The 144,179-nt window shown below is 45.9% G+C and overlaps 1 protein-coding gene, 1 long non-coding RNA gene and 1 other non-coding gene across 9 annotated transcripts; all 3 read right to left on the reverse strand.

Annotated features, from left to right (window-relative positions):
• Positions 1-9,441: 9,441 nt before the first annotated feature.
• Positions 9,442-111,434, reverse strand: LOC102553444 (uncharacterized). Of its 7 annotated transcripts, XR_010060115.1 has the most exons (5): positions 106,410-106,452; positions 105,807-105,888; positions 105,265-105,337; positions 99,229-99,432; positions 90,628-95,513 (listed from the first exon to the last, which is right to left on the reverse strand). XR_010060115.1 is itself a non-coding variant. In XM_063278591.1 (4 exons), the coding sequence occupies exon 1, from the start codon at positions 111,070-111,072 to the stop codon at positions 110,152-110,154; it is 921 nt and encodes a 306-aa protein (XP_063134661.1). In that variant the 5' UTR covers positions 111,073-111,434; the 3' UTR covers positions 9,442-10,495; positions 20,431-20,597; positions 56,779-56,914; positions 109,524-110,151. The 7 variants fall into 7 exon arrangements, 4 of the variants coding, with proteins under 4 accessions (XP_063134661.1, XP_063134660.1, XP_063134662.1 ...); XM_063278591.1 differs by lacking the exons at positions 90,628-95,513; positions 99,229-99,432; positions 105,265-105,337; positions 105,807-105,888; positions 106,410-106,452 and adding exons at positions 9,442-10,495; positions 20,431-20,597; positions 56,779-56,914; positions 109,524-111,434; XM_063278590.1 differs by lacking the exons at positions 90,628-95,513; positions 99,229-99,432; positions 105,265-105,337; positions 105,807-105,888; positions 106,410-106,452 and adding exons at positions 55,864-56,077; positions 56,779-56,914; positions 109,524-111,434.
• A 16,538-nt stretch (positions 111,435-127,972) lies between these two features.
• LOC134483297 (uncharacterized) lies at positions 127,973-133,648 on the reverse strand. Its single transcript, XR_010060116.1, has 2 exons — positions 132,833-133,648; positions 127,973-131,632 (listed from the first exon to the last, which is right to left on the reverse strand). It is a non-coding gene; the product is annotated as an uncharacterized LOC134483297 (long non-coding RNA).
• Positions 133,649-138,371: 4,723 nt separating this feature from the next.
• Trnap-agg28 (transfer RNA proline (anticodon AGG) 28) lies at positions 138,372-138,446 on the reverse strand. Its single transcript has one exon. It is a non-coding gene; the product is annotated as a tRNA-Pro (tRNA).
• Between the last annotated feature and the right edge of the window lie 5,733 nt (positions 138,447-144,179).

A 144,179-nucleotide genomic window follows, 5' to 3' on the forward strand; every position in this document is an offset into this window, starting at 1 on the left:
CTCCAGACCACAATGGCAGTGATGCCAGCCCCAGAACAAAGCTGTCCCGCATAGCTCTTAAATCCCTTTCGTCTCCGTGCATCTCCTGACCAAATGTCGGCAGCAAATGGGCTCCCAGGATTTGAGTTGTAAAAGGGCTCAGAGACTAACCTGGCTCGGTAACTGTTGAATCAGGGAGGAGAGGATGGTCCGCCCCACCCCATGCCAAGGGTCTGTCAGATGTGAGGAAGTGGGTGTGTAAACGGATCTTCATTGTAATTGCGCACTGGAGAACACTTCTTTGCTTCCTCAGAATAAGTCACAAAAAGAAACACCACAAAAGTCTCTGCCAGTGAGGCAAGCAGAAGGCCTTGCGGAGAGCACCCCACAGTCTGAGGAGGCGAAAGACAAGCTGTGGAAGGTGTTAATACCATCAAAGAGAATATTGCAGAGACATTAATAAAGTCCCACAGGGAGAAACCTTTGCTTTATTCTTATATAACAATCATCTCTCCCTCCCTCTCCCTCTCACTCTTGCTCTTGCTTGAGCTCTCCCCTCTCCTTCTCCTTCTCCCTTTCCCTTTCTCTCCCTCTCCCTTTCTTCTCCCTCCCACCCCCTCCCTCTTTCTCCCCTCCCTCTCTCCCTCTCCCCTCCTTTCCTCCCTCACCTTCTCCCTCCCTTTCTTTCCCCTCCTCCCTCCCTCTCCCTCTGCCTATCTCCCCCCACCTCTCTCTCTCTCACACACACACACACACATTCTATTCAGCAAACTTCTGCTAAAGACAGAGTGAGGCTTTGGAAGCCTAGTTGAATGAGGCACAAGGCCAGCTCTCTGCAGGTCAGTGCAGGAAGCTCATAAACCAGCAGAAGGTCTCCTTCCACAGACTTTCAAGTTGGCCCCAAAGACACAGGACTCTAACCATGGGAGCCACTAGAAAACACTTCCCTGCAAAGGTAACACCTCCCAGGCTCTGAGTAGCTTTATGGATATGCCAACGTCAAACAATAACCACTAAGGGTAGAGCTATTACGACCTTCCCAATCAGAACCCTTGAGCTAAGCCATGTCAAGATCTCACCCACCACCTTTCACATGGTGACACTACAAATGTTTGTGGTCTGAAGTCACCACGCCTCAAAGTAACTTTACTTCAGGTCCCGATAGAAGGAGCACCTCACAAACAGAAGAAAAACAGTTGACCATGAGTGTCGTCATTGTCTCCTGGGAGTGGACAGCCATTAACATTCAATTTGATGATTTGGATCCTAATACAATTTGGCACATGCCTATCCTTAGAAAGAAAGGGTGATTGTCAGAGGTGAGAGACTGGATAGGAAGGCACAGGGAAGTGCTGGTCAAGGCTCCAGACTTTCAGACAGAGGACCAGTAGCTTCTGGAGTGAGCAATCCACCCCTCCAAACTACCACCCTGGAAGAACATCATCCTCACTTTTTTGAGTGTGGCCATAGCCATCAGGGGTGAGAATAAAATACGGAGCAGCTCCCTGAAGAACCGGCCGTGACTGGGCCCAGGTTGGTCTGAGCTTGAAACGTGAACAGAAAACTAGTCAGGCAAACTGAAATGGGAGTGATAAAATCTATCACCATTGGTGACGTTGTGTTGGATGATGAGCGGGCTCTCCCATGGGATGTCGTCCTGCACCCAGAACCTAGCCTGCCTCTGAGCAGACACCCAAGCTTTGTTCATTGCAGAGGTGAACGAATTAGCTCTGAATTGGTCCATTTTCCAGGAACTAGAGCCTGAAGTGGAAAAAGTAAGCACTAGAATGGAATCGAAAACATCAAAATACCGCGTTTCTCAGAGGTGGCATGAAAAACAATAGGTGACTTAGATAAATGTCCAGAGGTGTTATTAGATAAAAATTTCCAGTTGACAAATATTTACTCAATCGACGTACATTATAGTCAATGGTGATTAAGACTTCTTGACAAGCAAAACATCTCTAGGAGGGAGCTTAAACATTAATTTAAACAACAAGCATATTGTTCACAAGAATGGGAATGCTGGGTGTGGTAGCCCAGAACTTGGGAGGCAGAGACAGGAAAGTCACAAGGTCCAGATTACCTTGGTTTATGTAGCCAGGTTCAGGCCGATCTGGGCTGCATAGCAATGCCTTATCTGAGAAAGCAAGCAACGTGCGTGTTGTAGAGAAAGACATAGGCTGGCGGTGTAGCTCAGTAGTTAGGGGCGTGCCTAGCATGTACTGGCCCAGGATCCAGTGTACAAAAAGTAAAAGAAGATGAATTAGAAAGAGTGGAAATAACTCCTAATGATCTCTATTTGTGTCATTGGCTTGTTTGTGTGTGCTTTCTGGTTCTGACAACTGATAGAAATCTGGATTTGAGCTCACCGTTCTCTATTGTTTATTCTGTCTCTGCATACTGTGCTGGGCATACAGGAGTCAGTAAGGGAGGTTTTAACCCCACTTTCCCTAGTCCTGAGCATAGTGTTTAGCTAACAAGTCCACATGTATAACTAAGGAGTGTCCTCTCGGCTCCACACTCGCACCTGATTAGGGTAATGTTTTAGAATTTAAAGGACAGATTTTCAAAGGAAACAAATCTAAGGCCATAATCCTCTTGCAGTTCCCCACCTCTTTACTTGACATGCATGTGTCACGGTGTTGCTAGGATTGGCCTTGAACTCCCAGGAACAAGGTAACCTCCTGCCTCAGGCTTCTGCGCAGCAGACTGCAGGTGTAGCCCATTTGCCTTCCCTTCTCTGCTCACGCCCAGATTTGTGGGACTTCTTTCTCCCCCTCAGCTAGGAAGATTACTGAAGTCCATCTCCACGCTCAGTCTGAGGCTAGCCCACTGGCCTAATGAAGAGGGAGTTAGTAGCCTGGCCCATGAAGCCCATTAAGGAGACCACAATGCTGTTTCCCTTAGAGGCCTACTGGCTCCAGATGTAATACCCCATGCTGGTTAATAAGTATGATCTGTCAAGACTTTGGCTCTGCCGAGGCACTTCTCTGCAATGTCCCCTTCATCTTACGTGGAACCACAGATAACAGAAAAAATAAATAAAAAGCAGTATCCTGAACCTGAGAAGACCACATTTTTCTAGCAGCTCAGAGGGGAAAAAATAATTTTTTTTTTTTGGCATTCATGTTAAATTACCTAAGACTCGAGATTTAAGCTCAATTTGCTGCAAGAATTGTATCCAAATCCGGGCTAACTCCACTTCTTTTATTCGGGTTCAATTTTTCTCTCCTTCTGCTTTTTATTTTTAGCAGTGCTTCGATTATTTTAAGACGATAATAGTCATCAGATTCTCCCATTCGGAAGTTATACAGAGCAAGGCCAACAGTTCGCTTTTTCTTTTTTCTTTTTTCCAAAATCTTCAAGAACCCAAACTTTCTCAGTCCCGCATTCTGCTCCCAAGACATTAACGCTAATTAAGCTAATCAAACCCATGCACAGCCGTAAGAATTAAAAAGTGGTAGAGAGCGAGACGACTGTATGAGAAACAGATATTATACAATGAAAATAAAATGAATTCCCCAGACTCCTCTAACTACTGTGCCATTAAACGCATTTATTTTTGAATGAGCTTTGATCTTTGTTCCATAGACCAAGACGTTGTCATTAGAGGAATGAATTACTTCCTGTAGGTTGACCTTGCTTATATTCCATACCAGGATCCAATCCCATTACAGCTGCAATTGAGTGTAATCCAATTACAATTTTTATTTCAAAATATAACATGATCCGTGGTGGTGCTTGAGAACCGAATGGACTCTGAGCTGCTTCTTCCCCCCACCCCACTTAAAGCAGGGTTCTCCTTTGCATGAAATTCGGGCTGACTGCAGACTGGTTTGAAGGAGAGTGTTAGGAAAACGGAAGTGCCCACGTGCAGTAGCCTCTCCCAGTAGCCTCTGTCTCGGAGTTGCCTGTCCTTCTGTAGCAGGCAGTGTAGCCCTGGGCATCCCCATACTCCTTCACTAATATAGTAACCTGTGCTTACCATTTGAACTGAAGTCTTGAGGGGCTTTCTTGCCCTTTTTACTCGCTGTCTCTGGTTACATCTTGTTATTTCCCTCAAGCTACTTTCAGACTCTCTGCACTAAGAATGCTGTTCTCCCAGTGGAGCGTAGTCTGGGAAAATAAGGACCTTTGAGGTAGCCATGAGTTCCTACCATCTTGTGTAGTCAACTTTCCTTTACTGTTACCAAACACCTGACACAGTGAGCTTATAAAGAGAAAAGGGCGACTTTGGCTCATAGTGGAGGAAACTGAAATGTTTTGATTTGACATGGTTTATTTTGGAATTCACACAGGGCAGGAACCTGGAGAGAAAAGCTCATTAAGGATTGCTCAGTCTGCTTCCTCACACAACCCGGGACAACCAGCCCAGGAGTGGCACCACCCACCATAGGCTGGGTCCTCCCCCATAGACCCTCAATTAAGAAAATACTCTAGAGCCAGGTCTCATGGAGGTATTTTATCAATTGAGGTTCCCTCCTTTTAGATAACTCTAGTTTGTGTCAAGTCGACATAAGACTACCCAGTACAGCTTGAGAACTTGGAGCTCACAGTGCTGCCCCGTTGGAACTGGGGAGTTAAGCGCTCTCTCACTTGTCTCACAGATGTGTGTTCAGGCCATGGTTGAGGAGCAATGATCGGCATCACCCATGGAGTAAAAACCTGCAGAAGCTGGGGCCACCTAAGTTACAAGTAGCAAAATATCCCCTAGAGATGAGACGGGTGGGGGAAGGTTGTTAGAGCCCTAAAATGGACACCAAGCAGGCTAAGGAAGAACTGATATTATTACGAAGGAAGATTTGAGTTGCAAATGAGACATACCATTCAAAGACAAAGGGTGTTTGTCTCAGGAATTAGACCCTCCAGAGTTATCACTACCAGCCCAGCCTTCCTGCTCTTCTCACACTCCACTAAATATGTGTTTTATACAATGAATTCTCTTGCTATAGTTCACAGTTTCATGTTGAATTTGTTACTTTTCTGTAATCAAAATACCAACAAGAAGCATGTCAAAGAAGGAAGGATTTATTCAACTTACAGTTCACTAAAGATGCTCTAGCTCTTTACGGTTTCAGTATTTGTTATGTCTTTGTTATTCTGTGGGTTCTTCATGGGTCCCTCTTCTAACTGTCTCCTGAGAATATCTTCTCTGCCTCAGCTTGACTTCTCTCATCTCAGCTATCCCCAACCGTCTTATCTTGTCACTCCGTTCTCTGTTCCTATTCTGTCTCCTGTAGCCTCCTCGATCCTACTTCTGAATCCTACTCCTAGTTCCCAGCCTCTGCTGGCTTTATAGATCCTTTCCTGTTCCCAGAATTCCAAGAGGCAACGAACACTGATGGGCATAGGGACCTTTAAAGGATCAGGCACACAATAAATAAATCCTGCAACAGGACGCAGCCCATCACGAGGGGGAGGATGACTGCAGGAACTCCAGGCAACTGGTTCCTTTTGTGCCTGCAGTCAGGAAGCAGAGGGCGACTATGCCCAGTGCTCAGCTCACTTTCTCCTAGTTGAGTCAGATCTTCAGCTTGGACGTTGATGTCACCCATCCACATTTAGAATGGGTCTTCCCACTTCAATTGGTCCAATCTAGAAATTCTCCCATTGACATATCCAGAGGTTGTCATTTAGATCACTCTAGATCCTGACTAGTTGACAATGTTGACCATCACATAGGGTTACTATAGAGACCTTGAGATCAGTTTGATTGCGTTTGTAAACACTAACATATTTGCTTCTCAGAGCTGGCAGCTTCTGGTGATGGGGTAGATAATCTCACTACGTGTACCTCACTTGCCTTCTGTTCTGTGTGCCACTTTGGTTCTCCCAAAATGCTTACCCACTGTGTTGGAGCAGCACTGTCAGCAGAATGGGTGATCTTATGTCAATCTGAGTTCAGATAAAGACCATAACTCGGATTCAAACTGCTAAGGAGTGAATCCAAATTCATCACACACTAATTGTGTACTTGTCCACATTTCTTGGCTACTTTTGGTACCAATTCTCTTATTCTTAAAATAGATACTGTAGGTTAAACTACATCTTCCCTAAAGATACTTAAAGTCCTAAGCCAGAGTGCCTGTAAAATTGACATCATTTGGAATTGAGGTCGGTGCAGATGTAACCAAGTGAGTTAAGGGGAATCTAGTGCAGTGACTTTTGTCCTTAGAAAGGGGATTTGGCACAGACACACAAAGAAGACGGTCATGTGACCAACATAGGCAGTAATCGCAATGAGCAGGTGATAAGGCAAGGAAAACAACAGAGATGGCCAGTGACCACAAAAGGTTAGCAACAGTCGCTGAGGTCTCTGGAGGGATCAGAGGGGGGATTTGTTATCTGACTTAGGGCCTCTCAGGCTGTAACAAAATAAACACTGCTGTGCCAAGGCAACCAGTTTGTGGTTACTCACTTTGGCAGTCTCAGGGAGCCGACAGCCTTAATCATGCTTCCTGCCTTTGGCTGGCCATCTTGTTGTTCAGAATGTTTGCTTCTTCTCTGGAGAGGGTGATACACCTTTGCCCTGCAGGTGGCAAGCCTGGCCATTTTATTTGGTTTGGATGATGCAATATGGGTAGAGATGAAGTGTATACCTCCCAGGAGAGGCTGGTTCTGTTCTTACCTCGCCCCTCTCTCAGGAAACACTGACTTGTCGTGTGGAAAACTCCTTCATCCTCAAAATGAAAACAGCGGGGAACCAAGTTGGGGCCAACCTGTAATGAGCATACATAGGAGTCAGAGAACCAGACCCCTGTTCTCTCAAGGTCCTGACATTGAGGATGTTTGTTGGTGCAGCAGAACATAGCCTTATACACCCATCACTTTGTGGAAGGGTGTGTGGACTTGAGAGCATGATGCTGGGGAAATCTAGAGCTGTCATACTGCTCATGTTATTAAGTCCTGGGACTAACATCTACGTTCGAACAGGGTATCGTAATTATTGTGTTGCTACCCCAGGTTTAGATAAAATGTTAGATGCAGGGTAGAGTTGGAGGATGAAGAACCAATCCTGAGACTGCTGGTGTACTTACTCTCTCCAAAGGGTGGACCTTTGCTAGTCACACCCACTCTTGCTTCTATGTTTGCTGTGTAGTTTTGACCACTGTGATTAATTGAGGGGCTGCCCCATGCCACCCCTGCCATGAGGGTTGTTCTGAAACTGTGAACCCAAATGAATCCCCCTTCCCTTAAGTGGCTTCTATCAGGCACTGTCTTTGCGGCACCAACAAAATAAAATACGTTCAGCTAGATGCAGCTGGGACCTCGGGTGACACCAGCCGACGTCTCGCCATTTGTTCTGTTTTGAGTTAAGCTTCTGTTACTGGAGTCTCGAATCCTGTGAACAGTTTTAATGCCCTGCTGCTGGCTCTCAGCACAGTGAGACGCACAAAAACTGAGAATTTGCTGGGAACACAGGATACTCTTGCCCAAGGGTGGCCTAGTAACTGAGTGAAAACTTCAGTCCTGCTGCTGACCACCATCATACAAGAGTATCTGTCACATGTCACTAGGCTGGGCGGAGGGACTATCAAAATTCAGAATTAGAAATATGGATTCTAATGAATGTGTATTACTTTCACAAAATCGCAGTATAAAAAGTTATCAATCAGTGGCTAAGAACAGTGACCGCTCTTGCAGGGGACCAGGATTCTGCCCTTCTCAGTGTCCATATGGTAGCTCAGGACAATTTATAACTCTAGACCAAGGGAGATCAAATACCTTTTTCTGGCCTCCTCAGGCCAGAAAACACAGTACACAGACACACATATAGGCAAAGCCCTCATGCACATAAAATAAAAATAAGATGATGTTTCAAGTTCATATTCAAACCTTTGTAAGATGCGGACAGTGTTTTCGTATATCTTTTCTTCATATTAATAATTGAGATCCACACATACACTCCTATGCCTTTATTCTTTCCTATCTGTACCATATCACCAAAGCCTGGAAGGACATCTGGTTTATACTAGGTTCTCCATAAATAGAGACAGCAAATCTCCCAGTATTCCCTCCTCTTAGCTGACTTGCTTTGTAATATAGAAAACAGGAGAATTGTTTCTATAGCTTCCTGTTGAGAATGTTCAAGCAATGTTTATAGCCAACCATCTCATGAACAATGGATAGAAAAGGTAGTCAAGAACCAAATAAAGCTTCAGCTGTGACATTCTCCATTGCAAGTATAGAGAGAAGGGCTCCAAGATCACCAAGATCACAAAGGCTGACTAGACTCATTTTCACCCTTGGCCTGTGCATATCAATTCATCAAATTCTTCAGTGAGTGATTTAGGCTCAGTGTGTCCCAAACAAGATCTGAGTGCTGTAAACACCTCTCTCCCTTTCGTTCAGTACATCACTTCTTGGGGTCTTCCTCCGAGCTACATGCCTGGCCCAGGTCGTGGGCTCAATAAGTACAGGAACTCGTTACTCTTGTGGGCAACGTGCACAGATAACTCTGCTACTGTGTTCTTTGAGAACAGTGCTCTTGTGGGGCTCGCTCCTCATAAACCTGAACTTCCTCAGGGAGGCATGAGAAATTCCTGGCCCACTGTGTGGGTGGGAAATCCCTCCGGGTATTTTTTATTCCACGTTTCCCTGTGGAATAAAGGAGAAAGAAAATTCCATCAGAGAATGTGTTATGCAGAACAGAAAGGAATACAGGAAAAGAAAACATATATAGAATGTCACACTGGGTGGGAAGGGAGAGAGATGGGGTTATACATTGGAGACAACAATAGAAGCAGAGACCTGAAAGAAAGTGGGGCAGAGGGATTTCATTTGTTTTGACTTCAATGTTGGGAATAAGACCCCAGGGCTGTGTCCATGGGATGCAAGGATTCTGGCACCTAGATAGTGTCCTGGGGCAGACTGTGTGACACAGGAGCTCAACAGTAGGATATCCACAGTTGGCAAGAAGAGTGGGCAGGAGCAGAGTTCTAGAACAGAGAGCCCTTGGTCGCTTGTCACACTGGCTAGAGACAAGACTAGGAAGCAGTTGCCACATCAGCAGACAGTAGGAAGGCGTACCTTTGAGCAACTAGGGCAGATTTCTAGTGGGGGGTAATTACCATTGGCTCAGCAAATTCCCACCTCCCCGGACTTGCTCAGTTACAAATCTACATCCCCCTTCCTTCTTCTAGGTGCTCGTTGAGATTGCCTGTTTGTTCTAACGCTCCCTCAGATTGTCCACATTTAGTTCATTGCCAATGTCTTGGACCTTTCTCATTTAAACTTTCCCAGGATGTCTTCTGTCTGAGTTACTCCCTTTGACTAATGTCTAATAGTCTCTGCCTTTAGAAATAGTGACAGGTATCCTATGCCAAGGTTAAAGCTCAAATCTTACCATTGCTCCTGCTTTTGAAAAAAGGTTTAAAATTTTACCCAGACAGGTATATGTTTGGTCTATGTCGCGCCCAACCTCGACCGGCAAGGAAGACACCACCAGCGAAGGTCTTCTTCAAGCAGTTTTACTCAGGAACCTTGATACAATCTTCTGACCCCGGGAAATCCCTGCACCACACTTAAATAGCTAGCACTAGCCAATCCTAGCAAGCCACGTGGGGACAGCGGATAGGTTGTACTATGTGGAAGGGACCAGGCCAAGCAGGAACAGCCAAATAAGGACTTGTTTTTCTTAATGAGCGGAAGGCAGAAACCGGACTTGTTTTTCTTAATGAGCGGAAGGCGGAAACCGGTGCCTTCCCCGGCCCGGGACCTCGCAGCTCCCTACAGGTCTACAAGTGTACCTGTGCACCACCTGCAGACCTGGAGCCGGTGGGGCCAGACGAGGGTGCAGGAGCCTCTGGAACTGGTTACATTTGGTTGCGAGACACCATGTGGACACTGGGAACAGAACCTCGGTCCACTGCAAGGGTAGCCGGTGCTCTTAACTGCTGAGCCCTCTCCAGCCCCACTCTTGTACTTGCCCCAGTCCTTAGCGTGCCTCATCCTGCTGATTGCACTAAAGTCCCTGATTGGCATGAAACATCCTGTGGATGTTCCTTCATTTCCCAAGCATCCTGTGGATGTTCCTTCATTTCCCAAGCATCCTGTGGATGTTCCTTCAGCTGCCAAGTGTGCCGTTCACCATTACCTCATATCACTCCATCCTTTAAGACCCAATTCAAAGATTCTAAGAAGGCCTCCTTCGTTCCAAGCTCCACATTGGTGTAGTAGTCCAATATGTCTGTCTTCTGGAGCACTGGTCAGGTTGGGATCCCAGTTCTCTGGCTGGAGAGCTCTTGACAACAGAGATCAAGTCTTCCGCAAGAGCCTAGCAGACGCCCAAGAAATACCGAACTAGGGAAAGGCATGTCTTCCTGATGGAGACCTCAGCAAAGGAGACAGAGCTGTCGGCATCCTGGGGTTGCCATCTTTGAGCAGGACATCCAGCAGTCACAGTACTCAGCTGCTGGCATTCAAGCTGTTAGCTGCCTGTTTGGAATCCGGGCAAGGAGGAGATGCTGTCCTTCTGTGCTGGCATCTCCGGAACCCATCATGTTAAATCAACCTGTAACAACAGGAAAAGGACTAGATAATTTGCAACCAGTCACTAGCCACTTGTCAAGTCAAGTTAATGACAAGGTTAGCCTAACAGCCCACATCTGGGTGGACGGATGCTAATGTCACACAGACTCATGTAGCAGATTACTACCACATCAAACGAAAATGAAGCAATGGAGTATGTATGGAGATGACTCAATTGGTAAAGGGCTTGTCCTGTGAGCATCAGGGACTTGAGTTTGACCCCCAGCACCCATGTTAAAAAATTCCAGGCACAGTGCTATAAACCTTGGGCTTGGGAATTGGAACTAGATAGACCCCTGAGGCTTGCTGGCCAACCAGTCTGTCCAAATCCATAAACGCCAAGCTCAGTGAGAGATTCTGCCTTTCGAAATAAGGTAGAGAGCAGTGGAGAAATATACCTGACCTTTCATTTCAACACATATGTGCATACTTAGGACTGCCCCTGCTGCCCCAACACACACTCTGCAAGTCTGTGCTCACTCCTGTGACCCGAACCAGGAAGGACCAGCAAGTGAGAGGAGTAGAGGGAAAGACACAGAAAACTAAGCACAGTAGTCTGTATTATCAAATTTTGCTTTCCGTTTCCACAACCTCCATAAAACACCATCTAGAACTCACAGAAAATGTTTACTGACACGTGATGAGTGTTTAGTTTACAGTAGTCAATATTTCCTCAATAGGCATCTGGATAAAATGATTTTATCCCCCTGATTTCAACCCCCCTGATTTAATGTCATGGGACGAGAGAGATGACAGAGAGTCAGGGTTCTGAAGAAAAGACTGTGGAGGGAAATGAACCGTAGATCCCTGTGTAGAGACGGAGAAGTTGATGCTTAGGTCAAGGAAGGGCTCAGCTGGTCCCTTGGCTTCCTGGCAGTGACATAAAGAACACCTTTAGCAGTACAAGGTGAACTGGCTGAGGCCACAAAGCAGGCCTGGAGACAGATTGAGAAGAGTCATCCCATTTGGATCTGGGCAGATGAGAAGGAGACTGTGAGCAGGACCTGGAAGGACAGGCGGGATCTGACAGGTTGGGACAGAGGATGGTCCAAAGCAAAGGGGTGAAGTCGAAAGAGGATGGACGGCATCCCAGGAGTGGCTTCCGTGTGTGAGCAGCCAGATGAGCTAAGGCAGGAGCCCACCTCAGTTTCCCGTCTTGTCAAGACCATCACCTGACACCCGGTATTTATAATTGTCTTAATTGGCCCGCTTAGTACGTTCATTACCTTGTAGCCCACAGTATGCTCTGGAAGTGTAGATTAGATCACACATTGTTGACTGATTAAAATGTCCAGTGTGTTTAATGTAATATCTCCCCCTTCTCCCCCTCTCCCATTGTCTATAGTTCCTAAGTAAACTGGTATTTCTGACCCTGGCCTTCTTCGACCTTCTGACCATGCATCCCTGAGATGCAGCATTTGCTGCGAACAGGAATGTTAAACAGAAACAGTCAGAACAAGGCTCAGTTGTAAGATGGTGGACTCTACAGGAGACTGGGTGAACCCGGCTGGCTCTTGGAAACTCAGCACGCGGGAGGCTGAGGTGGGAACAGCAGGCCGGAAGATCACCGTGCCTGAGGGGCAGCCACAAGGAACCCTGTCACAAAAGCCAAAATAGAACGTCAGCCGAAACAACACGTTTTAGCCTAATTTTAAACATTTCAAGGCAATACTGCAGGAGAGAGAATTTAAGATGCCTTGCTCATAAGGAAAACTAAAAATTATGTTGATAAGAGCTCTAGACAGAAGCTGGACTGGTGGTAGCACATGCCTTTAATCCCAGCACTTGGGAGACAGATGCAGGTGGATCTCTGAGTTAGAGGCATTGGCTGATTGACCAGATTGCTGGTCTACGGAGCGAATTCCAGAATATCCAAGGCTACACTTTCTTCTTTTGTGAGTTAGAAAATAAAGTTAGGGCCATGCGTCATGGCAACAGGAAGGAGGAGGAAATAGAGGTCAGGAAACGCCATTGAAGAGAAGGCAGGAAAGTGTAATAGGCCTATGATGGGGAGGACTTGGGGATGTCTTCTAGGGGATGTGACCACTGCTCTCATGAACTCACTCCAGCTATGCTCACCTACACTGGGCCACCCAAGAGGGAGACAGTCACATTCAGACCCAGGAGGGCTCATAGCCATCCAACCGCTCTCTGGAGATCTAGCAGTTGATGGCTGTTGGGGAGGGGGATATTGTCTTCCATGAGAGGTCCTCTGGTAAAGTATGTCCAAGAGAATTAAATTCAGTGAGTCAAAGAAAGGACACACACACACACAAAAGGCATGATAGTGGGAGGGGTGGGGTATAAATAGGATATAAGAGGGCAGGGTGGAGGGGTTGGGGATTTAGCTCAGTGGTAGAGCACTTGCCTAGGAAGCGCAAGGCCCTGGGTTCGGTCCCCAGCTCCGAAAAAAAAGAAAAGAACCAAAAAAAAAAAAAAAGAGGGCGGGGTGGTAAAAATGTATATTGTATAGAGGAGTCAGATTATCAAAGAATAAATTAATTTTAAAAAGCAGAGAGTTTTTTTCTTTTAAGCAGAAGGAACTGAAATCATTCAGTAAGGCCAGCTGTGACTTAACCATTGTTAAAAGCTAGAATATTCGGGGGCTTCTTTTAAGTTCTTTTCACTTCTACACACTCTTGAAAATCACTTTTAGGCCGGAGAGATGGCTCAGTGGTTAAGAGCACTGACTGTTCTTCCAGAGGTCCTGAGTTCAATTCCCAGCAACCACATGGTGGCTCACAACCATCTGTAACGGGATCTGATGCCCTCTTCTGGTGTGTCTGAAGACAGCGACAGTGTACTCATATATAATAATGAACAAACCTTTAAAAAAAAAAAAGAAAATCGGGGCTGGGGATTTAGCTCAGTGGTAGAGCGCTTACCTAGGAAGCGCAAGGCCCTGGGTTCAGTCCCCAGCTCCGAAAAAAAAAGAACCAAAAAAAAAAAAAAAGAAAAGAAAATCACTTTTATTTGAAACTGATTTATTTCTTTGATCTATGCCTGCCTCTCCCCCTTTTGATACAAGGTATCATTCTGCAGCCCTCACAGGACTGGAATTCAGCTCCAAGGCAACCCCTTGCCCTCCAGGTCCATGAACCAGCAGACCTGTCTGTAGGCGTTTGGTTTGAAATTACTCATGGAAGTGGAAAGGCAAATGAATGGGAATTAAGGAGACAGGTGAAGATAGGCATTCAGGTCAGCAGCCAGCGTGGCCTGCTTCTTGGTTTGAGTTCAAACAAGCTCTTCCCACCTCATTTCTGGAAGACGGCCATCACACCACTGCACCCTGACTTCCTTATGCAGGATACTGTGTTGAAAGTGAGGGCATAAGGAGGAGGAAATGGAGCAAAGGAAAAGAAGGATTTGGCCAGCCCTCCAGCCCCAAACTACGCACAGCTGTAGATTCCTCTCACAGACAGCTAAAGGAGACTGAGGCTCAAAATGTCTGCGTACTAGATACCACACAGCACAGTACCTGACAGGGTGAGGGGCAGGAGGAGCCCTTCCCAGGGAACTCAAGCTCTGGCTTCAAGTGTGGGTCATTTGGAAAGCGGCTTACGATCACTCTGACTTACAGCAAGGGCGGCCTTGGATGTTAGATGGGACACCATTCTGGAAAGGACTCTCCTCCTTCCTTCCTTCCTTCAGCCAACCCCAACAGTGCCCGATGAGCATGTATCCTGAAGCACATCCTGGCTAGGGCTGGCATAAGAATACACTGTGTGATGTGAAGATCAAGTCCCAGACGTATGTCTGTCTCCTCAAATGTCATCATTTCCTCACATGGAAGGCATATTGAATTCTTCTTGTTCTTGGAAGTGTATGAGCATGAGTAGGATACAGAGTAGTCCTACTGTGCTCTCACACAGAGCCCATAGAGCTTCTCACTTCTATTTAACTGAAATGAAGGACCTGTGCACCACCTTATCTCTGTCTCTCCGCTTAGAATTCAAGAGTACTTGTTATTTGGACATAAAGCAGAATGTCCCTAACAGCCTGTAAGTGTGGGGGATCTCAGAGTTTCTCTTGCTGCAGGGACCCCCCTGTTGCAGGCCCTTCTGAAGACTGGGGCATCCGAGCCATCAATACGCAGCTAAGTGACACCCGCGGAAGAACAGCGGTGCGGGGACAGCTCCCTGTTCACCCTTTCCTCTTCCGGGGTTTAATTGCACTCACAAAGGCAAGCCCAAGGCCTCCGAAGCATCCCTGCGGCAGTCACAAAGGCAGGGAGACTTCAGGCTACAGCCACAAAGCAGCCTCTGCTCTCCCCCATTGTGCCCAGCAGCCACAGCGGTCTCAGAGCCGGCGGGAGTCTTACATATCTCCTACGTGCAGCAAAGTGGAGGAACAATGGGACAAATTATGAACAAGCTCGGAGCAGAGCTGTGGAATTCTTCCCTTTGTGAGCCTCCATTGCTGTCTGCTGGGACAAACGGCTAGCCTGAGGGGAACACGAGGGAGTGGGGGTGGAGGGTGGGGGATATCGCAACAGTAGAAGGCCAGCCAGGGTCCCTTACTTCGTACCCGAGTGGCAGCATTAAATACTTGTAAAAAGTCCGGGGTAGAATCGAATCGAAGAGAAAGCCTTCGAAATGTGTGCGCTGAAGTTGATCCCCGTAATATAAGCACAGGATTGTTGGGTGGCCTTTTCCCTCTTTCCTTGTCCTCTCCTGTGGCCTTACAGAGCTTGAGTCCACTATCAGAGGATCTGGCTTGCCCAGCTTTGTGGGACTAGGATTATGCTTTCCCAGGATAATAAGAAGAAAGCATCCATTGGGCAAACAGCTTGGGAACACACCATTAATCAGTTTAGCTCTCCAGGTGCAAATTCTTAGGTTAAGAGTGACCCTTTCTTTTTGGTCAATAGCTGTTTTGGCATGGTCTTAATTGTGATGACTTCTCTCTCCCTGAAGAGGCACTAAGGAAGTCACACCTTTGCTGATGTCCTAAGCAACACCAAGAGGCTTTTATTTGATAGTGGGTCATTTAGAAACAACACCAATGGAGACAGGACTCGCCACAGATCTGTGAAATCCTCACAAAGCTTCACAAAGTAATGGGGGGGGGGTACTCAAAAATTTAAGTTGTCTCTTATTGAATGTCAGACATCTGGAGAGGACTCCTTCAATGGAACAGAAGAATTCAACAAAGTGACACATCCGTGTTCAAATTAGCCACAGACACTGCGATGTGACAGCCGCTGCTTTCTTCCAAGTATCAGAAGCAATGCTGGGGGTTTGAAGCAATTAGAACAATTTCCTTCCTGGTAAGACTTTGAATATTTATTAGCCTTTTAAAAGGTGGTTAATACGGGTGCTACAGGAAACAGGTACCCCTCTAAAGACAAAACTGAGGGCTCGTGAGGTGTGTGGATGGATAGAAACAGCCGGCAATTCCTTCCTAATGAGGTGGGACATTTCTTGAGTACTACTGCTTGATTGCAGGCTGAGCTGCAACAGGCCCTCCTAGGTCAGCATTTGATAAGCAAAAGGTGCTAAGACAACCTCTAAGATGTCTCGTCTCTCAGGAGGTGCCGATGAGCAAAGTCAGAAGGCACAGAACAAGCCAGATACAGCAGAAAGCTGGGACCATAAATATGTTTGGATACGGCAGTGAAGAAGGGGTGGTCACAGCAAGGAAGCTTCATGGAGGATGGACCTCCAGGGACCTGCGAGTGATATATTCATAAGGAAAGGGACGTGTGGTCAGTCCAAGAGAGGCACAAAGCATGACGGTGCAGTGTTTACACACAACTGTGCCAGGCACCACACAGCTAGGGTCCTCAGTACAATCCAGGCTTCAGAACCCTGAGCTTGGATGCTAGTCAGACATTTTCAGTTGTTTACAATTAGGTTGTAAAACTTGGTCCTCCTAGAGGGGTGTGCCCTGCACAGACACCTGGGTCTGAGAGGGAGCGTGAGGTAGGCTGCTGTTGAAGCTGACAGAGACTGGTAGGATGGTGGCCTTAAGGCTCTCGATCTCGGGAAAACATCAGCGACTCAGGGGGATGAGATTAAGTTACTGCCTCTATTTCTGACAACTGCTTGTGTGTTTTCAGCTAAGTGAGCCAAACTGCAAGCCACTTGGCAAATCGTTTATACCAAATGCTGTGACCCGGGGGTGTTATTAGCTGAAATAAGGATTTTTTTTTTGGCCTAAAGGAGTATTATGTCTCCACAGAAATTCCTTAGCAGTATCTCCCCACCCCCACCTCCACCCCCAAAAAAATTCAGAAAGAGACATGGCCAGGCTGGCCAGTAGACCTTCTTTTGGAGAATAATTTGGCAACTTTGCAATAGCTTCCACTTTGGCACCCGCCCCACCTCTGTCCATAGAAATAGCGAGAAGACAATGTTTGAGGACAGAGCCTACAGTGTCCCGTCGTTAGCTGCTCAGAGCTTTACTCACTGTCCGTATCCCCACAGACCCTTGGCAACAGGCTGCATCTGATGCGGATGGTCACTTTGACACACACTAGAGGACTGGCTTTTATTTCCACCCCCACCCCCCAGGATGCACCTCTTCCTCCCTCACACTTAGTTAAGACAGATCACTGAGATAGATACATCCAGAGCACGGGAGCTAAACGAAGACAGAGACAAGTCTAAAATGTATCTCCCAGGACTGGAAATGTAGCTCAGTGATTCAGGCTACACTTGGGAAGGAAGGGGAGGGAAGGAGGAAGGGGAAGAGAAAAGAGGGATGGAAGAACATTTTCCAGAAGCACAGAGTCTCTTCCTCATCCTCCGGAACCTCCTAGTTCCACTAGTATGGGCTTGTCTTGATTTCTACCCATTCTTCATATTTGTTTCATAAGAAACAAATTCCCCAAGTCAAAGAATCCACACACCAAGCATATATGCATTCTGGAGACATCAAAAGTGCCAGGCAGCACCCCCTCCCGCCACCCCCTCTCCCGCATTCCAAAGGAGATTATTAACTGTCCCCAGAGAACGGGGCCAGCTGAAAAGGAAGAGACCCGGTTTATATGCTAATCCCACAAAAGCAAGTACTTCTCTTGCTAGATTTACGGGAACCAGAGGTTGAGCGACAGCAGCTAAGTCCTCACTCAGGGTAAACAGTTTCTACACCAACCTCCAGGTGAGGATTTCATTTCAGGGAGGCGAAGATGGCTTTTTTGTTGTTGTTGTTTAGCTTGAAATCACGAGGTGTGTAACCTTTCATTTCTCCTGCGCTCCCAAATGGAGGCTTTCACACCAAGTTTTGTTTCCCGACAAGGGAAAGAAAAATCATGGTTCTTGGCTCTGCCTCTCTCGTCCTCCCCCGCCCCCCAGGCTTTTGTGTTCCTAGGAGACCCTGGTGCTCCCTGGCCAACTGCACTGGACAGGATTAGCCCACTAGTCACAGCCCTCAAGGAATAAATATCTAACACCTTGTTCCCTTTCTCGGTTCAAAAGCCACTGCCACCAGGGTACACTGGTGGTTTGAAATAGACTATGATTCATATGCAAAGTAGAGGAGGATTTTCATGATTTCATAATAAAATGTTGAAACGCTTTGATCTCGCGTTGTAAGGAGCTGTGAAACAGTGCCTCCGAAACAGACAGATATTTGTGTAAGCGTCCTTTATGTATTGCCAGTGAGGAATAATAACATATCAAAGCCCCAACTTACCTCATCTGCCTGGTACAGCCAAGGCATAAATAAAGAGGAACAATGGAGTCACTATTACTCACTCTCAGAGAGCCAGCGACATCACTGTATCCTTTATAATTGTTGGCAAGAAGATTAATGTTTTGTTAAATATCAGAGCAAGGTCACAAGGGGGCTCATGGGCTTGTCTAAACACCCAGTCTTTAAGCTTCTTCCTTCTCACTTGCTTTATTTTGGAAATGAACTTGTAGCGTTTCATCTAATGATGGTGATTTTGCCTTTGAAAGACAAGGGTAGCATCACCACCTTTCTTTGAACACACTCACATAACACGAATGTGCACACACATTTTTACTCACGTGTATACCGGGAAACACACATACACCCTACACACACACCACCCATGCACATGTACCATACACTCAGATTCACCACACACACACACACACACACACACACACACACACATCATACACACATCCCTATGCACAAATACAGACACACAAACACACATACGCACACGGTTTCTCTAGATGATATTTAAAGAATAGGAAGAATTTGACTGTAGCATATGGACAATGTTGCTATGAGGTGACCTTGCCCTTTGAACCAACATGGATAATTTATTGCCTGTCCTGTGGCCAAAAGCAAGTGGTATGTGCTTAGGAGATAGACTTTATTGGGGTTTGGGGGCTCCCTCCCCTCTCCCAAAGACTGCTGTCATCATCCCTGTGCTTCTGTTATGTTTAGCCTATATGTCCTCGCATACAGATGTTTTCACCAGCAAACAGTTCATGACCCAGGACGAGCAAAATATTTTGGCTTGCCCTGGCTTTCAGCACCTGTTTAAACCAAAGGCCGTTGAAATCTCGGTGCACAGGTCAGAAGGCTCACCCAACAACTGGAGAGGGGTACAAAGCTACAGAGACAGTCTTACAGGGCGTTTTCAAACCCAAGACCCCATGCTAATGTCAAGGACCCTTACTGCCTTGCTTTCCAGATGTGGAAAAGAAGACAAACAGCAAATCCACAGAGAGGTTGTCCTTTTCCTTTTCACATGAAGACCCTTACATGAATCTCCCAGTTCCCCTTTGTAACAGGAGGAACTGGCCACTGTAGTTTATGCCCATCTCCCGTTGATGGCTCAATATTTTTCCAGGCAGTGTCATATCTGTGACAAAGCAGCAGCCTGGGTAGCACTGGGCTTTAGCCATTGTTATCTGAGCAGCTGCGGTAGGCTGGGCAAGTTCTTCATGACTCTGGGGACATGAATGCTCTTCACATTTCCCCAGGGGGACAGTGACAGGGCTCAGAGGATTTAGGGTCCCTAAGCAGGATGTGGTGAAGTCACAGCCGGAGTGATGGGGACCAGCTCTGACATCATCAGGCAGGACTGACAGGCGTCTCATCATCGGTGATGGAAAGAAAAATGCTGGATAATGCAAAGGGACACAGGGTGCCTTTCAAGGGACCTCTCTGCCTCTGCTCTCTTAATTGCTTGTCTGGGAGAAGAAGTTTTAATTGTAGCTCTAATTTTAAGGTGATCTGCTTAGTTGTCATTGTCATTGTCATTATTGTTGTTGCTGTTGTTGTAGCTTTCTTTCTATGAAGCTTGAGGGGGAATAATGAAGTAAAGAAGAGAGCTTGGTACGAGGTTGGTGTAAGAGCCAATTAGATGTGAAAGGAGGGTGCCCTGGCTTGGGAGATGAGCTACAGCTTCACCAATCTCAGTGACAACTGGGGCGTAGAGCCACAATTACCATGTCCTCTCTTGCCTCAGTCAGCACCATCTGAGAAGAGGACACTCCATGTCATTCGGAAGCCTACACTTCCTGTGCATGCAGGACCTCACGGAGATATTGGGGAAGGAACAGGATGGACCTATCAGGGGCTGGCAGAGTAGGGAGTGGACGGATGGATAGATGATTGCAGAGATTAAATACAAAGTGGACCATGAGAATAGCTATCCGTCTATAACCTGTAGTACAGAACTGGCCCACTACCTGATTTTGTAGATTTGGTTTCATTGGAAGATAGCTAGGACTGTTTCTTTATGGTTCCGTCTGCTTCCATGAACTGCCTCACCGTTAGCCAGGACATGCCGCTTATTAGCCCCGTGTTTCTTAATAGAGATAAGTGTAGGAACTCCTACATTCGAAACTTCTGGGTGCCACGGCAGTGTGGCTTGGACTGGAGACAGGTCTGGTGCCAGTGCTGGCTGCAGCCTGGACACTTTCTTTCCAAGCCGCACACTGCATTGTACCTGCCACAGCACTTGTACGGGCCCCGAGGACGACTCACTTGAAGGCTTAGCAGCAAGAGCCTTCATCCACTGGGCCAATCTGTCAGCTCGGTGATACGGGATCGTGACACAGGAGAGAATGTCGGTATAAGCCAGTAGGAAGATGAGCTGGACTCTGCAGAAGAGGTTTGAGTGGGGTGGGGAGAGAGGTGCTCAGGGTTGTAAGCTGCAAGATAAAACCATGAGTTACAAGAGGAGTCTTACTCTACTGCGGCTTCTTATAAGAATCCTATACACTGTAGATTTAGGACTGGGAAAGGAGAAAGACCATGCACGTTCAGGTCTTAGACATGGTGAATTGCCATTTTAACACTTCTATTTTCTTTTTAAGTGTCATCTCTATTTGGGAAGCCTTTCCAACAAATGATAATTATGTTGGGCTTCTTGACTCTCAGCTGGACCAGGTTTCAACCAGACTCCGGGGTGAGGGACTTATTTCTTGTCTCTGTCTTTCCAACAACCCTGCCTTTGTGTTTTCCCTCTTGTGCAAAGGTTTCCTTCTGTCTTCTTGGCTATTCTGTTGCTCTCATTTTGAGACAGGCTCTGCCTACATAACTTTTGGCTGTCCTGGAGCCTGCTATGTAGAACAGGTCGACCTCAAACTCACTGAGATCCTCCTGCCTCTGCCCCTGAGTGCCCATATTAAACGTATGTGCCACCATGTCCGGTTTTGTTTTGTTCGGTTGTTTGTTTTCAAATAAGCCTTTCTTAACTAGCATTACCTTTGTTGTTTAACATATATCCGTTGTGTGGTGGGAGTGCGTGCACACTCATGAATACATAGCATGGTACACACCTGAAGGCCAGAGGACGACTACTGGAAGTTGCTTTTCTCCTCCCACAATGGAGGTCCTGGGCATTTGGAAGTACGTACCTCTTTACTCTTTAACCCATCTTGCTAGCCCCGGTTTGTTCTTGATAAGCATTTGTTATGGCATGAGTATAATTTATTCTTCCAACGGCCATTTTAAAAACTTTATTTTTCAGACTGTACTATAATTAAATCTCCCCCTTCCCTTCCCTCCCTCCCATCTACCCCCTCCGTTCTTCAAAATTCATGGTCTCTCTTCTCATTAAGTGTTATTGCACGCATATATGTATTTTCGTATATATTCCTAAATGTAAACTGTGTTCAGTCCGTATAATGTTACTTGTATGTGTGTTTTCACATCTGACCATTTGGCATTGAACAGGCGATTGGTGTGCACTTCCTTGGGGAAGAGCACCTCTCGATCTCCTGGCTTTCCTCAGTTGCCTATAGTTCTCTGTGTAGGGTTGAAGCCTCATGGTCACCCCCCGACCCGTGCTGGCATGTTCATGGGCATCATCTTTGTTCGGCTCACACTTGGATGTTTATGTTGGTGAGACTTTGGGTGTAGATTCTGATCGTACTAGGAGATATAGAACCATAGCAAATTCCCTCATCCTCTGCCTCTCAAAGTCTTTCCACCCCTCTTATTCCCGAGCCTCAGGTGCTAAAGTGTTTTATAAACATATCTACCGGGACGGGCCTCCCCAAGTCTGCATTTTGAGTTTGGTCTTCTGAAGTTGTATCCATTAATGAGTTGAATGTGTCTCGGAGGCTTGTGTGTTGGACGTTTGGTTCTCAGTTTAGTGATGGTTGGAAGATGGTTGGTTAAGATGTAGAATCTAGGGCAAGGTGGTGGCTTGATGGAGACGGCCCTTGGGAGAACACAGCTACCGTCGAAGACGTGGGTAGTAATAAAAGCATGACCCCCATGTCATCCTCCGTGTAGTCTCTCCTATTACACACCCTTCCATCATGTTATCTACCTGGTAGGGAACTCCTCACCAGAGCCAACCCTATGATGGTCAGTCACACAACCTCAAAAGATGTAGGCCAAAGACACCTTTTCTCTACAAATTGGCCAGCGCTGGGTCATTCATAGTAGTAATAGAAACGAAATAAGCCAATTATAAAGCCACGTGTTCACGTTTTGCTTACATGGACTCTGGTGAATACTCTTGACAGGAAATAACTAAATAAATACATTTGGCCAGTAAGCAAAGTCAAGGATTTCGTCTGGTGTTCGCATACAGCACTGACAACCTCATCTGTTACAGAGCAAAGAAGAACCCAATGTACTAGTTTTGTTGTTGTTAGACAGCCAGGTACTCATTAGGAGGACTTTACCCTTGTAGTTAGTGAGGTCTTTCCATATATCACTTTCTCTTTAGGATCTAAGAAGTTATTCCCACAATACTTCAGAGTCTTATAACCTTAGCATGTAAGTATGAGGAGTGTGATTACTGTGTTCTCCCAAGCATAATGCTGAGCCGGGCTGTAGGATGCACCTCAACTTTGTTTGCTATGGTCTACGAGGAGGATCACAAAGGCTGCTGTGATAAGATAAGCTCAGTCTTGTGCTCCTTCGACCCATCAGTGAAACCAGAGACCAGAGCAGTCCACAGGTCTCCACTGCCCGTTTTAGGTCTTTTGATGTCAGCACTTATTAGAAAGATGACCAAAGAACAAGAGGCTGTCTGAGAAAACACAGCTACTAGAAGTTACAACACAAAAAAGTCCAGCTTGGAGCCAGCAGGGTCTTAGAGATGTTACATTAACTTGGCCAAAATGAACCACAGGGTGGTGGGATCGGTAAGCCAAAATAAATGTCCCAGGAAGGCCGATAGTGGTATTTTCTGTTTCGTTTGTAATGGCCACATTCTGTGGAATAGAATGGTGTGTGGAAAACCTTGCTGGCCATCAGTTAATGTTACCATAACCCCTCTTAGGCACTTGGAAAGTCAATGCACTAGGCAGCTTCCACATACCCACCAAGGATGCTTCCCCTACCAGTCATGCCTTTGTTTTGGGTGTGAGCAGGACCTAGGAGTTTGCGTCTAATGAACAAGTTTACAGAAATGGTAAGATGTGCCAACAGGAGCTAAGTTACACAAGTTTCAGATTCTGTCTTCCTTGTCTTTTTCTGGTTTCTTGCCTGCTTTATTGAAGCCAGCTGTCATGGTGTGAGCTGTCCTGTAGGGAGATCCTCATGGCTAGCAAAGCTAGGGTTTCTGTAGCCAATAGCTAAGAGGGAGCTGAGGTATCAACCTACCAGGGAACAGGAAGGTAAAGGCAGCAAGTGTGTGTGTGTGTGTGTGTGTGTGTGTGTGTGCGTGTGCGTGTGCCTGTGTATGTGCGTGTGTGTATGTGTGTGCCTGTGTGTGCGTGTGTGTGTGTCTGTATGCCTGTGCGTGTGTGTGTTCGTGTGTATGTGTGTGTGCGTGTGTGCATGTGCGTGTGTGTGTGTGTGTGTGTGTGTGTGTGTGTGTCCCCTTTCCTGACATGACACAGGCATGAGTCACCTGCCCCATCTACGAACAATCAGCATATCTGGTGTCCTTCGTTTTGTTTTCCTTTTGAGCCTCAAAAGGAACTCCAAGAGAGGGGTGAGTGACAGATTTGTTTATTCTCTTACTATCTTGATGGGGGAATTCTATTTTGGCTGCTCTGTTGCATGAGACATGACTCAACACTTAGAGACTTAAAACAGTACACTTTATATTTTTCTCCTGATTTCTTTTAGGGAATGGGTTGCCAGGGATGATACCCAGAACTTCGTGCATGTTAGGAGAAGCTCTACCCCGGCTTACACCTCCAGTTCTCTGAATTCTATAAGTCAGATGTCTGGGCAACATGTGACTTCAATCTTCCCTCGGCACCAGTGGATGTTACACAGAGGTGCCACATACATGGGCCATGCCACCTCTGCCTGTGTTGGGTGCTTTGACAAGATTACAGGTTAATACTGTGAGGCTTTCTAAGAGCTCATGCCCTCTCCAGCCCACATTCTTGGGCTAACATGGCTTTTCAAATTGCAATGACTTTCCCAATCCTATGGAGTTCCACCTCACTGCTCCCCCAACATTGTGAAAGAACTGAAAGACACACAGTAATTAAATGCCATAAATAATCAAGGGCACATGTTGACTTTTGCTGTTGCTAAACAGAGTATCATGGTGTAGCCCAGGTTGGCCCCAAACTTGTAAGCCTCTCGATTCAATTTCTAAAGTGCTGGGATTAAATGCATCTATCACCATATCTAGACTAGGTTTTAGAGTTTTGTTTGTTTGTTTGTTTGTTTGTTTGTTTGTTTGTTTGTTTTTCTAGATACACATTCTCAGGTAGCCCAGGCTGGCCTCCAACTTGTTATAGAACCTAGGATAATCTTGAACTCCTGATCCTCTTGGCTCTGCTTCCCAAGTTCTGGGATGAAAGACATGTGCCATCACATCCAGCCACAATTTAACTTTTGATCAAACAAAACTTTACAAAAATGTATTGACTCATCATGTTAATATCAGAAAACTCATGTGACATTTGGTGAAAATGAAGAAGAGGAGGCGGAGAAGGAGGAAGAAGAGGAGAAGGAAGAGGAGGAGGAAGAGGAGGAGGAGGAAGAAGAGGAAGAGGAGTAGGAGGAAGAGGGGAGGAAGAAGAAGAAGAAGGAGGAGGAGGAGGGGGAGGAGGAGGAGGAGGAGGAAGAAGAGGAAGAGGAGTAGGAGGAAGAGGGGAGGAAGAAGAAGAAGAAGGAGGAGGAGGAGGGGGAGGAGGAGGAGGAGGAGGAGGAGGAGGAGGAGGAGGACAGACCAACGAGTCTTTTCTGTATCAATTATAGCACAAAGGTCAATTCAGACTGTCCTTGTCTGTGCTGCTCAACAGTTCCCTTGGCACTGACAGCAATGTTCCAGTATATTCTATTCGGTAGCTACTGCCAGACAGGGTTACCAGGCCCTTGCAATGTGTTTAGTGTGGTGAGCTGAAGTTTAGTGAAACTTTATTTTGATTTATTGAAATTGGAAAGTCAAAAGAGCATAGTAGACTCCATATTGGATCACACAAGACTATGGAAATGTTACTAGTTCATTCCATTGTTGACTTCGAGTAGCAGTCTCACACTTGATGGAGTCGTTGTGTCCCTGGTACCTTCAGGTACTACTTCAGTTTCTCCGACTCCCAGAATGAACTCACATCCAAACGACTCTGTGAGTAACCGCTGACCCACAATGACAGGACACTCTGAAAATTCTGACAGTCTGTGATAGCCACGTGTACACAGTTGTTTCTAAGCCATGGGGTACTCAAACTTCAAGAGTCCCTGAAACTCAGCAAATTCACTAAGCTCCCTCCTTCCCCAGGGACAGAAGTGTTGGAGATTGGTTCTAATGCTTTGATTCAATCAGGAATGTGTGTATCCAAATGCTAAAAGGTCCTTGTCACCAATTGGTTTTTGATCTATCAATAAAGATGCCAACAACTAATGGCTGGGCAAAGAGAGATGGGGCGGGCCCCATAGAGTGGTTTAGTTAGGACAGGGTTGGGGGGAGTAGAGCAGGATTATGCTGAAGCCATTTTGAGATGATGACCATAAGAGCTGCAGGAGATAAAGCCAACCAGCCACATGAGAATTTGGGTGGGTGGCCACTGGCCACTGGCCACTTCCCCATTGGGCCTGGGGTAGCAAGGGAAGGCTTAGGAGTGCCCAGTTTTTGAGTTAGCCAAGGCATTTCAAAAATAAACTAATGAGAGAGAGAGAGAGAGAGAGAGAGAGAGAGAGAGAGTGTGTGTGTGCGTGTGTGTGTCTTTTATTCATGGATCCAAAGATTTCCCTGGGCAGATGGGGAGCATAAAGTGGTGTAGCTAAAACTCCACTCTACATAGAAGCTGTGAAGACTGTTGACAGACACTCTCAGGCCAGCCAGGTGAGATAAAAGACATAGGGACCAGCAAAGCTCTGTCAAAGTCTGACTTTTAAACAAACTAAGCTAGATAGAGGAACTATAGGCCAGTCAAGTTTCCTGGAAGAGACTCAGACCTGAAAGAGACATTCTCTAAGCTTTCACGTTTCCAGCTATCTTGAGCTATCTGTCATTCATATTAGGGTGAGCTTTGGGTGCTATGGTTATATGGTTTCTGCTGCTATAAGTAACTCTTCACTCATAATCCATATAACACTTACGGGTTCAGTAAGTTTGTGCTGCTCTTACTTTGTATACATTGGTTCTGTATCTTGGGTGAAATAGTGTCATACAATACCTCTTAAAGCATAGGTCTCAAATGGGTCACTAGCTGGTAACCAAGTATTCAAACACATATGCCTATCAGGGGCATTTCAGATGAAAACCACTACATATGTCATCTGTCCCCCAGGTCCTCCTATTTTCAGGCATTTCTGGCCTCTTGGTCATGTGACTGGTCATGTGATTCATCAACCTGCATAGTCCCATGACTCAATCTTTAAAATGTCTATTAGTTCTCTTTCTGTGGATGATTCCAACTTATGTGTTCAATCAGATTCTCAGTGCAGGTCCTGGTCCCTGAAAGTTTTCCATAGTTTCTATTGTCATGATGATAGTGTAGGACCAGAGGTGGAAATCTGAAGAACGAGCTCAGAGCTTATTCAGACTATGATGAGAGTAAGTGTGTGAGTGAGTGTGAGTGAGTGAGGGAGTGTGAGTGAGTCAGTGAGTGAGTGAGCGAGCGAGTGAGTGTGAGTGAGAGTGAGGGAGGGAGTTAGTGGGTGAGCAAGTGAGGGAGTGAGTGAGTGCTCTTCTGCCACACTGCAGAGTTAAAACCTGGTCTCTATCACCCTCTTTGAGTCTTCTGTGCTCCAAGTTTCTTTTGTTTTAAAAAATTGTAGTGGGGCTTTCATTTTATTGTGATTAAATACTAAGTGGGAAAGAGATGTTTACTTTATAAGCAGACTGGCATATTAGGACATTGGGCATTAGGACAATAAGCTACCTTCACAAGTTCATTGTGTGCTAACATTTGTTTCTTATTCTTAAGACACAGGATCAGTACAGACCAATATCACACCAGAAACTCTAACAGAAACCAATTGTAGCCACTTTCTTTTTAATTAAAAATGTCCTTCCACAATTTTATACATACATGATATACTTTCATCATTCTTTCCCTATAAAATAGAGAGTAATAAGAAAGCTTGGTAGAGTTGTGGTGAATGGACCCATTCATAAGACCTGCAGGGCTAAAGAAAGAGCACACATGACCCTTCATGTGCAAGGTCAATCTGTATGGGTTCCAGACATTGCTGCACCCTGGGCTTTGTACCATCCCCACCCCAGTTAATAACCACCTGCACTAGTAAGTTTTACATAACTGTAACAAACACCAGAGATTATCAACTTAAAGAAATAAAAGGGTTATTTTGTCTAACAGTTTGCAAGGTTCAGTCTATGGTCAGTTGGCTCTGGGGCTTTGAATCCTATGACATAACAAAATCATCCCTTTCACATCCAGGAAGGAGTGCCAAAGGAAGCAATTTGGGTCCCAGCTTCTGGAGCACATTCACAATGACCTAAATACCTTTCATTAGGCCCCACCTTTTACAGGTCCTACACCAGCACCTAACTGAACCAAGCTGGGGACTAGGCCCTAGGCACATGGGCCTCTGGTGGATGTTCATAGTTCCACCTTTTGCAACTGGAGACACTCAGTGTATAGGACAGCAGACCAAGGAAAGACCTGTAGACAGGATACCCCGAACTTTAAGCAGCCCAGAGGCAGTCTAGAAGTCTAGGAGGTAGATTCTAGGCAGACACAAGCCTAGATTCTCCTTAGTAGGGAGAGGCACAGTCAACAGAGAAGCAGAGCTGAGGTCATAAACTGTGTATACACACTCTGCATACAGACCCTCTTGCAGGGTTCCAAGTCGGGTCCTAGAAGTAAGGGTTAAATGGACTGCTGAGAACAGAACAGGCACCTGCTCAAGACTTGGGAAGTTCCTACCACATTCCCTTGAGGCCAACAGTGGTGTCCAACTGCGTAAGGTCCAGCTGTCCTCTGAGCCAGCAATGACCAACAGATGACAAGGCACACACTTTATTTGAATTGGAGAGAAAAGAAAGTCAGTTTAATCTCTTCAAAGAGAGTTCAGGGACTGACAGGGAGACGAGAGGCCACAAGATCCCAGAGGCCATCGTATTCTGAATTCATAAGGTCAAACTTTATAACCCTGTTACTGCCACAGCTGATAAACCCTATCAAAGATCTGCTCTCTGATTTCTGCATTAACTGTAAAAGGATTTCTCTGTTTTTCTTATAATGAAGGCCATGAGGGAACAACATGTGACCAATGAATTAAAGAGAGAAAAACGCATTTTTAAGAAGCACTTTGTACGTAGAGAGCTGTACATATGAAGCAAGTAAAGCATTCGTCACTGGGATCACCAGAGAAAGAGTTCCAGAAATGTGGCTCATGTCAGGGCATAATGGGGTTGAGTCTACAGTGAGAACAGAGAGGGCTCTCCAAATTTAAGGAACAACCACTGTGCATGGTACCAATACAAATCACCACCTCAGGCTTTGCCCCTTAGATTCAAATTCTTAACCATTTGATGGCCTCCTTTGAGGTTTCTAGTGTGCAATGGGATTGTGTTACTTTATTTTAGCCTGATTTTAAAACAACAAAATTAAACAGTATATCTGCCCACTTAGCAGAATTTTCCACTTATAATGTACCTTATCGGTTGTAGTTTACCATACACTACTGAAGACTGAGGCCCTCTCATTGGCCAGCATGTTTCTCAGACTTAATCATCTTGTAAGAATAAATGTGCCTCCCCTTGATCGTCAATTTCCCATTTTTCCTCTCTCAGAACCCCCAGTGACTATCGTTCTGTCCTGTCTATGATTTAAACTCTGAATTCCTTAATATGATATCAAAATAAGATAGAATTTCTACTTCTATGACTGGTTTATTTCACTTAGCATGATGTCCTCAGGTATCACCCATGTTCTTATACAGTATGAAGTTGCCTTTTGAAGGTGACATGGTATGCTCTATTTTTCTTTCTTTTTTTTATTTTTTTAAAAAATTTATTTATTTATTCACTTTACAACCCAATATCAGCCCTTCCTATCCTTCCAATACCCCCTCATGAAAGTCCTCCCCCATTCTACCTTCTGCTTCTCTTTTGAGAAGGGGATGCTCCCCTCTGGGTGTCACTAACACACACACTAACACAACACACACACTCCTCCTTGCACATCAAGTCACTGTGGGACTAAGCACATGCTCTCCCACTGAGGCCAGACAAGGTTGTCCATTTAGGGGCACAGAATCCACAGGCAGACAGTCAGGCAGACAGGCAACCGGCTCAGAGACAGCTCCACTTGAAGATCGAGCTGCTCATCTGCTATATATGTGGGGGGGGGGCTTAGGTCCAGCCTGTGCTTGCTCTTTGGTTAGTGATTCAGTCTCTGGGAGCCCCCAAGGATCCAGTCTCCATATTTTTTAAAGATCTGTTTCTTTATACTTTATCTGTGTATTTGTCTGAATGTATGTATGTGTACCATCTGCCTTGCCTATTGCCTTTAGAGAGCAGAAGTAAGTATCAGATACCCCTGGAGTTAGAGACTTCTGAGCTGCTGTGTTGGGTGTGTTCTAGGGCCATAGCCCAAGCCTTCTGCAAGAGCAGTAACTGCTTCTAACTGCTGAGCCTTCTCTCCACTCCCTTCAGTCCATATATTTTACACACAATTAATATATACATTTTATGAGCACTGGCACACATACCACATTTATTTTGTCTACTCATTCCTTTGAAGAAGTTTTAAATATAAGAATTAAAAAAACTGTGGAACACTAGAAGACATAGATAGATGCTTCATACTGTTGGCATGACAACAGGGGTGTTGCCATGGGCATGCCGCCATAGGTAACATAGGGTAGAAAGACGGGCAGGAAAACATACAGTGTCTTCATTAGGGTCTTATTGCCATGAAGAGACATGACCAAGGCAACTCTTATAAAGGCAAACATTTAATTGGGGCTGGCCTACAGTTTCAGAGACTCCTCAGTCCATTGTCATCATGGTGGGAAGCATGGTAATGTCTGGGCAGACATGATGCTGGAAGAACCAAGAGTTCTACATCTTGATCCAAAGTCAGTAGCAAGAGACTACTGTCTTTTGCAGGCAGCCAGGAGGAGGATCTCTTCTGCATATGAGTAGAGCTTAAGCATTAGACCTCAAAACCCACACCCACAGTTGTTGTAAAAATATAAAAAAAAAAAATAAATCAGTCTTTTACCTGCTCTAGGTCCAGCACCACAGTGCCCCAAGATATCTGATAGATATCTTAATCTCAGTCAGCAAATTCTCTCACCCGCTTTGCTCCACCCCGTGTCACACTGCCGCAGGCCTCTCGCTGAGACTGGTCCATCCAGTTCCCAAGGCCGGCTGCCACCATGGCAGAAATATACACTCTAGTTCTGCAGCATCCCACACGCTCTCCCAAACTCAATTCTCCACAAGAAAGAACACACAACCCAAAAAGCTCTGACCCAATTGATAAGATATAATTGCCCACCTAAACATACAAAGCCCTGTACACATCCATCCCTTAAGAACATTCAGAACAACCTGTACAAATGTACAGCGTGGAATCTTAACGTCAGCTTCCATGCTGTCCTACGGCTACTCTGCCGTCTCCTCCTCCCTCCTCTTCCCTCAAACTTTTCTCCCGCCCATCCTTCCTTCTCATCCAATGACAGGACAGGCCTCGTTCTATCCTGTACCGGCCTTCACCTGTATTTTACCAATTAAATGGAGAGAAGGTTCTGATGAAGTCACCTGAGTCCTGAGTATGTGACTAGGCAGCCATCCTTGGGTCAGCGGAATTAGCATCAAAATACAGATAACTTTAGGGCAAACCACAACACACAGTGATAAAACTTCCTCCAAAATGGCCACCCCTACTCCGAGGCCACACCTCCTAATAGTGGCAATTCCCATGGACCAAGCGTATTCAAACCACCACACATAGGAAGCGAAACTGCTCTTGCACAGCCAAAGGAACGACTGACAGAATAGAAGAGTGTCAGGGAGTCGGGGGAGATGTATACAAACCGTCTAGCCCGTGAGTATTGACTTCCAAAATGTATGTTACTTCACCTCAAAAACAGATAAGTACAAGCTGATAGAAAAACAACCTTGAATAGATGTTTCTCTAAAGAAGACAAGCAAATGTCCAGTCAGTGTATACAGGGGCATTCAGTATCTCTCACCTGAGAGGAATGTAGTCCAAACCTACTGTGAGATTCAGACTTACAGCTCTTAAGATAGCCATCAACAAATAAGCTCTGAGAGGAAGATGGGACCTTGCTCCTTGGTAGAATGAAAAATGGCACAGCCACTGCGAAAACAGTATGGAAGTCTCTCAGGGTTAAGAAGAGGGTCTGGAGCAAACGCTTGCTGCACAGATTTTGGATTTCAGCCTCCATATTAAAGTGATGCTGAGATTGGCCATCTGCACAGGCAACCCAGTGCAGGAAGGCAGATAATAGGCCCCCAGGGACTCACTGGCCAGCCAGTCTAAGCAATGGGTTCAATGAGAGACTTTGCCTCAATAATAGCAATAATAATAATAATAACAATAACAACAATAACATACATACATAATACATACATACATACATACATACATACATACATACATACTGCCTGAGGAAGGCATCTGATGTTACTATCTGGCTCTAAAAGTTGCACCCAGAAGCATGAACACACACTATACACATGTATGCATTATGCACACATACATAATAAAAAATGTCATAGAAAATTTAATTGCCTACAGGTAGGTATGCTTGTGGGCATACACACATGCTATACACGCAATTAAAATGAAAGCCGAAAATAATGTTGTACTAATTATTGTATAAAATACAACTCTTTAGTTCTCTTCCTCTCTCTCTCTCTCTCTCTCTCTCTCTCTCTCTCTCTCTCTGTGTGTGTGTGTGGGGGGGGGGGGCAAGTGGGTGTCTGTGTGCCAAGGACCATAGGTGGAGGTAAGCAAACTTTGAGGAGTCAGTTCTCTCCTTCAACCACAGGGGCCTCAGGGTTTGGACTCAGGTCCTCAGGCCTGGTGACAAGGCCCTTCATTCAGTGATCCATCTTGCTGACCCATAAGCAGAATCTTGAAGAGATATTCGCAACCCAGCACTCACTGGAGTACGGTTCACCATACTCAGGAAGTGGGAAGCATCAAGGCTGTTAAAATTCTCTGATAGGCTTTGAAATTTTCAGACGTTTACTCCCCGGACTACGTGTACACACTCGCATCAGCAGGCAGCTCCCTGCTGATGATTGAAGATGTGGAAAGCAGGGAAAGCTAGGACTTTTTCCCTACTGGAAGTTCCCACCCTCGGATGTGCAGAAAGCGTGCACATCTGGATGCTCATCTTGCTCTCAGCTCAACTAGAAGATTCTCTGCTACTGCAAGGCAGGGTGGCTGGCATCCAGTACGTCTAGAAAAGTGCCAGGGAGGTGCCAGGCAGGAAGCAGAGCTGGGCAAACCCCCCAAAGCACACACGATCGCTTTGCAGTGTTTGTCTTTGTTTCTCTAGGTTTTTATTTGCAGCTTTCTCTGACTGTTTTGCATGCCATTGAGAGTTAAAGGAGACATATTGCACATCCTAAAGAGAAGCCGTAAAAATAATTGAATCTATTTCTTTCATGTCTGGATGTATTAATTCTTGCTTACATAAGGAAATACAAAAAACAAACTGTAAACAAGGAATCATCTAGAATCAGATTACGCATGAATAATGGCGCACGTTTTCATCTAAGATGTGGGAGAATCTAGTTCCACTGCCAGTATCTCTTAAAAAATGTTTTTGTTTTTTTGCTTTTTATCTGAAAGAAATTACTCAGAATGTAATAAAAAAAAAGCTCTCTGCTCTAAGAGGATTAATTTACCTTTTTGCCATGAGAAAACAAATCCAAACAGTATCCCGCCCCTGCTCTATAGAAAAAGACAATTTCCGCGTTCCGGTCCTATGGAAGGGTCACATGGTCCTTATTTCCTCCTGCACAGACCCCGTTCCCTCTAGGCTTTCTCTGAGGCTGCTCTGATTCTCTGGGAAGCCCTGATGTTTGAGGAGATGCTGCGTCCCTCTCCAATTTTGGATGTTCTTTCTTTCCATGTGTTCCCTTCTTCCCTGGGGGCCCTTTATTGTGGCATCTGACACAGAGAGGCACTAAATGGGCAAAGAAGAAAAGTCATCAGCCTAGGGGGATGGATCTACCTCTTCCCCAAGACCTCCCTTGCTCTTACTTTGAACTCATTTCTCAACATTACCATCCCTGATCAATCTAACTTACACAGGAGAGATGAAAAGAAGGACCCACCTCATAAGATAATTCTAGGGATGGATGGATGGATGGATGGATGGATGGATGGATGGATGGATGGATGGATGGATGGATGGATGGATGATGGATGGATGGATGGATGAATATGTGGGTGAGTGGATGGATGGATGGGTGGATAGATGGGTGGATGGATAGATGGATGGTTGGGTGGGGTGAATGGATTAGTGGATATGTGGGGGAGTGGATAGATGAGTGGACCACACTCAACACAGTGGGCCACAGATCCCACTTTACTAATGCAGTAATTTACTCCTTGACTCTTGACTCTCATGTTTCAAGATGAGATTTCCATTTAGAAACAGCATGTCATTCTCATCTCTGTCCATCCCACAAGCAGAATGAAGCTTCACAAAGACTTTGTGAAAAGTGTTTCATTATTACTCCTTTACTCACAGGTAAAGGACCTGCATTGAAGCCCAGATGAAAGCATTGAGAGGAGCCTTTTAGCTCTATCTTTCCAATCATCCAGGATCCCAACAAATATTTACAAAGTACTAACTAAAGCAAGGTGGTATAGTAGACCTCCCAAAAAGAGATGTGACAGACACGAGGCTCCTTGTTCTGCTGCTTCATCTTGTAAGCAGGCATCACATAAGCCAACAGTCCATTGCAAATGCTATGACCACTTTGTTCCAGTGTGACCCAGCTTGTCCAATGTCATCACTAAAATACAGCATCCCATGAGACCCTTCACTCCTACCAAACCTGGGTCACTATAAACACAGGTGGAATGAAGGCTGTGTCCAACTGAAGACCCGGCCGGCTCTCGAATACCAGAGGCAGCTCAATGGAAGAAGCAGCACTCCTACAACTCACAGATGGTGGTTGGATGAAGGAGTGTTGAGACAGGATTTCAGAGACCAGTGAGGAAGACCACACATCGCTCCATTTGCAAGAATCTGTGCTTTACTAGAGAGGCCAAGGAAACCTTGGAAGAGTCAAAGCAAGAGTCCTGAACCAAACACAAACTTATAAAGACCACACTGACTGGACTCTGCAGAGAATAGATGCAAAGCAGGATGCAAAGACCAGGTAAGGAGGTGTCCTAAGGAACAGCTGACAGTGGCTGAGGCATGGGCAGATGGCAGGCAAAGGGCAGATCCAGGATGCTCTTTGAGTAGAACACACACACACACACACACACACACACACACACACACACACACACACACAATTGCCCTGTACTAACTGGCTGAGAGAAGAAAGTCTGGCTGCCCATTTGGAGGACCTAGACAGGTCATGGGACCAATGACTGAGAAGGACCAGCCAATCTTGGCCAAGGTTCTCAACAGTATCTGTTATCCACGCAGGAGATGTGTGCTGACTGAGACATGATGCCTATTCTCCAGGCACATCCTAGAGAGACATTGACTTAGCAGAATTGAAGTGAGTGTAGAGAGAGCTAGCAATGAGATACACACAAATCGCAGAGGGTGGGGACAACAGCACACCAGCTATGCCTCGAAATTAGAGGAACACTTGCAAGATTGTAGAATACTTTTTGGTCTTAAGATGCTGGTAAACTTGGCTTGTAAAATGTCAAGTGGGGATTTTTAGCTGGAAGGCACAACAGATAAAGGATACAGAGGCAGAGAATCCAACAGCATTTAGCCATTTTCTTAGCTCAGTGTGGTCTCCTGGGTAATCATTTTATTTTGCAGGTACGATGATACTGACAGTGACAGCAACTTCACCAGGTAAACCTTCAAACTGGCTCCTGCCCATCGCTGACACTCCGCCTCTATGCTTGGATCACAGGACTCGAAGCTTACCTTGTGTTTCCCATGTTCTAGTACTGTGGTCAACCATTCCTTCATAGAACCTAGGTTTGGGACTGTTCGGGCCAAGAATGGGAATACAGGAAGCTGGTCAGTCTAGAGGCTGGGAGACGGCTGGTGGCTAAGGACCCAGAAGGGATGATGGGATGAGGTGTGGTGAAGGTGACATAGTTTGGGGAAGCGGGGCCAAGAATGCATAATTAGCGGATAGTTTCTTGTTTCAAAATTGACCCTCATAGTTCATAAGCATTCAAACCCAAATCTTGGAATATTGAAATCTCACTCAGAAGGGGTCCCAGGAGCATAGTCAAACCAAACAACAGTCTTAGTTTTGATGACCCACTACTGGACCGGTGCCCCTCCAGACCTGGCACGTCTGATGATCTGTACCTTCTATTCTAAAGTAAACTCTAAATTCTCAAGCAAACCCTGCTCTTTTTGTACTCCAGTCTTCCTCAGAGCCATACACACAGAGGGATGTTGGACACATTCTCTGACTGACTCTAGAATGGCTTGGTGAGCGAAGGTAGTTGGCACTGATACCTGGATTGAGTGTTACAGAAAACTACTTGTCAGTTCATGAAAAGCCAAAATATTTATTACTGAAGAGACATATGTATTCTAAATCCTATTGTATTAAGCCCTATCAAATTGATTCTTTCGATCTTCATAACAAAACACAGGATTAGACCCCCTTTTAGATGAAGAAACAGGCCTAGGTTCATGATGCTCATAAAGGGAGGCTTTAGCTCTGTTTGGGCAGAAGACTCGGGAGTTGGCGTAAACCAGTCACTCCCTGCTTGCCCAAAGTGTTACCTCTTGGCTTCCTTGAATACTCTTGGCTTCATTAAATACAGATTAATTGATCTTCTATTAAGTATCAGTTACTGGAGGCAGAAGGATAAACACAGAGAAGTAAATCAGCTACCAGTTCTTTCCTAAAAGCATTTTCTTCAAGACATATGGTTTCTTCATTTTTTTAAAGATTTATTTATTTATATGAGTGCTCTATTTGCATGTATGCCTGCATGACAGAAGAGGGCATCAGATTCATTTTAGATGGTTGTGAACCACCATGTGGTTGCTGGGAATTGAACTCAAGACCTCTGGATGAGCAGCCATTGCTCTTAACCACTGAGCCACCTCTCCAGCCCAAGATAGATGGTTTCAACCTTGACTTGAACGCGCCATAACATTTGAAAGTTTCTCAAAGGCCCCACATCCTGGGAAAGTTTACTGAAGTAGCAGTCCGGTTAGCTGAGTTCAAGTCTCCACTGTCCCACTTTAGTGCGACTCCAGCTAGTTTCTTAGCTTTCTGTGTCTCCATTTTCAGTTTTCATAGTGATATAGGCCCTAAAGGGGTGACATGTGATACTGTACATAAGACAATTTGAATCAAGATTGGCCGTGACTCAGGCGCTCCCATAATGACAGTTTTTTAAAGGAAAAGATCTATTTATTTATTTCATGTATGTGAGTACACTGTCGCTGTCTTCAGGCACACCAGAAGAGGGCATCAGATCCCATTACAGATGGTTGTGAGCCACCATGTGGTTGCTGGGAATTGAACTCAGGACCTCTGGAAGAGCAGTCAGTGCTCTTAATTGCTGAGTCATCTCTCCAGTCCCCCCATAATGACATTTTGTTGACACACAAGTTACTTCTGTGGGAAGTCCTGCCATCCTGCTTCAGCAAGAATTGTCTATCATGCTATCATCATTGTGACTGTCCCTTTGCTCCTGTACAGTGGGGCCTCATGGTCTTCAGCAAAGCGCTGCACATCTGACGCAGGCGCAATAGATTTTATAACATCACTAGGCATTAAAATCACTTGTTAGGATGTGGTACCAGGAAGCTCCAAGATTAACAAAAAGAAAGAAGGAGCAGGTCCGGGAGGCAGGAATAGGTAATCAAAAACCACTCCTTTAGAACTGAGAAGTGTGACCCAGTCAGGCAGCAGATGGTGAGGAGCTGAGCAGTGTCTTATCGGGCCTCATTTGAGCCCAAGGTCTCTGAACATCAGGCATGTCCACAGAGAGTGAGAAGCATTCTTCAAAGCTCTTGACCAGCCAAGGGTCTCCATGAAGGAAAGCAGACTCTCAGGGGGAGGAAGGTGCAGAACCGGGTGGTTGGTGCCAAGGCAGAACCGTCCCCATTCCTTCTGCAGCTTTGATGGGCTGCCAAGTTGCTGCCTCCCCTCTGCAATCCCAGGCTTCATGTTTTAAACAAGCCTTTCCAAAAAGCCAGGCGTGTAGACAACCAGGAAAACAAACAGTTGGAAGAAGCAGTTTGGTCAACGTGCAGCCCCACAGTGGCCGGCTACTTTTACAGATAAGATATCTGTTCACCTTTCATAAATGTCAGGCTGGAAATAAAATGGATGGGATAATGAGGTCTCGTTTCTTCAGTGGCCGGCGTGCACCTACTAATTAACCTGAATACCATTAACAAACGCACTGTTTAGATGCTTCTCGCTGCAGTTGTCACATATGCCAATAGCTGGAACTCAAAACACACGATCCCCTTACCCTCTGCTATTTCTAAAATTAGTTTAAATGGCCTTGGTGACTCAGTGTGTGTTCATTCATTGAGCGTTCAGTGCCCACTGTGTGCAGAGTGTCTTGTGGGGCAGGGTGGGAAGGACGGTATTAAGTAGCGTGAACTCTGGTACCCAACAACTTGACATTTGAATTTTGGCCCCATCACCGGCCATACTGACTGGCACTGCCAGCCTCCCTGTCTCAGGTACCACAGTGATAGAGCCGCTGCCTCTTATAAGTGTTCTGCAGGTGGGAAGGGAGAGTTATATAAAGAAGGAGGGGGAGGGATGACGTGGGGAAGACAAAGGAAGGGACCACACATGAGGATGAGATAGGAAAAGATGGGACCTGTGACTTGACCTGGCCTGGTGAGAAAAACTGACATAGCAGGGAGATAACTAGAGTACTGTCATGGGTCAAGCTATCACACACACACACACACACACACACACACACACACACACATGCACACACGCATAAGCGTACACCTTACACATATACATATCATGCACACACACTTACACACACACACATGTGAACAAGCATACACCTTACACACACACACTCCAAACACACACATCTGTGTACGTGCACACATGCACATACACACACTCTCACCATAAACACACACACATATGCGTACATGCATACACCACAAACACACACATACATGTGTGTGAGCATACACTTCACACATACCATGCACATACACACACACTATATATATATATATATTCATACTCACATGTGTGCACATGTCTACATGCTTATGCACTCATCATAAACACACACATAGACATATGCACTCACACACACCACACACACATACACTCGCACACACATGCACAAGCATATACCATACCTACACAACATGCTCGCGCACGCTCACCATAAAGACATGTATACACACATGCACACACATGCACACGCACATACACACGCACATTACACACACACACACACACACACACACACTGAAGCCCTGGCTCCTAGTACCTCCGAATGTGGCTGTTTGGAGATAGGGCTTACAGAGGTAGTCAGACAAAGAAACCCTTGTCATCCTAAGAGCCATCCTCACAGAGAGTAGCACAAGACGCTTACCCGCTCACCAAGGGAAAGGTATTTGGGCCAAGCCCAAGTGACTGACTGCAAGGTAGCTCTCTCAGGCAGCAAGGCCAGTGGACCAGGGCAAAGTCTGCAACCAGAAGAACAAGGCTCGGAACTTGATTTTTAAGCATTGATGCTTTTGAGACTGGGCCTGCTTGTATAGCTTAAGCTAGCCTTGAACTCTCAAGTCTCCTGACATGACAAGGCTGGGTCACCACACCCAGCCGCACAGTGGTATTGAGGCAGACTTGGGTGAGCAAGCACGAAGTGGTTGAAACTGCGTCATTCCCAGGGTTAGCAGTGAAGCTCTTTGCCTGCCTGCACCTACGGGTGCATCTAGGGCTTCCTTCTCCCTGCATCGGCCTATCCCGTGCTAAAACTCTAAGGAGGGTTTGAAGACAGAAAACACACACAGCAGTCTCTCCCTACTAACAGCCAACTGTTGAGGACACCTGTGGCAACCAACCTACGGGTGCTCGAGTTTCTCACATACCACAGATAATATTAACATATGGCCTACACACAGGCTCCTGCATATATGCTGTGGAAATTGGATACAGTGTGCTGTTGGGGCAATAAAAAAGAAAGAAATTCAAACATGTTCACGCAGATGCAATTTTAAAAGTGATAGTGTGTGGTGGCTGGTTGAATCCCCACAGACTATGAGGCTAGTACAGAGCCAATCAGAAAATGAGGCAAGGACGGAAGGTTATAGCAGGGAAAAGGTGGAGCGTGAATACACAGGCAGTGTGTGGCACATTTGCCCTTTAATTCTGTAAGCCTGAGACGTGATTGGCTAAACGAAGCCAGGCTGCTTTATTTTAGAACAGGCTGGCATCTTACTTTTGCCAGTGTTTATTGAGGAACATAGACAGGAATGTCCCAAGCATGCCTTCGTTCCTTTGAGAACAGGTTTAAAGAACCTAGAAAGGAAGGGTACCCACCTAGTTCACTGAACTAGGAGTTGAAGCAACTCTCTGCCAGCCTGGGAGATGTAGATGACACTCAGGGCTGCTGGGTGGAGTAGGTGGCACAGCAGTGAAGGTACCATCAGGGTCAGGGGATGAAGAAGAGGCATGAACATCCAAGACCTCCTCTGGGTTGATGGGGACATTCATCTCAGTGACCTATTGCCATAACGGAATTGCGAGTGGTACTTTCTGATCCTTCCGAATGCATGAAGTGATGAGGTTTGCAGATCACAACCGGGCCGCAGCTTCAGGTCTCTCTTCTCCCTTCCTCTGCCCCTCACCCTCTTGGCAACAATTCCAGTCTGGTTTCCTATGAATTCTGGGTATCCTGGCAGTATTTCTGCTTACACAGGACCCCATTCCCATGCTGCCTGGTAAAGAGGACGTTAGTTCCTCTGAGCCCTTCCAAGCTGAACCTCACAGCCTGTGTGTCCCTGCCACACTCATAAAAGCCTGTGCCTTGGGCTTGTCACCTCAAACCCTTTCCAATGGGATGCATGCAGACAGAGTCTAAGTGACTGCTCCCTACACCCAACTCTCTTCACCTCACAAAGAACCTGGTTGGTTTGAGCCGGCAACTAATGTCCCTGGCAAGGCCAACATCCTGCTGATGTCACAGGGCTTCACAGGGTCCTACTGATTGTAATCTCTGCTTCAGCCACTTGGGGTACAGACCCCCATCCTTTCCAGTTCTCTGTGCCTCCTACCCAACTGCTTCAGTCTGGTTTCAGAATGGTTTGAATATCCCCACACTATGGAGGGAAGAGAGCATTCACAGTAACTCTTCCCCAAGTCCCTCTAACCTTCTGTAGTCGCTGATGCAAGGACAGGAAGGTAGCTGTGAGCCCGACTAAGTGAGTGGGGAGGACCAGGCCCTAATTCCACCCACAGCACATCAGCCTCTAGGCCTGTGGAAGGCCTTCTAGCTGCCCTTTCTGATACACTTGATGTGCAAGTCTCTCCCCATAGATAATTAATTAGGCTGCTCCTCCTCAGACCCCCGAGACTGCATTTCGACTCTTGGGCAGGCTGGCTTGGGAACTGTCACTCAAATCTGACAGAGCCCAAGTTCCTTCTTCTCAGAGTCTCCTGTCTCCCACCCGAAGCTTCTGAGTTCTGCCTTCCTGAATCACCCTCCTCAGAAACATTGTGTTCCTAGACTTTTTAAAGCTTTCCATAAAAACATGGAATTATTTTTTTTATTTGAAATTCATTTTCAGCCTTCTTTTACAGATCTGTCATTTATACAATGGCTGGAAAACTTTCTAAGATCAGATATAATTTATGAACCCCTTCTTTTAGGCATAATGTCATCTTGTACATTAAAATGATAATGGCTGGAGGGACCCAGTGCGTCAATGTGTCTCTCTTGGGGTGGGAGTGGGGGGAATGTGGGTGGGGGCTGTTCTGGTTCCTCTGAAGCAAGTCGCTGCTATGCGTGAGCCCAGCCTTCACTGAGGACTCTCAGGAAAGGGGGAAAACGTATTTCTTACCATTGTGAAGTAAAAATAACAGTCAGAAGTCATCTCTGCCTTGTAGAATAAGGCCTTGACAAATGGCACAGATCTCAAATTGTACTTCATTTTCAGAAAAAATATGCTTTAAGATGGCTGAGGGCCGTGCACTGCGTGATTATGTGATTCAAGGGGGGCATTTTAATAAAATTGAACCTGGCTATTATCATATTTTATCTCAGACCAAAACAAAAACAAATCCAAGTAGTAGAGACCTTAGGTAAAATTCCTAAAGCCACACAGCCAGGTACTGGCTAAGGCAAGATTGGAAACCAAGTTCTGTCCGCTACCCGTGGCCTTTCCAATGGGTCGAAATTTCTGTTTCTAAGTAGTCTGGATATAGTTGGCTTGCTTAGCTATCAAATGAGAAGTAAGTTTTAACATTCTATGGTCCTGTGTTTAAAATGATGAAATAAGTCCCCAAGAAGTAACTACCTTCTGTCATCCCTGAGCAGCTGAGGCACCTGGAGTTGATTAGCATTTCTGAGTCCGGGGAATGGGGGGGGAGGGGCCAGAGGACAGGATACTGCTCCTTCCCTATTCCACCCCATTCCACCCGGAAGTAGATTGGAGGAAGAGCAGAGGTCTTTGAAAGACCCCAAGGCAAATTCCACTGTCAAATGACAAGGTCTTATGTTTCTACTTATAGCACAAGTCTCCAAATCATGTCCTTCCCAGAAATCACTATGGAGGACTCCACTCTTCACACACGTCTTGTCAGAAGTGACCTGCAATCTCAAATCTCCATTGCTCTTTCGCAATGGAGAGAGGAGATGCTGTTTGAGGTGATGCAGATTGGCTCTCTTCCCTCTTACTATGGACGTGGGAGGCCATCTTGCTCTTCTGCCTCTCTTCATTACTGCTACAGTGCCCTCATCATTTTGTCAGCACCCGAACTATCTCTAGGTGCAGAAGATGGCCAGATACACTGCTTTCATCTGAGTCTAGAGCCACAGCTGTAAAAATGACTTTGCCCTTCAAGATTCTGAAGACGTGGGTCCGAAGCCAAATTTCACAGAGATTCCACAGTCAAAAAGCATCCTTCCAGTCACCCTTCATGAGTCATCAAGATGACAATATTACAGCAAGATAAGCAACACCCTAAATATACCAGGTGATGGCCACTCAGAGCTAACACTGAAGGAGAAATAGGGCCTCGAGTTTTGCCCCAGAAGAAGTCATGTGGCTAATAGTCAGATCAGTGGACACTAATTGCCAAACAGGCTCAGATATTTTGAAGTGAAAAGATGGGAAGTAGTTGTTTTAGTCAGGGTTTACTGCTGTGAGCAGACACCATGACCAAGGCAACTCTTATAAGGACAATATTTAATTGGGGCTGACTTAGAGGTTCAAAGGTTCAGTCCATTATCATCAAGGTGGGAGCATGGCAGCATTCAGGCAGACATGGGGCTGGAGTTGCTGAAAAATTCTACATCTTGGTCCAAAGGCAGACAGAAGATTGGCTCCCATGTGGCTAGGAAGAAGGTCTCAAAGCCAATCCCCACAGTAACACACTTCCTCCAAGAAGGCCACACCTACTCCAAGAAGGCCACACCTCCTAATAGTGTCACTCTCTGGGCCAAGCATATACAAACCACCACAGGGGCTTTTGCAGGACCTAAAGAAGACTTAAGAGGAGGAAGTAGAGGAGGGAGGCAAGCGGAGGAGGGGGAAGAGGAAGGCAAGAGGAGAAAGTGGAGGAGGGAGGTGAAAGGCTGGTGATAACAAAGAGCAGCGGAAAGGAACAGAATGATGGGGTACCAAGCCACCCATCACCTCTTTAGAAGCAAACTTTTATGAGTTAAATGCAAACAAACTTAAACATATGTAGATTAAATTTCTACCAAAAACATTCATGTGCTTAAACATTCAAGGGAAATGGGCCAAGGGCCAAATGCATTGTGGTCTGGGCCAAACCCAGGGAGAGTGGTTCTGGGCTATGTGCACCATACACCTGGGTTCCAGTGTATTGGTGCTGGGATCTGGGAGACCCTCAGGACTCCCCAATCCTGTTACTACACAGCTAGAATCCATCCATCCTCACAGATGACTGCTGCACACCAGGGGCAGATGTCACCCAGAGAGGTTCACAGCTCTTTATTGTAGCTATTCAGCAGTATAGGATCTGAGACAGTAGCAGACAAACACAGGCTCACCCCAGATTCCTCACTGAGGTGTAAGACAAGACTGAAGCTCTAAGCCCACATAGGTCACATCTTACAGATGTTGAAGAGCCTGTTGTCACACCAATGGGCACAGGAAAGACTTAGACCTTCAATGGCCATGCTCTATTGAGGACTACTATGAACTGGGCATTGTGTTAGAAACTCCACCTATCAGCTGCCTGATCAGAGTGGCCATCCAATGAGGAGTTATATGTCCAAGAGCCTGGACACCTGGCTAAGGCCTCACATCTCTTTTCTAATGGGGAAGATAAGAAGGGGTCCATAAAACTCAGACATAGTTCTAAGCCATCCAATGCCCCTTGCAAAAATATTGCTATGAGTTAAATGCAGATAAATAAAGAAACTATGTGGGTTAAATTCTCACTAAAAACAGGGGCAAGAGCAGTTAGGAAGATTGTGGCTAGTGCCACAGCAGGAGCATTCTAACCATTTTCTTCCACTGCAGTTGGAAAGTCACACAATGTTCTGAAAGAGACACTTCCACACTTATGTTTGCTGTGGCAAACGTCGCTAGCTACAGTAGCTAAGTTACGGAACCTGCCTTGGTGCCCATCGACGGTTGAAAGCACAGATATAAGGTGGCATATATGCACAGTGGAATACTGTTCATCCACAGAGAAGAATAAAGTGTTGTGGTTAAAGAAAAGCTGTCAGAACTCAGATCACAGGATTAAGCAAGATAAGGGATTCTCAGAAAAAGAATTACCCACTCATTTTCCTCCCTATGCTGAACTTTCACTAAAACGCAACACTAGAAAAACCATGAAAGCAGACAGACACTATTTGGGAAGAGGATCCACAGAAGGAGGAGGAAGAGGAGGAGGAAGAGGAGGAGGAGGAGAAGGAGGAGAAGGAGAAGGAGGAGGAGGAGGAGAAGGAGAAGGAGAAGGAGAAGGAGAAGGAGAAGGAGAAGGAGAAGGAGAAGGAGAAGGAGAAAAGGAAATGCAGGTGAGCATTGCAGGTGAACATGATCAAAGTACATTACAGACGCCTACAAAAATTAACAACAAAACCATTGTCCTAGAAAATTGATATGAATTAACATGCTAATAAAAGAGGTCTGGAGAGAGGAGATGGATCAGCACCTAAGAGCATTTCTGCTCTTCCAAAGGACCTGAGTTCAGTTCCTAGTGCTCATGCTGTTTGCCTCACAACAGCCTGTTAACTCCAGCTTCTGGCCTCAAAGGGCATCTGTACTCATCTGCAACACACACACACACACACACACACACACACACACACACAGAGAGAGAGAGAGAGAGAGAGAGAGAGAGAGAGAGAGAGAAATACACACCTACACAGAGACACAAACATAAACAAACAGAGGTACACACAGTCCCACATATATAAACACACAGATATAAACACCTACACAGGGACACACAAAGACACATAAACATACACACACACATACACACAACCCAGCATATATACACACACAGAGACATACACACAGGCACACAGACATACACAAGTACACTCACAGACACATACACACATTCACACACAGAGAGGCATGCACAGATACACAAACACACACACATATACATTCACACACATACAAACATACACATGCACACACACACACACACACAAATATATTTTTAAAAGAAAGAAGTATATATACCTGCCAGCAGTTAATAACTAGTGGTTTATTCATAGCAATGGTTCTCAATCTGCAGGTTGTGACATCTTTGGCAAAACTTCTATCTCCAAAAATATTTGTTACAATTCATAACAGTAACAAAATTACAGTAATGAAGTACCAACAAAATAATCTTATAGTTAGGAGGTCACCGCAACACAAGGAACTGAATTAAAGGGTCACAGCATTAAGAAGGCTGAGAACCACCGCTCTACAGGAAGAGAATGGTGGCAGTTGCCATCTCTTCTGGGCTCTCCTGGCCAGTCACCAGGTTCTTGTACCCAGGCCACACTGTATCATTTTCCTACATCTGAGAAAACTATAATTGGACATTGAAGGATATTGGAGGAAACTATAATAATACATGTTAAATAAATGGAATTGTTCTTCTGCCTCCTCTCCCTTAAAAGGCATAGCTATCAAAAGCTTATGCGTGTCTTGAGAGGGGGTATTCTTCTGTCACTGCTACACACTTCCTTAGGCATGCCAACTCTGTTGGCTCTTGTCGCCCTGTTAAAATTCATCTCTCAGTTACCTGACTCTCTCATTGCACTCCCAAGAGCAGAGCAGTGTATCAGGCACACCTGTACCTATTTGGTTCCAATTTGGTTCCTTTACGGCCTCTTTTGTTATGAATGATGGCTCCAACAGTGAAATTTCCCACCAGGCATTACTAATCGATCATTGCACAGGGGCCTCGTGATGCTCTTCAATTGGAACTCATGGCCAACATAACGCGGAAGACATGGAAAAGCGCACCCCACTCCCTGGGGTGGGGGTGGAGTAGTCTTGCTCTGAGACCTAATTCTGAAGGCTTCCTCAAACGAGAAAGTGTTCCTCAAACCAATATCTGTTCTCTTCAGGGAGCGGGGGGAGGAGGTCAGGTACAGAGAAAGGTTCATCACAGAGACATCAGTAAGTAGCCATATTAAGCCACCTTGCCTTTGGAGATGTCAGAGCAGAGGGAGATGTGTGTTTCCTTCTGTTGGTGGAGGCTGGCGCAGAGAAATGAGAGGCGTCCGAGACACTGAGCAAAACCTCTCTGGTGAAGTGAACCTGTCACACCCCAGGTGGCTTGGAACTTCCTGGTCTGTGCAGTTTCTGGAGCCAAAGGCTCAGATGGGATTCTAACCTCTGTGTTCAGTTCACTGCGGAAGCCAAGTGAAACCATGGCAAGCCCCAACGAATGCTCAGACGACTCAATGCCAGAGAAGACAGATAACATGGCTGCATTTGATGTTTTGGGGACGGTAGGACTTGATGGTTTAGTGTGTCCGTCTACCTTTAGTCATAGCAGGTTGGTTGGGGTCATTTTATATAGACCCACTTGGTTACATGGTTCACCAAGCCAGTAAAACGAGAACTCAGCACCCTCCTGTGCTGAGTAACAGTCCAGGTACACCACAGAGTTCAGCTGTCCCTGGGCTGAGCCAACCATTTGTCTTTGTTGCCTTTAACACATGAAGCCACCTCTAGGAAGAGTATGTTCCTGCCAGTCTCAGGGCCGTGGACAGCAATCCCCTGAGTACCCACACAGGGATGAGAGCTGGTTGCTAAGAGGCAGACATGCTGCAGGTTGGCTCTTCCCTCCCGCTGGCCCTGTTCCAGGAGGAGAGACCTGGCCGGTCTCCATGCAGGGGCTTCAGAAAACCACAGAATGCTTCCGGCTCAGCCTCCCCACATAGGCAGGCCTGGTGCTCTCTTGTCTCCCAAAGATGAAACACATTCCTCTGTTCTGAGCTCCACCATTTCCACTCTTTCTTCCTCACTAAATCCTGAGCCTTGAACCCCCTCCAGAGGAATCAGCTCACAGTGTCAACCCCCATCCCTTAGGCACGGAAGTAGCATCTTCTTCTCTTGAGTCATAAGGTGAATGAAAGCAAAGCTCAGTCCTAGATCTACTTCACAAAGTTCTCTCAGGGTTGAGGAGCAAAAAGGCTAGGTTTAATGATCAAGAAGAATCGTTTCCAGACTTCTTGTTTCTGGATTCAATTCTTGCCCTGAAAGAAACAGGAAGGGCTTGTGTTCAACCTGAAGAGTGTGTGCGCTCATGGGTATGCACACGCATGTGTGGATGCTTCTTTTAAATAAATCTCCAAAGAGCAAGTCTACCTGTGTGGACATATCCTCCCAAGAGCCACAAGTGAGTCTCTGTCTGTCTAGTAGATGCCAAGCCCTGGTCCTCAAGTGATTAGCACTTGGTACTCAGTGGATATCTAGGTGTAAAATGTTATAATTTGGTAGAGTCAAGGACCTCTGAGATGACTTCGATTTGTGGTGCACCAAAACATTCATCATTCTAGAAGAGGATGGGGGTGTAAGGGATGAGAGTTCAAGGGACCACTTTCTTTTTGGGGGGGAGGGGGAATAAAGACTTTCTTTCTTTCTTTCTTTCTTTCTTTCTTTTTTTTTTTATTAACTTGAGTATTTCTTATTTACATTTCAAATGTTATTCCCTTTCCTGGTTTCTGGGCCAACATCCCCCTAACCTCTCCCCCTCCCCTTCTTTATGGGTGTTCCCCTCCCCATCCTCCCCCCATACCACTCTGCCCCCAACAATCACGTTCACTGGGAATTCAGTCTTAGCAGGACCAAGGGACCACTTTCTATTTGTAGCATAATATTCTTTTTGTGGCTTAATATTCTTAAGAATGGCCTAGTAATATCTTCATGGAGTATAAACCCAGAGTTGTTGAATACATAGCTTAGGTCTCCAGAGATTTTCATTCATAATAATTCTTCATGATTACTCGGACAAACATTCTCTCTCTCTCTCTCTCTCTCTCTCTCTCTCTCTCTCTCTCTCTCTCTCTCTCTCTTTCTCTCTCTCCCCCCCATTTATCCTGTTCTACAACTGTCCTGACCCTCAGCTTCTATGAGGCCTATCCCTGACCTCTTAGAGTCTGTGTGTGTCCTACTTAGAGCCAAGTTTTTAACTCCACAAACAATGTTTGGCTTGACTGAGGGTTTCTTTGAAAAAGTAAGATCTTCTGTGTTTAAATAGGACTTTATTCCCAGAAAGCAGGATTGAAGTACAAGTACTGCACTCTGGGGCCACACCCGAAGGACAATAGTCCAAGGAAATGGAGACCAGAAGCAGCAACCCTTTGTGACAGAGCCGCAATACTGGGACTGGTCAGCAGCAAGAGAGTGGGTCAGGGACAGCTTCAGGGGGATCAGAAGAACTCTGAAGGTCCTAAAGCCTCTCCACAGAAAGCTCTAGAGGACAGCAACCTCCAACCCGGGACCTGTTTCCTGAGACCCGAGTTTAAGGCCTTTCCCAAGTGACTCAGTTAGCCATTTCTTGAGTCAGCCAGGAGAGACACCCTTTTCCTCACATGCCTGCCTATCTAGTTTAGTTTGTTCGGGGACTGAAGCTGGCTTGGGAAGCACGCACAGCACAGCTTCTAGCAGCTTGGTGGTAAGAGAGAAATCCTCTGGCTTGGCTAGTGATCAGAGAAAACTACAGTGAGTTAGCAGAGACACCCTGGGGCTGACCCAATGTGACTTCTCTCTGCAGCTGTAGGCAGGGTGAAAGCATGGTGGGAAGGGACAGAGGCACTGCAAAGGCCAGCTCCCTGATAGTACACAGGAGACTCTGAGATCGCTTGCCCTGACTAGTCCTTCCTAGCTACTCCTAGGCTTCTGGAGGGACCCTTTGCCATGGTCTGTCCTTATTCAGTGATATACATTCAAAGTTAAGGGTTAGATTCACACTTAACTTTCTGCTGACTCAGAGAAAAATCTAGGTGGACACTTTTAGAATAATTCAATAGTTTTGCAAATAAATCAAACCTGAGACCCTTTCCCATTTCCCAAAACTTGAGTTCCCCAGGGTATGAAACATGCAACCTAGCTTTTTTTTTCCTTTAAAAAAAAAATCTATCTCTTTCTCTTCCATTAACACAGAACTCTGGGCAGCCCCTGAGATAAGGCGTAATTAATCTCTTTTCAATAACTAATAGGAGTTCTCAGAAGCAGCTGTGACCAAAGGACCTGCTGTCAAGGCTGGCCGTAAGGTCTAGGACTTTGGTTTCTTACTGACTTTGAACATGGCCAATTCTTCCCTACTGTGCTTCCTAAGGCTGAGCAGTGTGGGAGAACATATAGATAATAAGGCTCTCTGCTATCAAATTTGGCCTTTGGACTCATAAGTCACTGTATAAACTTTCCTTAAAGGGTTTCAGTAGGGCTGAGGGCAGAACTCAGTAGCTGAGTGCTTGCCTAGTACATGCAAGACCCTGAGTCAGAACTTCAGCATAGAAGAAAGGATCTTGGTTTAAAATATTACCAGGAAAAGAAAGGGAGGGAGGGAGGGAGGGAGGGAGGGAGGGAGGGAGGGAGGGAGGGAGGGAGGGAGGAAGGGAGGGAGGAAAACTCCTGGATTCTAGAGTAAATGTTATGAAAGAACAATCAGCCAGAAGGGAGGGAAGGTACCACTGGTAAAAGAGTGCACAGACCTCCCATGTGTCTTCATCCCATCCTCATCTATTCCACAGTCAGATCATCTCTTCCTCAACTGACCGTGAGGCAAGGCCGATTTGGGGATGACTTACATCTCACCATGTTAAGCTTGATCCTCACAGAATGACTGTGCAAAGCATCAACTCTACAACAAACCAAATGCTGAATGTCATTAGTGAATATTTAATATTTCAAAAAAATTAAAACTCACCAAAAGATTTCATCACATTGCAGATTCTTTGGCCTGCCTCCTGCTGCACTTGTGTCTAAAGGCTCGAGTGGAAAATTACAATGTGTTATCTTCAGAAGAATCCCAGCTTCTTAGAACTCCAAAGGTCATATAAACCATAATCAAGGAACATGACCAACCTGGGCTGACCCTGGCATCCAAATGAAAACCAAGTGACTAAAGAAGAGATTTCTCCCAGGAAGAACTATCAGGAAAGATGTATAAGAGGAAAGAATGGGCAGAACATGGATCATGGGAAGCCTAGTCTCAGGTCAGCCTACAGACAACATCCCTCAGATGCAGTTCTCCTGAGTCCAGGAATCTTCAAGTCCACATATTACTCCTCTCCTCTGCATCTCTACAGCCATGAGTGTCTTCATGTGCATGTATGGAGCCCACGTGTGAGCAGGTAACCAGAGGGACCAAGGTAGACCAGATGCTGCAATCTAGGTAGAGCAATCAGGTAAAGCAAATTTAAAATTTTTGAATCTATCAAGTGGATCAGGCTTAGCAGGCTAGGGTTGAATTATCCCATTCAGTCCAAGATGGTCCATTGGTGAAGAAGCCACACCAATCAGTATGAGCACGAATAGAAGTGTACGGCAAGTTCAGATGAGTACTTATCGAGGAATGAACACGACAAAAGTTGTTCCTGGACAGGCTGGTGGAGTACTTGCCTAGCATTCAGCAGGTCCCGGACTTAATTCCCAGTACCTTAAGAAAATGTTTCAGGACACATACATCCATAATCTCATATAAGATTTAAAGTTCCTCAGGTGTACCCCTTCAATTATAAAAGATCCGTTCTCTATTCTGTTTACATTGCATTTCTTTCCACATCTTTGAAGGAAGCATTGCGGACTAACTTCCCATTTAACTTCCTTCTGTAGACCGTCACTGTTGATTTTTCCATTTCAACCCCTTCCACCTCAGCACCTTCCTCTGTCCTAGCGAGTACACCTACTGATCCTGAAGAGACTGAGGCATACATTCCTTGAGGTTAAAAGATCATGTCTAATTATCAGTAACTCCAGTGCCTTCAGGGGTGACAAGCGAGGCTGCAGTCCCAAGATGTACTTTGACAGTTCCATGCCAGTAAATCTTTTTCTCGATTTTCACTCTATTGTATTCTTTGGTTAATCAATTGAGAGTCTCTTAGGCAATCCTTCAACCAAATATTTATTGAGTACCTCATCTGTTCCCATCTTGACATTGGGAAGGTTTCAAAATGGTCTCAAACAGTTCAAGTTAGACTGAGGGCTGAAGGTCTTTTGCTTGTTGTGAGAAACAACATTTAGCACACCTGAATCAAGGAAAAGGATAAGATCATAACAGTACAGTGTCATCCAGTGGAGACCACATTCAAGAGCTCGCTGTGAAGTCTACACTTTAAAAACGGAGGAACTGGAGAGATTTTCTATTCATGCCAGGCCTGAGCAGTCAGTATGGTTTCATAGAGGATCATACAGGTTAGTCCTAATCTGAACTGTCCTAATCAGTGTCCACATATATTACCAACATCTCCCAGATAGATTAGTAATGTCTTCCAGGGCAAGGAACGATGACTGCCCACTGAGTGCAACAGTTCCACCTTTCCGGATATGACATACACTCTGTGGCCAAGAACAGATTACCAGAAGAGTGGGGTTTTTTTTTTTTTTGGAGTACTGCTACTAATAGAAAATCTAATGCCATGAAATAATAATTAATGATAATAGTTATTATTAATGATGATGATTTTCCAGAAATAAGTTGGATTTTCCAATGTTGCCAAATTAAGCTCAGAAATAGACTGCCGACTTGGTGGAAGCCAAGTGCTGTGTCTCCTGGCAATTTTGTCAAATCAGAGTTTATGCTGGAGGGCTGATGTTCCAAATGCAGAAACACTGGAAAGCGGAGGGGAATCCATGATCTGAATCAATGTCAGTGGAGAAACCTGGGCAAAGGAGTTCAGCCATCACCAGTGACTCCCCCAGCTACTTGAGCATAGTGGGTAAAGGATATTGCTGGACATTGGCCGTGCTGTCCTCAGGTTTGGCTGACTCCAGATTAGGCAGGTTCCAGGTCGACTGCTGCACAGGAGAAAGAGAACTGATACGACATAGTAAACTTGACATGCAGAAGAGGTAATCAGGCCTAGCACTTTCTCCAGTGCAACTTTGAGCAACAGTTAAGTCTCAGCTTTGCTTTAGAGGTCTACGGAAGGTTTGAAAGTGCCCAAATATTGTTCTGTTCAAGGCATATTAAAATAGAAGACTGTGTGTGCGTGTGTGTGTGTGTGTGTGTGTGTGTGTGTGTGAATCCAAAACACTGGAGAGGCAGTGAGACACATGTACACAGCTGCCTATGGGTGTGATAGTGAGGTAGCAAGAAACACAGGGAGTTTAGAGCGGATTCACGTACAACTACAGCAACAGCACTACCTTTTTGAGACAGGATCTCGCTACATAGCTGTGCTAGTCACTTTCTGTTGCTGTGACAAAATACCTGAGCTAATCAACTTGAAGGAAGAAAGTATATTTTGGCTCATGGTTTCAAGGTTTCAGTCCATGGGCTGCTAGCTGCGGTGGAGCACAGCATCATAGCAGCCTGCAGCACGTGACAGACAGGGGTTCTTGCCTCCCGGAGACTAGGAAGTAGAGAGGCAGAGAAGAAGATGGCAGGGGTGAGACATACTCTTCAAAGCTGTAAATGCATTTTTAAAAGTAATACTCTTTTCTAGTCTGGATAGTTCCCAGATAAATGAGACAAGCTATAAGATTTATTCAATAAAACTACAGCACAGTAGCTGAGCAGTTATCTATTCCATTCCTCTAAACTAATCTATCTACCGACTAGCCAAAATCTCCAAGATACTTGCATTTTAGTATTGGTCTAGCTCTCTCTGCTCCAATGTTTTCCCATAGCACCCTGCCCCCTGACATCCTTTTCTCATGGTGAATCCTCTCTTACTCTTTCTACCCTTTTCCTGGCTGTTATCCAAAGTCCAGCCCTATTCTCTCTTCTGCTCAGCCATTGGCCGATCTGCCTTTATTGACAAGTCAGAGAATAAGTGGGGAGCAATGTTTACACAATATTCAGACAGGAGATACTTAGAATAAACATTACAATACTGTGCTTTGATTGCAACCAGGTAAGGGGGCAGAGAAATCAGCATTTGAATAATACAAGGGTAATCTTTACAAGTATACAATAACATTATGCCATCACAAAGCCACATCCTCAATGACTTACTTCCTCCAACTAGGCTCCACTTTCCACAGTATCCCCATCCAATGGTCTACTCAATTACGGATCTATCAATGGATCAATTCACTGAGAAGGTCATGAACCAGTTGCTTCCCCCAATCCCTATCTCAGTACATTATGCCAGGGACCAAACCATCAATATATGAACCATCTAGGGGAACATTTCACATCTAATCCATAACAGTAGTCCAGGTCCATCTTGAACTTGTGTTGCCCAGGCTTCTGTGGTGGCCTTAAACTCACAATCCTCTTACCTCAGTCTCTCAAAATTAGTCTCTTACCTAATATCTAGGCCCAAAATTTGAGTGAAACTGATTCTTCACCTTGTGCCTTCCTCGTCCACATCCAGCACTCAAGCTGCTCATGAAACCTAAGCTAACTTTGATGAAGAGGGGAATAAAGCATCATCTTGGTAAATGCTCAACAATGCAATCAATGATTAATAAAAATGCATGTCAGTTCCTCTAGTCCAAATTTTCTTACCATGCTAGCTTTATATGTCTGGTGTGATCTCCTTAAACTTGAAGGAGGGAGGAATTTCATACAATAGAATTACTGGCTGGTGCATAGACAACCCTGACTGAACACATTAGCACCCCAATCCAGCATCGAAATTATGTTCTAAGTAATGAGTCACATCTCTGGTCAGATATCCCTTCCTCTTAACACCAACAATGACAGCTTCCTACCAGCTAGGAGTTATTCAGAGTATTTGGCTAAAACCAGAGTTCCATGCAGGGCTAATTTGTATGCCTTACAAAGGATTCCATGAAGCCAAAGAAAATAATGATGAAGGCCTACTGGGAATGCTTGTCAGCTCTCAACAAAAATGTTCAGAGTTTGACTGTTTAAGAATAAAGGAGAGATCCAGTCATGGTGGCACATGCCTTGAATCCCAGGACTTGGGGGAAGAGGCAGGTGGATCTCCGTGAGTTTGTGGCCGGACTGGTCCAGAAGGTGAGTTCCAGGTCATCAAGGAGAGTTACACAGATAAATCTTGTCTCCGAACAAACAAACAAATAAAAGAACAAAGAAGAAAAAAAATCAACAGGTATCATCAAAGAGCTCTGACTCATGGAGAAAATGGCAAAGAATAAAGAGAAGTCTTGGCAGAAGTGGGCTATGCTCTTTAAAGGTATCTTCTTTAAAAGATGTACTTATGTGTGTTGTATATGTGAAGTGTTTGGCTGCATGCTCATTTGTGCACCACATCCAGATCTGTTTCCTGTAGAGGCAAGAAGAGGGTGTCAGATAGCTTGGAACTGCAGTTACAGACAGTTGCAAACCACCATGTAAGTTCTAGAAACTAAAACTGGGTCCTCTGCAAGAGTAGCCAGAGCTCTAACCCTGAGACATTTCTCCAGGCCCAAAAGTAACTTTTAAAGTGAAACACACACATGTGCACACACACACACACACACACACATGCACACACACACTCACACATACACACACATACTCACACACACATATATACACACATATACATACACACATACACACATACACACACATACATACACACACATACATACACACATATACATACACACATACCCACATACACACACATACATACACACACATACACATCATACACATACATACATACTCACATGCATGCACACATGCATATACACGCACACACACTCATCCACACATACACACACATACATACACACATATACATATACACATACACACATACACACATATACATACACACATACATGCATACATGCACAATACACTTATACACGCATACACACATACATACACATACATACACATATAAACATACACACATGCACACGCATACATGTACACATGCATGCACACACACATACATACACACATACATGCACATATACATACACACATACATACACACATACATGCACACATGCACACACACACACACATACACACATATACCATACACACCTTATTATTAGGTAATAGGTGGATCCTCTCCTGCACACCAGATTGTCAACTGTCCTCAGAGCAGATAGCACAGCCACGCCAGCAAGACACATCATTCCCCACAGTATGAGGCTTGTTTGTGAGTTTCTAGGTCATGTTCCTCCACAAAGGAATTTTCTGTTAACCTCAGGGTTGGACTCATTGCTAATACTGTATATCTAAAGCCACTGAACTTGGGGATTTAATAGTAGGTCTGTATCTAGCAACTAAGGCTTCGAGGCTTCCACTATCTGGGTGGACATGGCTGACCTCGCCTAGGTCACATGTCTGAAGGCGACTGATGTTGACCCTTCTAGAAAGATCTCAGCTGAGATGAATGGAGGAGCTCACGGGTATCTGTCTATAGTCAGCAAGCTATCCTGCAAAAGACTCTAAGTAGCAGTAAACAGGAAGAAGTAACGAGTCACTTTGTTCATTACACCCTGGCTAACCAAAGCAAGTGGCTCGCTCATAGAGCCCTGCTTCAGAGTGTGACAGTCACACGGTAAATGGTGGGAATGGACAGCTTGCCACTTAATGCAATCAGTCTAACAGGAAGGTTGCAACACCTTCTAATTAATAAGGCGGGGGAGGGACTATGAGGAATGGCCATGTGACCCACCAGCCACTCTTCCCTAAAGCTTTCTTCAAGCCTTGAACACCAATAGGATGAGGGGGAGGGGCCACATTATTTTTTTCAAGTGAGCTAGCTGAACAGCACACATTTTCCCAAGGCTGTCCTGCTCTATTCAGAATAAAGACTCAGGCAATAGGCCATGCTTGGATGCCTCAGACCATCTGCCAACAAAAACAGAAAAAAAATTAATTATGAATGGTGTCTTCCCATGCCGATCACTTATTGTAAAGGATTTCTCTGGCTTGTTTATAATAGCTGTTGCCTTAGGGTGCATGCTGTATAAATTGTCTGATTACAGGATACAGAGCGCTTCTTAATAGGCCTCAGCTGATTAGGAGAAGGGAAAGAAATTAAAGAGGCCATTTCCCTTTAGGTATGCAAATACCTTCTAGAACAAAGGACAAAGATAGGATAGCCCCTGATGAAGCCCACCCTCTTTCCTTTCTACCTTGGATTATGTAGCAGGCAAATCATAAGCTTCACTGCATGCCTCAGTTGAGATGTGAATGGTCCAGTAATTGACACAGTACTCACACCAGAAATGCCTGCTACACGTGGGTCTACAGGAGCCCCCTGGGCAGCCCTGCCGCAAATCGTGTGGCGTTTGCAGCTCTCTGAATCGCTTCTAACTGTGTGTAATTTTACTCTGGCTCAGGGAGCTAACCCTATTTGTGTCTCATTGGCCTTGTCATCTCTGAATCAAGAGAATGCCTGCCAGCTACTAGCAGGAAGGCTGTGGGAAGGCAGACTGACTATGAATAAGAAACAGAGTCGCTGAGGTGCAGGATGAGACTGGAGCTTGCTTCTCCCTTCCCAGTCACATACTCATACCCTAACAGACAAATCTCATGGGCGTGCATACCTGTGTACACCTTTGTGGACATGGAACCGCCTGCGTTCCCGAGATTTTTTTTCCTCCCCTTTGAACATGGTCAAGGGTGATTTCAAGGGTTTATTTCATCTAGCCCAGTTGGTTTTCCATGCTGTGGGTTCCACACCTGATGATTCAAGAGAAACAGAGAGAAAATATTAAGGAGAAAACATCTGTTCTGAACATGTGGATCAACTGTCTACGTTCTGTAGAATAACAGACATTGGCACAACATTTACAGTGTGCAACATATTACAGTCATTTAGAGTTGATTGAAAGTACATGGGAGTGGTGAAGGTGTAGCTCAGTGGTAAAATATGATAAACCCCTCCCCCTAGACACACACACATACACACACACACACAAGAAAATGAAGACACCCCAAGTAGATGAGAGGATATGTGTAGGTTACGGTTAAATACTACACCACTTATTTACAAGACCTGGGTACCTGTTGATCCATGGGGCTCCCAGGACCATTCCTCTATAAACGCGTGCTAGTCTGCTTTCCATAACTGTGATAAAATACTTGAGGGAATCAACTATCAAGAGAAAGGTTTATTCTAGCCTATACCATTAATGTTTCAGTCCGTGGTCACGTGGCTTCGTTGTCTCAGGGCCTGTGGTAAGGAAGAATATTATGAACACACGATGGAGCAGAACTGATTCTGTCACAGTGGCCAGGAAGCAGGAGAGAAGCATCTCTACCAACCTGTGACGCCGCTTATGGAGTAAGCTTCCTGTGAGACCAGAGCCCTCAAGAGCCCACCACTTCCGGATTGTCCAACCTCTGAACACTCCTATACCATTGGTGTGGGAGGGGACATTTAAGACCATAACTGCCATGGAGACACAGCTATGACTTCACTTCTTCAAGGAGAAAAGACTTCGCAAGTCTTTATTCTTAATTAGCTATGGTAATTAAGATGGAGAAGAAGATAGGGCTAGTGAGGTAATTCACAGTCAGGGCTCTGCAGTGAGGTCACTGCAGAGAGGACTTTTCAGTGAGGAGTCCACAGTGACTCTCTGCAGTGACAGGGCTCCATGGTGATAGGGTTCCACAGTGATAGGGCTCTTCTTTGACAGAGCTCTGCAGTGAAAGGGCTGTACAGTGACAGAGCTCTGCAGTGACAGGACTGTACAGTGACAGGGCTCTGCAGTGACAGGGCTCCACAGTGACAGGGTTCCACAGTGACAGGGCTCTGCAGTGACAGGGCTCTGCAGTGACAGGACTCTGCAGTGACAGGGCTCTGCAGTGACAGGACTCTGCAGTGACAGGGCTCTGCAGTGACAGGACTCTGCAGTGACAGGGCTCTGCAGTGACAGGGCTCTGCAGTGACAGGACTCTGCAGTGACAGGGCTCTGCAGTGACAGGGCTCTGCAGTGACAGGACTCTGCAGTGACAGGGCTCTGCAGTGACAGGGCTCTGCAGTGACAGGGCTCTGCAGTGACGGGGCTCTGCAGTGACAGGGCTCCACAGTGACAGGACTCTGCAGTGACAGGGCTCTGCAGTGACAGAACTCCACAGTGACAGGGCTCTGCAGTGACAGGGCTCTGCAGTGACAGGACTCTGCAGTGACAGGACTCTGCAGTGACAGGGCTCTGCAGTGACAGGGCTCTGCAGTGACAGGGCTCTGCAGTGACAGGACTCTGCAGTGACAGGACTCTGCAGTGACAGGCTCTGCAGTGACAGGCTCTGCAGTGACAGAACTCCACAGTGACAGAACTCCACAGTGACAGAACTCCACAGTGACAGGGCTCCACGGTGACAGGGCTATGCAGTGACAGGCTCTGCAGTGACAGGGCTCTGCAGTGACAGAACTCCACAGTGACAGGGCTCTGCAGTGATAGGCTCTGCAGTGACAGGGCTCTGCAGTGACAGAACTCCACAGTGACAGGGCTATGCAGTGACAGGCTCTGCAGTGACAGGGCTCTGCAGTGACAGGGCTCCACAGTGACAGGGCTCCACAGTGACAGGCTCTGCAGTGACAGGGCTGTACAGTGACAGGGCTCTGCAGTGACAGGGCTGTACAGTGACAGGGCTCTGCAGTGACAGGGCTCTGCAGTGACAGAACTCCGCAGTGACAGGGCTGTACAGTGACAGGACTCTGCAGTGACAGGGCTCTGCAGTGACAGGGCTCCACAGTGACAGGACTCTGCAGTGACAGGGCTCTGCAGTGACAGGACTCTGCAGTGACGGGGCTCTGCAGTGACAGGACTCTGCAGTGACAGGGCTCTGCAGTGACAGGACTCCGCAGTGACAGGGCTCCACGGTGACAGGGCTCTGCAAGGAGTCCTCCATGAAGAAGTAAATGCTCTATGTCCTGGATTTTATGCACTAGTAATAAGTTACTAACAGAAAGAAGAACTTGTTTGCTTAGTTTGCTGTTTGTTTGTTGTTGTTTCTTTTGTTTTATTTGAGACAGGGCCTCTCTGTCCCAGAACTTACTATGTGGCTCATATCTGCCTGGAGTTTGAGGAAGTCCTCTTACCTCAGCCTACTGAAACTCTTAGCACTTGTCTGGATTGCCCTTCCTTGCTTTACAACTTACTCACCTCGTATGCATTCAGTCAAAGCTTCCTCAGAGCTAATTCACATTTACTAGCTACCTAAGAATTGCCCATCCCAGCCCTGTGCACTCACTCCCCAGTGACTTAAATAGTGGCCATCCAAGAATCAGGAACTTGGGCAGAATTCTGCTGGGTGCCCTGCCTCAGGCTCTCTCAGAAGGCTACAGTCAGTATTGACTGAGGCTCCAGCATCATCTCCAAGCTCAACAAGGGAAGGCTATGCTTCCAAGCTTGCTCTGTGGTTGTTGGCAGGACTTGGATCTTTGTAGAGTGTGGCAGACAACCACAGGCAGTTCCTTGCCAAGTGATCCTCTCCACTCAGGGAAGCCACACAAAGAGAGCCAGAGAGAAGCCGGCAAGATGGAGTGAGAACCTTGCATGATCTAGTCTCTGAAGTGGGAGGAACTGCAGTGGCTGCATCCTGTTGAACAGTCACTGTTCTACCCACGCTCAATGGACAAAGGCCACACAAGGATGTATGCATCTGGGGACAGAGTCATTGGGAGCCATGTTAGGTGACATTTAGAAGACCCCTTTCATCATTTACTAATTTTAAAAGTCTCAAACTCTCTTGTCGTGCCCTCTCAGAGGACCAATCCCCAAAGCTGGTTCATACTGTTACCCTTGGCAACCCTGGTTCTCTCTCTGTATTTTATAAATGATGGATTTGCTCACCACTCAAATACCAATTCCAGTGTCACTTGCTTGGGAACATAGATCTTCCAAGCACTGTTTGGAAAGTAGTTATTTTCAGTCATTAGCTTTCTATCTCCCTCGATTTGTTTTCAGGGGCGTTGCTAACAAAATTAACTACTTAGTCACTTGCTTATTTCTGCTCCTTCTACTCCAGGTTAGAAAGCACCATGAGGCAATGAAGAGACCTGGCCTGAATTATATTCCCGGAGCAGCGCTCATAGCAGAATGTTTGATAAATCAGGAAGAAATTTAGTGAATCTCATATAATATAGATAGCTGCATTAGCCAAGGGTCTCTAGGGTCATAGAACTTATGGAATGAATCTCTCTCTCTCTCTCTCTCTCTCTCTCTCTCTCTCTCTCCATATGTATATATATATATGTGTGTGTGTGTGTGTGTGTGTGTGTGTGCGCGCGTGCGCACACACACACACACACACACACACACACACACACACAAATAAAGGGAATTTATTGAAATAGCTTTCAGGCTGCAGGCCAACCAATCCATCAATGACTATCTGCGAAGAGAAACTCTAAGAACCTAGTAATTGCTCAGTCTCACAAGGCTGTGTCTTAGCTGCTGTTCTATGCATGCTCGATTCAAGAAGAGGTAGACTTAAATGCCGGTGAAGGAACTGACGTGCTAGAAAGGCAAGCGGGCAAAGATCAAAACCTTCCTTCTTTCAAGTTCTCATTTAAGCTCCCAGCAGAAGGTGTGGCCCAGATTAAAGGTGTGTGTTCCTGGCTTAAGATCCAGATCAAAAGCCTATGTCTTCCTGACTCAAAAGTCGGGACTAGAAGTGAACTCACTCACAGCAAGCCAAGAAGAAAACCTCTCAAAGCTGAGTCCAGCATTTCTGGGTTGTAGCTCATTCCAGAATAGTCAAGCTGACAACCAAGAGTAGCCATCACAACAGCCCTAGTTCCAATGTTCATACAGGTCTTTTTTACCCCCCCCCAATGCCTCAGTTTCCCAATATATAAAATAAGAATGCAGCTCTTCCAACTTCCTTAGGCCAAAGAGAAGTTAAAGGTATCTAGAAAATATAAACACAACATCATTTTTTAAAACATGTAGTTACTAGGGCCAAAAGTCCTCTTGCAAATCGAACTTAAGTCTAGCAAAGTCTAAAGGAAACCAGTCACGAGAGCCTCCATCTACAGTCCCAAAACTTGAGTGGTTGAAACAGTAGGATTGCAAGCTCTAGGCCGAGATGCTTGGTATAGTACGGCACTTTGGTAAAAGAAAAACGAAAAGGGGAGGGGGGTGGACTGGAAGATTCCAGAATCCAGACTCACTCCAGGGTGAAACGAAACCTCCGTTCTGGTGTTGATTTTTATCATGGACTAAGCTAAAACAAAGGCTACAGAATCCGAGGACTGAGTGAGGCCAACTCCATTTTGCAAAGAAAAACCAAGGCACTGCCTCGGAGTAGGAAACTTCCTAGGTAACTTCTAAATCTACAAGGAAAGAAAACGCAAGCCACTGGATGCAACCTAGAAGAACCCCTCTGCTTGCCGCCCTTTACGCCATACAGACTGTGAGGCTTTACATCCTGGATGGATGAGTAGATAGAGCAATGGGCAACAATCAGATACATTGTTGCTGGAAGAAGCTGGGGTTTGGCATAAGTGTGCTTGTTGTAAAGTTTCCCACTGTGTGGAGATGGCAGCAGAAAGGTAAAGCCTCCACATCGATAGAGTGAGTACTCGAACCCTGTTATATATGCTCGGTAAATGCTCTACTACTGAGCTAAGCCGTATGTCCAACCTCTTCTCTGTTTTTCGAGTCAGGCTCTGACTAGGTTGCCCATGATTCCTTGAGCCCATGCTGCTGTCCAGGCTGGTCTGGATCTACGTCTGAAATCCAACCTAAGCACCTGCATAGCTGGGATGTCAGGCATAGCTCAGACTCTCTGGATCCCCCACTTTCAGACGGGTGACTCCAGCTTCTGCTCTGCGAATCTCTCCCTGAGTTCCAAGCTCAGGGAAAGGCTGTGCTTGTTCTAACTCGGGTTTCTTCGCACAGTTCCAAGGGGCAGGGACTATTTTGACTCTTCTCGTGTCATTGAGGTATAAGCTCAGAGAGGTGAAGTGGAAGATTCTGGAGATGTCAGGTTATACAGACTCATGTATCATTTTGCTAAGACAGACTCACGTGGTGTTTTGCTGAGGCAAGACCTGTGGGAGGACACATGATGTTTGGAGAGAGTCTAAATAGGACTCATTGGACAGTGATGTCAGGCTTGCATAACTAGCTTTGCAGCGCTTGAATCCCCCCAGCTCCGCCCCTTCTAGCCCACTGTCCAAAGGTAGGGGAGAAAAGATGGTAAGTAGGACAAGGGGATGTGGGCCTGTTTAGAAGCAGTTCCTTGGAGTAATTCCAATCTCCATTTGTGGGGATACCAGTGGTCCAGTTCAGTAGTGTCAGGATACCAAACACAAATCAGCAGTGATGGCACGATCTAGCAGAAACAGCCAGGCCTCCGCCAAATCTGCACAAGTCAGCAGGAGCAAGAGGGCCAGCCAGGGATGCCAAGAGAAGTTCTCTGCCACGCCTTTCTCAAGGAAGTGAAAATCAGTGAAGACTAAGATTCGAGACCAATGGAGCTTTGCAAAGCTAGCTATGCAAGCTCACAGTCACTGTCTGTTGAGTCTTATTCATACTCTCTCCAAACATCACGCATCCTCCCATGGGTCTTGCCTCAGCAAAATAGCGAAGGAGCCTGTCTTAGCTAAATACCACGTGAGTGTGTATCACCTGACATATCCAGAAACTTCCACTTCAGAGAGGTTAACTAGCTTGCCCAAGGTCACACAGCTAGGATTTAATCTCGTCATGACCCCAAGTCATCTCATTTTGAAGTATCATGCTCACTGTCATTTACAGGCCTCTAAGATTTCACTAAATGCCCAGGCAAACCATGTTCCTGATGTACCTATGGGTGATGAGCTCCTTAGTGGCTGTGAACAGTGCACTCCCAAAGGAGATACAGTTCCAACGTCTTCCTTCTGGTGACCAGATAAATAAGATGGGATCCACCCACAAAATGCAATATCATTTGGCAATAAAAAGAAATAAAAAACTTGATAGCAACTACAGCATGGGGGAACTTTTAAAATAGCATACTTAGTGGAAGCACAGGAGCCAACCAAAGACCACATGCAGCTTCGCCCATGTATGTGGCTCACCCAGAGGAGGTCGAGCTACAGAGGTAGCGAACATGAGCAGTCGAGGCTGAAGTACAGGGAGATTTGTGAGCAACAGATACAGCGCAGGACACTTTCCAAGGCAAATGCTCTAAAATTGACTCAAGTGATTGTTTTTCTACCATTGAGCTCAAAGTCATGAACCCTTGGAGAAAGTAGTTCCTATGTATACAATTTCCATCTCCACAAAGCTATTAAACACAGCCCTACTGTACAGCATGGTGACCATTGCTAACGAGGGTGGAGGGTGTTTTTGAAAGCTGCCAGGAGTGTGAACTTTGAATGTTCTCATGGTAGAAATAGAGAGTGTATGAAGTCCTGACGCCTGTGTGCACGCTGCCGCCGGTGGGTGCAGCTAAGCTGCTTGGCAGTTTCCGAAGGGCGGATTGCACAGAATGGACACAATTGTTGCCTTTTGTTTACAACAAGAAATCCTGAAGAAGTGAAGTTAACCCAAGCAACAACCAAAGGCCCTAAGTGAAGAAGGTTTAGGATGCGAAAAGTATGGGCTGCAGACGAAGTGTTCGTCATTACGCTTTTAACTTTGACTTTCAAACAAAACCAAGCACTTTTATTTTGCTCCTGCAGGAAGAATCATTCTTACACTTCTTTTCTCCTTTTAGTTATTTGAAAGTTAATGATTTTTTAAACAAAAACATATGCAGCCCCCACTGACCTGGAACTCCCTATGTAGACCAGGCTGACTTCAAACTCACAGAATCTGTCTGCCTCTGCTTCCCTAGTGCTAGGATTAAAGGCCATGCCTCATGCTTCTACTATTTGAAAAGCTCAATGAAAAGCTTCCCTGACCTTGCTTGATCTTCCTGTCAGCTGGGGCTGGACTACTGGTAATGCTTGCTAACACTCAGTGCATGTGCAATTGTAGAATAAAAAGTTTCCATCCATCCCCACCAAGACTAGGACCTGACCTATCCAATCTCTGCATAGACCCAAAGACTCTTGGGGATGGATTCTGAATTTCCTATTGCTAAAATTGAACCTACTTTCTAGCTGACTTTGAAGTTATGGGATGTACAGTTGTGGGACATGATAGATCCCGGCTTCATCACTCAACTCAGAACATGAGAGAAAGGAATGTTGTGGCTGGTGCTGACAATATCCTACCTGGTCTCCTGGCTCCAACCAACTTTTAGCCCTCAACATTCAACTTACTGGGCTTACTGGATCCAGTACCCAGAGCTGCTGTGGGTTTTGTGCAGCATGACGTGGCAATGGCTCTCTGCCGGTACCTCCATAGGGACACCTCAGCTTTCTGCTGCTCCCATGAGAACACTGGGGTGAGGTCATCATTTCTCCCTCCCAAAAGCTTTCCAGTGCATAGAACCCCAGTTGCCCAGAGCAGCAACCTGTCCCCTACTGCTATTTCTCTGGTTTTGTGCCTTATCCTGCCCAAAGCGCTCAGATATTAGGTCTACCATTATAAATGCTTCCCTGATTAGAAATGGGAAGTGCATTTAGATGACATTAACTCTAAAATGCAGACAGAGTTAAGTGGACAGTCTTCCACAGCATCGGTGGGTCTTACCTGTCAGCCACAGCCTGAACAAGACACAAGGGCAACCTCTTCTGAACAAGAGGGCTTTCACGAGCAAGCTACCCTTGGCTTCACCTGCAACATTGGCCCTTGCATTTCTCCAGCCCGGCACCTCTGTTCTTCAACTCTTCCTTGAGGCCAACCAGATTTTGGACTTAGCAATGTTCCACAGTCATGCAAATTAATTCCTTAAAAATGCACACATACACAACACAAGGATATAAATGTACATGCACGCACACATACACATATAAGCACACATGTATATTATACACATACATGGGCACGGACACGGCACAGCCACACATGCAAACATAAACACATATGCATTGCATGCACACGCACACACATGTAATCCACAGGCACATATACAATGTGAGTTCTAATTTCCTCCAGTGAACCCTGACTAATACACTCCCAGGCTTTGTCCGGTAGTTCTTAGGCTAACCTGTCAAATGAAGTTCTTGCATGTGAACCCTGACCTCAGTGTCTATTTCTGGGGTAGCTAGAAGACAATCCCATAGTTCTTGCTGAGAAGGAGTGCGGTGTGTGTTGGTGTGGGCCTTCTGTGCAGATCCGAAAAGGCTCCTATATGATGCCCTTCTATACCTTGTGTTCTTTCATCCTTCGGCTGATCTTCGTTTTTGGGGTATCTCTGTGCTGCAGGCCCCATAGCCCCATGCCATACATGAGCAAGTGACCCCTCAGGGGCTAACTCAGAGCCTACTCCTTAAACCATCCCTCTGGAGTGCTCAGTGACTCTCCACCTCACAAGAGTCAGAACCTCTCTGCTGGATGCAGGTGTTATGCGGAAAGCCACACCTGCCAGCCTTCCCCACAACAGTGTGTCTGCCATTAGAACCAAAAAATGCCTAATTCAAAAACAAAAAAGTGTGCACACTCGAGAGGAGTGGGGAAGGGAAAGGGAGAAGACAAGAAAAAGTCTCAGGAGCCCCTTGGAAAGCAAGAGAGTTTCGCAAAGCAACATTTTGATGAGTTAAGTGCAAATGAATCAGGGATAATGAGAAACACGTGGACTAAATTTCCCTAAAATATACGAGTTTAAAAATTAAGAGGAAAAAGTGCTTGGGGAAAATGTGTTTTAAGTTTTACCCCAACTGAAAGCATTCACGGAGCAGAGCAAGATATGTGCTGAGCCCACAAAATGATCAGGCTGTCCACTGTGGGCAGATAGAACGATAAAGAGAGATTCCCCAGGGCGCGCGGCCTGGCCAGAAACAGGGCTTCACCACGGAGCGGCTCTAGGCTTCCAGGTTGTAAATGGGGGATTTAGAGCCATATTGCTTTTCTTTCATTAATTCTCCCTGCATCAGGAAGCACTGAACTCTGGGCATAACACAAATGAATAAATAATAAGGTTGTTGGAGAACATGAATTATATTTGGTGATTTTATTAAAGGACGCTGAGGTCTATATTAACAAGAAGCCCGAGAAGCATAGGAGAAGTGCTAGGGCAAACCCTGCAGAAGAACCACAGTGAGGGACTTAGCTCATCAGCTGTGAGTGACAATGACAGGTGTCAATAAGGGCCACACAATACAGGGCCTGCTGCCAGTTGGAGCAGCAATCTTGCTCTCTAATAACCTTCTGGAGACACCGATTCTTTCCCCCAGCCCAGGGATGACAACAGAGTTCTGTCCCCTCCCTCTGTGGGAAGCTTAGACAAGACCAGTGTTCGCTTCTCACATGCTCAGAAGCTGGGACAAAGTTCCCGTTTTCTTTGAGCAAGCATAATTTTGAGGTAAGAGAAAACAGTGTTTGGGGGAAGATTTATTTGGTTCTGAAGAAGAATCACTAGGAGGTGTCAGCATCAGGTTGGAGACATTGTGACTTCTAGAACCATCTCTGGTTCTAGAAAAAAAAAAAGAAGGCTTCACGTGCATCTCCAAAGAGTCCAGTACTTGGGAAGTTGAGGCAGGTGGATTAAAGGCTCACGGCTAGCTCAGTCTATCTCTGGTAACATCAGATCTAGACACATGATAATCAGGGAGAAGCTTGGCTACCTGGTCTTGAAACTTCAGCCTGGGGTCACAATTGCTTTTCCCAAGAAGAATGGAAAGGGGAATCAGAGGGGACAAGAAGAGGGGGAGGAAGAGAAGAGACAAAAGAGGAAACAGAGGAGGAAGAAAAGGAAGTGAGAAGATGACAGTAGATGAGAAAAGGAGGAAGTGGAAGAGGAAGTGGAGAAGGGAAAGAAGAGGAAACGGCAGAAGCCAGAGAAGAGGAGGAGAAAAAAACCAAAGGCTTCACGCGCATCTCAAAGAGTCCAGTACTTGGGAAGATGAGGCAGGTGGATTATAGGCTCACAGCTTGCTCAGTCTATAGAACAAAACCCTATGTGATATATAAATAACAAAGAGCTATGAACTACTACCTACATACTAATCCCTCTCTACCTACATTCGTCCTACAATGACCCTCAGTGTGAACAGATTCCTTCAAGGCCCTGTGCTGACTCCAGCCTGAATCCAAAGCCGAGTGGAACCCCCACAAATATACCATGCTGTAAGAATGTTCAGCCTTGAATATCCAAGATGGACCAGGGTCCTAACAGAAGGAAAACATATTTCTAAAAGCATTCCTTCCTTCTGAGTAGCATGACTGAATGTTTGATCAGGTACGGTTGTGGGGTCTCAAGGAGTTCAAAGGCTACTGAGCCCAGGTCATCCCAGTCGGATATAAGACGAGGGGAAACTTGAGTGTGATGGAGCACACCAGAGTCCAGCATCCAGAGGCTGAGGCAGGGGGATTGTGAGTCCAGGACAACATAGGCAACAAAACGAGATCCTGTCTTAGAATAAAACTAAAAGTGAAGCACAGGCAGAGAACTAAGGAAGAGCCAAAACAAACAAGAAACCCAAAGGAGCAGGAATAATTCATCTTCATATTCTTGGACTCCAAGACAGTCAAAGAATAAAAGCAAACCTAAGGATGTGGCAGGGGACATGCTTGTGTGGAACAGAGAAGGAAAAAAAATAGGCTTTTTTTTTTAATAGAAATGACCTTTGGGTTTAGAAGCAAATACCTCATTTAGAAGCAAATGTCTCATTTACCCAGAAAGCAAGGCGAGTGAGGCTTCTTATGAGACGGGCTGGCTCTTCAGTTGTGCGTCAGGAGCTCAGAAGGTGACTATCCGCACACAGCCATTAAAGGTCATTTGCTGTCGCTTTTGGCAGCTGCTAAGGAGGACACGCTGCCGGCGAGTACAGGGAAGCAGACATTTTGGCTCACCCCCCCCCCACCCCCGCCACCGGAAGTGCAGAATAAGTTGAGGGAAAGCTGCGTGTCCTTGTTACAGCATGGACCTCCCTCACAGTGACAATTCAGCGGTTAGAGGGACGTTTGTTTAAGTGCTAACCTCCAGCCATAAAAACGAGGTGAAATGAAGGTGGTGCTCTCTCATCAAGTACTACAGAGAGCTCTCCCCTCGGAGAGTCTCTCCCATTGGAAACACAGGAAGCGCTGGGCTCTGCGGGACCCACATTTTTTTTCTCATGATGCATTATGGGAGTCATACTGGAGAGAGCATGGGCGTTCTTGAGGGGGGTGGGGGTGGAGGGGTGATACATTCCTGAAGTCGTAAAGCGTGTTTAGTACTGTGTTTAGTACTTGATTAACAAAACTTGGGGATTCAAGTCCATCAGAACAGCACTTAGCTAAGTCATCACTTAACCACGCTTCTTTGGCAGCCTTGTATAGTTCTTAAAGAATCTGGGAACATCGATGATCGGTGCAGCTTGGAGTGGTCCCCACATGGACCTGACTACAGGTCTTGTCTTGGCTGAGGGGTGGGGCGGGAGATGCGTGTGTTAGCCATCTCCTGGTCTAAAGAATCCATCTTAGAATCAGAGCCACATATCAGCACATTATTTCTCCTGCCCAGGTCATAAGAGGAAATGATCAATTTAATCACTTCTTGTGATTGATACTTTTTGTGTGTACAACTCTGATGCCCAAGCTCACTGCCCACCTAAAAGACCCAGGCTTCCTCTTAGCAACAATAATATTAATGAATTTAAACTCTAGAACCCCATAGGTTTAGACCTTCAAAGTCCTCTGCCTAAGAATATGGGGCAGACAACACTGGAGCAACAACTTGGAGCTACTACCCAAGACTCAACATCCAGAAAACCCTCCTCTGCCTCGTGCCAATAAAACTATCTTTGACCCCCTTGCTGTCACAGCTCCTCAGCCAGACATAAAAGTGACCTTTGATGGTTCCATCCCAAAGGGAATTTTGAAGCCTGAAGAAAAGTCAGTCTTTTCTTGCCACTCTCCAGACCCACATAAGAGCAATCATTGACTTTCCCTATAACCCATTAATTCTATATTTAGAAAACTAAGGCGAGGGGGGGGGGTGAAGGAGAAAGAAAGAAAACCCAAGCACAACCTCACACATAACGGAAAAGATGGTGGATTCCCCATGGCTATGCTGGCCAGGCACTGAGCAGTGGCCTTCTGTGAGGCGTTACCACACTAGAACTGGATTTTTTTCTCATTGCGAGAGGAGGTGAATTCATTTTTCTTGGATGGAGACTCTGCAGACAGGCTGGAGGTCTGGTATCTTCATCACCTCTGGAGGTGGCTTAGCCTGGACATGCCAAGTCCCACGGATGCCTGCGAGCAGTTTTAAGAGGTTTTGCTTAGCCCCACTTTTATTAGAATGAAAGCTTTGCACAAGTGAGGGGTTTTATGGGAGTTATTTTTAAAGTAATGTGTTTTTATTGGTTTCTGGTAAGATCAGTGAAATCACATGGCATTTTTAAAGAATTTTAAACCGAAAAAAGATGTTCAAAAAGCTTGTTTGAAACACAAAAGCTAAGAAAGTCAAAATAAGGTACTTGAACACAGGCAGATTAATACTAAGATCAAAACCATTCTGGGTCAGCAGAAGAAAGGCCTGAAGGACTTTGTCCCAACTAGGACAAAGGCCAGCTGATTCATCGACAGAGCTGTCACTGACTTGTTGAGGTAAGGGGACTCAGTTGTCCCCTCACAGACTCAGAATTTGTTGTGTGTGAAGAGGAAGGCCATTATAAAAAAAAAAACACATACTGTCTCGTTGCTGATTCTGCAGGGCAGGAAATTAGAAGACACACAGAAACCCAAGGCAGAACATAAGCCAGACTTCGGACAAATCCCTGGAGACCCCAGCTGGAATCCCACCTTCCCTGATCGATCCTCCCCTCTTCAACCTTGACTATAATCTCAGCTTTCTATCCCCTCCCTGGTTCCTAAAGTAAAACATGCTAACTGAAAATTAAAATAATAACTAAAAAAAAACAAGACATGTCTAGTTCAATCTATAGAAAGAAGGTAAGGCCATCCTTCAGGTAGAAAACAGCTCTAGAGAGAAGGATAGCCTACCCAAGATCCCCCAGGAGTTACTTGGCCTTCGAGCCCCCATATCCATCTGTCTCGGGAACCCTCTGCCTGTTCATATAGCACTAAAGTGCCATGTACTTACTAAATACACGTATGTGCATGTTGGCTGTTAGTCTGTTTCTGTGCATTGCTGTGCTCTGGACATAGGTGTCCCTTCCAAATTCTTATGTTGCTCCCTAACACTGGATACGATGGCAATATGACACTGTAATAACAAGAGGCCCACGCTCATGATACACAGTATCAAGGTACCAGCTAGGGAGCAGAGAGCTGGCCCTTATCAGAAACAAAAATCTGTCGACACTTCAATCCTGAATGGCTCAGCTTCTGCAACTCTGAGCTATAAAGTTTCTGTTCTTCATTAGTTATCCAGACTAAGGCATTTTGTTACAGTAGCCGAAATGACTTAAGAGATATATAAATGCAAAGCCGTGCTTACAGCAGCCCAGAGAGTACAGTCCTGAGCTCCGCGAAGGAAAGGCAAAGCCTCTGGATTTCTAATGCAGTGCTGTCGACCAACTCTCTACTATGTGTGGTGCCAGAACAGTAAATGCGTGAACAGTTTAATGAGTGGATTTCTACCTATGTCCCTTGTATATAACACAAGAGCAGTCAGAGTTTCTAAAGTGCTATACGGTTTAGAAGAGAAGTCCTCAGGATTCTTCTTAACTTCAGAAAATACCTAAAGGATAAAACCACCTGTCCTCCAGAAAGGACCCTGTGAAGGCTAATGGTGGTCTTCTGAAGGCTTGGATGCAAACCCTTCCTGTGCCACTTGGAGCGTGTGCAGCCTGTGGACTCCTGGCCCACCCTCCATAGGTGACCAGGGTTATTTCTCAAACTATTACCCTTGAGTCCGTATAAGACCTAAGCGAGACACTAGTTTGGGGAACAAAATTCAGAAATATTCTAGGAATAGAAAATGCAAAAAAAGCCACCTGTTTAGTATATTTCCCTGCTTCACCTACACAGGGAAGTTTCACGTGGGGGAAATGTTTTCATAAGTATGACTTTATCCAGCCATGACAAGATACCCAAGGCTGGGTAATGTATAAAGAAGGAGAGTTCAAGAGAGTGTCCCCAGCACAGGCTTAGCTCCAGTGAGGACCTCGTGATGGGCACCATAGTAATAGAGACATGAGGAAGAAGGAGATTGCCAGAGAGAATGGCCAGGAGCCATTCTTGCTCTTATAAGCAGCTGCGGTCACTTGAAAACATTTCCTTCCGAGAGCCACACCCACAATAAACCAAATACGGGCACTTGGCCCTACCTCGGAAAGGGACTATACTTCTCATCTTGTCCACAGTGGAGAGTAACCCCAAACTTAGTGCATGAGTTCTTGTGAGGAGGGCACTGTAGGAGGTCCCTGGGCACTGCAGGAGTGAGCTGCAGCTTTTCCCAGGCTGCATGGGTGGATCCCACCTGAGATGCTAGTGGTGCCGATGGAGGAGGGGAACCCCCTCTGCAGCTCTCCTTCCCATACACTTCATCCTGTTTCCTGGCAGCCGGTGGTACTGCCTGGGGGAAAGGTGTCTGCTAGGACTCTATCCTGAGCAAGACAAGGGGGCTACAATATTTACACATGCTTGCTGCACCCTAAGCCTGCTTGGTCTTCTTGCTTTGTTTGCTTGTTTCATTCCATGGCCTTTCCTGTAAACACCTAACCTGTTGTTTAGGTGGAGGCTAGATTTCTGGAATCTTTATCCCTCAGAACCAACCCTAGATGCTATCTTAAAGCGATTCCCAGATCAGAGTGGTGGAGGGGATCCCCATGTTCCCTTCTCTCCTTGGTAGTGATGAAGTAACACTATCAGATTCAGAGTGCCAAGCATGAGAAGAACTCCCTCAGGAGGACAGGAAGTCCCAGATATTTTTGGAACTGGGAGCATGTATGGAATCTGGGAGTGGATCCAGGACATGGAGGGGAGGCTGAGCCCTGAGCAGGTAGATGCCATTTTACCTGTTTGGAGCAGAAGTGGGAAGGGGAGCACGGATGAAGGGGAGAGCAGGGAGGAAGGAGGGGAGCAGGGATGAAGGAGGGGAGCAGGGATGAAGGAGGGGAGCAGGGATGAAGGAGGGGAGCGGGGATGGAGGAGGGGAGCGGGGATAGAGGAAGGGAGTGGGGATGGAGGAGGGGAGCAGGAATGAAGGAGGGGAGCAGGGATGAAGGAGGGGAGCAGGGATGGAGGAGGGGAGCAGGGATGGAGGAGGGGAGCGGGGAGGAAGGAGGGGAGCAGGGATGAAGGAGGGGAGCAGGGAGGAAGGAGGGGAGCAGGGATGAAGGAGGGGAGCAGGGATGAAGGAGGGGAGCAGGGATGAAGGAGGGGAGCAGGGAGGAAGGAGGGGAGCAGGGAGGAAGGAGGGGAGCAGGGATGAAGGAGGGGAGCAGGGATGAAGGAGGAGAGCAGGGAGGAAGGAGGCAGAGCAAGGATCCGGCCCTGTCTGAGCACACAAAGCAGAGAAGCGTACACCAAGTTCTCTGCTGGGCCCCTGAGGCTCACCACAGAGGAGGGGACACCTGCTGGCTATTTTGCCAGCAGAGGCAAGAGAGTCAGCCAGTAGTTCATGTGTACAGCACAAGAAGGGCAGAAGCAGGAGCTCTGCTTCAAAACAACCAAACCAAACCAAACCAACCAAACAGACAAACAAACCAACTCCCAAGAAGTTGTTCCCTGACCTCCTTATACACACTATGTGGCATGTATCCTCCTTCATCAACATAAGCAGAAGGAACAGGTTACCTATGAGACAAAGCTAGGCATGCCTGTGTCATGACAATGTTTCTGTTCACCCCGTAGTATCTCTCACCCTGATCTCTTTTTCCAGAGCCACACCGCTATCCTAGGAACTTAATGAAGCTGACTCCCACCACAGGACCTCTGTCCCTCTCCTTAGTTCCGGAACCACAATCCACTTTCTGGAGAGGCCCTCTTGGCTGGCCAGGTGCAACCGTCTGGATTCAGCACAAGCTCGAAGGTGAGTGCTAGTGGGATGGTTACTGGGTATTGTCTCCCCTCAATGGTCTCTGCTATCTCAGCAGAACTGGCTAAGTGGATGTTACTTCACAGTAAGATCAGGGATGATGGGGAGGAGCAGACAGTGGCTTGAGGAATCACCCACTCCCTGGCTGGGCATGACTGACTTCCTAAACCACCTCACCAGCCTCTAGTCTCATCAGCTCCCTCCTAGCCTCAGTAAACCTCTCTGAGGAGATGAGCCCATTGGAAATAAATTGTCTTTAAAAAAACAAACAAACACATTTGGCCATTTCACATGAATCCAGTTGATGGAGGACAGGTTTCTAGTTGTGAGTTAGCACAAAATGCCAGGTTTTTAATAAAGGAGATCAAAAATCTCAGAAGCCAGGCCAAGATTGCTCCACTAAGATCTATGTGAATATATGTATATAAAGAGATACAGATATAGAATACATGTACATATAGAATATATGCACATATATACATACAGATATATAGTTACACTAAGATCTAGGTGAATATATATGTATATAGAAATATAGATATAGAATATAAGTATATATAGAATACAAATATATACATACATGTAGATATACTAAGATCTATGCAAATATATGTTTTAGGCCATAATCCTAAGAGCAGCTTCTAGTGGTTTGCTCGATGCCTTCTCTGTTGATTGCCTTTCACCCTGAGGATGTGGTTTCCTTGAATCATTAATAATAGCGACCCACTACAGCTGGATGAATAGTGAGAGCAGTTCTAAACAGCGAAATGAATGCTAAAGCTAAGCCCTGGAAGTTCTGAGGACGACGAGAGAACACTTCCTCACTTAAAATAAGCAAATCGAGAACAGGGACAGACCATAGGTAGGCAACTGTATCAATGCCTTCCCAACTGCCATAACTGACCGGAGGCAAAACTGGCTTCTGAACTTGAAAGTGACTTGAGGCAGAAGGTGCTGTGCTGGTTAGCTGAGTGGTCATGGGAGCCTTCCCCAAGGCTGTGTGAGCAGAGATTGAAGGATGTGCCCCTAGATTCCAAGATTCCAGATTCAGGAGCAACAGGGAGTGAGAAGACCCTGAGGTAAAGATCAGCACAGTTTAAGGAACAGAAAGGAGGTCATTTTGCCTACAGCACATGGGGTGCAGTCAGAATCCAGTAAGAAGCTTGGGGACACTAGCAGGCACCATATCCTGCAGCCTCAGAACTCTGCATGTCCGTGGTCACACTGTGGCTTCAAGTAGGACACTGGCCCAATGCGAAGACCAACCATGCTCCTGGTTGGACAATGGACTATAGAGAGCTGGGACGCATGGGTCAAGAATCAAAGATTTCTCAGGAAGGGTTTAGCCTCAGCCCTGTCTTGCCCATTTGTAGGCTGGGCTAGGTGTTTTGCTCTCCAGGCCTCCATGTTCTTGTTTTTAAAAAAAAAATGAGGAAATTTTCTGGGCTTTAGAATATTTTTATTTGTAATTTTAATTTGTAATTTGTAATTTTTTTGTATTTGAGGGACACAAGTGAGGCACTTTAACACGTGTAGCCAGCGTGTGAGGATCAGATTACAGCAGCTACAGAGCCATCGTCTGGGTGTTCGCCAGATCTTCTTGGTGGGAATATTTAAACCTCATGACTATTCTGAGATATTTGTTATTAGCTATGGTCATCCTCCTGCCCAGCTGCACCTCCCAGAGCCAATCATGACCTTTCAACCCTTAATCCTGAGCCTTGTCATTTGGCCTGAGAGAAATCCGTATACCGCAGCTAACATGGGGGCGAAAGGAGATGCACGCCTCAGTGCACGCAACGGAGCTTTCCAGACAGCAGCGCCTGGGGAGTCCTGGGTGGACTTCACCTCTTACTTGGCTCTATGTTCCCCTAAAAGTCTAAAGTGGCCCCTGGCATCCTGTGCGCCTTATGCCATGAGGAGGTGAGCTTCTTCCTGGCCAGCTCTCCAAACATTAACCTAGTGATCTGACCGAGGAGAGAGAGGGAGTCTGGACCTGGCTTGAATTGAATCTGGCTCTTTCCCGGCCTGCCCCCTGCTTGCTGCTTCCCTTTCATCTCCCGAAGTGGTCCTGGGTCGGGAGCCTCTCACTGGCTTGGTCAGATGGCTCACCCTCCGACTTCCCAGCTCCCCGCTCTCTCTCGGACCCTTGCTTGTGCAGCTGCTCCATGAAACGACTCACATACGTCTCTGGCCAGCCCGTTTATTTTTATAAACAATAAATAGGACGACATTCCATGGTGTCCCACCCCGTTAGGCCTTGTTTACAGAGCCGTGGAGACAGTGACGGAGGATTGCTGGGGTTTGTACAGATGGCGGCCCACATGTCGTAAATTGTGAGCAGGGAGAGAGGGTTTTGTTTCCTTCCTAAGAAACACAAACAACAACAAGTCGCTCCCCCCACACCCGATTTCTTTCCCTCCCCACGGTCGCGCAGCATTACGGAGGCCTACAAATCATGGCGGGATGATATTAAGCTGCCTCAATAATGTTCGGGATCCCTTCCGGTGTGTGATTCTTCTTCATTAGAAACGATAACCCACGTGCCCCAAATCCTCTTTCCCTCACCTCAAAATTTATAGATCACAGTCTCTAAACTAATTGTTAGTTGCACACTAGGCTGCAAGCTGTTCATCCACAGAGCAATTACCTCAGAGGCCTTGATTAAAGGCAGGGATGTAGAGGGGCAGAGCGGGCAAGGTCTCTTGGTACCCACTAACAGGAGCGAAGCGCTAAGCACGCCCTATCCATCACTAACCATTGTTCAAAGGCCAAGCAGTGACAGGCAACAGTGGGGTGCAGGCTGATGACTTCCTTTATGACATTGTGGGCCCAAGTAGCTTCCAGCTAACATGTTACTAGAAGAGTAACTCTAATCTTCTGCCTTATGCCTTCCCTCTCAGGTGGCAGGGTTTCCCACAGCCTGTCTATTCAAGAAACTTTGCGGCATTCTGGCTCCATGCTTCGACTGCTTCCAGAAGGTTCTTGAAGTCTATCACAATCCCAGTCAGTACACAGTTCTCTCCTAAAATCTAAAACCCACAGAATTACAGACCGTTCCAGATGGAGCTTGTTGAGATGGGGAAATGGAGACTTAGTGGCAGGTAGGGGTTTGCCTGACTGTGCAGTCAGCCAGTGCCATGGTGAAGTCCCTCGATGCCATACTCAGATGCAACACTGCTGAGAAACAGTAACTCCTAAGGGAAGATGGCCATTTGCCCAATGGGTTTTCAGCCAAAATGTTCCAGGAGAAACGGGCCTGCTTGCCTGACCCCTGGCCCTAAGGCTTTCTGGAACTCACTAGACATGTGCTGTCCAGTGGAAAGTTTTAGTTCAGAAGCTTTCTCCGTGTGCCTAAGAAGAAATGTTCTACTCCAGGATTCCTGCTGACACTGGTCAGTTTCTTTGTCCATTTGAAACAGGTCAGGGTCATCTGGGAAGACACAACTTCAATGGAGACTTGCCCTATAGGCAAGCCTAGGGGGCATTTTCTTGATGAATGACTATTAATATGCAAGAACCCAGCCCTCTGTGGACAATGCACCTCTGGGCTGGTGGACCTGGATTTATAAGAAAGCAGGCTGAGCAAGCCATAAGAAGCAAGTCATTAAACAGTGGTCCCTCGTGGTTTCTGCTTCAGTTCCTGCCTCCAAGTTCCTGCCTTGAATTCTTTCCGCCCTGACTTCCCTCAACAATAAGTTTTGCCGAATCAACCCTTCCCTCTCCAAGGTGAATTTGGTCATGGTTTTTCTCGAAGCAATAGAAAGCCAGACTAAGACACTGGTCTGTCTGGCTTCTTGGATCAGTCAGTCCACGACACTGAACTTCAGTCAAGCATATTGTTAGTGGTCCAGTCAAACTCATTGCTGATGCCTCCTCCCAGGACCCGAGGCTGTACATTTTCACTCAGCTGAGCCCTGGAGGTGCAGTTCTCAGCCAGAGAACTTCCTCCCTGTTCCAGTGAACACCCCTGGGCCTATGGGTCTCCTAAAGTTCCCAGTTCTCAGATATAACCTATTCCTTTGCACACAAGTCAGAGGTCCCCTTCCCTTCCCTGTCTCGCCTGTTATGGCTACTCGTGTCAACTTGCTTGCTTGAATTGGGAAGTGCCTAGGAAGTTAGTAATACACACTACTAACTGTACCCCAAAAGAAGATCAAATCACACCTCTCTCTCTCTCTCTCTCTCTCTCTCTCTCTCTTTCTCCGCTTCCTCCTTTCCTCCCCTACTATGATGTGAGCTTTTCTCTCCACCACAACTTCTCTACCTTAATAAAATAAAACTTTTGAAACCGCTAACCAAACCTTTCTTCCCCTAAGGCACTGATTCTCAACCTGTGGTTTGAGATCCCTTTTGGCGGGGGTGGGTGGGTTGGAGGGAGTCCTCATATCATATATTTATATTATGCTTCCTAACAGTGGAAAATTGCAGTTATGAAGTGACAATGAAATAATTTTATGGTTGTGGGTCACCACAACATGAGAACCATATGAAAGGGTTGTAGCATTAGGAAGGTTGAGAACCACTATCCGAAGGTGCTTTGATCAGGTATATTTTTCCCAGCTGACAAGCCCCCTTACTTCCTGGCCAGACACTCCTGAAATGACCATCTAAATAAATGGCCCATCTTCAAATCCTTGTCCGAGGCTCCGCTTCTTGTGGTCTGAAATCAATATCCACTGAAGATGCTTTACAACCATTTTGTTTCTGGCAAATGACACTGATGTCAGATTAGCCTTCCTCCACACCTAGAACTTCAACTTTAGGACACTAAAAGTAATCTTAAACTCTGGCATTTGCACACAGCATCCCTGAGCATGATCTAGGGACAGCTGACCTCAGAAGAGCCCGTTGTCTCAGCCCCTGACAGTCCCCACTAGGACCAGCTTTCTTCTTGCATGACAGCACCCTGGTCCCCACAGGCAGTTAGTTGAGTTTTTTGAACTCTAGATTTTTATACAGTCCTGGACTTTTTCTAGCAGGTCAAGTGTTTTGTTTTGTTTTGTTTCTTATGATCTGTTAATGTCTTCCTCCAATGTGGTGAGGGACTCTTAGAGATTTGGGGAAGCCCATCTTGTTTTTTTGTTTTTTTTTTTTTTTGTTTTTTTGTTTTTTTGTTTTGTTTTTGTTTTCTGTTGTTTTGTTTTGTTTACATCCTTTTAGTTTCAGGGTTTTGCAGTGGTTCTTCTCATGTTTTTTACAGCAAAGGCAACTCCTCTTGAATGCTTGTCAGGCTTCCCCAGCAGGGATTATTCAGATTAAACAGGAAACAGAGCAGACATTTCCTCTTTTCTCTTCAGTTCGCGCAGTAGGCTCTCACGTAGACAGGCCTTCAAAACTCATGTCATCTTTCCCTCACCTCACATCCTACAGCTGTGTGTCTTTGTGGCACTTCTCCAAGCCGAAATCCATTCTTAGGCTTTTATATCTCACTTTTACATCAAAAGATATAAATGCCACTGCCTAGTAATGCCTACTTATATAACCAAGTATGATGTTTTTAATTGACTATGTATACTTAATATATATATACTTTAAAATACCTGTGGGGGGTGGGGCTAGAGGGATGGCGAGGCAGTTAAAGGCACTTGCTGCTCTTGCAGAGGACCCAGGTTCAGTCTTCAGCACCTACCTGGCAGTACGCAATGGCCTGTGTGTGTGTGTGTGTAGATATGTATATAGATATAGAGATAGATAGACAGACAGACAGATGGACGGACGGACAGATGGATGGATGGGTGGACAGACGGACGGACAGATGGACAGACAGACAGATAGATGGATGGATAGGTAGGTAGATAGATACAGAACACCTGAACACGTAAAATAATAATAGTAACCGATGGCCACGGGACCTGTTGCTACACTATGTTATAATAGAGTATGTTATAATGTCAGGTTCTGCCCACTTAGAGAATTGGGTGTTTACCTGAAAAGGGGCGTGGCTTCTGTTCCATGAATCTGGATCTTCATTAATCTAATTTTGTTACGGCCAATCATGGAATAAGAAGGGGAGATCCACTCTGTTGTTCGGGCAGCCAGTCCTCCTGTCTCCACACAGGCAGCCTTTAGAAAATCATACCTTTGATCATCGTTCACCTGCTGAAACTCAGCCAAACCACTGGTGGTTTCTGAGAAATACCTGTTCTTAGAAACACCCGGCCACAGGCCTCCCTATTCCTCCTTCTCCGTGGCCTTGTGCGAAGAGATTTTTCCCTACATCTACTCTGCAGTAGGAGCTCTGAATGAGGCAGGACACACCCGGAGTTGAATCTAGGGCACCCTCAGTTCTGACAGTCTCCTCAATCACAGCACAGGGCTGAGGGCCAAGGTGAATACTTTCCAAGTAGAAGTTATAATGGAAACATCAAAGGGTCACCGTAGGATCCCAGCAGGGGATAGAAAACCTTAGGGACACAGAGGTCCCCTTCAGGCTCTACAGTGGGAGCCTCAATTTAAAAAGGCCCACACTTAGCAGCCCCACCAGAGAGGAAAGGGGGAAAATAGGCATAGCCTAAGAAACCTCAGAAATCTCAGTCCAAAAAGTGAGAATGGGGCTCAGCTGTGGAGACTTCCTCCTGGGAAGAGAAGGAAAGCTCACAAGGGAGTCTTACCTCAGGCTAGGCCTGGCCTCGCCCTTCATAAGCACTTCAAAGGCTGTCATTGCTCTTAGGAGAAAGTCTCAGCTCTTAAGTTGGGCCTGATGGACCTCTCCCTGTCCCTCACTGTGCATCCAAATGTCTGACTGGAGGGCTGGGCCTGGTTTGAGTTGTAAGATATGAGTCCCGGTCTTTCAGGAGCTCACAGAATGAAGGGGATGGAGACGATGAGTGATAATTTGGTTGAGGAGATGGCTTGGTGAGGTCTTAAGAGCACAGATGTGAGGAAACAGGAGTGACTAGACCATTGTCATGGGGGAAGGGGTGTCCTCAAAGGAGCCTCCAACACAAAGGCACAACTCTCCAGAAGAAGAGTCTCAGGGACACCCCAGGTCTGACAGGGAGAATAGCTTGACCCTTCTGACAGAGGCTCCAGATTGCCTAGGAATACAAAGGATTCAATTAGACAGGTAACCAGGAGAGACATTTAGGGAACTGAGGTTGTTCAGGCTGTGTTGGTCCTTCTTCCCTTGGGGAAAGGCGACTGCTTGTGTCTCTGGAAAATTCAGGGGGTAGCAAAGCTTCAGACCTTTCAGTTACTCCATGGGCCATCTATTCTCCTTAGCACTCTTATTCAGCCAAGATGTCCACAAAGGGTGACAGAGATAGCCACCAAGACCTTCAAAGATCCAAGTATGAGGCTAACTTTCTATCCAGTGAGTCGCTGCCCCCATTAGTTCCTATGACTTTCCAAGAGAAAGATTCTTACTGGTCCCTATACTGCAGTGTAACTTCTCCTAAGCCGATTTCTGTGCAGGAAAATGCAACGCTTTTAGTGGCCAGACCTGAGTCATAGGCTGTCTTCTATAATCAGAGGTGGGGAATCCCTTCTCCCACATGGTATAGACTTTGAGTAGTAAGGACTAGAGCCCCAGAAAAAATAAGGTGCTACAGTCACGATGGTGGCACATGTATTGCAGGTGAAAGCTGTACTCTCTCCTGCCCAGGCAAGTCCAGGCCTCCCTCTGCAGCTCTTACAGAGGGCAGCTACCCTCCAGCCAGAGGGATAATGGCCTTGACTTTGATGTTCCTCAGTTTCCACGGTCCAGATGAAGCGTTCATTAGCGCTTTGTCCAGAGCTGCGTTCTTATCTGTTTTGTCTGGACAAAGTTCTGTGGTGATCGTGCAGCGGGGAACAGTTCATCAATGAGGTCCACAGTTGTGTTAGTTTTATCAAGTAGCCGAAGTTCTACACCACTGGGAAAACTGTTTTTAATCTCCCAGTGCCTCAGAGGATCTGTTTTCTAGCATGTTCTTTTCAGTGTGTGTTGTCAGCATTGCCAAGCTCCCTTTCAGATAAATCCTGATGAAGCATCGAGACTTTATTTTTAAATCAAATGAGTATGATGAGCAGTGATGTCACAGGCATTCGTAAAACTAAATGTTCAAAACTCCTGAAATGTCACATGTTCCGCTCCTCCCAGCTGCTACTCGTCTGTGTGATGGTACCAAGGAGATGTCACACAAAGTGCCCGGCAGCAGAGACATCCTTGGGTTTCCTGCCTCCCTTCCTCCTTTCTTCATTCCTTTATCAAAGATGCATTAGGCAACCTCATGGTATGAGTATAAAGTGTGCCCCCCATAGGCTCACATATCATGTGCTTGGTTCCTGATTGGTGGTACTATTTGGGCAAGTTACAGGAATTTTGGAAGATACTTTGTCACAGAGATGAAAAATTAGTAAGCACTTGATTGCTTTCCCCCATTGACTTAAGGAAGGAAGGGTTTATTCTGGTTCACAGTTTGAGGGCACAGTCCATGATAAGCCAGGGGAGTCCTGATTTCAGGAGCTTGAGATAACTGGTCACACTGCATCCATAGTCAAGAAGCAGCAGAAGATAAATGTCCCTGCTAAGCTAGCTTTCTGTTTTTGTGCACATAGAATGGCACCACCCAGTCTTAGGACGGGTCGTCCCACTTCAATCAACCAAATCCAGATAATAATCCATGAAAGATACTGCTAGTGGCTTCTCTGTTTGGTGACTTCAGAGTCTATAAAGTTGACAGTCAATGCTAGCCACTCTTTGTCAACTCCCTAAGCCACGACCTTCCATTTGCCCTCACTAATCTCATGACCACTGTATAATATACAAATACAGTCAGTCAAACTTCGTGAGGTGCTGTGTGCTTTAGCAATTTTGGCATTTTTAGCACGAGCAACTCTTATTTGAGACCTGAGGTAGTACGCTAACTTTGAGCTTCTTTAAAATAAATCGCAAGTCACATACTTTCAATCCACAATGGCACGGAAAGGAAGAAGGAGGTACAACAAGGAATAATTATTCCAAACCAAGACCAAAATCTAAGACCAGAATAACCAAATACTGCGGTTCCATATCCAGCATCTGGGCTTCCTGACAGAATCACCTGGGTTCCAAAGGGATCAGGTAGCCCAACTCCTCCATTTCTGCTATCTGACACACACACACATAATCAATTTCTTAGGTTCGCACCACTTTGTGCCTCAGTCGACTGCCCGTATTTCTCCAAAATCCTGGGGAATCCATTGCAACTTATGGTTCACTTTCACAGCTTCACACAGTGACCTATCAGGGCCTCATTTGCAGGGATTTTAAGTCTGTGATGTGGCCTTAAATGCTCTGTGAAATCACAGAGCAAGACTACCTGACCCATAAAGATGTATGCATTTTATGCCTGTAAAACCAGTACCACGTAGATTACACTAATTAAAACAATCCTATAGGTAGTCCCGGCAGTTGTCTTCCAGGTGACCCAAGATTCCATCAAGTTGTTGAACAACACTAACCCTAGCAGATACTAAAGATAGACTAATATTTCTTTTTTCCTTGAGATGGGGTCTCAAATGACTTTCATATACCACACAGCCATTACCTGTAGGTGTGTGTCTAAGGCATTTCCAGAAAATATCAGCATTTGGGTCAGCAGGCTGAAAAGAGTCCATTCCACTGTGAATGAGTTTCATCCAATCACTTAAGGTCCCAGATAAAATGAAAAGGTAAAATAAGAGTGAATTTTCTCTCGTTGTCCAAGCTTGGAAAATCAACTTCTGCTCAGAATCACCTGTGCTGTCAGATCTTGGACATTCTGACTCAGGGGCTTAGGACATCAGCCATTTCCACACACCTGCTACCCTGCTACACCAGCTTCCTTAGTTTATAGGACAGAGGCAGAATTACCCTCATCCACTCTTCTGGTCTCTACCTGCAGAGACCAGACTATGGGAATTCTTAACTCCTGTGAGATAGTTGTAATTGATGGACCAGTAAGTAGGTATGTGATAGATGACAAATATAGTTATGAGTTGTAAATAGATGATAAAGATAGATTGATAGATGACAGATGGGTAGATAGCTGGTTGATAGAGGATAGGCAGACAGACAGATAATAGACAGATAATAAACAGACAGAAGATAAATGATGGTAGAAATACAGATATGAGATAAATAGATGATAGGTAGATCAAAAGAATACTTATATTGATTTTTCTCATTGCTACAACCAAATACCTGACTAGAAGCAACTTAAGGGAGGAAGGGCTTATTGGGGTTCATGTTTCAAGGGATTACAGTCTACCATAGCAAGAATAGTCTAAGAGCAGGAGGGTGAGACAACTGGTCATTCCACATCTGCAGTCCAGAAGATGAAGGATGGTTCTCAGCTGCCTTTGTACGTTGTTTAGTCCTGGACCCAGCCAGCGAAAGAGTGCTGGCCACATTCATGGTTGGCCTTCCGTCTTCAGGGAACCCCTTCACAGACAGACCCCAGGCAGGTTGATAATGAAGATGAAGAACCACAATGTCCTGTCGACTTTGTCACTGTAGAGAACCTTATTAGGTGTCAAACATCAGCCATATTCTATTGGACATGGTTCAGTCAGGGTTGCAGACAGCATCTGCTACAGTTTAGGTCCTAATAGCCCTGAAGTCCATGTGGTAAAAGCTTGGTCCTCAGGATGGTATTAGAGGGACATAGTGAAGCCTTTAAGAGATGGAGCCCAGTAGAAAGGCTACCTTATTGGAGGCGTTCCCTTGAAGAAGTCTCAGAATGCTGGCCCCTGCCTCTTCCTCATCCTTTCCCTCAATGCCTAGCCATGAGTTGAGCAATTTTGTTCCACCTTGAATTTCTGCCACCATGTGCTGACTTGCCAGAAGCCCCAAAACACAGGCCCTACTCACTGTAGCCTGAGAACTCCAAAAGTAGGAGCAAAGATACCTCTTCTCCCCACATGTCAATTGCCTCAGGGGTTTCCCAACAATAACAAAAACTATCAAGCACGCTTGTTTACTGACACGTAGCAGGGTCCACTTCTCTCACAAGGCATTTGCAGTCATTTTTCCAGTTTTCTGCTCCTGGCACTCAGGTTCTGTCACAGCTAAAGTGTCCAGGGGCCTTGCCACATTGTGATCAGACCCTACTTGGAGGCAGGTATCTATAGACAGGTAGTGTAACCTCTCTGGACCTGTTTCTGGGCTGTACAGAGGAGTTCCTTCAGACACCTAGCCCACTGGGTCATGTGGTCATCTGAAAAGAAGCTTCTGTAGGCCCAGACTGGCCCGGAAGAAGCTGCTTCTGTAGTTCCTTCTTTGTCAGACAACACATCCATGGGCTATGCCTTTTTGGGGGTTGGTGCTATGTTAAAAATGTTCAATTCTGAACCCCAAGATCTAGTTGACCCCGACAAGCACATTCTCACATATACCAGCCTTTATTGTGTAAATGGTGCTCCCCAATTTAAAGTTATTGGTGAAATAAAAGTGGCCACAGACAATTACTTAGGAAAATAGAGGTAGATTATGTTCCAGTCACTGGGCTGGGGATTACAGGTAGGAGAGAAAGAGAAAGGAAGAAAAACAGAGAAAGAAGATGGAGAGAACAAGAGGTCTCCATTAGAGGTGATAAAGCAGAAGACGTGGCCAAGCGAAGTGCCTTCCAGGACAGACTGATGAAGCAGAAATAACCCGGGTGAGACCCAAACAGCAAGTTCTCCCGGAATGGAGCTGGGGAGTTAACAGTCTAGTGTACAGAAAAATAGATTAGGGATAATTCGCCCAGTAATTTGCTAAAGCTGGTTTTAAAAATCCATAGGTCTCTGCCTCGATTACTGGGGGCTGGCCACATCATATTAATAGCTAACAGAGTCATTAAATAACATCTAGAGATATCGTCTACACATACGTCATTTTAAAGTACAAGCCACAGGCCAGAGCCAATTATCAGAAGCCAGAGAGCTCTCCTTGGGAACACTCTCCAGCAATCTTCCTAAAGCATTTGGTGTTTGGAAACTGCTACCATCCTGGTTGCTAAAGAGAGCATTAGGGAGTTGCTACAGTTGACACGGAAGAGCACGTAACCCTTCGTCAGCCTGCTCTGAGCATGGACGGCAATAGCCCTCATCCCAGTTGGAAGGAGGCCACAAGCTGGTCCGGAAGTACTATTAGCAATTTGTAGTCACATGTACAGTGTGTGTGTGTGTGTGTGTGTGTGTGTGTGTGTGTGTGTGTGAGACATGGGTAAGAGTGTGAATGTGTGGGTGTGAGCAGAGGCGCAGAGGCTTCTCCATGTGTGAACATGTGGGCATTCACACCCTCGTGTAACCTGGGAGACACACACACACACACACACACACACACACACACACACACACACTTTCCATAAACAAGTCTACTCCTTCCATTATTTTCTTCATTTTAGGGGAAATAGTCATCAGCTGGGAGAAGGCGTTGTGAGTATGCCTTGACCATTTTCACTGTGTGGCTGGATCCATTGGTAGCTAAAATCACACCCTCTGCCTTCTCCAGTCTGGCTGAGAACTGAGTCAGGTTACCGGGTCATGTCTTGAGCATTTAAAAGCCTTCCTCTTTCAGGGCTCACATCTGACTCCAGACCTCCTGTCTCTGCCACTTGGAATCTGAGAAACCAGCTCATATCCTGCCAGCTTCCGATGGACGATACCCACCGGGAAACAAAAAGACAAGAAGTTAGCGATGTCACACAGAGTCTAGCCTTCTAACCTATAGAGCAAGGAGGGTCTGAAGGCTCCCGCAGGTGTAAAAGTACCTGTGAGCATGGGCATGGTAAGAGTGTGGATGTGTCGGTGTGAGCAGAGGCTTCTGCATATGTGAATATGTGGGTATTCACACCCTCGTGTATCCCGGGAGAGAGCCTCCTTGAGGTGTCTCTAACTGATGGGGAGGGGAGCTGGAGAGTATCCACGGCCATGCAGAGGTCCATGCAGTAGGGGAAGCATGCCAGGACTCTTTCCAATTCGCTAATACCCTCTTTAATACTGTTCACACTGCAGGCAACAGAGCAAAGCTGCCTGGCAATCGGCATATCTGACTTTGAAACTGATCATGAGTCCCTTGGGTTATCCACTCAAGACGGCAACAGGAGTGTAGGGAGATGGGGGTGTGTTTAAATAGGCATGGAGGTAGAAAGACATCGCAGAGCTGAGGGGCTTCCCAGCATCCAGCATCCAGCTTTCCCCAGAGGAACCGTCCCCTGGTACACAGAGTGAAATAATGTATCGCTGAAGGGCTTTTCAGACCACAGTCTCCCTGATTCTGAGACCAACACTGCATAGCTATGGCTGGGCTGACCCAAACGCTGAGACTAAAGCCATGCACCCCTACTGCCTAGATTAGGCACTTTCGTTCTGTACGTTCAGATTCCATTTAGACACATATCAAATATCTTTAATGCTGACAGGTTTTCATGACTGCCTTTCAGATGTTATGAGTATGCCATCATATTAGCAGAAGAAGAATATTTATCTTCCAACATTCATAGCCACTTCATGTTCTCTCCTACTTGCTTTCACTGGGCTCTTCAAAGCAATGTCTTATTTCAGACGTCAGAGGCAGCATTTGTACTTGCAAATAAAACATCCCTTATTAGTATTTGATAGTCTATCCCATACAAATATTTTTCTTTAACTCTTTTATCAAATCCCACTCAAAACTGCACACACTAATAGAATACTTTATCTTTCACTTAAACACCTTTATTTTGAAATAGCTTTAACCTTAACAGAGAAGTTGCGAAAGTAATATGAAGAACTTCTGTATACCTCTCTTCAGATGCCCAAACACTGACTGCAGCTTCCCCCCACCCCTGTGAGTAGAAGCATGTATGAAAGACTAAAATTCCCAAAATACTCCAAACTGCCTTTACCTTCGTTCATATTTTCTAGAGAGAAGTAAATTTTCTGCAGCAATTACAATTATGAAAATTAAACAACCATTATTCTTCCACAGACACTTGCTCCTAACTAGGTCGATGGCGTTGCTGACACTGGGCTGAGGCTAAAGAACCTTATAAGAGCAGTGTCTTCAGAGGTGAGATTGGAATGTTAGTCATGTTCACCAAGCCTGAGTATAGCTGGGCCTCATGTCGGTCAGACTGGCCTCATGGGTCCTACCCAGGGGTGGTCTTTCTGCCTCCACATCCCAAGTGCTGAGACTATAAGAGTAAAACTCCATACCCCCCAATTTCAAGATAAGGTCTCATGCAGCTCAGGCTGGCCTTGAACTTGTAGCTAAGGGTGATCCTCAATTCCTGGACTAGCCTTTTGCCATCTCCCAGAGGCTAGGTTCATGGGCACATACTAGTACAGCAGACTCTCCCCCATAGTCTAGATCAGTGGTTCTCAACCTTCCCCATGCTGTGGCCCTTTAATGCTGTTCCTCCTGGTGTGGCGACCCTCAACCATACAATTATTTTCATTGCTACTTCATAACTGTCATTTTGCTGCTGTTGCGAATCGGGATGTAAATATCTGTGTTTTCCATGGTCTTAGACAATCCCTGTGAAGGGTCATTTGACACCAAAGAGATCGTGACCTGCAGGTTATAATTAGACACATATATGTAATACAAATTGTGCGTGTATGTGCATATATTTCAACTTAATGTACGTGGCTGTAGCTGCTTCCCTTTTATGCTGTAATAGAATACTCACCAACAGCAACTCAGAGGAGGTAAGGGCTTACTTGGCTTTTAGAGTACAACCCAACATTGACGGAAACCGAGTCAGGAACTTGAAGAAGGACCTTGGAGGCAGGAACTGAGGCAGAGACCACAGAGGGATGCTGTGGTCTTGGCTTGGTTCCCCTGGCTGCTCAGCTAGCTGCCAGTACGCTATAGCCTGGGCACACATGCCCAGGAAAGTCACCGCCCACAGAAGGGTAGACCACTGGCCCAATCAGATGGAGACGGTCCCTCAACTGATGTCCTTTTCTCTCACGTGACTGTAGCTTGTGTCACGTCGACAAAAACTAATCAGCACACACATAGCGTTTCAGCTGAATGCTTTAACTAAGTGGGAAGAGAGGTGGTTTGATGGTTGAAGCACGAAGGCCTAAGTTCAGCTCCTACAATGAACGTGAAAAGCTCAGTATGGTGGCAGGTGCTTTTAACCCCAGCACGAGCAAGGGCGCCAGGCAGCTCCCTGCAGCCAGCTCAGTCAGCGCTTCAGGGAGAGAGCCTGGTCCAAAAGCACAAACGAGGCACCAGTGAAACAGGCAGGTAAAGGTGTCATCTCCAAGACTGGTATCCACACAGTAGGAGAGAACTGACTCCTTTAAGCTGTCCTCTGACCTCCACCTACATACTGTGACATACAAGTCCTCCCCATCTCTACACACAAAGTAAGTTAAATGTTACCACCATCATCACCACCACCACCACCACCACCATCATCATCATCACCACCACCACCATCACCACCACCACCACCATCACCACCACCATCATCATCACCACCACCACCACCACCACCACCATCATCATCATCACCACCACCATCATCACCATCATCACCACCACCAACATCATTATCATCACCACTGGCGGCAGCAGCAGCAGCATCAAACCCAAGGTGGATGACTACTGAGGAACAACACCTGTGGCTGACCTCTGAACTACACACACACACACACACACACACACACACACACACACACACACACACACGTTTAATTAAAATAGAAGTAATGCACCTGTAATGGTCAGTCTCGATTGTCAACTTGACTGAACTGAGAACCGCCCAGGGGCTTATAAAGCTGCCAATGTCTGTGGCGATGTTTCCAGAGACTATTAGCTCATGTGGGTTTGACCTCATTAACCCTTGACGGACTCCTAAAACCACGTTGAAGTGTTCAGAGGAAGTAGACCCCTAGGGGGATGTCCCTGGGCTCTGCCGTCTTCCTGTATCCTTCCCCTCTACAGGAAGTGGCAAACTCTGCTCCTAGCACTGTTCCGCTCGGCTCAGGCACAGGGGAGTCGATTGGCCACAGAACGAGCCCTTTGGAGGCACAAGCTAAAGAAAATCCCTCTGACTGGTTTCTGTCTCTGCTGGAGAAAGCATCTGGTAAGCTAGCCCCAGATTCCAAACCCACAGTACATTCCTTCAACGTGCTTTCCATCGCTTCAGTGAGGGGATGTGAGGGACAACCAGCCACTAGAGCCTAGACAGACAGCTCAACAACAGAACATGACTTTGAGACGTTGTCACTTCCTGTTCTACCAAGCTGTTCTTCAAGCCAATTCACTGTGCTTTCAGCCCAAGGAAAGACAACCCTCCTTACCTATATGATGTCATGGTCCTCGGTTACAGCCACTTACATCAGGGTATTTATTTGAGCCTAAAGGAGCCGAGCTATCGGTGGCCAATACCCACTCACGTTTTATTGCCTGACAATTTTGAAAACTTGAGCGAGTTTGGAACAGAGCCGAGGAGGCATAGAATCTTGGAAACCAGTTCCAAGTTTTCAGCAATGAAGTCTCCCAACTGCCCATTTTCACACACACACACCCCCAACCCCCACCACACACACCACCACCTTCTCGAGTCCCGTTTATTTAAGTCTGTTGATTCAAACCAGAACGCAACGCCAGACTTTGGCTGGCCCAGCCAGGTGTGGCTTGTTAGGGACGCCAGTCCAGGTTGAGGACTTGGTGAGTTACTGTGCTGGTGCCAAAACTGACAGGTAAAATATCACAAGCAACAGGACCGGGTTCTGGCCAGAGACTGGGAAACTCACAGTCATGTGTCCACCTGCGGCCAGAACCGGAAAGAGAAAAATCTACAGAACGTTCCTGCCTCTGACCCTGGCTGACCCAGTCTTAAAACTTACGTGTATATAAATCTATACATATAAAACCCGTGTGTGAATTTCACACATGTCACCATATGCATATATATATATATATATATATATATATATGTATACATCATCGATCTACGTGTTTCCATATGTCCAATGCCATCCGGTGCCTACGCATATATATTTACATAAGTAAAAAGTTGCCTATCATCATGCATTTCCTGTCTTTGTATATTCCTATTCCACAGCATATTATTCCTATATAATTTCATATCCTATTATGAGTTTTCTTCTAAAATCTGGTCGAGATCTGTTGAATGAACCTCACCACCCCTTTTCTGGCTACACAGACGACCACCCTGTTTGGCAGCACTGACTCAGCTAACAAGTAAAGCCTTACAAACTGAAGCAGAGGCTCTGGATGGGCACAGTGAAGCCTAGCCACACCCACTGCATCTCTGATGGGCTTCAGGGAACACAGGAGGGCAGTGGCCTTTCTCCAGGAGAAGCACAACAGACCAGAGAGGCTGTGGCCCATGCATATACGCAGCTGATGCATCTTCTGTCTATGAGCGCCCCCCAGCAACACAAGCACTCAAGAAGCCTCTGTGCTTCCGTGCGATCACGTGGCCCAACGAATACCAGAAATCAGCCACTCCGGTACTTGAATGTTACGTGCATGAAATTCTATTGGACGAACTTTGAGTCTGACTTCTGCTAAGTCAACATGGCAGATTTGAAGCTCTGCCTTGAATAGGACATAGCTGAAGTCTTTCCATCTTCCTTGCTGTATAATAGTCCACTGTGTAGCGTCATCTCATTAAACTCTCAGCTGTATGCGATCGCATACACGGCTTTGGCGCTCCAAGTTCTGCTCCAAAAGTGTGTTCATTTCTATTCAGTATCTACTCAGAAGCAGGTAGCTAGGATATGGCATATGCAGCTTTGGGGAGTATTAACCAAGCAGTTTGCAGGCCAATTCCTAAAAGATAAACACAGCAAGAGATTCTCTTAGAGAATCCTCTGGGCATTAAAAATAAACAAGATTCAGAAGCGTTATGAGAAAATCAGTCCTCTTTCCAGACAGAATCCAGTCATTGAGGGAAGCTGGGAGAAAGCTGTATTCCTAGTTTGTCACTTTAAAATGGAAACATGCCATCTGGGGACACCCAGTAGGCTACAAATGTCTCAGATCTCTGACCCTAGCCTATTTCCAGAGCCCCTCCCCTTTCTGTTCTCAGGCTGTGGATGCTGATTCTTTTTCCAGTCAACACCTGTAGGCACAGGCTGGAAATGCCGTCTAGAGATGAAATGGCTTCTTGAGTCCAACGCCTCGGGCTTTGAAGCTGATGTCCTAAGACAGACACTGTGCAGAACTTCACTTCTTAATCTTGGAATCATCACCTGCAAAGTGGGCACAAGAATGGCACTGCATCCTGGGAAATGTCCAGGAAGGTTGGCTGAGATGCCAGGACCTATGTTACCTGCATCAACTCCAATCATTGCAGCATCCATATGATTAGTGATTACTCACATTTGTTTTCTGTCAGATGAGGGGGGACCCCAGCTGGGTGGCCTCCTTTTCCTCCCAAGCACCCATAAGCCTTCACGTTCCCACACCCCAGCTCTCAGACATAGCAGGAGCCTCGGACTGCTAGCTCTGGAGTCACATTGCACTGAGCCTGCCCATCTTCCCCCTTCAGATGTTGTTAGCTAGAGACAGGAACTACAACAGGGGGATGGCCTAGTTGGTACACAGAACAGCAAAGCTAAGCTGTCTGAAGCCTACAGCCAGGAGCAAACAGGAAACAAATTAGCTTAATCAGTGGGATTTAAACTAGCATGAGCAGGGAGGGATCGAAGAGCCATGCCAAGAAAGCTAGTTGCCACCTCTCGGGTTAGCACAGGAGTCAGCTCCATAGGCAGGAGCTGTGGGATGAATGTGCACAGCCTGTCAGGCCCCAGGATGCGAGGGTGCTGTGGCCAGCTTCCAGGCATGGGAACGTGTACTCAGATGTGTCTCTAAAGGCTTCTTGGACGTCCTACAGCAGAAGAGCTGGAGATGCTCAGGGTGCTGGTTTATAATCCAGCAAGTCTGTGCCTGGGTACCTCTGTGGTGGTGGTAGGGGGCAGTGGCTAAGTAGGAGACCACCCCCCAACTCCCATGTCAGTCATTTGACCATTTGGTGAAGTTCCTATTGTCCCAGGGATCGTAGACAAGATTTTCTTTTCAAGTGACCAGTTACAAGAAAAGGACCACAGTAGGTCCTTTTTTTCCCCTTCGGTCCACTTCCTCCTTCCTCACATACTGGCAACTCAAGCATCAAATGAACAGAATAAGATAATTTCTTTGTGGGCTTTCCTTATTCGTTGGCCTCCTCACTGACAAACATGGGTTGCTACGGGTACAGCAGAGTGCTGGGCTCAGCAATTGGGCAGAACCTGATTTAAGTGTCCTTAAAGAACTTTCATATGGCCACTTTTGGTCTAATAAATGGTAAATGGCCCTAGTATTCTTTAAAACTAAGACCAACAGTCAACAAGAAAGAGTGCAAGCCATCCTTGCAGGACTCACGAACTATCCACAGAGGTTGTACCAACCTCAAGGTTGGTAATGCCTGAGCCAGCGGGACACTGACCTGTGACACAGAGCCTTCTGGGCACTTGGGTAATAAACTGTAGTGGCAGTAACTTGAATGGCTCAAGGTTCACCTTTCCTTCAGAAATCCAGCTCCAGTGTCCACCTCAGGAACATGGTCAGCATCATCAAGGCCTTCTGGCCCTTTCCCCATGTCACAGGCTGGCCCCTGTCGAGCTGATATTACAGCTGTCAGCTGGTGAAGCCGTATAAAAAGAGCAGAGGTTTCATTTGGCATAAACCTTGTCTGTGTTCTTATAGGAAGAACAGAGAAAGAGAGAGGGACACAGAAGGAGACAGAGGAAAGACAGGAACACAGAGAGACAGAGAGACAGAAAGAGAGGTGTGCAAATTCCCAGCAGAATCTAGCCTCATTGGTTGCATCACCATAGAAGAGACGGAAAGTAACAAATAAAATCAGTGTTAGGGACAGCTGCGGGTCACCCAGGTCACCGGGAACCTGTTCCAAATCTTTCCTAGTTGCAAGGTATCCACTGGTATCTGTATTCCAGGAAGCCTCTGAGCCCAGTCAGCAGATGCTCAGACATCTTGGATATAACAGCGTGGCTTCATGCTGTACGAATCTCCCCAAATCCTCAGACTCTAGACAACGTCTAACATTACGTATGGCATAAATGCCTCACAAGTCATTCCTATGCTGTATTGCTTAGGGAAAGACAACAACAAAAACAACAGCAGCCCTCAGGTGTTTGGCTCAGAGGCAGAATTTTCTAGAGAGTTTCAGCTGAATCTACAGGGTCCAATCCTGGGGAACAAGCTGTGCTAAAAAATGAATGAAAGACAGAGATACATGGCCTCACCGCCAGGGCTGGAAATCCTAGGGGGATGCCAGACAGCCACAGCAGCCTTCTGGGTGCTCAAAAGGGAAGATGCACTGGTCTCCTGTGAGCCTCTGATACTTGCTGGGCTGGCTGGTTTTGGTGTTCCTTGGTATGTAGACGCTTCAACTTGACCCTTCCTTTATGTGGAAGTGAGTCAAATCTCTCCCTTCCCTAAGGATCCAGTCAGACACATCACTTGTTGCTGGACTTTTCAATCCTAATAAGCCCGTATAAAGACAGGCAATACAGATAGTTTACTTATAAGCCATAAGCCTAGATTCGGCAGATCTAAGGCTATACTGACTTACGCCCCAGCTATAAGGCCCCTTGTTACTTGCTGTTTCTCCTGACCACGTGGCTCTGGTCGATAGCAGGTTCCTCCTTCATCTTCCTCCTCTCTCCCTCTCTCCCGGCATGATCTGCCCTCAATTTAGTCACGCAGTTACCTTCTATGAAGCCCATTGGTCCTGCTGCCCAAGACACTTTTGGGCTGCCCTTCTGTGGGCTGCTTTACTTTACCGCCCTCATATCGGAAGATCTCCCCATACAGCTCTGAGTTTGTTCCGTCTCTCTGCCCCTATTATCTCGATCTCCTCCCTCTCCTCTCTCCTCGCCAGTGGCAACCTGGAAGTACCGCCTCTTTCTTTCCTCCTAGCCATTGGCCACTATCATCTTTATTGATAGATCGAAAAACCAATTGGAGGCAAGGACCTTCAGCAGCAGTAAACACAGATTCCAGATTAAATCAAACCATCGGAACCTCTCCTCTATGGTGAGACTGATTCGTGCCGCTGCTTGGGAATAGGTCAGTTCTCGTGGGATTCTCTAGATCCCTCGTCATAGGACATGAAGCCCTCCCTTCCCTGCCCTTTCTTCCTATTCACCTTATGCTCTTTCTGAAAGAACCTGCTTTCCTATGGCCAAGGGCGTGCTGTGAATGCTCCGTCCTCCAGAATCATGAGCCAAGTAAATGTCTTTATAAGTTGTTCAGACTCGGGCATTTTGTTATAGCAACAGGAAAATGAATAAGACAAAAATAAGGACATTTGCATCAGAGAGTCAACATGCAGGTACCGTGGGTAATAGTTCAAAGTACCTATGAGTATATATCCCTATGGCAGAAGCCCAGATCCATCCTAAAAAGGAAGGAGAGGACCAGCCACAGAGAGACCCCCTCGGGACACAGTTCCTCAGATCTACTAGTGTCCTTGAGTTGATGGCTTCAGGATCCATTTGAGCCAAAGCCACAGCCTAACTGATACTGAGGACAGTCAGTCTAGAGGGAGTAGGACTTTCATATACAGTTCTGAATGTCCCCGCATCTGTGACAGCCACAGATGCAAGGAAAACGGGAGGGTCCTCTGTCCTTTCTAGGCTGTTCTGAATCAATGGTGGTCACCCATCCACCTGAGGACACTTGTCCCCACCCTGGCTCCCCGGCGGCTGTTCTACCTCCTGACTGGAGTGTCTGCAGTAAATTACCAGGCCCTTGGTGGCAGGGTGGGAGTGGGAGGTAGGGGGCTTATTTTTCTGCCAGGACGTCTCCCTTTGTCAAAAAAACAAAACAAAAAAAAAAACTTTCTGTAAGTGGTGCTTTTTTAAGTTTACCACGCAGACGGACTAATTGTATCTTTTAATCTGGGTCAAACTGCTCTTGCTTATTACAAATTGGCTCTGACTCCCACGGAGAAGGGAATGTGAGAAGCGTTTGCCAAGGACGTAGAGGCAGTCACCTGCAGACGTGTCGGGGTTGTGCTCCTCAGGGACGCTCCAGGATAAAGGACAACACTAGATGCTTGAAGAGACCTTACAGCAGCAGGCCTCCCTTCCACAGCAGGACACGAGGCAGAGAAAGTGACTAAATGATCCTTCCCACAGGAGCCAGCACCACCCCCAGGGCCTGCTGGTTAATATGGGACTGCCTTGCTGGGGAATTGGATCTTGGGAGTTTGACTCTTGACTTTGTCTTAGATTGGGTGACCCTTACATGAAGTCTGAGGTATTCTTATGACAGAGTCCACAGAGATGGAGTGATGGGGCCACAGACGAAGACAGACATGATGGCAACCACCTCAACCTGGAAGAGAATAGAAGAGAGCCCCTGCTGATGCCTCAACGTGGGTCCAGTGGAAGCAATGTGACCTCTGACCCCGATAATTTAAAGAGAAAATATTCAGTTGTCATTACCAGCCAGTACACAAAGTTTCCTGAGGCACTCCGTGTTGGTGGCACTCTGGTTGGTGGCTCCGTGGTGCCCAAAGAAGACTTCCCACCACTTGAGAGGTCCCAAGTACAGGAAGTGTTGTAGAAAGGAGGGCTGTTGAAATGATATTGCGTATCTTCACCCCAGCTCCAGGTATCAGCACTTCATAGCTGTGTGACCTTGGACAAATGGCCTAACCCCTCTGAACCTAGGTTTCATCATCAAGGCAGTAGCCATGTCCACACCTCCCCACTGACTTGTTTGAAGGAGACCCCCCCCCCCAGGAAACCACACATATAAACCAGAACCTGGACATCCAGCCTGCCTACGAGCACACAGAATCTCAGTTGTTGTTGTTGTTGAATGTTTTTTCTACATTCATGCTTCTGTTGACTTTCTGATGGTGTTTTTTGTTTGATTGATTGATTGATTGATTGATTGATTGATTGATTGATTGTGTGTGTGTGTGTGTGTGTGTGTGTGTGTGTGTGTGTGTGTGTGTGTGTGTGTTTGGTCTGTGATCTCTTTTGCCTTGAGTGTTTGACTAAGTTCCTCATCTGATAGAGTCTCTTTCTTTCTCTCTTTCTTTCTTTCTTTCTTTCTTTCTTTCTTTCTTTCTTTCTTTCTTTCATACCTGGGTTTCTGGGGCAAGGGAAGCAATCTTCTGACACTCCCGAACCATCTGCATCCGATTCTATACACTGAGAGTAGTTTATTCTACTAGCTAATGTATATATAAGAAAATGAATGAAGAAGCATCAGAATGCTGGCGCCGAGGGCCAGTGGACTTCTGTTTATTTGGAAAGGAGTAGAAAAGCAAAGTCAGGTTAGGAAGCAGTCAGTACTAAGCTGGACTGAGAATAAGATTAGCCTCCACGCACGAGGAAAGGACAAGCTTAAACGACACAGCAAGCCCTGTTCAAGGCCAGCCCAGAGCTTCACATTTATCAAAACCCAAGCTATTTGTGTTTGCACTAATCTCGTAGCTGCCTTCAATCTACGAAGTTGCCTGAAGGTTCAAAACAGTGGCTGAGGCTCCAGCTGTCACAGCTTCATTTCAGACTAGAGAAAGGAAGGAAAAGCATAACGGCGCATCCTCAGATAAATGGGTCATTCCCAGGGTGCCACCATCCCAGGAGCTGCTCTAACAACATGTAATCAAGATGCTTTAGCTAGACCCTCTGCCAACCAAGCAATGCTATGGGTGGGGTGAACGGACCTTGGAGAGGGGCCCGGGCCAGCCAGATGGAGAGGCATCCAAGGAAGGAGTCGTCCAAGTTCATTTACTCCAGTCACTCAGAGAGAAGAGACAATAGACAGGGGACCATCAGAGTGAGTCAGGACACAGTGCGGTCCTCACGGTCCAGATGTTCACCTCCAAGTACAAGGCAAAGCCCGATGAGAAGCTGAGGACGTACCAGCATGGCTAGCAAGCTTGTGCTGCAGAGATGGCAGGGGACCCAGTGTAGAGGGACCTCAGAAGGATGCACTGGGCTTGGCCATGTACAAAGATTGCTACAGTTCTCACCGGGAAGAACTTGGGACTCCAAGTCTGCCTGCCTGGGTGAGCCACTAGCTCTGACAAGGCAGACCTAACAGAACTAACTTCCAGTGGGAAAGAACTAGACAAATTGTTGTGCCTGTGCCTGCATCCATGTGTACAGAGTACATCTGTTCTATTGCTAAGAATTCATGGCAGTCAGTGACCACAGACTTAAAAATTAGCTTAGCTAATTGTGCTGTCAATTTCAGCTCTGGAGCATTGAAGGTCAGAGAAGCTCACCTGGGGAAGATGGGAAGGGTTGGTTTCCTGGGGATGGGGTCGGGCACATTTCTGAGATTCGGACCTCTCTCAGCACCAGCTATTTGCTGATAACAAGTCAAACTCCCCAGGATCCTGTGGCCAAAGGAAGGAGACTATTTGCAAGGAAAAGAGAGTGTGAACCACACCCCAGCATTCTCTGCTCTTTAGTAGGGGCTCTCTCAGGATGCTGGCTCTAATGGAGGTCATCCTGCTGTTTCTGTCCACTGGTAGTGGGGACAGAGAGCTTTGCTTTAGGTTAGGAAGAGAAAAAGGTAGAAAGAGAAAGAGGAGAAAGGAAGGAATTTGCACCACCATCCATGTGTCTGCCAACCACAGCTCATCTCCTGATTCTCTGGCCACCTCTGAGTCAGCCCTGGGAATCTCCACCTCACAGGGGAGCGATAAAGCCACTTCAAGGAGACAAAAGGATAGGTGCAAGGTGACAAATCCATATTCGATCTGGCTGAAGAATAGAGCCTTCCCAATCAATCACACCCAGGTCTGCCACCATCACCACAGCAACATGCCTGTATGTAGTGTGTGTGTGTGTGTGTGTGTGTGTGTGTGTGTGTGTGTGAGAGAGAGAGAGAGAGAGAGAGAGAGAGAGAGAGAGAGAGAGAGTCTGTTGTATGTGTGTGTGTGTGTGTTCCTGAGTCACTTTGAAATGCTCTTAGCCATAAAATATATCCCAGGATGATGACCACTATGGGAACACGCTTGAAAGTGTGGGTAGGTGCCGAGAGCTTTCTTCCTCCTGCTTCTGGTTTCTGTGTCAACTGACAAAGTCATCCATCAGTCCGGACCCCACTTTGCTGTCACCAGAAAACTAAAGCACACTTGTCCATGACCTGGCACTCCTTACCTTCCTGCACAGCGGTGACAGGATCTTAGAGGTGTATGGAACCTTTAGGAGATGGCTGTCAGGGCATCACTAGAGGCAGACCAGCCCTTAGCGCCTGGTACACAGTTTGCTGTCAGTCGTGCTGTGAAGAGAGGAGTCCCCACACACATCCCTGCTGTGTGATATTCTCCCAGGCACAGGGGGACAAGTGAGGACAGCTGAACCCTCAGAAACCATGGACCAAAGTAAACTTCTCTTCCCTAATTATTTCTGTTAGGTCATTGTTGTTGTTGTTGTTGTTGTTGTTGTTGCGTTTTGTTTTATCACAGTGATATTAAAGTAATCAACACACACACTAAACCTAGAACCATTAAGAAGACACTAGGTAGAAACCCTGATGCCCTAGAACACCAAGTAGCCATCCAACTGGACTGAGCTAGAGCGCACAGTGAACGCTTCGGAAGCATTACTGAACAGTCGGAGTAGTCATGTGAGACTACAAGGAAAGATAAGGATACAAACAGAAAAGCAAATATAAAACCATGAAAGAATGCTAAGAACACTGCTGGGGAGAGCGGGGAGCAGGAGCCAGACAAAAGATCTAAGGCTTGATTTAAATTCTGTCTTTTCTCTTCCTACCTCCTACCCTCACACCCACCAAGGCAAGCCTTCTACATCTGAGCTACATCACCTCCGTCCAGGCTGTTCCCAAACCTGTAAGACGTCTGCCTGCCTCAGTTTCCCCAGTGTGGTGACTATAGAGAGACCTGTGCCTTGTACCCAATCTGTTTTACATCCTAAACTAAATACTGGGTATTCTAATATTTATGGAAACACGTCCTATGGTTTTTCAAATGTTGGATATATTCCAATAGTACAGCTTTGAGAGATGGAGGAAGGGTGTCTCCTGTAGGAATTTCCACTGGATGTAGAGGAGTGACTACCTGGGGAGCTTAGGGAAGCATCTCAATGAGAGATGCTGCAGTTAGTTTCTCCAGCCACCAGCCACTGAGAGCATCTGGCGGCAACCTCCCAGGGTGCCACCCTTGGGCTGAGGCAAGACAGAGAGAGTGCCTTGGGAAGTTGTGCTTCCTCTGGGTGAAGAATGGGATCGCTCCATCTCTGTCAGCTGCTCATAGAAGGAAGTGCTGTGGAGAGACAGATTAGATCATCTATTATCGAGGGGGGCAGCGAGAGACCAAGGAGGTACCTGCGGCTTGCCAATTATCTGAGTGGTAGGGAAGGCTGCCTAGCTGCCTCCTCCCTGACCTCCCCGCCCACCCTCTCCAGAGAGCTTGACTCCTGAGCAGTCCCTCACAAACGGGCCTGATGATGTAGCACGCACGCTGCAGGCACTGAGAAGACATCACCCAGGCAAGTGGATAACCCTCTGCTCGGGCCAGAGAGGGATAAACAAGACGGATGCCTCCCTGGGTATTGTCATCGTCCCCATCAAACGCTTATTCTCAGCTGGACATTCTGCTAAGAGGTTCACCCATTTCCTTTGACTTCTGGCAGAATCTTTACAAGAAAAGCAAACGGAAGGACAGACAGGTCATCACTCAGATTTCCCTAAGTGATCTCCTCAAAGGTGTGGTCTCTACATCGCTGTTGATGAGGCCTCGGCAGAGATCAGCTGTGCAGAAGAGGGGTGGGGCATGATCTACTGCTTCTGTTCTGCCCAGGCAGGCAAACTGGTACCCAGCATGGCTGTCTCTGAGTGGGGACACCCAGGGGCCTTGTCTTCAGGGCCAGTTCTAGGACAGATACTGGATCCCCTATCCAACACTGCTCAGGTCGTTAAGCTCTCATGCCTGGATCTTTGAGAAGAGGCACAGGGAAGGTCCTTCAAGGCCCGCAGGTTCTAGAACCCCTGATCCACAGAAAGTCCAGCTGCCTCCCTCCAGAAACGGGCAACAGAGAGTAATCAGCCACACCATGCCAGCCACAGTGGAATCCTAAACCCACCATGTTCCAAATCCCCTCATTCCACCACCTCATCTGGGCATCTTTTCCTTCCTTCCTTCCTTCCTTCCTTCCTTCCTTCCTTCCTTCCTTCCTTCTTTCCTTCCTTCCTTCCTTCCTTTCCTTCGTTCATTCCTTCCTTCCTTCCTTCCTTCCTTTATGTTTAATTCTCAAAATGTTATGCACCTAGAATGTTGGGGGCACATGTGTCAAGGCACATGTGTGGAGATCAGAGGACAATGGTTCTTTCTCTCCACCATGAAGGTCCTGGGGATAGAACTGATGGTGTAAGACTAGGCAATATGCACTCTAAAGCAGCTCTAATCTGCTTATAGATTTTGTATAATTAAAAAGTCTTGGGCCATAGGAGGTTCTTTCTGAGTAGGAGACAATCTCACTAGAAAGTCCAGGTTGCCCTTGAACTCAAAACTGTTCTGCCTCAATCTCTGAAGTGCTAAGATCACAAACACGCATCGCTGACACAACCACAGAAGCTCTAACGGGAGGTGAGGTGTCTACCCCACAGAACAAGAAAAGGAGATAGGGAGGAGAGATGACAGTTTTCTTGACTGAACAGAAGCCAGCCTGGAAAATCCTATTCCTGTCCCCTTCCCCACCCTGGGGACACTGGCTAGCAATTACTCACTCCAAGTGGTGCCACTCTTTAGAACTTCACAGGCAAAATACCTATCTCAGCTCCACTCTCAGGTCCAAGACAACAGCCATCACCACCATCCCCACAACTACCATCACCACCACCATCATCACCACCCCCACCATCACCACCACCACCATTAACACCCCCACCACCACCACCATCACTCCCACCATCACCACCACCACTATTATCATCCCCACCATCACCACCATCACCACCCCGACCATCATCACCATCACCACCACTACCCCGATCATCACCACCATCACCACCACCACCATCACCACCCCGACCATCATCACCATCACCACCACTACCCCGATCATCACCACCATCACCACCACCACCATCACCACCCCGACCATCATCACCATCACCACCACTACCCCGATCATCACCACCATCACCACCACCACCATCACCACCACCATTACCACCCCTACCATCACCACCACCACCATTACCACCCCCACCATCACCCCCACCATCACCACCCTGACCATCACCATCACCACCACCACCATCACCACTACCATCACCACCATCACCAACCCCACCATCATCCCCACCACGATCACCATCATTACCATCACTGCCACCACCACCACTATCACCACCACTATCAGCACCACCATCACCACCATCATCACCACCATTACCCTACCCCCACCATCACCACCACCATCACCACCACCATCACCCCCACCACGATCACCATCATTACCATCACTGCCACCACCACCACTATCACCACCACTATCAGCACCACCATCACCACCATCATCACCACCGTTACCCTACCCCCACCATCACCACCACCATTACCCCCACCACAATCACCACCATCACCATCACCCCCTGCCCCACCCCTAAAAATTCCCATCCTTAGTCATGCTCATTTTCAAATTCATATCCAACCAGTCTTAAGTACTCAGTACCCAGGCAAATTACATGTTCTAAGTCCAAAGGAAGTGTATTAGTCAGTTCTAGCTGCTGTAACAAATATCACAGATTGAGGAATGACAATCTTCCTTGGGATATATGTAGTCACTTGCTTCCTCTTTAGACACCAGGTTTGATTAGTGCTTGTCCTAAACACTTTTGTAAAGGACTTCTCCACAGACTATTAGAGTTTGGGTCTGGAATGTTCCCCCCTGGTCACAAGTAAGGTGGTGGATGCTTCAAGAGGTGGGGCACGATAAAAGGTTCTGGGCTCATTGGGAGCATGTCCCAAGTGAACTGTGGTATCCTGGTCACCTACTCTTTCTGCCTTCTACCCTGTCCACAATGAGCTACCTCACCACAGATCCAAAGCAAGAAAACAGCCACTTGTGGTTTGGAACCTCACAAACCCTGAGTCCAGTCTCTTTGAGTCAATTAGTTCTAGTGTTTGCTATGGTGTTGGAAGTTGGACCAATGTCTGAGCCCTTTCTCTAGATACAGAATGTTTTCTGAGGCACTGGGGGTTGTTAAGATCAAAACTTCTATGTATGAGGTAAAAAGGAAACAGCTTGCAGAGAAAAGCAGCAGTGGACAGGCATAATGGTCTATCCATAATCCTGAGAGTAGGCAGGAGGATTGGGAGTTCAAGGTCATCTTGGAACACATAGCAAGACACAGTCTCAGGAAAGGGGGTCAGGGAAGGCAAAGAAGAATCACCTTCTAGGACCTCTTTTTCTGGGTTTACATAGCATAAGCAGACATAAATCCAGATAGAAGATTGTCCCGATGGTCTTTAAGTCCTGATACTTTACTCACTTTCCCATTCCTTCGTAAAACCCTCTTCCCTCTTTTGCAGCAGAATTAGAGGGAATCCCAGCTGCTGTCTCCCAGGCTACTTAGTGAATTTGGTGACATCTACCATTACTGTGCTGGTCTCTGAAACTCTCCCTGTCTGAGCACCTGGCACACAGGAGATCTCCCCAAATATTCTAGAATCCCCAGTGAATGGAACAGGGAGAGAGTTCACGACTCTGGTGGAAACTGGAGTGGTTTTGGAGAGCAGAGAATAGAGTGCTATTCATGTTCGGGGAAGTCCCTGTGTTTGTAAATCTCACCTCATTCACCACAGCTGGAAAGATGACAGCAGTATGCCTCTCACTCACTGAACCCCAGATCCTGGATAACCCCCCCCCCCAGGGAGAGGATTTTTGTGTTTAAAAGCCCAAAACACCCTTGAGGTAGATACCAGGTGACCAACATGGACTATAAACATGGACAGTGTGGTCTTAGCAGGCAGCATAAGAAACTATTTGCTTAACAAAAGGAACCATTTTTTTAAAGCATTTGCGATGTCCATGGAGAGGCCCTACTTAAATGCCCAACGCACTTCCTAGCTCATTCTATACTTTATTGCCATAAAGCAAGGGAATTACATTGTATAGGAAAGGAAGCTTTGAAGGCGGTACCCTCCCTAGTTCCACTCCATGGTATTTACATAATGAAAACAAATGTGCAGAGGTCATTCCATGCACCCATAGTACGAAGCTACTGTGGGTCTATCAATCATTTTCACACTCCAGTTCTTCAGTGACTTGCTGTGGTGGTTTGAATACGCTTGGCCCAGAGAGTGGCATTATTAGGAGGTGTGGCCTGGTTAGAGTAGGTGTGGCCTTGTTGGAGTAGGTGTGTCACTGTAGCCATGGGCTTTAATACCCTTGTCCTATCTGCCTGAAACCCAGTCTTCTCCTAGGAGGCTTCAGATGAAGATGTAGAACTCTCAGCTCCTCCTGCATCATGCCTGCCTCTGCACTGCCATGCTCCTGCCTTGGTGATAATAGATTGAACCTCTGAACTTGTAAGCCAGCCTCAATTAAATGTTGGTTCAATTAAGAGTTGCCTTGGTCATGGTGTCTTGGTTAGTAAAACCCTAACTAAAACACTTGTGTTCAACATTGTCTAATTTAATACTTCTGGGCCACGACATAGGCAACATCTGACCCAACATGTGTGTTAGACATTAGCTTGTGGGCTGAATGACTGACTCCCAGTTAAAGAAAGCAGATGGAGACCAAGAAACAGCAGACGCACAGTCTGAATATTTAGAATTAAGCTCAACATCCCACACAATGAATCTCAAATAGATACCCACCAGATGCCACTTAGAGATTTCCTACCAGGAGTGGGATGGCTTCAGAAAGCTGCTACACATGCATCATGATTGATATCTGGACATCATTACTCAAGAGAAGCCTTGGGATCCAGCATTAGACCCATTAACGTCCCTGAAGGATTCTACCATCTGAGAAAAGGTGACTCCAAACAGCGGAGTGTAGAGTTTGCTTAGGATCCCGTCAGGTACCAATCGGCCCACGGTGCTCCATCCTCATTACTTCCTTCCCCCTAATATCTGCTTAGTTCCAATTATGATTAAGAACCAAGCATATTTGGATGGTTCTTCTTGCCCCACTGAGCACAGATGTGTTCCTCTCTCTGTAGACATGGACCTCTTGGCACAAGGGTATATCTAAAACATAGACCCAGCATAGTTCAAATCAGCCCAGCCTCTGTGAACTGGCTGTTTTTCTGGAGTAATATAGAAATGAGTGGACAAGCACCAGGTAGATCAGCTTCATGCAAGCAGAAGTCTCACTAGGTTGGCTTTTCCCTTGCAGTCAAGCGAGAACATGGGCTAGGTAGGCATGAACTCTATGGCTTTAAGAAAACAAAACTGGGGTTGGGGATTTAGCTCAGTGGTAGAGCGCTTGCCTAGGAAGCACAAGGCCCTGGGTTCGGTCCCAGCTCCGAAAAAAAGAACCAAAAAAAAAAAAAAAAAACAAAACTGGAAATACTTTATCTTGATTCCAAAACAGAAGCCATAAATCAGAGGGAGGGCTGAGGCAGAAGACTGTAGTCTGGGGACAGGACTTTGCTGAGTCATGCCGAAGAGCAGTTCTCCATGGAGAAGCTGGACACAGGGCCCAACAATTCACTCCCTGAACTCCGCACCATGGAGATGTCCTTTACTGAGGTCTCTGTCCATTTGTCCCCCAAAGCCCAATTCCTGACCTAAACAACCAGTCTCTCAGGGAAGATGGGTTTTCTCTTAACGCAGCAAGGAGAGCATGGTTGGGTTTTGGGGAGAGTGCACATTCCAACACTCCTCCAGCTGCTAGCTCCACGGGGCAGCTTGTACGGCAGCACACTGGCCGTACTCCTAACTGCCCACACTGAGAGCCTGAGTCGGGTGTCTGTAGGGGACAGAAAGCAGCATGTCACTTGGTCAGTAGAGCATCTCTGTGTAGTAGGAAAGTACATGTTGCTATACAATACAGTGTTAAACAAGGGAATTGTCAATGAGGTGGCATGACGGTTAATCTGAATTAGTCAATTTGATTAGATTTAGAAATGCACATACCTAGGCAGATATATAATTCCGTTGCCAAAGACAGTTAGGTCTTCAACAAACAGATTCATGGATAGGTGGATTTCTACGATGATAAAAGGTAGGAAGCAGGGCTCCTTTAGAGGAAGTAGGCTAATGGGAGTGTCTTTGGGAGCTGTATGTCCCTTGGTCCCTTCCTACATCTCCTCTCCTCTGCTTCCTGCCTGCCGTGAGGTGAGCAGCCATAACTGTCTGCTTTCCTGAGGGCCCAGAAACAACAGAGCTAGCCACGATGGCTTCAGCCCTTCTGAAAATGTGAAGCAAATATAATTCTCTCCTCCACTAATGTGTTTCTGTCAGGCATATTGTCAAATCAACAAGCAAAGTGACTAATCTATTGTCTTCCATCAGAGCTTGCTTCCCTCATGCTGTTGAGCCAAGGAGACCTGTGGGAAACAGTGCTCTAACTTTTTTTTTAAGAGAATATGTGCATGGGATGGATTAAAGCAGAGAGTTCCATGAACTCAGCCAACTAGTCCATCCCGACTGCTGTGTTCTGGTTTATATTTACAGACCTGGATCCTGGGATGATACAGTCTGCCGGCTCTGCTGGTCGTGCACAAGGAGGGGAGGTCTGTTTCTTCAGATTACTTTTAACTATGGAAATTTTTCAGATATGATCAGAAGTGTGGAGGAATGTCCAGTGAGCCCCCATACCCCTTCCTTAGCTTCAACAGTGATTAGCTAGAACCATTTTCTTTTCATCTCCAGCCCCACCCGTCCCACTCTACCCCAGAGGACTTTGAAGAGAACCCAGACCTCATATATCTTTAAGATGCTTAGATTGCAGGACCTTCCAAAAGCTGGAGATCCCAGTCTGTTAGGGAAGAAAAGCATCCGATCTGTTATTACTACGCATCTTCCCACAAAAGGAGAATCTGGGTCATCCTCCTCCACAGGCATGGCCCACTCTCCCTGCTTCCCTTAGACTCTGCTTCTTCATAGGAAGGAAATTACACTCTGCTGATCCTTGTCTGGAAATGTTCGGCTGGAGTGGTTACAATGTTACCTGCTAGGACATCCCCCACCACTCTCTCCAAGCACCTGACCTCCCTGTCTCCCTGCCCACTTCTCTGTCTGCAGCCTTGGTTCCCGCCACCCTCTCCATTTCCTTCTACCTGGTTTCTAGCCTGCCATTTTCCCAGCATGCCAAGCTCCTCCTCCTCCCTCCCCCCCCCCCCCGCCCCACTGCAAAATCCCAACAGAACCTTCTCTGTCCTGAGCACTGCACCGCCATCCTCCAAGCTGTTACAGACACAGGAACTAAAAGAGACACTTGGCTGCTAACATAAACACGGGCTGACCTTGTTCTTTCAAACAGTTCCTTATCTCCACCCTAGCAAAACTCCTTGAATAAGTAATAAATGCCAAAGAAAGTTATGGACGGTGGGGGGGACTAACAAAAATTATTATTATTACTTAAAGAGCCAGAAAGAGATAGCAAGGCTCTTCCATGGTTCCAACAGCATCTTTAGCAGCTGTGGGGTATATTAAAGCCAGGGTCTGGGGGAGGGAGATAGGGTGTATTTCAAAGCTGCCTGCTGCAGGACCCAAACTGGAAGGGGGGTGTTGTGTAGAATATGCCAAGTGTTTGAAGTGGACAAGATTTGTAGCATGTTGCCTTGATGCCTGTACATACTTAATAACAGATGTTTGGTCTCTCTAGACAGATAATTGTCCTGCTGTAAGGTTGACTTGACCTGCCTGAGCGTCCAACTTCCAGCGCCACACAGCAATAACAAATGATCTGAGAGCCTCTCTTCTTTTGGCTGGGAGAATGCTTAACCACGCTTCCTTTTAAGCACATAATTACTCGGCAGCGACCGAAGCCCATACATCGCCCTCTCCTAATGGCCACGCAGCCATTCGGCCATAATTTATGAGGACAGGGTTCAAAGTTTTAATAATATTTGGATAATATCATTGCCCACACGTCGGTGGTGCCGTGATGGATAGGAGGGGAGCGAGCTTATTTCGATTCTACGCATGACAGTGAGCGTGTTAACGACTGGGTACCCGGCGTGGCCTTTATGGAAACTGCCACTAGGCCATCAGCTCATGAATTATAGATCTGGGTATGTGGGATTATAAACAGCAGCGGGGATCACACAGGGACTCTGCTCATGAGGCAGTGTCCCGTTAGTACCTCTTCCTTATGCAGATAAATGAATTGCAGGGCATACAAAACGGCGTGAATAAACCCTCAGTGGATAACATATTAGCACATCAACATAAAAACCCGGTGCTGGGGCCTGCTTAGAGATATTTACGTTTATACTCTCTGCTCAAGTGGCTTCCTGATTTTTGGCTTCTCCCCACTCACCTCATAATTCCCACATCCTAAGGGCACCTCTGGGCACATTTCTAGGACGGTCCGCGGAGCCTGTTGACTTTTGTACACAGTTTTCTCAGATAAACTCCTTTCGGGGAAGGCAGATGGGGTAAAAGCTGCTCGTCAACTTCAAGGCAGACTTGAGATTGCTTTGGGAAATCACTCCGCACCCTCAAGACAGAGGCTCCCTTCCAGCCAGCGCCAGAAGAGTTGGCATCTGTATCTCCAGGAGCAGAAACATGAGGCAAGTGTGTAAGCCAGAAAGAAAGAAGCCTTAGAGGTGGTGAGGTTCTGCTCAGCCGGCTTAGGAGATCAGGTGGCGAAAGGGAAGTTCAAACAGAAGAAAGGACTCCCGGTGATTAGGAAACTTTGTTACCAAGCCAAGATTCCCACCTCCAGAAAGCTCTTCCCGGCTGCCTTATCTGGACTGAATTTTTCTCTCCCCAAAATGTAAACACCCAACAGCTCCAAGTGATAGTGTTAAGACTCTGACAACGCTTGCCAACTTCCTCCTGTTAATCTAGGCTCGTCTCACCCTGAACTTTGACAAGGCTCGCGTGCCATAAGCATCCTTAAACGTCCACACTCGATATCCATTTAATCTGAAGGATTTATTTGGAACGAACAGCAATTACAGCCGCACCTCAGAATAACTAGGAAATGTGTGTTTAAATCTCTTTAAGTAGCTCACTAGAGTTGCTAAATAGCTCCCCACACGGAGGTTCTAATTCTGAACCATCACTGGCTTGGGCCTTGGTGTAGAGACCAGGAAGGGCATGGGGCATGCGTCATTTATGCTGAGGGGGTTCTGTGTGAGGTTCTGTACACAGTGCTTTGCTTTCATAGCCCTAGAAAGGTGGGTGAAGGCAGAGGCCAGCAACATTTATTCAACCTCCACCAGGCAAAAGTAGTGACTTTGGGGATCCCAATTTTAGTGATTTCGACACGTGCATATAATCTTATAACCATTGCCACCCCGAAATAGCTGTTTGAAGAGTTAGACTTTCTGTGCTTGATGGTGATCACATGTTTATAATTGTGGGGGACTGAGGCGGGAAGATGGCTACAATTTAAAAGCTATCGTGTGCTAGTGAGTTCCAGACCAGCCTACTTTGAAACACTGTTGTAGTCATCAACATCACCATCATCCTCAGCATCATCTACAACAGCAACAACAACAACATTTAAGCCCAGACTCACATGTTGATGCTATTAGGATTCAGTGTTGGCCATCAGGCACATCCATGGATGGTTAGAAGTGACTCCAAGACAATCAGACATTTTTACAGCCAGCTTTCAAAGGACCCAGCCACTAAACACTCCATCTCTAGAGGCCCATGTCCAAGTCCCTTTGTCCCTTTGCATACCTGCCACAGCCCCAATAAAAGTCACATTCTCCCTGCCCGTCTCCCATTTCCTTTCCTCCCTCTCCCAGAAGCCACCTCTATTTCCTACCCAGTAAACCTCCCACTGGAGAACTGCTGCATGGTGGGGTTTTGCTGGGATCTGCTGCCTAGTTCTCTCGGTCAGTGATGCCTAGTTCTCTCGGTCGGTTCTCTTGGGGAAGTGATGAGGATTAAGCAAGGTCATGGGATGGGATCCTGTGAGTTGCTATACAAAAAGACAATCCAGCTGTGTCTGCCAAGTAATAAGGCCATGTGCTGATGCAAGGCCACGCCTTCACCAGATGCTAAACATCTGTGTCCTGCCTTCAGGCTTACCACTAGTCTACAGAACCATAACACAGATACTTCTGCTTTTCATGAATTACTGTTCCTGAAATTTTATTTAAAAAAGAAAAAAAAAGCAGACTAAGACAATAATCCAACAGAGTATCTACCAGCACTGTGTCCACTTTGCAGACAGGGAAATCAAGCAACAGAAAAGACATTTATCTTACCCTTGGTCGTGGAGCAAGGTCAGAAGTCACCAATGAGACTAGAATGAGAGACTGGAACACTTCAGCCTGCGTTTCCTATTAGAAAGTCGTTCTCCGGCTCTCTGCTCCTCCCTGTTCCAGAGACAGCTGCATCTTCTCATGTAGTGCCAGCCTCGTCTCATAGACAAGATTGTGAAGGTCAATGTGAACAGATTTGGCTGTATTGGACACCTCGTTACCAGGGCTGCCTTCTGCTCTGCATCTGGCAAAGTGGAGATTGTTGCCATCAACGACCCCTTCGTTGACCTCAACTGCATGGTCTACATGTTCCAGTATGACTCTACCCATGGCAAGTTCAACGGCACAGTCAAGGCTGAGAATGGGAAGCTTGTCATCAATGGGAAGCCCATCACCATCTTCCAGGAGCGAGATCCCGCTAACATCAAATAGGGTAATGCTGGTGCTGAGTATGTCGTGGAGTCTACTGGTGTCTTCACCACCATGGAGAAGGCCGGGGAGCACTTGAAGGGTGGGGCCAAAAGGGTCATCATCTTCAGCCAACACCCCCATGTTTGTGATAGGTGTGAACCATGAGAAATATGACAACTCCCTTAAGATTGTCAGCAATGCATCCTGCACCACCAACTGCTTAGCTCCCCCGGCCAAGGTCATCCATGACAACTTTGGCATCGTGGAAGGGCTCATGACCACAGTCCATGCCATCACTGCCACTCAGAAGACTGTGGATGGCCCCTCTGGAAAGCTGTGGCATGATGGCCGTGGGGCAGCCCAGAACATCATCCCTGCATCCACTGGTGCTGCCAAGGCTGTGGGCGAGGTCATCCCAGAGCTGAATGGGAAACTCACTGGCATGACCTTCCGTGTTCCTACCCCCAATGTATCTGTTGTGGATCTGACATGCCACCTGGAGAAATCTGTCATGCATGATGACGTCAAGAAGGTGGTGAAGCAGGCGTCTGAGGGCCCACTGAAGGGCATCCTGGGCTACACTGAGGACCAGGTTGTCTCTTGCGACTTCAACAGCAATTCCCACTCTTCCACCTTTGATGCTGGGGCTGGCATTGCTCTCAATGACAACTTTGTAAAGCTCATTTCCTGGTATGACAATGAATACGGCTACAGCAACAGGGTGGTGGACCTCATGACCTACAAGGCCTCCAAGGAGTAAGAAACCCTGGACCACCCACCCCAGCCCAGCAAGGATACTGAGAGCAAGAGAGAGGCCCTCAGTTGCTGAGGAGTCCCCATCCCAACTTGGCCCCCAACGCTGAGCATCTCCCTCACAATTCCATCCCAGACCCCATAATAACAGGAGGGGCCTAGGAGCCCTCCCTGCTCTTTTGAATATCATCAATAAAGTACGCTGCACCCACCTAAAAAAAAAAAGTCGTGTTCCTAATGCCTCTGTGTACACATCAGAGATTGAAACCCCTACAGTGGTACAGTGGCCGATGTACTCCCATCTAGAAAACAGGTTGTGCAGGGACCTGAAAGACGTCAGGCATGACCAGAAGGAAAAAATAAGAGGTCCAGGGCCTCTGTCAATCATGTGCTACTAAAGACCACTCAGAGAATTCTCAACTACCCATGCCTTCATCCCTCAAGGGAAATCAGAAATTAGGCAAGAATGACACTTTGTGTGGGTATAGCAGAAACGGCCCCTGGCCTCTCTATCTTTTCTCCCTTCAAGATCTGAGACCTCAGATTAGTTGCCATGATCACCCTGAGGGCTGCTGGCCTCCACGACTGTGACTGCCTGCCCGCAGAGCCATGGATTCAAGTGGGGAAAGTAAAGTCTGGAGAGAGAACTGCGCTTCCCAAAGATGCACAGAAAACCAAGACTGAATACTAACATCCAGATGCCCACACTCAGCAAGAACTGAGCACCCAGTACCTGGCACTTTCTAGAAGCCGGAGGTAAAAGATAATAAAGACATGGTACCTGCCTTCCTGGAGTGTTAGTCTGGTCACTGAGAAAGACACTCAACAAATGTTTGTGGAAAGTAGATCATTTGACATTGTAATAAACATCTTTGAATTGTTTTGAGACTCCAGAGAGTAGATTTCCAAGAAACCCCACATGCTTCTACTTCTGAAAGCCCCAAAGTTGAGGCAAGCATCCGGTGGTGGAGGGGGATTCTGTGAAGCCTCTGAAGCAAGGCCATTCTAGAACTTCTTGGGGATGTTGAATCCAGGTTTCCTGAGTTACATCTGCTCCCCTCCATCCAGTGTTAGTTCTAGAACCCAGGACCTCCTGCATGCCCAACAAACCTGAGCCACGCCCATCCATTCCATTAGGAAACTTTTAAGGCAAAGCAGAATATATCAGCCTCTACAATAAAGATTCCTTCTCCACAGAGCTTTGTCCTAAAGAAAAAGGGCAGGGACATTTCCACTGCATATGAGAGTCTGAGTGCTAGGTTGACAGGAGTTGGCAAGAATACAGAAGGTGTCATGTTATGGATGGAGGTTGGGAGAGGGCTGGTGGAGACGGCCTGGGGTGTATGTGTGGGACAGTGTTCCCAATAACTTCTCTCATTGCAGGGTTGTAATACATTACAAGAGATAACTTGAGAGAAAGCTTATGCAAACTTACAATCTGAGGGGATACCCACACTGTGGTGAGAAAGACACAGAGGCAAGAATGTGGCTCAACTGGTCACGTACAAATGTCAGGAAGCAGAGACCACAAGTTGGTTAGATCTGAGAAACCTTAAGGCCCATCCTGACAGACCCACTTTCTTTAGTGAGGCTTCAAGGCTTATCCCCACTTGAGGGCAGGCTTTCTAACTAGGGATTGGGACAGGGGTGGCATTTCATATTTAAACCACAAGGGAGATTCTTCAAAGCCTTAGGACACAGAAACGTTACATGCTTTCTCTTGAAAAGCCAATAGGTCTTTCACAATAAACCATAAAAGTCACTAACCAGGCAAAAATATTTGTGGGAATACTCAAGTCATTAATGAAGCAACAACAATAACAACAGATTAGTTACATGAGCCATGTCAGATGGGTAGCCTTGGCTGTGATTAAACCTTGTGATCAAAAACTACTTGGGGAGGAAAGGGTGATAAAACCTTGTGATCAAAAACTACTTGGGGAGGAAAGGGTTTATTTCATGTTACAGATTAAAAAATGTGTCGCCATGGAAGCCAAGGCAGGAACTTGCGGCAGGAACCTGGAAATAGGAATCAGAGCCGAAGCCGTGAAGGAATGTTGTTCATTGCCTTGCTCTCCATGGTTTGCCAAGCCTTCTTCCTTACACAGCCTAGGACCACCAGCCCAGAGGTGGAGCTGCCCACAGTAATCAGAGACCTCCCACATCAAATACTAATTAAAAGGATGCATCACAATCTTGCTCAGGGGCCCGATCTGCTGAAGGGGTTGTCTCGTGTGAGATTTCTCATTTTCCAAAGGACTCTAGTTTGGGTCAAGTTGATGTAAAACTAATCAGCACAAGCAGTGACGGTCCAGTTGGATACTCCGTGGCAGCCAGCGGGTATCAGGAAGATGTGGAGTCTAGTGTTTTAGCAACCCACGCTATCACTGAGAGCCACTGGGTTGGACCGATAGAACCCCTACAACCATGTTGGCTGCTGTCCCTGCTTGATTGCCATCCAGCAGAAAGAAGAAAGGATCAACAAACAGTACCTGTAACCTCACCACTGACAGGCAGTTGCAGATTTTAAATCTTGTCATCCCTTCCCCCACACACATATAAATAGAGTCATTTTAGTAGAGCTATGATTGTTTCTATTCTGCCATCCCTAGTTCTTTCCCGGAGCCATGCCCTTTTTTTTCTTGCCCTGTCTTCTCTTTCCCTAACTAGACAAACATTACATGATTACTTTAGGAGTCACCCTTATCTGCTTCTGTTCCCTGTCATTCCAATGAGGTCACCGTTTACCTTACTCTTCTGGTCTAGAAATCATGTGACTCAAGCCGGGCCAATCCATTTGAACCTGAGTCAAAGCAATTGAGGGAGAGAAGCATGTGGCATGAGTCAGGTAGGTAAGAATCTTTCCTGAGCCCTAGGTCTCACCTTTCTTCAGAATACCCTGGCATACAGACTAAACAAACATATATATCCCTGAACTAATTTGATTTTCTGTTGTGATGAAGCACTGACCAAAACCAACACCGGAGGAAAGTGTTGATTTCACCTTAAAACTCCTAGGTCATCATCTATCACTGAGGGAAGCCAGGGGAGGAACCCAGTGCAGAAATCTGAAGGCAGGAATTGAGGCCGAGAGACTTTGGAGAAACGCTGCTGACTGGCTCGCTTCCCTTGGCCTGCTCAGCCTGCTTTCTTATATTCTCCAGACCTGCCTGCCTAGGTTTGATGCTACCCACAGTGGGCTGGGCCCTCCCACACTAATTGTCAATCAAGAAAATGCCCACACAGACATACCACCGTGCCAATCTGATGGCGGCAATTCCCCAGCTGAGATCTCCTCTTCTATCTAGAGGAAATGTCTAGGTTTCTTTCAAATGTTGACGAAAACTATCTGTGATGTTGCTAAAGACCTTTGCTATCCAGTGGGGTGAGTACGTCTGAAAATAAAGCCTGGGATGAGAAAAACAGACTCTGTATTCTGTTCAGTGGCCTGAGCTCCAGGATCCAGCTATGCTCGAGGCCTTTTTCCTCACTCTTGAACCGTGCAGGTATGAGTCAATAAATTCCCTTTATAACATCAGCTAATGTGAGTCAGGCTCTAAAACATACTAGTTTTTTCCAGTTGCTGTAAGTAGAAATTGACCCTGCTCAAGTCTTGTGCTTCGGTCTACTCTGAATGTTCTCTCATCTAGTAGAGAACACTGCCCCTCAGACCAGAGCGTCCAAGTTGAAAATCTCTTCTGTGAAAGCTGTTGGCCAGTTACCGTCTCCTCTTCACCTACCACACCTACCTACCAGAATCACATCCATGTTACCATCACCATAGTCATCTCCACTGTGACCACCTCCAGTTATAGCACCCCTGCCGTCAACAGAAACCCAACTCTATCTATCATTGTTATCGCCACCATGTCCTTCCTACATCACTGCCACCTCCACTACCACCATATTCAAGACTGTCACCATTGCTGTCATCAAAAGCTCAACAGTATCTTCAGCATCATCACCATCACCAACATCAGCTGCTATACCACCATTACCACACCCTTACCACCAGCAAGCATCATCACCACAGCAATCAACTCTTACACCACCATCTCTACCAGAACCCAATCCCATTGTCATCGCCAACATCAAAAGGTCAACGCTATCCTCTACCACAGCCCCTACCAGGCCTATTTCCCCACCTAAAACTATAGTGACTGTATCTTCCTGTGCAATTTCAGGCAGGTTATTATAACCTTCAAGTGATCTGTGCTCTCCCTGAGCTGTGGGCCCTTTGAAGACAAGGGTTCCCTCACTGAGTATTAGAACATAACTCATCATGGAGAACCCAGGTTTGTGAGTGAGCAGGAGGCTGTGGCAAAGACCTTGGTTTTCTCTCATTCTCTCTCTCTCTCTCTCTCTCTCTCTCTCTCTCTCTCTCTCTCCATTCAACAACCCCAAGTATCTTTGGTGCTTACCAATCATGCTGAAGAGGGGATGACCTTTATCCCAGCTGATGATGAGGAAATTCCTGATGGCCCCATGCTGGCTTACACCGATGTTCACCACTTTTTGCTGATCTTAGTGGCAGCCTGGGCAGGGTTGAGTAGAACGGGATCGATCTTCTTGGAAACACCACTTCTTCTCCGTGTTGTGCCAAGCATATCAGAAGTCAAACAGTAGTTACCTAGTGAAATGGTCTTGCTTTATATACAGATTGAACATCTCTAATCAGAAATGAATCCAAAGCTTCCAAACTTCTTTCTGAGATTGATACGACGCCACATGTGGAAAATTCCACATCTGACCTCATGGATGTAAATGGCCACAGAGAAGGTACGCTAAAGACGTTGTGTGAACGTATTTTCAGTCTGTGTGTGTAAAGTAAGTATGACACATAGGTTCGGTGTTGGGTCTGCTTCCCCATGTATGTCATGAAGTATATGCAAATATTCCTCAACCCACTGATGTCCACAATCCAAAGAACTTCTGACAGATAAAAGGTTGTCTCTCTGCATTCACTCTGCTTACGCTTAGAATGAAATAGATGGTCTGGGCTAGTAGGTCTCAACGTTGGGGTGCATCAGAAATCATCAGAGGACCAGCTGCTTCCCAGGTGCCTAGGTGGTATGGATCTTGCTTACCCAGGGACCCCACAGTTCTGAAACCCTGCCTTCCCACCTGGGAAGGGAGGGAGAAGGCCAGGAAACCCCAACTCCTCTTCCTCTCATCTTTCACCCATTAAGGTGCAGGGCCAAATTTGAGACCTCATCCGAGGGCAACTCTAGGGAGGACCCTAGTAGATAAGGGCGTGCCCCAGTGGGGTGGGGGACTCCTGTTTGGCCAACAAACAGAAGGGACTAAATCCCCTGAATTCCAGGCAGGGCCGCCTGTGTAAACAGGCTTTGTCTCTGGGTGGATTAAGACTGAGTTGAAGCTGAATTTTTTTTTCTTTCCCTCTCTCTCTCTCTCTCTCTTTCTTTTTAAGTGCTGAGAAAAGCCATTAAGGGATTAACACCCCGATTTATGAAAATGGAGGATGATAAAGGAACAATGGGGTGACAGCATTGTGTAAACGACATTGATTCATTTCGGAGACAGGGCTGTTAACTGGAGAAATGGAGAAATAAATGGGACAATGAGAGGCCGCTTTTACCAGCTTGTCATTAATTAGCCCGGAGTACAATTGTTTTATTGTCCTTTTTGAAAAATACAAAATTGGTAGGAAAATACAAGCACTGAGTAGATCGATGGCTGGGTGTCTCGGCTGACATCTGCTCTCCTCTCCTGAAGCTTTGCCTCCGGAAGTGGGTTTAGAAGGACAGAAAAGGCACTTTCTCCTAGCAGAAGGGTCCTTGGAGCTTGGGGGTAAAATGACACACTGTGTAAGGGCACCTTGATCTTCTCAGTGGTGGAGGACAGCCTCTAAGCCAGAGACTAAAATCCCTTCTCCCACAAGAGGGGCTGAAGGGAGTTATGTGGTAGGTTGCAGAGAAACTGGGGGGCACTGAAGGAAGGGAGGAGAGTTTCAGGGGCAGCGAGGCTCCCACTAGGCTCCCCACCTGATAGATGGCTTGGCTCACACAGCTCTCCAGATCAGGATAAGACACCCCCGCTTCCCCCGCTCCTCACCAGTTATCTCCAACCAGGCGCTACAGTCTGCCAATGCTGCCCACCTGGGCTGCAGATAATAAAGAAGTTCTCCAGGCAGTCAGCTGCATAAGATGAGATGGCGTGCCCAACCACGCACCTGAAAGGGTATGCAGCCAGCCCCAATTTGGGAAAGGATACATTTTTGCCCTGATCGAAACAGGGGCAGCTCCCATTAGCAGAGCGCAAAGGAATGGCATAGGCTGACAGCCATGGAAATGTGCGTGGCAGCCCTCAGCAATGCCTTGGGAAGCTCTGACAGGTAAGGCCCAGCACAGGTCATTGGACTTGCCCCTAGGCCAGTGGCCACACAGGTGCAGCCTGGAGAAGAGATCCAGGCTAATTGAATGATAGTTCTGTCAAAAGCTACTTGTAAATCCGGGCACCATGTCTAGATTCTGCCCCCCACCAGACAGAGAAGAGTGAGCCAGCCATGCTGCTTTAGGGATCCCACAAAGGGTTAAGAACGCTTAGGAAGACATGGAGCCCAGGCAACCAGTTTGAGCCACTAGGAAACTGTAAACAGCTTTCTCATTGTTCTCGCCTGCTCTGACTACTGGCCATTGTTTGGCCTTTAATCTGGAAACACTACAGATATAAACATAGCTATCTTTACAGCACTGTATCCTTACAGTTCAAGATCGAACAATGCATTGCTATGTCTCCAAACTTTTACATCGATATAAAGATGTCTTTATCCAGGCAGCGTCTATCCATACATCTTGCATATAAATGTTGACCGATCATAGACTTTTATGCATTCATGCCACACAGTCGGCATCTCCTAGGTGCCAGGCACTGCTCCGGAGGAGCTGAGCACACAGAAATAATGAACAAAATGTGAGCCCCGCCCCGCCCCGCCCCGCCCCCCACTCCCTAAGGAATTTACATTGCCTGGTGAACAAACAGGTACTCAGAGAAATGCTCACCTCTGCTACTATGAAATCATGGAACGACGGACATGAAGATGGAGACGTAGTCAGGGGGTGGAGGTGGGGAGACTGTTTTAGAAACACTGCTGGAGACAGTGGAGAAGGGACTTGAGCTGGCCATAGGGCTGGGTCCAGGAGGAGGGCAAGCCTTGCTGGAGGTCTAGAAGTGGGCACCTAAGGGGTAGTTGTGAAGTATAGAAAGGGCCAAGGAAGTTGGAGCAGTTAAAAACAAAAACAAAAACAAAACAACAACAACAATAATAAAAACCCACCAAGGTCCAAGACAAGAACTTAGAGTGGAGGAAATGGGTGGGTGGGGGTGGGGGTGTTGGGAGGGTAGGGCAGGGCCTGTGGGCTGGGACCTGGCAAGGCCCTTGTCTGTATCCAGAAAGCAGTAGATGCCTCTGGGCACAGGGGTGCAGCACAGTGTGTAACTACAGCTGCCTCCTTGGGCAGACCTCGACCACTGTGTGCATCTCATGTCCCAACAGGGTGTTCACAGGGGCTGTCTGGGTACTAAGGGAGCGGCAACAGAGAGAAGGGTGGAGGGGGACGGTGGTAAACTGGAGCTGCAGGCTCCTGGTTAAATTAGAGAGCTCTGAGCTTGAAGTGGCTGTACCTTACCCTCTCTGTAAGGCAAGGCTGGTGGAAAGAGATCTGCTCTGCTCTCTCACGTGCAGAAACTGAGTACCGATGACCCAGTGTGTAAAAGAGCAGCTAGCGGCTAGCGGTGGACAGAGAGGCTGAACTTGACCTACATTGGCTATGTAAACATATTAAAGTAGCCTACCACATGGGCATGACTGTGAAACATGAACAATCAGAAATTAAAATAAATTCCCTGATTTTGAGCTTGTGGGTTGATCTTTCTCGTCCATGATTTTGCTTCTCAGGGTTTCAGATGTTTCTGAGTCCTGTCACCCATCGTCCAATAGTAACAGGTGGAAAATTCCAGAAATAAGTAATTCGAGAGTTTGAAAGGATTTTTATCACAGCATGTCTGTGATTGTTCAATTTTATTCTTAATTGCTTTTACATTTGTTTGGGGGTACAAATGTGCGTGCATGCAAATCCCATGGCTCCTATGTCGTGGTCAGTTTTCTTCCGCCACGAGGATTCCAGGATTGAGCTCAAATCCCAGGCATCGTAGCAAATGTCTTTATTGGCTAAGCCGTCTCACTTGCCGTGGTTTATTTTATTATTAATTATTATTGCTAACACTGTGCTAGACATGATTTATACATTAAATTTATTGAAGGTTTAAATGTGAAAAACATTTATAGTTTTCTTCTATCCTGTAGTTCCAGGCATCCACTGGATAAGGGACTACTATATTGTAAAACAATGCAAGCCAGGAGCCAGAGTCCCCATGACCTGCAATTTACATTCTCCGTGGCTTTCTTAGAGAGGGAAGCTCACAGGACTCATCCTTCCTTACCTCAAGCCGGTCCTTACCTCACGCCCTTCCTTACCAGACTGCCAGGAAACTCAAGGGAAAATGTAACATTAAAGCAACATTGTCTTTCTTCCTGTTCTCTTAGCTTCCTAGTACTGTTAAAAGTCCAATTCAAGAAGGTGTGACTTTTACAATAAGCAACATAATTTCACTAGGTGGAGAAAAATTCTAACAAAACTAAAGTGGAAGGGAATAGCTTCCGGGATCATATTCTTTTGTAACGGTGGGTTACGAAATCAAGTATGCTGGAGACAATTAACCTGCTGCTTCAATGCCTTAGAGAGAGATCTCAGACTGGAGTCACTTGGAATGCAGACCCTTTAGATCTGAGAGGAGGACATCATTGACATCCTGTGTGCCTGTTTCGGTCAGTTGGAAGTAACCAACAAAGCCATTAGTGTTCTCAATACAGTTTCCTTTCAGTATCCCTGGGAGTTGTTGGTTCGGTACCTCAGTAAACTCAACTCCTCAGACACCAAGGCCTCGTCCGTTAAATAACAGTATTTGCCCATAGCCTGGGCTGTGTGTTGCCTAGTTTTATGCCAGCTTGACACAGCTAGAATCATTTGAGAAGAGGGAACCTCAGTACCTCAGTTGACAAAAGGCTCACCAGATTGGCAGGTGGGCAAGCCTCTGGCACTTTCTCTCGATTGAAGGTTGGAGGACCCAGCTCACTATGGGCAGTGCCACCCCCTGGGCACCAGGTAGTCCTGAGGTGCAGAAGAATGTAGTCTGAGCAAGCCAGGGGGAGTAATCCAGTAATCAGTATTCCTCCGTGGCCTCTGCTTGAGTCCCTGCCTTGGTTTCCCTCAGTGATGGCCTGTTTCCTTGAAGTATAAGATAAAATAATCCCTTTTTCCTCAAGTTGTCCGTGGCCATAGTGTTTTATTACAGAACCAAAAATTCCACCTAAGACAGGTATGTGGGCTGGACAGCAGGCCCCAGCACCATAAGACCTGAGGAACTCTCAGCTTTTTATAAGGATTATTTTCTTGTTTTATTTTGATTTCATTGTTTGAGACAAGGTCTTGTCACGATACCCAGACTGGCCTTAAACTTCTGATCTACCTGCCTCAGGGTTCCGTGTGCTACCATGATGGCTCCGTGGCCAAGATTTTTTTTAATGAGTAGTCTTCCGGATATCCAGTTTATAAACTTCTTTTATTTGGGGAAAATGCCCACCTTCTAAACCTTGGAAAAAGTGTAGTCTATCTCCCTCATTAAAGTATAAATATGACTATGTGGAGTCCCAGTAAATGGACCTCAAAGACCCAAGATGGTATTTGGTTTAAAAATGAGAGTCCTTGGGGAGCAGCTAGTACAGGAAGGAGCCTGCTCTTACGTTCTCTTATCTAACTTGAAACCAACTAACGAATGAGCTTGCCGACGGCCTTCCGATCTTCTCTACAACAGGTCTTTCTTTACTCAGAGAAAAATAAACTCAACAATACAGTGAAAGAGACTGAAAAGATCAGATGACGTCCTAGCTCCTACTGTGTGTTCTCCTGGCATTGTCTCTCTCCTACAAATGATTTATCCTCTAAGAGCACTCACACCCTTCTGCTTTTCCCCATGAAGACATTATTTAAACATCAACCATCTGGCCATTCTGGGAACCTCCTCTTTCACACTGCTCCGTGCACATGCACGGTAGTACTTTTGAACGTCTTTTCTCCTATTAGACACTCTCGTGTCTGTTTATTTCTGCAGCATTGAATATTGAACTTTCAAAAGAAACCTTCCAACTCGCAGCAAAGATCCTCCTCCCAGAATCCCTTGCACTTGGGACAGAGGCACGGGACTTATGGTTCACTAGTCAGAATCAGGGTGATTTCTTTGTTTTGTTTTTGTTTTTGCTTTTTCTCCTGGACCCTTGAGATACAAAAAGGATAGGACTTGGCAATACTGGGGGCCATGGTGGCAGTGTGTGGGAAGGCACGCAGCCAGCAGGGTCACCCCAGTGAGATTAGCTGCCTATGTAGGCCACAGGAGTGGTGGCCTTTACCAGATCTTCTCATAAAATGAGAGGCATCATTGACCCTGCAGCCAGAGTGGAGCTTCTCTGCTCTCCCTGTGGCATGCAATTTCCCCTAACCTCTTAAAAAGATTTATTTCTATCAGTACACTGTAGCTGTCTTCAGACACACCAGAAGAATGCATCGGAACCCATTACAGATGGTTGTGAGCCACCAGGTGGTTGGTGGGAATTGAAGAGCAGTCAGTGCTCTTAACCACTGAGCCATCTTGCCAGGCCTCCCATAATCTTTAACCAATTTCTCTCCTGCTGATGCCAGCCAGCCTGTTTCCTATGGATCCTTACAGGCAACAGTCTTGCTGGCACAGTAGTGCAGGGAAGAAGCTTTACTCAGAGTTCTAAAAGGACTTGAGCTGCAATTCTTTGAGTTTAAGGACTCCATGAGGAAGTCTTTCACTGCAGCCAAGCACACATGGGCATTGGAATTCAGTGGTTTGCAATTCACACTGAGAGGAAGGACCACTGTAGCGATAATTTTGGTTTTATTAAAAAACAGAAATACTATAAGAATATGTTTTCATTTTAATCCCAAGTATAGGATACAGGGCTGCTTCAGAGGGTCCACAGCATCCGACTATGATCTGCCTCGAGCTTTGGCAGGGGTATGGTTTTTACCACCTGCAGATAGTTCCTGTGATTGTGTGACGATTGGAATTCTGGGAAATTTGAGAGGATAAATGAATGTTAGGGCCCTGAGAGGTGTGATGGTTTGTTGGCTGTTGGTTAGTTGCTGTCTGTCGCCACTGGTCACTGTTGGTCACTGTTAAGCAATTGTTCACACAGAAGAAACAACAAGAAGAAATTGGATATCCCAAGAGCAGAGATCAAACTTGCCCCCAAGAAACCTGACCATCCCTAATCAGCAGGCGTTAATCTAACAACAATATCACCCACTTTCTGACTCCTGACTTTATTCAGAGATTTCTTTCCTGGAGGGTGGAAGGAAGAAGGACCTGCAAAGTAGCAAAGACACCTACAGACCACGTACCCCACACACCTTGGATCGTGCACAGCCCATGCTGCCAGGAAAACCTTGGTACATCAGCTTTACCAACTGTCATCTCACCAAGGCACTGCCTAGACTCCCCGGGGAAGGATGAGAGGCAAGAGGCGGTGGGAGAGAACCAGAAAGGTACAGAGAAAACTCCTGACAGTCCACTCTCTTCAGCTCAACCCGGGTGATGTGTGAAGGGACCAAAGGATGTGGCAGGGCTAGTCTGGCCTTGCCTGACAAAGGCCATCAGAAGGACAGAAGGACAGAGCCAGGCTTCTCAGATGTCTCTACTAAGTAAGAACAAAGAAGCAGGGAGCTTCACTCTAAATTCCCTTCTGCAGCATCAGAGGCCTCGTGAGCTCAAACCAGGGCCACAGGTAAATGCGCTCACAGGTAAATGCAGGCAAGCCTCCTTTGAGGGCTGCACAGGTTGCAGGAAAATGGCCTGGTGAAGAGACCAAGACTTCAGTGAGTACCAGAATCACAATCACCCTCAAAGGCAGGTCCTAGAGAACTACTGAAAACTCTGATTTACTTTCTAGCAAATTCCCAGGAAATGAGGTTCTCATGCCAAGAACCACGGGACGAGGAAACCATTCAGCTTCTTTCTCCGTCAGACGAGGGCATGTGCTTTGTTTCCCAAGAGGAGCGTCTGGATCATAGTATTCACAGATGAGAAAATGCTGCGCCCTGAACCAGGGAAGCCGATGTTGTCCACAGTATTGCTAAAGAGAGCTTCCTAGTGCTGGCGAACAAGGGCTGGGTTTACAATGGCGAACAACTCAAGCGCCATGCATCTCTCCAAGCCCGGCGATGTGCACAGCACTGCTGAGAACATGAGAGAACGTTCCACACTTAGTCATCTCACAGCTGTGGCTGCTCCCATTTATCTTCCACTCTCACACAAGGCACAGCTCAGCTGTACAGGAGGAACTCGGCCTCCAGCCCTGAAGAGACCACTCCAAGGCCACTGAGAGTGAATACATCTGAGGGACTAAGCTTCAGATTTCTTGCTCTCAGGACCCCCTCCTACCTCCCAGGGGTGCACTGAGAGCCAGTTGTATCTTTGGTGACTCTAGCTTTCTGGTCGTAATTGTTGGATCAACTGACCTCTGACCCAAACTGGTACAATTAGCATCTCCTTCCTAGGAGTTTAGATCCACTGCTGAGAGACAGTGGCCAAGTCACATGCATGGACTGGGGAAAGTGGGAGAGGGTGAAGAATTCACCCCCACACAGAAGCAGCAGACTCAAGAACCAGAATGTTAGGAAAAGTCTGCACTCCTGTTTCTAGAAGCTTGCTGGGGCCCACTGCCATGGTGTATTTACGTATAGGATAGAATTCAAGAGCAGAGGTGCAGCGAGGTTGAGAAAACTTGAAGAAACAGGAATCGAAAGAGAAGCAGTTGTTGAAGCTCTAAGTCACAGTGGGAACATGTTGGCTACTTTTTTTTCTTTTCTTTTCTTTTTTTTTTTTTTTGTGTGTTTCGAAACAGTTTCTCTGTGCAGCCCTGGCTGTCCTGGAACTTGCTCTGTAGACCAAACCAGTCCTGAACTCATAGATCTGCCTGCCTCTGCTTCCTGAGCACTGGGATTAAAGGTATGCACCACCATGTCTGCCACTTTAAAGACCTCTGTACTTAGTCTCCTATAGAAAATGTATGTGCATGTACACACACGTGCACACACACACACACATATACACACACACATAATATATGTATATATACACACAGACATATATATGTGTGTGTGTGTGTGCGTGCACATATAATATATAGATATCATAATTTTTAAAACAAATTCCGGCTTTCCAGAATTCTGCCTAATTTAGTGGTCATCGTGGATGCAGTCCCATCTCACCCCTTTCTACTCTATGTCCAGTTCATTCCCAAGAACCACAGAATCCTCTTGCAGCTCCAGGCCTTTCTGGTATGGTGACGTGGTTACAGCAGCTCCAGCTTTACACTGTAGCACAAGGCAGCCAACGGAGGAGTGACTCTCAGCTGATCCTCAACAAATCGTGGAGTTCACTCCTATTCGTCCAAAGTAGGCACGTGCTCATCTTGAAACCAATCATCGTGGAACATGCTGCTTTGATTAGATAATCAGGACCCCTCCTAGTAACAGAGGGGTGGAGTCTACTCTCTGACACTGTGTGATTAAAAATAGGAGAAAGGGATACTCCCAGAGCATCTCTGATGGGAGCAGGAGGCAAAGGAGGACTCTAAGGCACCCAACTGAAGCCCACTGTGATTTATAGAATCAAGAAATGGTCCCATCTTCCCTCATCTGTCTTAGGTAATTTGCTCTCTGAGCAAAGTCTTCACACAGATGTGAAACTCACTCTTCACCTTCCCACCATTACTATAAAACATTCCCAGGTAGTCCTTAGCAGGCTCTCGTCGAGATGGAAAGAAAGGAGAGAAAAGTGCAATCTTCCTCCACATGATGTAGAGGCTCACACAGATGTGGTCAAGATCCTGGTCTCCAAGATGCAACAGAAACGTAGTTACTGGGACACTGTTATATAGCATTTTGCTCCCACACTGAACACTCCATCCTGCAGGGATGCCCCATATTGAAACTCTCTCTTTCAGAGATGCTCCTTAAGGCATGAAGTAAACAACTCAAAATCAGGAAGTTCCTGAAACCAATCAGATTCACTAGGATTTTTCCTCCCCAAGAATAAACAACAAAGATTGCCCAGAATTACTCTCTGACAAACAAACCGGCAAGTAAGACTCTGAGACCTGACTAGCTGCCTGGAAAAGCAAAAACCAGATGAGCTGCCTGAAAGGTGTTTAGACCAACTGAGGCACCAGAAAAGCACATTCTCCAACTTGTTAAGTGGTTTGCAAGCTGTGCAGTGTCCTTCAGGTCCCCAGCTTTGTACGCTATCATTCATGCCAGTGTGTGCTTTGGCGATGCTGCTGCCTTTAAGTCATTTTTGCTCCTATTAGTAACCCCTCACCCATATTTCTTCTAAAACTGCAAAAGACTTAATAGTGTTCTGTAACAGCTATTCCTGGTTGTCAACTTGACTATGGAATGAACTAGAATTCTGAATTCTGGAGAGCTCACCTGTGATCCAGATCTTGAGGCTGGAAGACACAAATTTCTGACCTGGATCTTGGCATGAAGATCTTGAGGCATAGTGGCTATGATAAGCTTTGGCCCGGGCAAGGTAGTACACACCTTTAATCCCAGGAGACTAAGGCAAGGAGATCTCTGAGTTCAAGGTCAGCCTGGGATAAAACAAGTCCCAGATCCAGGTGTGGTGGTACACACCTTTAATCTGGGTCACACCTTCTGCTGGAGACCTACATAAGGGTCATTGGAAGAAGGAAGATTCCCTCTTCACCTCTGGCTTGCATTTGCTTGCTAGCACATCTTTTAGAATCTACTAGCCTTATAGAACTGAGAAACTACTAGATCCTTGGACTTCCCACTCACAGTTGACCATTGTTGGGGAGTTGGACTACAGACTGTAAGTTGTCATAACAAATTGCTTGCTATATAGAGTCACAAGTTCTGTGACTCTAGAGAACCATGACTTAGACGTGTACCAAGTTGGTCTTTGGTGGTATCCTTAATTTGGTCCGTATGGGCTCCCTCTCTGGGGTGAGTACAATGAGTGTGTTACATCGCCCCAAGAAAAGTCTATAACAGAACAGACAAGGCTGGGCTCTAAGCAGATCTAAACAAGTGACACCAGGTAAAATTGTGAGAAGTAAAAGCAAAACTTAAAAAGACAAACCTGTAGATTCATTAACCTTCATCTACTATAGGCCACTTCGGTAACGATCCTGCAGCCTGACTCACAATGAGGGAATCTTAACTGGAGTAACCATGGCCCTCAGGACTGCTTTGTTTGCTAGATTTCTTTTGATTCATATAACGTTCATATAAATATTTACGGAGGGAAAGCCTTCCGACTCTAACTTCATGAACGTTGTGACTACCGTAAGCGATTAAGGTACAAGTAACGCTTTACTTTACAAGGTAGGTGGAATTGGGAAGGAAACGGCAAATAACCCAGTGTCCTTTAGGAGATTCTGAGTCACCAACAGGTACAATGACACGAGGAGCACTTAAAAAATAATAAATAAATAAATAAATAAATAAATAAATAAATAAAACCCCAACTTTCTATTGATTCTTTCTGAGTTTCACATTTTGCACCCTAGTCCTGCTCATCTCCCCATCCCTCATATATTATCTGCCCTTCATCCTTGCAACCCCCCAAAAATAAAACACACACATACCACACACACACACACACACACACACACACACACACACACACACACACATGCATGCAGGGACAGACAAACACACACACACATATGCAGGGGACAGACAAACACACACACACACACACACACACACGCATGCAGGGACAGACAAACACACACACACACACACGCAGGGACAGACAAACAACAATAAAGCATGGAAAGACGTCATCATGGAAAATGTAGCATGTCGCTGTATCTTGAAGAATGCTCTTCTGGGTAGAACATGAATAGCAAGTATCCAGTGTCAAAGGTCATCCGAAAGAGGCACCCATACCCTACAAAGATGGTCTGCAAGCGCCTCCTCCATATGTTTCTCCTTTGGGTTCCCAGAACAAAAATATAAGATTCAAATGGACGCCAGTCATGGGGGCACATGTCCGTAGACCTAGAACCCGGCACGTGGCAGGCTGAGCCAGGAAGATCTTGAGTTTGAGGCCTACATGGGTTACATAGCAAGACCCTACCAAAAATGAAGACAAGGAGGAGAAAGAAGAGGAGGAGGAGGGAGAGGAGGAGAAGGGAGAGGAGGAGAAGGGAGAGGAGAAGAAGGGAGAGGAGAAGAAGGGAGAGGAGGAGAAGGGAGAAGAGGAGGAGGAGGAGGGAAAGAAGGATAAGGAAGAAGAGGAAAGGGAAGGAGAGGAGGAGAAGGAAGAAGAGGAAAGGGAGGGAGAGAATGGAAGAAAGAGGAAGAAAAAAATTAAAAGAAAAAATCCTGAATCCACATCTACTTTATGTATAATATATGTATATATAATATATGTATAATATATGCATATATAATATATGTTGATTGTGCTTTCAATCATCTTAATCTTAAAATTCTTGTAAGAAACCATTATGTGATGTGCAGGGCCTTGCCAGCATCCGAAACTTGACAGGGACACCTGGGTTCATGCCTTATAACTCAGATGTCTGCATCTTGGGTATCTTCATGCCCCACGTTCACCTCTTTCTTTCCTCTCTTCCGGGGTACATATCACTCTGTGATGCCTAACGTTTAAGCACACCCACTGGGCAGGATACTACAGCCGCCGTTCCGTCCAGCAGGGCAAGCATGCTTTACAAACCCTTTTACAACAGTACAAAATGCTATTGTCTGCAGACTGTTTTTGTGGCCGAACACCCTATTTCATCCTCCAAGAATCTGAGACCTATAAAACAAAACATATCAACCAATTTTAAACACATTCTCATTTGCTGATGGGCACTGATTTGTCTGATGTAAATGGGGGAACGGCTCAAATAAACAAATGCTTAGCGATGTCCAATGAAGTGTAAACAGGATCCAAATAAATGAGTGGGCGCACTGGATTCCTCCTCAGTCTCTGCTTCCTTATTAGTTCATCTGAAGCAATGCCTTCCGTGCCTCCATTTGGATAGGCTTCATCAGCCATGTTGCCTGCCCTTCAGTGCTGGCTATTTCTAGAAAATTAATGCTAGAATTAATTCTAGAAACACGATAAGGCATGTCTGTGACTCTCGGCAAATCCTCTTTCTTGGATCATTCCATTACGTCATAATTATCATACAGTTATAGCGTAAATACACAGTTATTCCCATCCCTCCGTCCAGATGGTCGGTTACACGATAATTACAGTATGTTTGTACTTACTGGGTTTAATTACCAGATAATCAGGAAGAACATGCAAATTGCTAGGTTGTTGTAACACAGTACATTGAACCAAGTAAAACCTGTGCATTGCATAAGTAAACAAGCCCTTACAGGGGACTGTGCTGCTAACCCGTGACGTCCAGAAGGCTCGAGGTTGCTTCTAGTGCATTGTGTGGGTTAACATTGCATTCCTTGAGCTTGGATTAATGTCCAGATTACAAGGAAATGTAATGAGTAGACATTCATGCTGCCACGCCTGTGTGGGGACGATGGGGCCCTGGCCATGGGAGTGGCCAAGCAAGGCACCAGCTTGTGGCTCTGGTATCCATTCCAAAGACACCTGCAAGCATGTATTCACAGCCCAACTGTGTACCTGCCCAAAAACTGGCAGAAAGACTGCAAAATTCCAACCAAACGTTCCTCCCCTGCTCTTGGCAGAGGCCAGCTCCCAGTGCCACAGCACTCATGCACACAGACACTGGTAATTTCCTTCCATTCATCCAGGGAGCTGCTTTGATGATCAGTTTCTGGTTCCCATGCTCCATCTAACACATGCACATTGGTGGTGGCTTCCAGAGCATGTGTCCCTGTGCTTTCTTTCTTGGTTTCTACTTGAAAGCCTGTGGTTTTCTGAGGGAGTCAACTTCCCCCATTCTAGGAGCCACCTGATCTTTCCATCAGCACATTCCCTACCTGTGGCCATGGTGATTGGCTGGAAGTTGATCGTGAGACACCTCAGTCAGTTTAAGGGTAGAAAAAATTTTCTAGAAAACACCAGAAACAGGGCATTTCTCTCTTCCCTTCTGGATTCAAATAATGAAATCGTAAGTTTACAAAGCCACTGAAAGCCATTAGAAAGTGGGTCTTTAGTGACATCATCCAACCTCGGGAGGCAGCTCAGCCGGAACCCTTCCCATTTGACTTGCAAGCACCAGCAATGACAACCTCTCTTGCTTGAGCTGAGTGTTTCTGGTACTGACAGCTGCAGGCACAAAACCTTTAGAGCTGCCAGGTTTCTCTCCTCTGTTTACCGCCAAAAATCCTACATCTGTTTGTTTTCATTCTTTTTTTTTCTTTTTGTTTTGTTTCGAGACAAGGTTTTACTATGTATCCCAGACCCAGGACTCTCCAGCCTCAGTCTCCTGGGTGTTGGGATTACCGGAAGGCAGCATCCTGGCAGGCCTTTATGTGCCTTTGTATGGGCTCCCCCATCGTACTCCCAGGCATGAGCAGCTTTCAGCTCTGACGTAACATTTTGGAAGCTTACATATTGACTGCCTTCTTTGTTGACAGGAGGTGAGTCATGAGGCCTGGTGCTTGGGAATGGAGCAGTTAGATGGATGGGGAGGGAACTTTTCAAGGACCTGTTTCTCCCATGATACCTAGAAGAGAGTGTGAGGCAAAACAAGTCAGTGTCACTTAAAGTTGCCATCATTGGCCAGGACATGTAGGGTCCTATGAACAGGCAGGAAGCCAAGTGACATAAACCCAATGGTCAAAGGAGAGGTGATCTGACAGGAGACTAGGGCATCATGTCAGAGAACTGGGCTCGCACTGTAGGGAGAGCATGCACCTGTGGAGATTTGCTTAGGTGGCTCTGAGCAGTGACTCTGTCTTCCCAGTTCAGCCTGGATGTTCTTCCCTGACAGACACACAAACCCATCAGACCTCTAGTCAGAGAGCCATAAACTGTCTAGAACATCAAATTAAAGCGACAGAGGCCTCCTATGCCCTATTCCTCTGGAACAGGTGTAAGTTATTGGGGGGGGGGACGGATGGTAGAATTCACAAAAGAGAAATTGAGTAAAGGCTCATTGAGTGGGAACTTCCTGCCAGAAAAGTCAAAGGTTCTGAAGCCTGACTGGGAGGAGCCCTGGAGGACCCCTGGGGAGTATTGTAGGGGACAGGACTCTGTAGACCTGGGAACTGGGAGGTGTCTGAAGCAGGAGAAGGAGCTAGATGTAAGAGGTAAAAAGAGTCACAACTCCAGGCTAAGACGGCAGCTCAAAGCTCACTCACCTCAAGGCGAGTGTTTCCTTCCCACTGCATTTCAGGGGTCTTTGAGGAGATAAAGAAAAAGGTGACTATGTTGTGGAAAGCATTTGTATATGATTTAATATTCTCTGAATACACAGAGATATTCCTTGTTCTTTCAACGGTTTCAGAATGTTTCTCATTGCTGTACCTCTGTATCTATTGATCTCTCCCAGCCTGTCTGTTGGGGAAATCGCAGAGAAAAGTAAGAGGAAACTCAGTTACCAATTTTCAGCATAGGTTGTTTGAAATGTTACACTATGTGAATAATTACAAATGTCTTTCTGGTCTCCAATGTAGCACAATGAACCTGAATAAAGCTATCTTTTTTATTCCAAAATACTAAAAAACAAACAAACAAGCAGGCAAACAAAAAAGGAAGAGGAGGAGGTGAATGAATGAAGAATGAATGAAATCAATCCACCCTCAAAGAGCTGTGTGGATGGCCCACGCCTGCTGCCCAGCTACTTGGAAGGTTGAAGCAGGAGGACCTCAAGTTCTAGGCATTGCCTGGGCTGCAGTGAGTTCAAATCCAGGCTGAGCATCTTAGCAAGACCCTGCCTTAAATCTTGAAAAGGCCTGAATCTGGAGTTCTCAGATAGAGTGCTTTGCCTAGTGTGAAGACTATTTATTCTTGGTCGTCAACTTGACTACCTCCGGAATTAACTAAAACCCAAATGACTGGACACACTTGTGAGGGATTTTTTTTGTTCGTTTGTTTGCTTGTTTGCTTGCTTGGGGATTTTTGTTTGTTTGGTTGGTTTGGCTTTCTTAATTAAATCATTTAACATGGAAAGATCCCCTTCTAATCCAGATCTTTGAGGCAGGAAGATCCACCTTTAATCTGGGCCACACCTTCTGCTGGCAATCCTAGATAAGGACTTGGAAGAAGGCTCTGCCTTCTTTTTGCTCTCTGCCTGCTTGCCCTCACTCTCAGTGGCAAGTCCACTCCTTCACTGGCATTAGAGCCGACTTCTTTGGGATTCTGATGTATACTGAAGACCAGTGAGACTTTCACCCTGATGCACAGACTGAAAAACTACTAAATTCTTGTAACTTTTGTTGGTAGACAGTCATTGTTGGGTTAGCTGGACCATAGCCTGTAAGCCATTCTTATAACCCTCCCTTTACACACACACACACACACACACACACACACACACACACACACTCACTCATTCTATAAATTCTGTCCCTCTAACTAGTATACCTAGACTACACTCCAGGCTGCAGTACCAGTACAAAAAATAAGTAACCCAAGCCTACTTACTCCCTGTAACCCCAAGTGCAGCACAGCACAGTTCATGGGCCTTGAGTTCTCTTGGACAGCATCAGCCTTTCCACAGCTATCTGATGTGCAAGATGCCCTTGAACCACCATAAGTCTTTCCGGGAGCCCTGCTCTCAGCGTATGAGAAGATTGTGAAGCCAAGCATTTTCCAGATTCAAGTCACCCAACACAGCCACTTCCCTCTGGCCAGGACAATGTCCCCTATGCAGATAAAAGTGTCAGTCATTGTTCCTGGCGCTGTAGGGCTTAAGTGGAGTATTAGTCTACAATACTATCAAAACGAGACGCATCTCACATCAGAGGACCACAACTATGCATGCAGCTGGATTCTTATGGCCCAAGACAGATGACAGAGACAAGGAAAGTATTTTTATGATCATGAGCTGTTGATATAAATATAATCTTAGGGTTTGTTGATATGGTACCCTAAGCTCCTAACTTTTCTATTGTAGGGGGAGGGGATCAGGACAGGGTTTCCCTGTGTAATCCTAGCCATCCTGGAGCTCTCTCTTGGTAGACCAGGCTGGCCTCAAACTCAAAGATCTACCTGTGTCTGCCTCCCTAGGGCTGGGATTAAAGGACTCTACTCCCACTTTCCGTTAACGTTTCTATTGTTAGCGTGACTAATAATGATAGAGGTTATTGGTGTGACACGTGACAAGAATGGCAACCACTGACTAAGATTAGGGTGTGCCACGGTCAAAACTAAACAAGACACTTGATATAAATCCTCTTAGTCGTCACATTAGCCTTGTGAGACAGGTGACGTTGCGCTCCCATTCTACGGAGGAGAAAACTTGAGGATAGAGAGCCGAACAGCAGCTGCTGCCGCAGGGAGGGTTTGAACTCAGGCCAGCGGACACCATGGAATCTAATGCACTTGCTTCAGGGAAGGCATCCTTAGGAATTATTGGATACGGATCCCATCCTTTGGCTTTGGTGATGCCTTGCCCAAGGCAGATGGCCGTTTTCCTGGCATTTCTTTCTCGGTGAACTCCCAGTGTAGAACCACAATTCCACACCACAGCCCCTGAGCCAAGCAAGCCCCCATCACCTGGGCCAAGTTCTCATTGAAATGTGTGCGCCGCGGGGTGGGGCTAATGATTATTTTCAGTCCCGGTTCCTGATTATTTGGTTTGGGTTTTTGCACGATTAATTAGGAGCCTAAATTAATGCGAGGAGAAACACGTGTCCAGCTGGTCCTCCCAGATGTTCACGGAGAGAAACTCTCCAATTTGCACAGTGTGGCAGTGTAAACACGGCCCGGGGAGGCTGGAAGCTGGAGCTCTACACTCCACGCCGCACCCCTGGTGGGGAGGCTCCCTTGGCTGGCTGGCCAGCTCCTACTCAGGAGGCCAATTGGCAGTGCTGAAGGGATTGCCACCAGTCCTACTTGCTCACCTGGGTCTAAAGCAAGAGAGGAAGAAGGAAATCCAAGCTGAGGACGAGGAGGTGAAAGCCTCTGTGAGGGAAGGCGGTATAGACACAGGCCTCCTGCAAAGCACCATCACCCAAGGATCCTTTTCCTCTACTTATCCTCATCCGTGGGTTTGTTTTGTTGTCATGGTGACAGAACCCACCCTCCTGGTCAGGTTTCCTTCTTTTGAGATGACAGCAAGATGGAATGAATAAGCGAAGGTCCACAGAGGCCGCTCAGCATCTATCAGGTCGCCCCTCCCTTCTGCTGCCTCCATTCACAGAAACCACAGAGAAATGGGCCACGCTGGAAAGGACATCCGGTCAGGCAGGTGTCCTCTGAGAGCTCCTTCCTTCAAGCTGATACTAGCTCGCCTGCCCTGCACTGTGCCAGAAATTGCTCCTATAATAGCTTCCCTGGGTCACTGACACCGTGGTCAAAAGCTCTCTCTCTCTCTGCAAAGGAAGAAGACGCTGGCTGAAGGCCTCTTCACGTTAAATGAGAAAGCAAAGCCAGATGCAAAAGCGGGTGCTACAGTTTCTCTGAGACTACTGTAAAAGTCACAGGCTTGGAGACTCCGGGAGTACAGACTAGCAATCCGAGGCTGGAACAAACAGGGATACCCTAAAAGCAGTGTTCAGTAGGCACGCGGTCCCCCTTTGAGATTTAAAAAAAAAAGTGTTATAGACATGGACAGAAGCGGTGGTTGGTTGCAATTTAAATGTAATTAATGCTATTTAATTAACACTTAAAATGGCCGAAGTGGTAAAGTTTATGTTATGAATGTTTTACAATTATAAAAAAACAACTCCCTGAGGTGAGGCTAACTCCTAGACCGTTTCCTGAATGAGTGGGCAGGGTGGCTTCTCTCTCTGTAAATGGCCTGCCCTCTGTAAGCTCCTCCCTGCTGAAGTCAGACACAATGGTCTCCATAACATTCATTCAGAAATATTAATGACCTTGCCAAAGGTCAGTGGTTCTCAACCGGAGGGCTGTGAACGCTTTCATGAGGGTCACCTGAGACCGTCTGGAAACTCGGTTGTTTACACTGACATTCATAACTGTGGCAAAATTACAGTTAAGAAGTAGTAACAAAAACGATTTTCTGATTGGGGGGTCACCACCACATGAGGAGCTGTATTAAAGTGTCGGAGCATTAGGAAGGTTGAAGACCACTGTTTTAGATGACAAACATTGGAGTTGGGGACAATCTACCCTCTGGGGACTTTTTTATTCAATTGTCACTTTTCTGGAATTTATGAGTGGGAAAGACTTTCAAATTTCCTTTTTTTTTTAAATTTAGAAGTAAAGATTATTTAGATGGTGAAAAAAATTCTCTAAAATTGTTTGATCTGTTTTAACTGTAAGTGGCTGGGTCTTTATTAGTGAGTATTAATTGTACAAAATAAGGGGTTTAATTATGACAATCTCACACATGTATGTAATGCTTTTGGATCAGCCCCCACATCTCTCTCTCTCTCTCTCTCTCTCTCTCTCTCTCTCTCTCTCTCACACACACACACACACACACACACACACACACACACACACACACACACCAGTAGTTTCCTTCCTATTATCTGGTAGTCCCCTTGTAGTTACGTGGGTTTAAATCTAGGCTCTGCATCTGAGAGAAAAATATGACATTTGTTTTTCTAGGCCTGGCTTATTTCACTAAACATGGTGGTCTCCACTTTAATCTGTTTCCTGCTATAATGTGCCTTTTTCCTTCTTCATGGCTGACTAATGCTCTGTTGTGTATATCTGCTGTATTTTCTTTATCCATTCATCCATTGATGGAAACAGGCTATCCCGTAAGCTGGGTATAGTGAACAGGGCTGCAAAAATATCGCGATGAAAAAAAAATGTTGCTAATCATTCATTAATGCAGATAACTTTGAGTAATGCTGACACTTTGAGAATATTTTATAATCTGTGAAGATGGGATGACTTTCTACCCATATCCTCTTTCAGGAAAGTTTTGTGGTTTCCATTACAGTTTTTCACATCCTTGGTTAAATGCACTTCTAAGTATTAAATGGTTCTTTAAGGTTCTTGATTAACATATATGTGACTTTTTGTATATGCTTAGCCCAGGGACTGGCACTATTTGCAGGTGTGAGCCCCTTGGAGTATGTGTGTCACTGTGAGCTTGGGCTTTAAGACTCTTTTGCTAGCTTCCTAGAAGCCAGTCTTCCACCAGCAGCCTTCAGGTGAAAATGTAGAACTCTCGACTCCTCCTGCACCATCCCTGCCTGGATGCTGCCATGTTCCCGCTTTGATGATAATGGACTGAACCTCTGGACCTGTAAGCCAGCCCCAATTAAATATTGTCCTTATAAGAGTTGCCTTGGTCATGGTGTCTGTTCACAGCAGTAAAACCCTAAGACAATTAGTTATACCTAAGAAGGGGATTTTCTCTTAACATACATATTGTACTTTTATCATATTTTTCCTCCTGTTTCCCTCACCCTCCCCTTCCTTTTTCTTTCTTCCTTCCTTCCATTCTTTCTTTCTTTTAACTTTTTTTTTTTTTTTTGGATAGATGATTGGTGGCGGCGCTGGTTGGTTTTGGGAGTTTTGTTTGTCTTTCAATCTTGTAGTGTCTTCCTCAATTTCCTTCTTCCTTGTTTTGAAGTTTGCATATATGTTGTATATGTTTTCACTTCCTTCAGTAAGTTTAGTCCAGGACCTTTGTTCCTTTGTCCATTTTGTTTGATTTTTGCATCTACTGTGAATGAAATCGGCCCCCCCTGTTTCTTTCTTGGTGTGCTTAGCATTGCTGTGTGGAAGGATTGCTAATCTTTTGTACGTTGATTTGGTGCCCTTCCGATCTGCTTATACCGTCTTCTCAGTTCTGACAGATTTCTCATGGACTCTTAAGGGTCTCTTCACCACCTTCAAAGCATCAACCAAACCGACGCCTTGATTTCCTCAGTTCCCGTTTGCATCCCTTGTGTTTCCCTTCTTCGTCTTACTGCTGTAGCCAAGACTTGGAGAGCTATTATTGAATAAGGCGGGCGGGGAGTGAACACCTTCGTCTTGATCCTCATCTTAATGGAAATGCTTTGAGCTTCCCTTTAGTACATGTGGTCCTGTGTTTGCCTTTCTTGTGGTGAAGCATTTCCTCCATCCCTAGCCTCTCCATGCTTTATTTTCATAAAGTAACATTGGATTGACTTTTTATGAATCTATTGAAATGATCATATAATTTCTGGTCACTAATTATTTGTGTGTATATTATTTGTGTGTATTGATATGTGTATGTCACAGGGTCCCTGAATCTCTGGAGAGAAGTCAACTTGATTGTGGCCAATGGTCTTTCCAATGTGGCCATGAATTCCACTTGAGAGTGGTCTATAGTTTTACTTATTGCTGTTCTGGTTTTATCTAGTTTTGATATCAGGGTAATTCTAATAGCTTTGTAGAAAGAATTTAGAAGTATTACTCCCTCTCCTGTTTATGAAATAATTAGAAAAAGATGAATTTTTGTTGTTGATTCTTGTTTTTTGTTTGGCTTGTGTTTTGTTTAGTTTCATTTTATTTCTCAAGCCCTGGCTGTCCTCAAACTCAACTCAATAGACCAGGCTTGCCTCGAACACACTGAGAACCTCCTGTCTCTGCCCCCCAAGTGCTGAAACCAAAAGACACACACTACCACCATCTGGTAACGTTCACCTTTATTTAAAAGTCTAGTAGAATTCCATGGGTGAGTCCTTTTGAGAAATTGTTCTATTACTATTTCAGTCTTGTTCTTGATGCAGACCTGTTTAAATTATTATCTCATCTCACGTTTAGATTTGGTAGATCATATGCTTTGAGAAAGGCATCCATTTCTTTTAGATTTTTCCCAGTTAGTGGTAATGTCAGTTTTTAATACATGTCCCTATGGTTTTCTGAATTTCACTATCTGTTGTATGTCTCCCTTTCATCTACTCAGTACATAGATGTTTAGAGGTATAGTTTCCTCTTGCTGGAATAATTACATATGAATTGACCCTTTCCAAGTATCCTGCCTAGTTTTTGTGTGATATATATATTGTGAGATTATAATAGTGACACTTATTTTCCAGTTCAATTTTCTTGAATACCTTAATGCCTTTTATCCTTTTACCTTTCACTCTAAAATAATGTCTAATATATATATATATATATATATATATATATATATATATATATACATATACATATATATATATTAGATGTAGCAAATAGATAAATAGATGGTTCCCATTTTTAAATTCAATCTGCTAGTCTGTATCAAGTTCTTTGGGTAATTAAGACCATGAATATTCAGTTATTCTTTTTTATTTTTGGTTCTTTTTTTTTTCAGAGCTGGGGACCGAACCCAGGGCCTTGTGCTTCCTAGGCAAGCACTCTACCACTGAGCTAAATCCCCAACCCCTTAAACATTCTTTTTTTTTTGAATATTCAGTTATTCTTGACAATTTTGTATTGATTCCTGCCATTTTTGATAATTTCATAATGTTTGGTGTTTTCCTGATTCTTGTTTGTTAATATTCTACTATTATTTTCCTCTGCATCTCTGATGAGCTTGTCACTCTCTTCAGTTTGAAGGATTCTCCTAGTACATTCTGCAGAATTGGCTTGGTAGTCATAACATTTTTACCCTTTTTTCATCATGCGATGTTTTTCTTTCTCTACTGGTTATGACAAACGATCTTGATGTGTACAGTAGTTAGGGTTGCAAGCTTAAACTTGGAAGATACCATTCCATGTCCTCTGCCTTTAAAGTCTTTGTTGGGAAATCAGCTGTCGTTCTTACCCCTCTGCCTTTATATCTGACTTGGCTAGTTTTTTTTTTGTTTCTTTGTTTTTTCCATTGTATATCTCTACACTTTTTCTTTAGTCTTCTTACTGTTTTAACTATAATGTAGGGAGTTTCTTTCTAGTCCTTTCTGTTTGGTGGTCTACATGCTTCTTTTCTTAGAAGAGCTCCTCTTTCACTAGATTTGAAGAAATTTCTGCTATTATTATATTGAAACTATTTTCTGTGCCTTTGGCATAGAATTCTCTTTCTTTTTTCCTATAATTTATAGTTTCCTTTTTTTCCCCTCCCTTTGGGATATTCCTAAGATCTTGCATGTTACTTTCAAATGTTTTGTTTTGTTTGATTTGGTTTTTCAAGACAGTTTCTCTGTTTACCCCTGGCTGTCCCAGAAGTCACTCTGTAGACCATGATGACCTTGAACTCACAGAGATCCACCCGCCTCTGACTCCCAAGTGCTGGAATTAAAGGTATGAACTAAATTGCTGGTATTAATGCCAGATTGGATTTTTTTATTTGTTTGTTTATTTTGTGTTTTGTGTTTTTAAATTAAGCTGTGCTTTCTTGAATGACCCAGTTCTACTTTGTCATCAAGCTTTGACCTTCTCTCCTCCCCAAGATCCTTTCTAATGATAAACCCTTCTATAGAAGTTTTGATTTTATTTACGGACTTCTTTCATTTCAGTTTTTTTTCTGTCTCTCTTTCCATTTCTTTTTTTTTTTTTATTTCTTTTTTTCGGAGCTGGGGACCGAACCCAGGGCCTTTCGCTTCCTAGGCGAGTGCTCTACCACTGAGCCAAATCCCCAAACCCCCTCTCTTTCCATTTCTTTATAGAATATCCTGTATTTCCTTTCTTATATCTTTTAACTGTTTGTTTGTGATCTCTTGGAGTTAACATAAGAGTTTTTTCATTTGTTCTTCGATATCTTTGAACATATTTCCTTTGAATTCTTTATTTGGAGTGTTATCAAGGTCACGCTCTTTCATGGCCATTACTGCCATTTTCGGTGGAAATGTGTTCTTGCTTGAGGTTTTGTATTAGGAGTTGGGCCTCAGGAATCAGATCCTTTATTAAATTTGTTGTTTTGGGAGAGTTTGTCCATTTGTTTTTGTCACCCTGCTTTTGATGCAATGTTTAAGAGAGACTGGGTCATAGCAGAATTAAGGTATTGTTTTCTGGTATTATACTGGCTTTCAGGGCAGCAGGCTATATCCCTGTCCTCTTCTGACCCAGAACACTGTCTACAACAAGTGTTGGTAGTCATGGATAGACCTGTGAAAACAGAGCAGCAGCAATCACTTCTAAAGTGGCAGTCTTTATAGGGAGCAAAGGGACACTGACTGCGCTCTCTGTGTTAATCCATACATGTTGTGTGCATATGTTGAAAGTAAATAAAAAGAAAGAGAAAATGGAGTAAGACTATATGTGCTGAGGCAATAGAAACTGGAGAACATAAATAAAAGCAGACACTTAGGGATAAAAAAGGACGGGGGATGAGGGAATTTGGCCTAAAGGTCGACTAAAGGGAAGCAAACAGATGCACTCAGATCACAGGGACGAGTCTTGGTTCTTGGGAGACTAGGATCCCACTAACAAGGCTAGGCTGCAGGACAGGAAAAGAGGAGAGTACAGAGACAGGGGGAATGGCCATGTAGGAGAACAACATAACACGACCAGACTAGCATGCTAAATCAGATGTTACGTCATTCAGGTGGCATGCATAGAGTGAGAGAGAGAGAGAGAGCAGTGGACTGGCAGCACATGATGTGAAGACTGACTGGCCGGGGTGCTGGCCCTTCTCTTCCTCTCCCAGCTCCTAGAACCTTGTCTCAGCACTGGGAGTTTCTGCCACGGGTGGTCCTGGTGTCCTTTCTATTACACAATATTTTATGTTATTATGAATTCTTCTCATACTTCTTATGCTGTTCACTGCTGGTCCAGGCAAACACAAATGATATTCACAAGTTCACTTCCTGCCCTGCTGGGCTGCTGAGTCATTTATTAGCTCTAACTTTGTTTGTTTGCTCTGCAGATCTTTTCTGTTTTCTGTGAATGTGATGATAGTGGATCTGCCAACAGAGGTCATTTTGCTTCACTCCTGTCCAATGAGGATGGTTCGCATTTCTTTTTATTGGCTCATGGCTCTTTCTAGAGCTGTGACATCATCTTAAATAGAAATACTAAAGGGAAGATGTTTGTCACTTTTGTCCTTTTATAGGGAGAAGCATCATCTTTTGTGCTTAATCTGAAGTCAGCCACGATCGGTTTCTTCCTACTCCTCGCTCGTTCAGTGTCTATCAGCAGAAGGTGTTGGTTTTACAAACTGCGTTCGTTGCACCAGTTGGGACAATGGTGTGTATCCTACTCCTTCCTTCTTTTCTTTCAAGGTCTTTCTTTTTCCTTTATATATTTTTTTGTGTTGAAATTCTTTGAGAATTTTTCATACATTGTCTTTTGATCATATCCATCCCCTGGTCTCCTATCAGACCCACCCTCCAACTCATACCTGCCCAACTTCATGTTCATAATGCTTTTGTTTGGTTTGTGACTCATGATTGCTGTAATGTACTCTTAGGTATGTGATCATCCCCTAGAGTATGTTAGATCTACCCAAGGTCATACTCTTAAAGGATGTTGTTGTCTCTCTCTCTTCCTCCCCCCGCCCCCTCTCCTTAGCTAAGGGTGGAACATCATCATGACCCCCCAGACTCCATGCTGGGATTTCCTGTGGCTTTAGCTTACAGAGGTCAGGCCTTGTGCAATGCTGTCACAAGCACTGAGAGTTTATATGCACTACTGACCCTATTATGCCTACACCCGATGACTACAAGGAATCAGTGTTTCCAAACACAATAGCACCACCTCGTCCTCTTACCAACTTTCTGTCCTTCTTCTGCAGTGATCTTGATCCTTGGGAGGAGATGAGGTATATTATAGTTGCCCATTTGGGACCGAGTACTCTATATTTTCTTATTCTCTACACATTGTGTGGTTGTGCTCTTAGTGTTAATCACTATCTACTGAAAATAAGCATCTCTGATAAGGTTTGAGAGATGCTCTAATCTAGGAGAATAAGGACAAGTCATCAGAAGTTGGTTTAATACTATAACTCACTAGCAGAGAACTAAGAGTAGGTTTTCTCCTAGGACCTAGGACCTAGGACCTATCTTTCCATAGTATTTGTCCATAATAACTGCTCAAAGTATGGGTTTTTATTTGTGGAATGAACTTAAAATCCAATCACAGAGTAGTTGGTTACATTCATTCCATCTGTGCCACTAATGCACTAATGGTCATACATTGCCAGGGAGACAATTATTGTGGTTTGCAGGGTACACAGCTGGAGTAGATTAGTGATTAATTTTCTTCTCCAGTAGCAAACACAATGCCTTCCAGCACTGTGAAAGCTGGTCACTAGGGACGAGGATTCCAGATCAGAACTAGCTTGATTTCTCCATGTTCCATGACTCACAGATGTGTTATCTTCAACAGTCAGGTCTAACTGTCATGTTCTGGAGGGTCACCAAGAACAGAGGCAATAATAACCTGTAGTATTTGGAAGTTTATGGACCTCACTGGGCAGTAATCCCAATAGAGATAATTCAGTCCAGACATGGGACATTTTATATTTTATATTCCACTGACCTTCACATGAACTATTAGGGTAGCCTAATATTTCAGGAATAAATCCAATTTAGTCATAATATACAATTACTTTGGTGCTGTTTAATCATGCTTGTTGTATTTCCCTGGGGATCAGAAGTCATAAGGGATACAAGTCTAAGTATTCGTGTAACTTCTTTGTTCTGCTTTTCAGTTTTATCAGGTTAATTTCAACCCCACTGCCTAAGGGAATATTCTCCTCTCCTCAAATGTTCAGAAGACTTTGAGAAAAGAGGAATGATGTCAAGTTGTCAGCTTGACAGGCTCTAGAATCGCCTTTAGAAACAAGCCTCTGGGTTGGGATCACAGAGATGAGAAAACCTATCATAGCTGAGCGGCATCGTTCCATGGGTTGGGGTCCTGGGCTGCATGAAATGCAGACATCCAGCTAAGGATAAACACTGCTCTCTGTTTCCTGATGTCACGATCTTGCTTTTGTCCCTTTCCTGCCATGATGGACTGTTTCACCTGCAACTGTCAGTGACGTTACACCTTCCTTACTTGAGTAGCCTATGTTGGGTAAAATGTCAGGGCAACAAGAAAAGCAACCAATATAGTTGGGCATTAAGTAATCTTCTGGTGTATTTACTTCAGTGAATCCACTTGGAATAAGACTTTTCTCTGACAGAGGCTTTTGATTACTGGTAACCTTTTCTCTCGCTAGTTATAGATCATTTTTCAATTTTTTCCTAATCAGCCCTAAACTGGGTATACGTTTCTGCTTAGGATTTGATCATTTCAACTAAGTTACTCAAATTTTAGGATGACGATTGCTCTCAATGTTGTCCTTTGAGTCCTATAAAATAAAAAGTATCATCACAACCAAAAAACCAAAAGGGTTTGCTTGTTTGTTTCTTGAGACATATGTATATGAAAAGAGATTGTTCTGGATCTCTGAGACAAAAATCTTAGGACAAAGTTCAGGCTGGCCTTGAACCCACTATACTCCTGCCTCTGCCTTGCAAGTACTGCGATCAGAGACAGCCACAGCCATGCCCAGGATTAATGACTGCTTTACATCCACTAAAGTATTTATAAAACATCTTATATTTCATATGGCTTTGAGTTATTCAAGAGTCTCCTTTTATCTCAGTCTAAATGACTCCAAATAGCATAGCGCAAATTGTCGTGGACTCCTCTCTTCTTGGCATGACATGGATGAGGTGGTCCCAACACTGGAAAAGCTGTGAGCAGCACTGTGAGATGTTGATGCAATCGTCCTAAGATTCTCCCTCACGGAGAGAAGCAGAACACATGAGGTATCACACAAGCAGTGCAGAAGGCATGCACCAGGGGCTCACTAGACAGCACACTAGGCAGCAACCTAGTAGTGCCTGCGGCTCCTGAGAAGTACTGGCAAGATGTTCTGGCTGACAGGAGCTTATGGAGTACAGAAAGCCCCATCCCTCCTCAAGGATATGTAAGTAGTTAGCAATCATTGGCCAGACGTTATTTTTGAGGGAGTATAATCACGCATAAGTTACCCCAGGTACACTTGTTGGTTCGTCAAACTAGACTTGGGTATAATATGGTCTTCAGCTTGTCCTTAATGCCCTGACCCCAACAAGAACAAGACAGTCCCAAAGCTGAGTTTAGAAGAGCTTGCCTTGTCTTTGCTGTTAGGTAGAAAAGCTTGTAACTAGGGCTTCTCCGCCTGAATGAGGAATGTCTGCTCTAAGTAGGGAGTGGCAGGCCTTTTTGATGGATACAGGGATGTCTCTGAACAGTTGATGGCTATGAAGAATGTACTAGAGTCTTTGCTGGTAACACATGTGCAATGAAATAATAACCAGGATATGGCATCAGTCACGTGACCCTTACTCTAGCTAAGACATGCAACTGATGCTGGGCTTTCAAACTAGTGGATGCTACTCTTCAAACTAGTTTCTAAATTAGGAGGAAAATATCAGCATTGGAGTGGGGGTAAATGGAGACATTGGCTTGCCATTTCTTTCTTTTTAAATGTGTATACATTTTGCTACTAGTGATCTTGGAAACCCAAAGAGGACATCTGGTCCCCTGGAATAGGAGTTTCAATGTTTGTGAGCCACCATGTGGATTCTGGGAATCAAACCTGTGTCTTATGGAAAAGCAAACTGTGATCTTTTTTTAAAAAAATTAATTTTGTTTATTCCCTTTACAACCCAATATCAGCCCTTCCTTTCCTCCCAGTACTGCCGTACACAAGCCTCCGTCCCCCATTTCACCTTCCCCTCTCTGAGTATCAAGCACCCTTACACCACATCCCCACCCCAGCCCCATCCTACACCCAAACCTCCATCCCATCCCAGACTCACACATCAAGTTGCTGTGGGACTAGGCACACCCTGTCCTACTGAGACAACGCTTCCATTTAGGGGCAGGGGATCCACAGGCAGGCAGGTAGCAGGCTCAGGGACAAGCCCTCCTCCAGTTGTTGGAGCACAAACATGAAGACCAAGCTGCTCATCTGCTACATATGTGCAGGGGGCCTAAGTCCAGCCCAGGCTCACTCTTTGGTTGGTGATTCAGCCTCTGGAAGCCCCGAAAGGTCCAGGCTATTTGACTGTGTTGATCTTCCTATAGAGTCCCTGTCCTTTTTGGGTCCCTTAATCTTTCTCCCAACCCTTCCATAAGACTCTCCAAGCTCCATTTAAGGTTTGGGTGTGGGCCTCTACATCTCTTCCCATTGGCTGTCGGATGGAGCCTCTCAGAGGACAGTTATACTGGGTTCTGTCTTCAAGCATAAAGGATTATCATTAATACTGTCAGGAACTGGTCCTTGACCATGGGATGGGTCTCAGTCTGGGACAGTCTCTATCTTCGTCTCTGTATGTCTTGTAGGCAAGACACGTTTTGTATCCATGGCTTTGTGTGTGGGTTTCTGTCCTTATCCTG

This window comes from Rattus norvegicus, chromosome 19 (assembly GCF_036323735.1).
Source record: "Rattus norvegicus strain BN/NHsdMcwi chromosome 19, GRCr8, whole genome shotgun sequence".
In the NCBI taxonomy this organism is placed as follows: Eukaryota; Metazoa; Chordata; class Mammalia; order Rodentia; family Muridae; genus Rattus; species Rattus norvegicus.

Bases quoted from the DNA above. Each gene is read 5' to 3' on its own strand.
- LOC102553444 (XM_063278591.1), bottom strand. From the start codon at position 111,072: ATGATTGACAGAGGCCCTGGACCTCTTATTTTTTCCTTCTGGTCATGC.